At 47.5% G+C, this 109,778-nt stretch overlaps 3 protein-coding genes and 1 pseudogene across 6 annotated transcripts; 1 reads left to right on the top strand and 3 right to left on the bottom strand.

Annotated features, from left to right (window-relative positions):
- Window positions 1-11,723: 11,723 nt before the first annotated feature.
- CUNH1orf109 (chromosome unknown C1orf109 homolog) lies at window positions 11,724-20,784 on the bottom strand. Of its 4 annotated transcripts, none has more exons than XM_040231686.1 (5): window positions 20,510-20,784; window positions 20,042-20,319; window positions 17,959-18,138; window positions 15,672-15,790; window positions 11,724-15,502 (listed from the first exon to the last, which is right to left on the bottom strand). In XM_040231686.1, exons 2-5 carry the CDS (start codon window positions 20,314-20,316, stop codon window positions 15,465-15,467), a joined length of 612 nt encoding a protein of 203 aa, XP_040087620.1. In that variant the 5' UTR covers window positions 20,317-20,319; window positions 20,510-20,784; the 3' UTR covers window positions 11,724-15,464. The 4 variants fall into 4 exon arrangements, with proteins under 4 accessions (XP_040087620.1, XP_040087617.1, XP_040087618.1 ...); XM_040231683.1 differs by having other exon boundaries at window positions 15,409-15,790; window positions 20,510-20,538; window positions 20,570-20,755; XM_040231684.1 differs by having other exon boundaries at window positions 15,409-15,790; window positions 20,573-20,755.
- A 404-nt stretch (window positions 20,785-21,188) lies between these two features.
- On the top strand, window positions 21,189-36,211 carry CDCA8 (cell division cycle associated 8). Its single transcript, XM_040231676.1, has 10 exons — window positions 21,189-21,306; window positions 21,446-21,574; window positions 23,400-23,440; window positions 25,628-25,700; window positions 27,959-28,041; window positions 30,650-30,714; window positions 31,575-31,670; window positions 32,772-32,898; window positions 33,651-33,737; window positions 34,941-36,211. Exons 1-10 carry the CDS (start codon window positions 21,210-21,212, stop codon window positions 34,983-34,985), a joined length of 843 nt encoding a protein of 280 aa, XP_040087610.1. The 5' UTR covers window positions 21,189-21,209; the 3' UTR covers window positions 34,986-36,211.
- A 1,925-nt stretch (window positions 36,212-38,136) lies between these two features.
- EPHA10 (EPH receptor A10) lies at window positions 38,137-80,861 on the bottom strand. Its single transcript, XM_040231699.1, has 17 exons — window positions 80,732-80,861; window positions 78,555-78,619; window positions 77,218-77,896; window positions 70,764-70,919; window positions 69,930-70,280; window positions 55,637-55,770; window positions 52,824-52,995; window positions 48,734-48,842; window positions 45,094-45,155; window positions 44,411-44,536; window positions 43,199-43,384; window positions 42,688-42,749; window positions 42,249-42,452; window positions 41,873-42,022; window positions 41,437-41,630; window positions 40,709-40,864; window positions 38,137-40,561 (listed from the first exon to the last, which is right to left on the bottom strand). The coding sequence occupies exons 1-17, from the start codon at window positions 80,835-80,837 to the stop codon at window positions 40,447-40,449; spliced, it is 3,027 nt and encodes a 1,008-aa protein (XP_040087633.1). The 5' UTR covers window positions 80,838-80,861; the 3' UTR covers window positions 38,137-40,446.
- Window positions 80,862-96,715: 15,854 nt separating this feature from the next.
- Window positions 96,716-96,808, bottom strand: LOC120857113 (annotated as a pseudogene).
- Window positions 96,809-109,778: the final 12,970 nt, after the last annotated feature.

The following is a 109,778-nucleotide window of genomic DNA, read 5'->3' as shown; positions in this document are numbered from 1 at the left end:
ATTGTGATCCACACAGTCAAAGGCTTTGGCATAGTCAATAAAGCAGAAATAGATGTTTTTCTGGAACTCTCTTGCTTTTTCCACGATCCAGCGGATGTTGGCAATTTGATCTCTGGTTCCTCTGCCTTTTCTAAGACCAGCTTGAACATCAGGGAGTTCACGGTTCACATATTGCTGAAGCCTGGCTTGGAGAATTTTGAGTATTACTCTACTAGCATGTGAGATGAGTGCAGTTGTGCAGTAGTTTGAGCATTCTTTTGCATTGCCTTTCTTTGGAACTGGAATGAAAACTGACCTTTTCTAGCCCTGTGGCCACTGCTGAGTTTTCCAAATTTGCTGGCATATTGAGTGCAGCACTTTCACAGCATCAACTTTCAGGATTTGAAACAGCTCAACTGGAATTCCATCACCTCCACTAGCTTTGTTCCTAGTGATGCTTTCTAAGGCCCACTTGACTTCACATTCCAGGATGTCTGGCTCTAGATGAGTGATCACATCATCATGATTATCTGGGTCGTGAAGATCTTTTTTGTACAGTTCTTCCAAGTATTCTTGCCACCTCTTCTTAATATCTTCTGCTTCTGTTAGGTCCATACCATTTCTGTCCTTTATCGAGCCCATCTTTGCATGAAATATTCCCTTAGTATCTCTAATTTTCTTGAAGAGATCTCTAGTCTTTCCCATTCTGTTGTTTTCCTCTATTTCTTTGCATTGATCACTGAAGAAGGCTTTTTTTATCTCTTCTTGCTATTCTTTGGAACTCTGCATTCAGATGCTTATAGCTTTCCTTTTCTCCTTTGCTTTTCACTTCTCTTCTTTTCACAGCTATTTGTAAGGCCTCCCCAGACAGCCATTTTGCTTTTTTCCATTTCTTTTCCATGGGGATGGTCTTGATCCCTGTCTCCTGTACAATGTCACAAACCTCATTCATAGTTCATCAGGCACTCTATCAGATCTAGGCCCTTAAATCTATTTCTCACTTCCACTGTATAATCATAAGGGATTTGATTTAGGTCATACCTGAATGGTCTAGCGGTTTTCCCTACTTTCTTCAATTTGAGTATGAATTTGGTAATAAGGAGTTCATGATCTGAGCCACAGTCAGCTCCCGGTCTTGTTTTTGTTGACTGTATAGAGCTTCTCCATCTTTGGCTACAAAGAATATAATCAATCTGATTTCGGTGTTGACCATTTGGTGATGTCCATGTGTAGAGTCTTCTCTTGTGTTGTTGGAAGAGGGTGTTTGCTATGACCAGTGCATTTTCTTGGCAAAACTCTATAGCCAGAGGGACATCCCCAACCCTGTCCTCCACCACCCACCCTAAAATTCATCCAGTTCCTGTGGCCCCTGCCTTCATGAATGGCCATCGAGCCAGAGCCGTCCTTCTCTATGCTCTACATCTGATTTATCACCAGATCCTGTTGACTCTGGGCTTCCCAGTTGGTGCTAATGGTAAAGAATCCCCCAGCCAGTGCAGGAGATGCAGGCGATATGGGCTCCATCCCTGGATCGAGAAGATCCCCTGGAGGATGGCACGGCAACCCTCTCCAGTGCTCTTGCCTGGAGAATCCCATGGACAGAGGAGGCTGGTGGACCTCAGTCCACAGAGTCTCTAAGAGTCAGACACTACTGAACGACTAACACAACCCCGATTAACTCCACCTTCCCTCTCTGGATTAACTTCCCTCAATCTCCATAGCTGTTATCCTAGTTTGATCTTTTATCTCACACCTGGACAGCCTCCCAGTCCTCCTCTGCCTGAAGTATTCCTCCCTCCAGATCCCTGCATGCCTGGTCTCTATCTCTCCCTCTAGCCTCATCTCCCAACAACCCCTTTCTTTCTTCACCCTGGTTCCCTTGCCTTTCTGCTCTTCCTTGGACATGTCAAGCTGGTTTCCCCACCTCAGCACCCTCTGGAAGCTTTGTCCACTGGATCAGCACTTTTCAGACTTTTTGGTCTCATGGCTCCATCGTTGTTGTTGTTCAGTCACTAAAGTTATGTCCCACTCTTTTGCAACCCCATGGACTGCAGCACATCAGGCTTCTCTGTCCTTCACCATCTCCCGGAGTTTGCTCAAACTCATGCCCATCAAATTGGTGATGCCATCCAACCATCTCATTCTCTGTTGCCCCCTTCTCCTTCTGCCCTCAGTCTTTCTCAGCATCACGGTCTTTTCCAATGAGTCAGCTCTTCACATCATGTGGCCAAAGTACTGGAGCTTCAGCTTCATCATCAGTCCTTCCAATGAATATTCAGGACTGATTTCCTTTAAGATTGACTGGTTTGATCTCCTTGCTGTCCAAGGGACTCTCAAGAGTCTTCTCCAACTCCACAATTTGAAATCATCAATTCTTCTGCACTCAGCCTTCTTAATGGTCCAACTCTCACATCTGTACATGACTACTGGAAAAACCATAGCTCTGACTAGACAGATCTTTGTCAGCAAATTGATGTCTCTGCTTTTTAATATGCTGCCTAGGTTTGTCATAGCTTTCCTTCCAAGGAACGAGTGTCTTTTAATTTCATGGCTGCAGTCACCATCTGCAGTGATTTTGGAGCTCAAGAAAATAAAATCTGCCACTATTTCTACTTTTTCCTCATCTATTAGCCATGAAGTGATGGGACTGGATGCCATGATCTTAGTTTTTTGAGTGTTGAGTTTTAAGCAAGCCTTTTCACACTCCTTTTTCACTTTCATCAAGAGGCTTTTTAGTTCCTCTTCACTTTCTGCCATCTGTGGTATCATCTGCATATCTGAAGTTGTTGATATTTCTCATAGCAATCTAGATTACAGCTTGTGATTCATCCAGGCTGGCACTTCGCATGACATAGTCTGCACATAAGTTAAATAAGCAGGGTAACAGTTTGCTATGATCCACACAGTTAATGGCTTCGGAGTAGTCAATGAAGCAGATTTTTTTTTTTGGAATTCCTTTGCTTTTTCAATTATCCAATGGATGTTGGCATTTGATCACTGGTTCCTCTGTCTTTTCTAAATCCAGCTTGTATATCTGGAAGTTCTTGGTTCATGTACTGTCGAAGCCTAGCTTGAAGGGTTTTGAGCATTACCTTGCTAGCATGTGAGATGAGTGCAATAGTATGGTAGTTTGAGCATTCTTTGCCATTGCCTTTCTTTAGGATTGGAATGAAAACTGACCTTTTCCAGTCCTGAGGCCATTGCTGAATTTTCCAAATTTGCTGGCATAATGAGTGCGGCACTTAAACAGCATCATATTTTAGGATTTTAAATAGCTCATGACTCCATTATATTCTTAAAATTTGAGGACCCCAAAGAGCTTGTGTTTGTGTTCACATGCCTTGTAACTATCAACATTTGCCAAAAGAGACATTAAATATAAGAATGTTTTAAAACAGTGGAACACACAGCCTCAGTAGCTGTCAGAGTGAGAAGGTCATTACACACTCAGAGTATCTGAAATCTCCATTGCACACTAGGAAGAGTGTGAGAGTAGAAAAGGCAGACAGTATCTTAGTATAATCAACCCTCTGTACCCACAGTTCTGCATCTGCAAAATCAATCAACCAAGGATTGAAGATAGTTGGGGAAAAAAACTCCAGAAAGTTCCAAAAAGTAAAACTTGAATTTGTCTCCCTGGCAACCATTTATATACCATTTACGCTGTATCAGGTATTATAAGTAGTCTAGAGATGATTTAAAGTGTACATGAGGATGTGAGCAAGTTATATTCAAATAATATGCTGTTTTATATGAAGGACTTGAGTACCTGTGGATTTTGGTGCCCTCATGGGTCCTAGAATCAACCCCCCCATGGGTTCCAAGGAACCACAGTGTTATGTTTCCGCCTTGCAGATCCCTGACAGGGTCTCAGTGTCCCCAGACAACACTTTGAGAACTGAAGCCACAGACAATACCCATTTCTTTCATTGCGTTACTGATCCATGTCCCTTACAGCATTTATTACCACCTGCCATTATCCACTTGCTCGCTTATTTTGCCTCCCCACTAGAATATAGGACCCGTGAGGGTACAGACCCAGACTCTTGGTTCACTCAGAGCTTAGCACAATGCACAATAGAGGGTGACACTCAAAAACAAGATTCTTCAATGAATGAATTGGATCAAAGCAGCTGTTTTCTGCCTTCACTGCATACTAAACTCATGGGGAGAGGGTGCTTTTACAATGCCTACCTCCCAGCCAATTAAACAAGAATCTGGGCGTGGACACAGGCATCAGTGCTTTATAAAGCTCCCCAAGTGACCCACTGGTCTCAATCCCGAGGAAGAGACAGCTTCTTCCTCGCTTGGTTGGAGTTACACGGGATCTAAAGGATGGCCACTCCACCTCTTGCCTGTCTCCTTCCGGGTCAGCAGCTAGGCCAAGGGGAAAAAGGTGGAGGAAGCTGCATTAAGTCTTCTACATACAAACAAGTTCCATTCTGAGAGCATGTTTGTAAGTCCAATTTGTTCGTAAGTCCAACAAAGTCTACACATACAACCAACACAGTTGGCTATATAGAACTGTACTGTAACAGGTTTATAATACTTTTCACACAAATAAATAGATAAAAAACAGACACACAAAATAAACATTTTTAATCTTACAGTATAGCAGTCTTACAGACATGTGAACTAACGTGACTAGACACATGTTCACATATTTGAAAGTTTGCAACTTGAAGGGGGGAATTTATGTAGGGGACCTACTGTGCTAGACTGGGGTCTTTGGCTGTAAAGAAGTGCCCTCCCTCCTCAGACCCTGAGCCTTGGATTAGTGCACTGGGGTCTACAACTCACAAGGGAGGTGCTGGTTTTTCTCACAAACAGGTCTATGGGGCTTGTCACTGGGTACACTTTCTTCCAAGCAGTGGAGTGGAATTCTGGTGCTTGCGTGACTCATGGAGTGTGATGGAGATTTCAGTGACTAGAGAAAGAAGTGAGGCAGATCCCAGACCACCGTGGGCAGCTCAGTGGCTCACATCCACTGGCCTTGCCTCTCAAGAGTTGCCAAGTGTAGCCAGGAAATGACAAACCTCCCACCTGAGCCAGACTTCCCTCACTGAGCAGTCCCCGGAACCCCTGCCTGCAATGGGGAGTCACAAGCCTTGCTGGGAACCACTGCTGGGGTAGGGTGGGGGGCGCGGGGAGCAGTCAGCATCTCTCCCGCCCTGCTTTGTACCAGCTCCACTCCACTCCTGGGGGCTCACTTCCTCTCAGCGCCCGTCAGAGGAATAGAAGGGTCTTCATTGCACAGAGCAGGAAACAGGCACAGAGAGGTCTCACTGACCGCTCTAATGACACTGGCCAGGGCTGTCTCAGATGGCTACGTAGCAAATTGGAACGCAGGAGTTCCTCAAGGATTAAACCCCAGATCAGCTATGTGACCTTGGGGAGTCAAATCACCTGAACTGTCTAAATCAGTCTCCTTAACTGTAAAACCAGGAACATATATCTACCTCACAGATGGTTGTAACGGATCTGAAAGCACAAGACATAAGTCTGAAGCGGAGAAACTGCTCAATAAATAGTGATTATAGTAATAACCTTGGTGGGTTCCCAAATCCCTCTTCTTCCCATCACACCCTGCTGCTCCTCAGAGGAACATCACTCCTATCTGTATGTGGCTTGAGCTTCTTTCACATTCGCCCGTCTCATTCTTTTTTAAAATGAGTATCACTTTTGGCTGTGCTGGGTCTTTGTTGATGCCTGCTGGCTTTCTCTTGGCTGCGGCAAGCAGGGGCTGCACTTTGATGCGGTGCATGAGCTTCTCATTGCAGTGGCTTCCCTTGCTGTGGAGCACCGGCTCTAGGGCATATGGGCTTCGGCAGCTGCAGTGCTCAGTAGTTGCGGCGCTCTAGCTTAGTTGCTCCAAAGCACGTGGGATCTTCCCAGATTAGGGATCGGGCTGTGTCTCCTGCATGGCAGGCAGATTCTTTATCACTGAGCCACTAGGAAAGCCCAGCAGGTGGATTCTTAATCACTGGACCACCCAGGAAGTCCAGCCCATTTAATTCTTGCAGCAGCAGAATCCTTGTGAAGTTGAAACTTTTGTCTACCACCCTGCTGTGTTTTTGCTTTTTTGATGGAGACACTAGGGGCCTGAGACGTTGTGTCACCTGCTCAGGTCCCACTGGGGCAAGTGGCAGATGTCCCGACTCCTTGTCCAGAACCTTCTCCACTACACAGCACCAGTAGCAGCAGCCACAGGGGCCAGAGGCTGACCCTGGCCCCAGGGGGAGGCTCCACCCTGGCTTCTCTGGGAAGGAGAAGGGCGGGGAAGCCTGAGGTGGGAGGGGGTGCAGAAAAGAGGGTGGAGCTGTGTCCTTGATGTGGCGGCCAGGCCCAGTTAGGGCTGTCGCCACAGTCCTGGGGTTTGGCTGGAATAGCAACCACCATACGGCAACCACCGTTTCCGTTGGTGTGGTAATGCCGGGTGGGTCTGGGAACCCAAGCCAGGCAGGGTTGGGAAGGCAGGATGTTTTGCGTCGCCTGGCCTGTGGCTCCGTGTCATTGGGGTGGGGGTCCACTCCTGCGCTGTTTCATTTCCATCAGCAGTCCAGCCAGGGACCATACCCTCAGCCCAGCTGGCACGCAACAGGGGAAAAGGCCTTGGCCTCAAGTCCTTCAGAGGGTGGAGGGGGGCAGAATAAAACTGACAGTTACTAAGAACCGACTGTGTGCTGGGCCTAATTTCTCTGTGCTTTGAAGAAATAAGCTCAATAGATCCCCTGGAGGAAGGTATGGCAATCCACTCCAGTATTCTTCCCTGGAGAATCCCATGGACAGAAGAGCCTGGCGGGTTACGGTCCACAAGGTTGCAAAGAGTCAGACACGACTGAAGTAATTTAGCACGCATGTGCCTTTCCTAACAGTCCGGTGAGGTGTTATCCTTATTTCACAGAAAGAGAGGTGAAGCCAAGGCCCCACGGTCCTAGATGGTAGAGCCAGTATTCTGCCAAAGCTCGTGATCTTTCCAGGACACCGTGTCTTTACCGGAGGCCATGGCCACCAGGGGCCGGCCAAGGACCAGCACCCCCACTCCCCGCACCTCCACCCCCAGCCCCCAGGCGTGGCAGGTCCACCTTTTCCAGGTCAGGAAGATGCAAAGGTCTCCCCAGCATTTCTGCCACCCGGTTCAATCCCCAGAGGTGCTGATCCTCTCACCAGGCTGGTACAGACGTAAGGATGGACATAATGAAGTGCTAGACGTGAGGAACATGCTGGTTGAGGAAGGGCTGTTCTGAGTAGGAGAGTAACAGGACACCATGGAGCAGATGGTATCCCAGCTGGGCTTGGAGAAAGAAGGTGGCTTCCCTTTCTCGTGGCAGGGAACTGTATCTTGTCTTTGGGAAGGGGATGGGGGTGAGCAGCCATCTTTTCTATCAGAGGCCTCAGTCCCTCCACCAGAGCAGGCAGCTTCCTCCTAGCAGTGTGCATGAACCCAAAATCTTTTCTGGAAGATGATGAAGGGCCAGGCGTAGGTGACGACACTTAATGAGTTAGGCTTGGAAGAGGCCTCTTCCAGGATTTTAGAGATGCTGTCACAAGAGAGGGGAGTGGCTGAAACCAGAAGACTGGGTAATGAGAGCCTTGGGGAGTGGGGTATGGCCAGATTCCTCATGGACAGGCACAGAACCTGCTTGGACTGGGACTTGGGAGGAGAAAGGGGGGTCTGTCCATAGCTCTGGGGCAGCTCCTTGCAGTAGGACCAGAGAGAAGCGAAGCAGGGCTGGCAATGTCATTTGCAGGGCTCCAGGTGAAATCAAAGTCACGTCTATTATTCAAAAACTACTAGGAATTTAAAGAGGGTGATGGCAGAGCTTTAGGCTGAGTTGGAGGACCCTTGGAAGCATAGGTCACACACCCAGGTAGCCGCCTTCACAGGGGTCCTAGGGAAAGTAAGAGATGGGGCCACATGAAGGGCAACCCTGGGGGTCTTCTTTGGGCCTACTGGTCTCCTGACCAAAACCCTGTAAACAGAAAGGTGAGTAATTCTGAGGATGCAATCTGGGGCCATGAGGCATTTTCTAGACAGCCTGCTCTGTGGAGGCAGTTGTAAGCTTTCCCAAGGACCCAGTCCACCTCAGTCAACCAGCATCCTCAAAAAGGCCAGGTCTCGCCTTATTTGGAGGAGAGAGGGCATTCAAATATCCTTTCTTGGGGGAGCTCTACAACTGCTGGAAAAAGATGTCATGCTTGAAGACCATCTGGGGAAAAGGCCTCTGGAGCTGTTCCTTGCATTTACAGAACTAACAATGGAGGATTGGGGCCTTTGGCAAGCACAAACAGTAATGGCCCAAAAGAGAATCAAAGTATTAATGGGCTTGGCTGGCACTGTCCACCAGTCCCTGGCCCTGGCGTTTGTGTGGCTGGGAAGCCTGGTCTCTGTTTCAGCAGTGGGATCAAAACCAGCTTTCAGGACAACATAAGCCAGACATAATTTTTAGCACAGACGTAACTTTCTAGTTTCTTTTTCCTACTCCTCATTTTTCAGTTGCCTTTAAAGAGGCCACAGAGAGCTGAAAAACAAACCCAAGTTTAAAGAGACAAGTGCAAAAATGCAAACTGGGCAAGGGGACAGAGCCGCCAGCTGGACAAAATGTGCCTGGAAAACAGCATCCTCTGCTTGGCAGGTGCCGAGGGTTTATGGTTGAGTTTTGCAGCCGTTTCATCGCATTACGAGCCAGCTCAGGAGACCCTCATAAAACTCTGCTTATATGAAAGAACAAACGAGCTGATAAAAGTCAGCTGCTGCCTATAAACACACTGTGGGATTGCAATTGAGTGGTGGATTTATTAGTCTGGGCTCTCTGTGCAAACTAAGAAGTACTGCACACATCTGAACCGGGAAGATGTTGCTCCCTGCTTCATATGATGGCGAACGGGCCAGGTCAGCCCCCTCCCTCCCCCATCACTCACTCCGTTACAGACCACGGGGAAGCTGAATTGAAGTTGCTGGAGAACATCACCTATTCTTAGGCTCACTTTTCTTGCCTCCCACAAGAGCCCAGAGAAAGGGTCCATCTCTCTCCATTCACTGCATCGCCAGCGCACCTTTGTGATAGCACGGTATCACAGCGGCTTTAAGTATCTGCAGACCTACTGTGTACATCTCTCGTTTATCTTTGTGTCACGCCAGTTTGTTCTGTGCTGGGCATGCAGGGACACTTCTGAATTAAAGAATATGGATGTGGCAGATAAGGTGCTATGTACATATGTGACTGCCACCTTGTTCCGAACAGCACAGAGGAGTTGGGGAAACAGAGCCGAGGTGCCTGTTGGAATTGAGGACCAGGTATAAAAAGGGAAGAAGAGGCGCAATGAGGAAGTTATTAAGGCTTGTTTCTTTCCTAGAGCAGTGCAATCTTTGTGGCCACCCTACCCAGCTCTCTCTAGGCTGCTACTTTTTTCTTAGGCTTAAGGCTATTTCTTCAAAAATGACCCCGCAAAAAAATGAGGGGGTTCTTGATGAAGATACATACCTTGGCCCTGCCCACACATACTGGATCAGAATCTCTGGGGCACCCTCCTATGCTGTACCAGGTACCAGTCTCAGAAAAAGTGACTTTCCTTTGCACCCGGCAGAAACCAAGAAGGAGCCTTCCAGGAACGATGGGGAGGAGAAAGACTGCCTGGAAGGACTGGCTTCTCCTCCCAGCCCCTGGCATATGGGGCACAAGTGTAAGGCTCTGGCAGGCAGCCCCAGGACACACTCCAGCCCTCCTGGCTCTGGGATCAGAAGGGAGGGTAACTGGCAAGGTTGCAGCGCCCTGAGCCTTGGCCGCCTCGTGTGCCCTGCCAAGCCAGATGGGCGAAGTGCCGCACTCATGGCTGCGTCTGGAGGACTCGCGTCCCAGGCATGGCTGGGCATTTGGGAAACCAACTCTTGTCGCAGCTGAGGAAGTGTCAGCGGGTGCTTCTGCCTTCTGTGGCAGAGAAGAAACAGCCGTGTGTCAGGGAGAGACCCCTTTCAGCAGAACCAAGAAAACCCTGGTACGAGTATTGGCAATGGCACTGGTAAGCTGTGGCCACTTGGGGAATTCACCATCTCATCAAGCATACTCATCACGGCTTGTTACGCCTTGAGGAAGATGCTAAAAGGGCAAAGCCCAAAGCTATGCACTTTGTGTTGTTTGTTGTTCAGTCGCTAAGTCGTATCCACTCTTTGTCATCCCACGGGCTGCAGCACAGCAGGCTTCCCTCTCCTTCACTATGTCCCAGAGTTTGCTCAAACACATGTCTGTTGAGTCAGTGATGCTATCTAATCATCTCATTCTCTGTCGCTCCCTTCTCCTCCTGCCCTCCTCAATCTTCTCCAGCGTCAGGATCTTTTCCAATAACCCTATGCACTTAGTAGGTAACTAATCAGTTTCAAGTGAATTTCATCCCCTCCAATGTTCATAAATTTACCACAAGCCCTCACTTGTGGGCTTGAGCCTCACAACTCTGTAAGGACATACACCATTATTTTATTGCACAGATGAAGCTGAAACTCAGACGAAGGGAAACAACTTGCCCAAGATCACCTGGCTAGTCAGAGGCTGACCTGAGACTTGGTCCAGCCACTTGAATTCAGCAAGGTTTCCCCTGAGCCGGTTATCAGCGTCCTAGCTCCTTCCCCCACATCCCTGAATCTGCCCCTCCAAATGTGCGCTCTGCCTGCCTTCTCACAGGGAGAAGGAATTTCAAACACCCCAGTGCCTGAACAAGCTGGAGATGGTACCCAGCCCCCATCACCCTGATTAAAGTCAGGACGCTTTAATCTGCCTAAGAGAAGTCAGGATGCCCTACTCTGCCTGAGAAAGAATCTTGAAGTCCATGCTAAATGTGGATGGGCTAGGGGCACGAAAAAAACACAAATTCTTCATTCCGTCCCAATAGACTATCTAATCAACGGGGAAGAGGGTTCTGAACACTAAGAGCCTATTTCCCCACCTGAGGGAAACAGAGAAAAGAACTCACATTTGATATCTCAACCAACGAGCCAGTGGCATGGATGGAGGAGGAGAGCTAGGATTCCCCCTATGATGATTCTCCCTAAATTAGTTTATAAATTTAATACGATTCCAGTAAAAATATCAACAATTCTTTTTTTTTTTTACTGTGGGAGAGTGGATAGGGTGGTGTTAGCTAATTGAAAATTCCAGGGGAAAAAACCATGAGCAGTGGTAGGAATGAGAGAGAAGGCTGCCAAAATCTAACAGGTATTAAGGCTTTGGAAACAACCTAAATGGCCATCAGTATGGGGCCAAATGGGGCTTCCCTAGTGTCTCAGTGGCTAAAAAAAAAACCCACCCCCCCCCCCCGCCCCAACCACTTGCCAATGTATGAGACGCAGGTTCAATCCCTGGGTCAGGAAGATCCCCTGGAGAAGGAAATGACAACCCATTCCAGTATTCTTGCCTAGGAAATCCCGTAGACAGAGGAGTCTGGCAGGCTATAGTCCATGGGGTCACAAAAGAGTTGGACACAACTCAAGTTGACTAAATAACAACAAAGGGGCTAAATAAATTATGTCATATTCACACAACAGAAAACTATGGAACTCTTACAGAAAAAAATTGAGGAAGCCCTTTACATATTCATAAAGAATGATCTCTAAGATACAGTAAGTAGGTGGAGAAAACAAGGTATAAAACTTGGATACACAGCATGCTACTATTTGTAGAAGTTATGGAGAAAATACAACAATATTTGCTTGTATAAGTCATCTATCACTGTGGAACGAATTACCCCCAAACTTAAATGACTTAAACATTTATTATCTTGTTTCCATGGGTCAAGAATCTGGGCCCAGCTGAGCTGGGTTGCCTTTGGCTTAGGTCCTCACGAGGTTACAGTCAGTTGTTAGCTGGGGCTGTGGGCTCATCTAAAAGCTCAGCTTGGGGAGAAGGTCCACTTCCGAGCTCAGGCGGGGTTCTGGCAGGCGTCAAGCTCTCACATGAGGTCACCATGGGGCTGCCTCCCAGCCTCACAGTGGACTTCCCCCAAGAGAGTGAGGGGCAGCGCCCTCGATGGAAGCCACAGCCTCTCCTCACAACCTACTTCCAGAAATGACATCCCACCACTTCCACCGTTTTTTGTTCATTAGAAGCAAATCTGTAAGGGCAGCCCACACTGAAGGAGAAGGGACTATGCAAGGGCATGGGTCCTTGGGATCACTGGGGCTATCTTGGGGGATATTCACCCCTGTGTTCATAGAGATGAAGAATATTTTTGGAAGGACACACAAAACATTTAACATTAGTTGCCTCCAGTGAGGTGGCCTGAGTAATGGGAGGGGAACTTTTCACTGAATATGCACCTATGCCCTTTGAATTTTGTACAATGTGAATGTATCACTCACTTTAAAATTTAACCAAATTAATTATAAATTTAAAAAGAACAATTAGGATAGCAATTTAATACCATAAGAATGGCTAAGAAGGAACAATTATACTTAAATAATACACAGTTATTACTTACTACCATAAACAAACTTGTAGCTATTCAGTCATAATTACTTGTTTAAATGAGGGAGGTTTTAACAAGCTCTTTACTATACTCAGACACACACACACAGACAGACAAGCAACTCCCATTTGCAAAATACATACTCTTGAGCAAGGTATTCAGGGCTCTTCACAAATTCATTCCAGTCCACCCTTACAGACCCATTACCTGCCAGTCTTATATACCCCTGTGAACCCCAGGGACTTGCTATACTCAGCTGTTAATGTTTCCACTTCTATGGCGTAGAAGCCACAAGCACGATGCCCGCACACAGCCAACTCCCAGGAGGTGTCAGCTTGCAGTCTTTCTCAGACACTGCCTTTGCTTACACTGCCCCTGGGCGTGGAGCAGCCCGCACTCCTCTCCAAGCCTCCAGGCCCGACTGAGATGTCACGGTTACTGTGAAGTAGTCCCCCAAGCAGTTGGTTGTCGCCTCTACTCTCCCACAGAACTCTGTTTTGACTATTCACTTTCACTATTGTGTTACACTTTCACTTTTGTGTTACAATGTAAATCTCTTCAACTTAAAGTCTGGTCCCTGGATCATCAGCATCACTTGGGACCTTGTTAGAAATGCAGAGTCCAGGGCCCCACCCTGGACCTACAGAGTAGGAATCTAAATTTTAACGAGATACTGGTGATTTATATGCCATCCAACCATCTTATCCTCTGATGTCCCCTTCTCCTGCTGCCTTCAGTCTTTCCTAGCATCAGGGTCTGGAAGACGAAGATTATGGCATCCGGTCCCATCACTTTGGCAAATGGATGGGGAAACAATGGAAACAGTAACAGACTTCATTTTCTTGGGCTCCAAAATCAGTGCAGATGGCGATTGCAGCCATGAAAGATGCTTGCTCCTTGGAACAAAAGCTATGACCAACCTAGAGAGCATACTACAAAGCAGATATTACTTTGCTGACAAAGGTCCATCTAGTCAAAGATATGGTTTTTCCAGTGGTCATGTATGGATGTGAGAGTTGGACCATAAAGAAAGCTGAGCACCGAAGAACTGATGCTTTTGAATTGTGGTGTTGGAGAAGACTCTTGAGAGTCCCTTGGACTGCAAGGAGATCCAACCAGTCAATCCTAAAGGAAATCAGTCCTGGGTGTTCATTGGAAGGACTGATGCTGAAGCTGAAACTTCAATACTTTGGCCACCTGATGCCAAGAGCTGACTTACTGGAAAAGACCCTGATGCTGAGAAAGATTGAAGGCGGGAAGACAAGAGGACGACAGAGGATGAGATGGTTGGATGGCATCACCAACTCGACGGATGAGTTTGAGTAAGCTCTGGGAGTTGGTGATGGACAGGGAAGCCTGGTGTGCTGCAGTCCATGGGGTCACAAAGAGTTGGACACGACTGAGCAACTGAACCAAACTGAACACAAGCTTGAGAAATACTGGTTTAAATCTTTCCTTGGTTGAACTATAAATCTTTCCGGGTTCTCCTTTACCTCTGTCCCCAGAGTACATTGTAAGACCTAATACCTAAAGGTCTTAAGGTTATTTACAATTATTGTATATATCATGGGCTTCCTTCGTGGCTCAGTGTAAAGGATCCACCTGCAATGCAGGAGCCACAAGAGACATGGGTTCAATCCCTGGGTCAGGAAGATCCCCTGGAGGAGGGCGTGGCAACCTGCTCCAGTATTCTTGCTTAGAGAATCCAATGGACAGAGGAGCCTGGCAGGCTATGGTCCACAGGGTCACAAAGAGTCGGACATGACTTAGCATGCCCACACAGGTAGAAAAACATGAAGACTTAAAACATACATGTAAAACATAATACTATAATAATGCATAGAATGGTATATAATTGCATTGAGCTATATATAGAGAGAGATATGAAAAACTAGCCCAACTATTTAAAGGTGTTTCTTTAAAGACAATTTAAATAACAGTATGTATCAATGATACCCAAATTGTTTTGTTAAAAAAACTGTGACTATGGACACTGAAAAGATACATATAAAATCTCTCTGATGGAGTTCCGTTTTATGCTTTTCTACATTTTAAATGTTTTCCATAATTTTTCTATGATTTTTTAAAAACCATATCACTTTTATAACTTAAAAAGTCATTTTCATTTTGAAAAATATCTACATTCTTTCTTAAGTCCCTTTACATCCAATAACCAAGATTTTTAACCAGCCCAGGAAGCTGACAGGTCTGCAAGGATCACAACCATTTCACAGATTAAGGCACTGGGACTCAGAAACACAATCCTGATTGCCTGACTCTGGACTGGGGACCTCCCATCCATGCAGCTACTCCAAGATCAGGGGCCTGTAGCAAATTGGCTGCCGGCTTTGGTAAAAAGAAAACCATGTTATTTTAAGAGCCCCACTATCCCCAGTTACTTACTGTCAGTAAGAGCAACAAGGGAACAGATTCAAATGCAAAACTCTCAGAATTCATGCTACACCACCTCCCCCTGGTGGAATGCTCTAGAAAGTGTCCTGATGACAAGGAGCCATTGCAACTGGAAAACAATGAGTTTTCCATCAACATCACCTTCACTTCTTTAAATCATCAAAGCGACATTTTTTTCCATCAAGGAGTCAGGTACTGACAAAAAGAGAGGAAATCAGGACCTGGTGTCAATGAGGCTCAGAGCCTTGGATGATGCTGGGGCTGGTGCCAACTCTCTCCCTGGCCCTTCCCTCTCTTACCACTCCTGTGGCTGTTGCTTCTGTCCCTGGTGTTCTTCTGCACCACCTTTCCTGTATCCTCTCTGCCTCTGTCCACTTTCCTGAGGCTTAGGGAAGGGCAAGGGGTGACCATGTACCCTCACCCATGACCCAGCGTGAAGCAGCCCCAACATCAGGAATGTCCAGCAGAATCCGCTGAAGAGCCAGTCCTCAGGCGCTGGGCACTGACATTTCCAGTAAGTCAGGACGCAGCACTGACATTTTTTTAGACATACAAGAGGGCAGCAATGTCGGTCTTCACCTGTGTCCCCCAAGTCTCCCGATAAACACATGGCTTCTTCACTCTTCCAGGAAGAAGGAAACATTCAACATGACATCTAGAACAGGAAGAGAGAGAACATGTGGCATACCAGCTCTCCAGAAAACACAAAACACCAGATCTGTAAAAGCTAGAGGCACCAGGAGGGGGAACCTCTTCGTGATTCCAAAGAGGCTAGACACACAAAGGAGGGGAGCAGACACGAAGGACTGCATGAAAACCAGCACCTCGTACAAGGTCCGGGTGTTCATCTTCTGAGATTCGGTCCCAGGCTCTGGGCAAAGCTTGGATATTTCCCAAGTTTTCCCATTGGATTGACGATAGGAGGTACTTCCTCTTCAGGTACTTTCCTGGGAGTTGAGGAAGGTGCTCAAAAAGAAAATGAAATGTGCTGAAGGAAGAAAATACCCTGGAGAGCATTCCCAGGAGCTGGAAAAGCAAAAGCACAGCTATCATTACATTTACCAGGTGGGTAGGCTCACCTCCATCCCACTCCAGTGCTCTTCCCTGGAGAATCCCATGGGCAGAGGAGCCTGGTGGGCTGCCATCTATGGGGTCACACAGAGTCGGACACGACTGAAGCGACTTAGCAGCAGCAGCAGCAGCAGGCTCACCTCTGCTACATATCTTTACCAAGCCCCTCCATACACAAGGTTCTGGGCTACAGGGAAGGGATGAAACACTGCCCCTGCAAACTGGGATCTCACTATGGTGAGAAAAACACACAACAGAAACTGAAAAGACTCCAAATGGGAAGAGATAAAACTCAGTGGAAGTTCACAGGATAAATTCATCCCTCTTAGAGCAGGGCTCCCCAATCTCTGGTACCTGTCTGTGGCCTGTTAGGAACTGAGCCTCACAGCAGGAGGTGAGCGGTGGTCCAGAAAGTGAAGATTCATCTGCCACTCCCCACTGCTCGCATTACCACCTGAACCATCCCTCCCACCCCTGACTGTGGAAAAGCTGACTTTCACGAAACCAGTCTCCAGCATGAAGATTCCAGCTGGTAGGAAGAGCTTAAACCAAGACAGAGAAGAGGGGAAGCACGGAATGGATTCAGGACAGTACATCTTCCAACGAGGTGCAGGATGGAATCGTGTGTAGGGAGCATGCAAGGCAGCTGAGCAGGCAGGTGGAGGGAGAAGACACAGACCAGTGTGCGGGGTCTCACCCCCAGGACACAAGAAGCTACGGAGAAGCCCTACCCAGTAGGATCAGAACAGGGTCTCCTGAAGATAAATCTGTAGAGCATGGCCACGACCTGGAGGTAGCTTCTTCCTTCTAAGGAAAGAAGCCAGGGTCAGAGAAACCTGACTAGAGATGGCATGCGACAAAGGGTCCAAGTGAGACCGTGGCACAGGCAGTGGGGATACAGAAGGGATCTCCGAGAAACACCAAGGAAACAGAACGGAAGGACCGGACAGTGGAGCCAAACACCCTTCCAACAGCACCCGGCACACAGTAAGAGCTCCTGAGGGCTGCCCCAGCTGCTGCCGCCAGCGCAGCCAGCTCCGCTACCGATGCAATCAGCAAACAGTAGGCTCAGGGGCAACCCTCCAGCTTACAGACTAGGCGACGCTACAACTAAAGAAGAAGGGAGCTGATGGGGTGGGGGCTGATCTCCATCTACGTGAGCCTGCAGTACCATGAGATTCCAGCTGGGAGGCAGCTGCAGGAAACTGAAGATCAAAACTAGAGGCAAGAATAAATGAAGGCAGAAACTCCAGCCAGAGAGTAGACGTGACTATCAGGCAAGACTAGAGAGAAAAAGGGAGCAGACTTCAACGAAACGGTCTTTTGGCTTCCACCCAAGTCTTCCCTCAGAACACAGATGGGTGATAACATAGGTCTGATCAGATTACTCCTCTACTCAAAACTTTCTACAGCTTGTGTCTCTCTCAGAATAAAAGCCCAACTCCTTCCAAAGACCTCGTAGGCCCTACCAGCCCCAGCCCTGTCTCCTGACAGCATCACCTGTTAGACCAGGCCCCTTTCACTTGGCTCAAGCCCTACTGGCTGCCTTGCTATTTCCTGAACGGACCAAGTTCGCTGTCACCTCAGGCCCTTTGCACTTGCTGCTCCTTCTACCCGCTACACTCTTCCCCCAAATATCCACACAATTCTTCCCCTCACCCTCTTCACATCTTTTCTTAGAAACCACTTTCAGGGCAGTGAGGCCTGCCCTGACCACCCTATTTAAAACTACAAGCCCACCCTTAACCCTTGCTTTCCCCAATCCCTGCTTTATTTTTCTTCAAGACACTTAATATCATCTGACATTTTATATATTTTCCCTTTTTTAATGTCTAGCTCCCACCACCTAGAATAAAGCCTGGAAGGTAGCATCTGCTCAATAAATGATTTGAGGAATCACTGTACAAAGGAATGCAGGAGGAATGCAAGTCCAGGAACCAAAGAGAACTGACTTAAACTATGTATTTTTGTGTAATCTGGTGAAAACTGAATTTAACAAGACTTCCTGGAACAGCTCTGTGAAACCTGTGTAAAGGATATGAATTCCGATAATGTCTCTCAATGTCCTGCAACCACTCCAACATTTCAGCCACAGAGGGGCTCGCAGCTGAAGCCCGCAGGACAGCATCGAGGCCGATCATGTCTGCGTGCTGCTCATAGATCTGAAGCACGTGCTCCACGTGGCTGCTGACCACATCACGCACCTTGAGGAGGGTGGCTCTGGAGGGAAAAAGTCTGATATTAGGCAATATGATGAGAAAGGCCTATGGCCAGGTTCCTTAACCTCGGTACCAAGAACATCTTGGACCTGATGATTCTTTGTGGTGGAGGGCGGCACTGTAGGTTGTAGGTTGTTCAGCAGCAACCTGGGCCTCTACCTACTAGATGACAAAAGCAAACTATGTCCCCACCCATCTCAAGCTGTGGCAATCAATACTGTCTCCAGATACTGCCACACATCCCAATGGGAAAAACTGCCTCTGAAGGAGATCTACTGGTCCCAGGTGCCTTGGATGGAGGGGTGGCTTAACAATTAAGAATTGACTTAAAGAAGATGAGGCTGAAGTTACATCACTCTCAAAAGCTGTGTGATGGGCCCACCTGCCAAAGATAGTAAAGACCAAGCAGGCTTTCTGGGACTCCCATAAAGGAGGGGAAATGTTCACACATAGTCTAATGCCACATATGTGAAAGGAATTAGCAAGAGGGAACTACAGCAATAGAGCAGTATTGTGCTCATGCCATATCGTGCCCCACCCTAGTGAATTCTTGAATGGGTAAAATTTGAGCTCTTGATGCACACAGATTATTGTCAATCTCAGGAAAGTTACTTATTCTCAATCACAAACAAAAACAAGTCTCTTTTGTTCACTGTGCATCCTAAGTACCTAAAACACTGAGACTGGCAGACAAAGCAACAAACATTTGTCCAATGAATGAAAAGGACTGTTGTGAAGAGTAAATACAATAATGCATATTAAGCCATTAGGGAAGTACCTAGCTTATGGCAAATTTTATTATTTTTACATGATTATTTTAAAAATTATTATATAATTATTTTAAAAGTTATTATTCCATTAGTGACTCCAAGAGGTCTAGCCACCAAGACGAAGGCTACAACTTCCCAAAGGGCAAGGAACTCCCTAGCCAAGAACTGCAGCTTTCAAGTTTGACTGTGACTCACAATTAAAAACTAGGCTAAAAATAACAGCCTAATACCCACATAAAAACATGTAATCAACTGAAATAAAAGTTCGCTACCTTAGAATGTATAATGACCTAACTTAACTGACTCTTTTACTCAACTTAGGAACTAAGTCGGCCTTACTATTGTATTCCTAGCACCTGTGTTTTGCATCCCATGGGTTCTTAATGTTTTTAGTACAGATAAATACAAAGAAGGCCCCCATCTTTGAGTTTCCTATCAGTCTATGGCAAACCCTACACACTAGAACCTTCTTTCATCCTGGTTAAGGGAAGGCTATATGTGCCTTCTCTCTTCTCTATCCCCAATGACCTGTAATTCTAAGATCGAAGGCCTAACATTGGTGCTTCTCCTGGCTCAGACACCAATGTACAGCAGAACAAAGCAGTGGTTAGGAGCTTCTGGCCCCAGTGCCAGAGGCACTTGGATGAGCATCCCAGCTTTACTATTTACTAACTGCCTGAGCACAGGCAATTTGCTTGAGCCTCAGTTTCCTCACTTGAAAAATGGGATTAAGTGAGGTTAAGTCACAGTTGTTGAAAAGATTTTATGAGATAATGTATGGAAAATCCTTGCTGCTGGCACCTACTAAGTTTACAGTGTAACTCCTGCTGCTTTCTACCTAAGGAAAACTACAGTGGAGGGCCAATGAGCTTTCTCCATTGTTTTTCTGTTCTGCTTTGATAACTTTTACCAAGTCCACCACTGTCATGCCTAGCTGATAAGGGAAATGCCAGAAAATGTTTTTTGACAGACAGAGGTCCCATTGCAACAGATGGAAAGGGGGTAAGGTTGACACATCCCCAAATACCATTCTCTTAAGTAAGGAAAAAAAAACCCTTTCTCACTGATCCTAGATTATTAAATACCCAGTTTTAACATCTCTAGGCCAAGAAAGAGCGCCACTGTGCCTCTTACAGCCTCTCTCCTAGCTTGTCCAGGATAGTGTCACCAGCCGCCAGCTGCTTGCGCCTCAGCCGTTCCTTTAAGTCTGGGAAGGCCCGAAGTGAGGGCACATCCTCAAATCGCAGGTTCTGTGCGGCTTGCAGCTGCTCTGCGAGGTTGCTGAGGGAGGCCAGGAGGGGCGGGCAGTCTCTCAGAGCACTCTGCCACAGGCCCTGCTGCTCGTCCACCACGGGAAAGCACTTCCTCAGGGCCTCCTGCACGGCAAGCAAAGCCTGATCTTCAGTCATCTTCTATTGTAGGGGTGAAAACAAAAAACAAAAACCAGGAAAAAACAAATATCATTAAGGTCCCAAGTCGACAGGCAAAGGGCCGAGTCAAGGGTGGGAGTTATTTCCGTTCTCAGGGAGGTCCAGCTAAACAAAGTTTCCTCATGTAGGGCCGTCTATCCCGCCCGACAGGTGTTTCTAGCGCGAGTCTTACCTTCAGAGAGGCTCTCGGAAGGCAGAACCTTCGTTTCCCACCGCGAGAAAGGTTCCGGACTACCCCTTGGCTTCGGGCAGTTTCAGACTGAAGGTTCACTGGGCCGACCCGTGCTTCCGGAGCCAGAATCTTATCTCCTCTACTTGAGGTTTCCGGCCGCTCTTCTAAACCAGCGGGAAAACAAAACTAAAGCAATAAAAGTTTAAGGAAATTCCAAGAACCCTGCACGCCTCCGCTGTTTCTCTGCGCATGCCCAGACGTGGTTACAGAGTCGCGAAAAAGAAGTGGTCGGACCGCAATGCCTTCTGGGTGCTGTAGTTTACGTGTGGACTGGTTGCCCGATTGCGAAGCTTCTCTGTGATTGGCTGTTGTGAAACCCTCCTAAGACGGCGGCTTTTTATTGGCCAGCCTTTGGCAGTTTGAATTTGGTGGCGGCGGTCTCACGTCGCTTTCGTCCCGGAGCCGCTGCGTCTCAGCTGAAGCAGCCGGGTTTTTCCTCAGCCCGGGTTTCAGAACCTGCAGGTGGGTACCTCGCGAATCCTTTATTCCTCGGGCCCGGAAGGGCAGGGGTCCCCATTCAAACCCCCAGGGGGGCCCTCCACCCTCCCTCGCCCCCTTGCGGCCCCCTCTCCTTCACCATCTCCGCCGCTGACGCCTTGTGCCTCCGCCCCTCGCTCCCCGCAGCCTCCATCGAAGCGCCATGGCTCCGTCTAGGAAGGGCGGCAGTCGGGTGGCTAAGACCAATGCGCTGCGGAACCGAAAGCTCGCCTCCTTTCTTAAGGACTTCGACCGTGAAGGTGAGGGGCGGAGCCCGGGTGGTCGCGGTCACCTGGGGCAATCGCGGGGTGCTGGAGGACTGGGACGCGGGCAGCAGGGATTCCGGGAACCTTTTCCCCGCGGGGTGACCCGTGCCGTGTCCTCTCTGCCCTCTCGCAGTGCAAATGCGATCCAAGCAAATTCAGTCAGACAGGCAGAACCTCCTCAAAGAGTTGGATAACCTGTACAACATTGAGATCCTGCGACTCCCCAAGGCGCTGCGCGAAATGAACTGGCTCGAATACTTCGGTAAGAGCTCCTGGTCTTTCCCCAGGCCTCGGCCTGGAGCCCCTCTGTGGTTACCATGGCAGCTTTTATCTTCTCAATGAGGTCTTAGAAGGAAATTGCAGGCCTGCTCCTCCCCAATCCCTGTCTCACCTCCCGGCTTTTCTTCTTAGCACTTTCCCTCATCTTCCTCTGCAGGCAGGTAAATGTTTTCTCTAAAGGAGGAGATAATAACTATTTTAGGCTTTGTAGGCCAGAAGGTTCTCTGTCCAAACTACTCAACTTTGCTGTTATAGTTCAAAAACAGCTGTAATGAATGGGCATAGCTGTTTTCCAACAGAAATCTATTTATGGAAACACTGAAATGTGAATTTGACAGATTTCAGATTTCATGTGTCATGAAATACTCTTTTTTTGAGGGTGGTGGTATTTTATCTAACCATTTAAAAGTGAATGAATGAATAGATTGTTACCAGAGCACAGATGGAAGGATAACTCCAACCAGCTCTTTCTTTAGCTTATGGAAATCACCAATTTATACACGAGCAAGCAAATTGCAAAGTGCAAGGACTCGGAGAGTTTTCCTGGCCAGAGGAAAACCCCACCCTATTCCCTACCCTACCCCCTGGTTAAACGTCCAAAGAAATGCAAGAGGCTGTCCTTTTGCTGGGTTACCCTTTTACTATTTTCTTATGATTACCCACTAGGTAGCCTGCTACCTGGATAGAAATGCACGTTCTGCTCACATAGATGTCATTTAATGATCCTTTTGGACTTTTCTCTTTTATTTATTAATCTATTTGTGCATTTCTGTAAATATTCATTGAGCATGTGTTAGTCACAATATTGGGTGCTGAAGATGCATTGGGAAATAAAACGGACATTATCCTTGCCTCCAGGAATTTACAAGTTAGTAGAGAAGACTTGTTCTAAAACTTTGGACGTGATTATATATTTAAAATTATAAGTACTACAAAAGAGAGTAAAGTAGTGGTCAATAAGCACATTTATATAGTGCTTTCTATGCCAGACAGGCATTGTGTTTTCCAATGTTAACTGAAAAACCAAGTGTTTTCCATATATTAACTGATTTCATCCTCATAACAAACATATTAGTTGTTGATTTTATTCCTGCTTTGTAGATGACAAGATTAAAGCACAGAGATTGTTTGCTCAAAGTCTCGTAAGACATATTTGAATGTAGGCATTCTGGTTCCAAAGTCTGAGTTTTTAACTGTTATACAGTATACTACCAGCACTTCCAGCAGGAGGACTCTAACCTAAGTTTTTATTCTACATCTAAATCTTGCGAAGATCTCTTCATTCAATACACATTTACATCATATATACTGATGACATAGTTTTTACCAGAAGCTGTGGATATTATTTTTGTCCTCGAGTTCAGTTCAAGGCAGGGTTGGGCACTTCTACAGCTTTGAGTAGTTGCTGGATATGGTGATAGTGAGCAACTAACTCAACATATTGCAACAATCTGCTGTGAGAGAAAAATAAGCAGAGTTTTGGGTTTGAGCTGGGTTTTGAAAGATGAATTCCAAGTCTGTAGAGTGCAGGGTATTATTTCAGGCAGGAGAAATAACTATCAGAGCACTGAGTCATGAGACAGTGGCACATTTGGGAAATAACAGTCACTTCGGCGTAGTGGGACTTGTAGTAAGTCATGAAGGGAACAGTCAAGCTTAGAGAAAGATTAGACTAGGTTGTAGAGGCTCCTGAATGTTGGACTAAGGACTTAATCTGGTCCAGTGTAAGGTAAGTGGTCATATTAGGGAAGACAGTTTGTTAATTAAATGATTATAATCTAGTAACCAGCAAATTGTTCTTTTCAAAGCCCTTGGAGGAAACAAGCAGGCCCTGGAAGAAGCAGCAACAGTAAGTGACTTCTATTTTTGAACTCTTGGTTAGTTTTAAGTTTAGTCCGTCCACAAAATTCAGTGGTGGGTGCTGACTGTGGAACAAGTTCCAGAGGGGACATTACTGATGTCAGCTAAAAGATTATAGTTGTTGAATCCTGAGTACGTGAAAGCCAAGTAGTTCCAAGGTTTATAGAGAAATAGTCCTATTTGGGGCAGGTTCCTTGCAGCTCTTTGCCCTGACCTTTGCACCTTAACAAAATGTTCATAGTTAATATTTTAATATTAATTGTCCCCATTCTTCTAGCCGTAGCATTTCTCACACTAGTTGAACGAAAAGTCCTAGGCTAGGGGAGAAGTAGAAAGCCAAGTTCCTTTAAACCCCTGGCTTGCTAGGGGACAAAGAGACTATTCCCTTTTCACATCATACTCTAGAAGCTGTGCTTTTGGTTGAGACTCTTAGGATTCCCCGCTCCCTCTCACCTCCTTCCCCTCGGCATCATTACTAGGACTCAAGGCAGTATGAAGCAGAATAGACTTTAGATCAGTACTGTCTGTTACAATAGCCACCAGACACGTGTAACTTTAATTAAAATGAATAAAATATTCAGTTCCTCAGACACATTAGCCATGAGTCATATGTTCCTTAGCCACGATGACTACTGAATCATCCTCCATTTCAGACACCGCTCATCTCTCTAGCACGGCACAGCTGCTTGCTCAGCCCCGACAGCCTCAGAATTCTTGTTTGAGTACTCCATGTAGTCTCTACCAATTCAGAGATGAAACTGTGTCATTCCTTGTCTGTAATGGCTATTCTGATACTTAATGTGCCCTACAAGAAAAGGCTTGTGAAGCATGCCTGCTTTTGGCTATTCCCATACATATAGATAGTTACCACTGGGAATAAACTTAATTAGAATGGTGACTGGAAGCCTTTATGAAGGGTGCAGGAGCATAGCAGAAAAACATTTGGCTCTCTACACTTAAAAAAATTCTTTTAAGGTAACTGTGTGATAGGTGCATTAATTAACTTGATTGTGATAATCATTTCACGATGTGTATGTGTAACACTTTCTTTATATACATAGGAATTTTTTTTAATTTGTTTTTTAATTGAAGGATAATTGCTTTCAGAATTTTGTTTTCTGTCAAACCTTAACATGAATCAGCCATAGGTATACATATATCCCCTTCCTCTTGAACCTCCCTCCCATTCCCCCCGCCCCATCCCACACCTTTAGTTTGGTACAGAGTTTGAGTTCCCTGAAACATACAACTAATTCCCATTTGCTATCTGTTTTATATATGGTAATGTAAGTTCCCATGTTACTCTCTCCATACATCTCACCCTCGTAACACTTTAAATGTGTTAGAATCATATTTGTCAATTATACCTCAATAAAGCTGGGGGTGGAATGAGAAGACTGACATAGCATCAAGTGTTGTAGAGAATATGGGTCATTTGAAACTTGTACTGTTTGCTCCTGGCCTGTAAACAAGTACAATCACTTTGGAAAACAGTTTTGCATAATATTAAGCCTGAACACCTGTGTACCCTGCAACTCTGATGCCCTGTCCCTAAGTACACAGCCAAGAGTAAGCCTGGGCATGTGTGCATCAGACACAGCTATAAGACAGTTCAAAGCAGCAGTGTTTGTAATAGCAGAATACTGTTGACAGGAGACTGGACAAATCCATTGTGATAGGTATTACAAAGCAGTGAAAACAAATTAATTTCGATCACAAATAGTGGTCAAAAGCAGAACCAAGCAAAATATTGTTTAAGCACATAGACATTTGTGGAGAAATATACATACACTGGTGTGCTCGATTCATGGGGTCGCAAAGAGTCAGACACGACTGAGCGACTGAACTGATACATACACCCACGCTTTCTTTCAGGCAAATGGAATGATAGTGGTTATCTCTGAGGAATGACAGAATTAGGACACCAGTCACCTTCTGAGGAGAGGCAAAGAAATAGTACAGGGAAAAGTACATAGCTAGAAGCAAGTAATTGGCAATGTTTTGGGTCTTTGGTTGTATGGTGGATTTATGGGAGTTCAGTATTTTGTGTCATAAGTAACATGATCTTTTGTATGTATCAAAAAGTATGGTTTTTTTAAGTTGTTTTTAATCTTAAAATATTGTTCCTCCTGTTTGATGGAATATACCTCTTGTTTTCTGACTGTGTTTGGCACAGGCTGACTTGGATATCACAGAAATAAACAAATTAACAGCAGAAGCTACTCGGACACCCCTGAAACTTGCCAAAAGTGAGTACTTTTCAAAACCCCTTGTTAAAGTGAGAGAGCGAAGGCCCAGTGTAGTTGGCTGGCCACTCGGGGAGGCCTCCTAGGAGGAGTCTCTTCCCTCTAATGCCTGGTCCTCAGTCTTGAAAATCCAAAAATTTGATTTTTGTCCTCTGCATTCAGTTAATTATATGAAGGACTGATAACTAACCAAACTCTTCAGACCAATTTGTGAGCTAAAATGAAAGAAGAAAAACAAAAGTTGTGCTGGAAACCAAACATTGTTGCCTGGTTCCTTCCCTGAGAGAGAGGCGAGCAAGGTTTGGAGAGGTGTGACAAGACCTGGTAGTGCTAGCCAAGACTCCCTGACGTGAGCAGAAGGATCGAAAGAAAATTGTGAAAGGACCGACTTTCTCAGCGTGTCATTCCATGCTACTCAGTTCGCTGACCCATCCATGTAAAGTTCTCTCCCATACACGCCCCACACTCGGGGAAACAGTATCTCAGAGGGAAAGTTTGGGGATGCTGATTGTAATTAGTGAGCATAGATTCAGGCCAGGATGGGCTCTCCAATGGACATGCTGTCTTAAGCTCTGGACTTCAGGCTGCCCATCAGGCAGCACCTTCTCTACTGGGCCAGGCCTAAAATACCACCCAATGCTTATTCCAGCTTACCTCTTTTTTTTTGAAGATAAATATATTTGTATTCTTATTTGTGTCAGAAAAAAAAAGCTTAAAATTCATTGAATCTGAACTCTTTCCCCTCGGTTAAATTTCTCTATGGAATCCCTGCTTAGGATTTTCTAGCCTGTGGTTGTATGTATTTAGCAATGAGACACTCCCTTTCAATGATAGACAGCTGGAATGATTAGAATATTTTTTCTAATTTTGAACCGAAGTTTCCTTGTGGTATCTACATACTGATACTGCTTCTGTTCTTTGAGGTCCCACAGAGCTGTCTTCCATATGACAACCCCTTAAATATTAAAAACTGGTATTACTTCCTCTTGAATCATCCATCTTAAATATCCCTCATATTCCTTTCCCTTCTAAAATGACAATTGTAATAACTTATTATTTATAAATAGTATTTTATTACAATAAATAGTAATAACAGTCAAAAAACTAGGATCATGGCATCCAGTCCCATTACTTCATGGTAATTAGAAGGGGAAAAAGTAGAAACAGTGACAGATTTTATTTTCTTGGGCTCCAGAGACTGTGGATGCTGACTGCAGCCATGAAATTAAAAGACACTTGCTCCTTGGAAGGAAAGCTATGACTAATCTAGACAGTATGTTAAAAAGTAAAGATATCACTTTGCCAACAAAGGTCCATATAGTCAAAGCTATGGTTTTTCCAGTAGTCATGTACAGACGTGAGAGCTGGATCATAAAGAAAGCTGAACACGGAAGAATTGATGCTTTAGAATTGTGTTGTTAGAGAGGACTCTAGAATTCTGTGGACAGCAAAGGAAATCAAACCAGTCAATCCTAAAGGAAATCAACCCTGAATATCTACTGGAAGGCCTGAGCTGAAGCTGAAGTTCCAATATTTTGGCCACCTGATGCGAAGAGCTAACTCATTAGAAAAGACCCTGATGCTGGGAAAGATTGAAAAAGAGGGCTACAGAGGATGAGATGGTTAGATAGCAACACTGACTCAATGGACATGAATTTGAGCAATCTTGAAAGATAATGAAGGACCTGGTATACAGCAGTCCATGGGGTCGAAAAGAGTTGGACACAACTTAGCGACTGAACAACATTAATACTTATAATGTGTTCAGTATCATTCAAGGGACTTTACATTCATTCTTCCCACAAATATTTAATAAGCACTTATAGAAACAATTCTAGAGTTTGGGATGATTAACAAAGACGCCGTTTTTGTGGAGCACACGTTCCATGTCTCATCATATCCCCATGAAGTGTCTCCTCCATTTTATAGAAGAAGAAATTGAGGGTAGTGGTGGAAACCATATGGCATAGTTAGAGGCAGGATCAGGCCTCAGGCTCAAGGCTCTCTGGCTCTGGGGTCTGCATTCTTAATCAGAATGCTGGGCTGCCCATATAAAGCATGATAGAGGGTTTTTTTAACCACTCTGAGACCTTTTTTGTCTGTGTGTGTGGCTAAATCCTTTTTTTTTTTAAATCATCTTCTGTTGCATCTATTTCTTGATTTACAACCTAAAGATTGCTCAAGTTTTATTTCCTATAAGAAATGTGAATGCATAAAAGTTTATTCCTATGAGAAATATCACTCTGTTAAAACTCTTATAGCACGGAAGGTAATGCAAGTGGATGAGATGATAATGGAAGAAGAAGAGGAAGAAAATATCAATAAGAATCCTCAAACTGCAAGAGTAAGTAGGCACTCAGATTTGGGGCGGGAGCCTGTTAGCAGACAAGGAAATACTTAAAATATAGTATACCTCCTTTCTACCTTACCCCACTGCCCCTGGAAGTTTTACCATTCCTCTTAGGACACAGCCTTTAAAATGGGTGAAATTTCACTAGCTGGAGAAGAAAAGGAAGGGAATTCCAGGAAGAGGTATGAAAGTGCTGTTTGAGGAACAGGAAGTGGTTTGGTGTTGTGGCAAGGACATAAGCTGTGAGGGTAATCTGGGGAAAGCAATGGTCTTGTGAGCCAAGCTTAGAGGTTGTGATTTCATGAGGTAGGTCATGGTAAGTAACATGATGGATAGATATTTCAGAACAGCATTCAGGATAAACGAGAGAGAGAGAAAATTAGAGACAAGGGAGCCAGTTGGGAAGCTTTATTATTTTGTTTAATTGACGTGTAGTTGATTTACAATGTTGTGTAAATCTCTGCTGTATAGCTGAGTGACTCAGTTATATACTATAGGCATTCTTTTTTAAATATTGTTTTCCATTATGATTTGTCACAGGGTATTGAATATAGTTCCCTGTGCTATACAGTAGGACCTTGTTTATCCATCTTATATATAATAGTTTACATATGCGAATCCCAGTCTCCCAGTCCTTCTCTGCTCCACCCCCACCTGCCTTGGCAACCACAGTTCAGTTCTCTGCGTCTGTGAGTCTGCTTCTGTTTTGTAGATACGTTCATTTGTGCCATGTTTTGGATACCACATGTGATATATGGTATCCACGTGTGATATATATGTGGCCTTTCTCTGGCTTATTCACTTAGTATGATGATCTCTGGTTGCTTCCATGTTGCTACAAATGGCATTGTTTTGTTCTTTTTTGTGGCCAAGTAGTATTCCATTGTGTATATACCACCTCTGCTTCATCCATTCATTTGTCGATGGACACTTAGGTTGCTCCCACATGTTGGCGATTGTGAACAGTGCTGCTGTGAACACAGGGGTGCGTGCACCCTTTTGAATTATAGTTTTGTCCTGGCGTGTGCCCAGGAGCGGGATTGCTGGGTCAGAGTGTGATTGTGCTTTTAGTTTTCTGAGGAACCTCAACGCTGCTTTCCATAATGGCTGCACCAACTTACATTCCCACCAGCAGTGTAGAAGGGCTCCCTTTTCTCCACACTCTCCCCAGCATTTATCATTTGTAGTTTTTAACAGTGGTCTTTCTGACTAGTGTGGGGCGGTACCTCGTAGTTTTAATACGCATCTCTCTAATAATCAGTGATGAGCATCTTTTCGTGCGCCTACGGGCCATCTTTGGAGAAATGTCTGTTAAGGTCTTAAGGTCCTCTGCCCATTTTTCGATTGGGTTGTTTTTTTGTGGTTGAGTTGTATGAGCTGTTTGTATATTTTGGAGATTAAGCCCTTGTCTGTGACATCATTTGCAAATATTTTCTTCCATTCTGTAGGTTTTTTTTTTTTTTCAATGTTTCCTTTGCTGTGCGAAATTTGTAAGTCCCAAAATTCAGTCCCATTTGTTTATTTTATTTCTATTGTCTTGGGAGACTGACCTAAGAAAACATTGGTACAATTTCTGTCAGAGAATGTTTTGCCTATGCTCTCTTCTAAGAGTTTTATGGTGTCATGTCTTATGTTTGTCTTTAAGCCGTTTTGCATTTATTTTTTTGCACAGTGTGAGGGTGTGTTCTAGCTTTATTGATTTCTATGCAGGGGCTGCTGTAATTCTTGAACTGAGGCCCTGACCCTGTGAAAAGAGAAGGGATAAGGTTTACAAAGGAGAATGGGCAAGATTGGTGGAGAGAAGCAGCGACCTGAGACGACCAGGTGGTTTCTGGCTTAGGGAACTGCCCTCTGGTGGAACTGGGGCATGGGAGGAGGAGGGGTGCTGGGCCAGGGCAAAGGGAAGCAGTTAGTCTGTCAGCTGTTTGACCTGCTGAGTGTGTAATACTTCTCCAGCATGTCTCGCCCTGACAGAAATCTCAGCCTGAAGCTCAGGCAGAAGTAAGAGATTGAGAGACACCGACTCCCAGATCTTTAGGTGGTTGTCCCAACAGGGGGGTCAATGAGGTTGTATGGGGAGAATGTGGAGGGGAGCCTGAGGGTGGACCCTGGAGGGAAGGTAGAAAGTGGAGCTCAGCCTGCAGAGCAGAAGGCCAGCCAGGAAAGCAAGGGTGGTGGGTCGATCTTCGGAAGAAGGGAGGATCATCAGAAGGTACCTGATTCTTGTCAGGTACCTCCAAGGACTCGCAAGGGTGAGGGCTGCTGAGGGTTCCTTGTGTTGGGCACCTGGGTGCCCTTAGTGACTGTCACAGCAATGCTGTATGAGGGGGTGGGAGCAGGGTAGGGCAACGAAGCAAGCTGCACTCAGTTCAAAAGGCATTTACCTTTAATCTTGGTCAAAGTTCTCTAATTGGAAGACTCAGACAGTATAATTCTTAGTTGACCAATTCTGCTCTGGATTATTTAAGTCACTGTAGTTCTGTAAGGTATACCTTCTGATGTTCAGATATTCAGTTCTTTTTCAGAGCTGGTATCCTTCTCCCTAACCTTTCCCCTTTGTGGGGCTTTTTGTAACCTCAGTTTCATTTGTTTGTGACTTCAGGCTAAAAGGTGTCCTCCATCCAAGAAGAGAACCCAGTCCATACAAGGGAAAGGCAAAAATAAAAGGTAACAGGTTTTCCAAATTCAGATGTGCTTTTGGTTTTATGGGAGAGCCACATTCATCGTGGCAGGAATGGGCGATAAAGGGGCTTTTGTAACTTGTTTTCAAGTAGAGCTTCACATCATTGAACCCACCAGTATCTGAGCTTGGGGGGCCTCTAGAAACCGTCTGACCCAACACCTTCTCTGGTTCTTCTGCCCATGTTCTCTGTCTCCCCCTCTTTTTAAAATGCAAACAGGGAGATTAATAAGACACAGAAACATACAGTAAGCACTGCATATTTTGTTCAGTTACCAGACAGTCCGTGTGTAGAGCTACCCACATGGTTAGTCACAAAGTGGCTATCACCTACCTGTGGCTAGTTTCTTGAAAAATTCCTCCTGGTCCTGCTAAGCAATGAATCACCATGGACTTGAATTTCTTATGCTGGGAGGGTGGGGGAGGGGGCTGCCTCTTAATGAGCTCAGGAAAGGAGTCACTAGAGCGTGTCTGTGAAGAGTGAGCTCCTCTCTCTTCTCCCTGGGCAGTGGGAGCTGTCTGGCAAGAGGACAGGAGCTCCAGCGAGGGGGCCTGCAGGGTGCAGAGGGGCTGTCTCCTTCCTCTCGCTCCCTTAGCTTGACTGAGAAGTCAGATTCTGGAGGCAGACTGCCTGGGTTCAGGGTTCTGGCTCTGCCCTAATGTCCCCAAGTTTCTGCATCTGGAAATGAGGATAATGGTGCGTCTCACAGGGTGGTGAAGAGGCTACACGAGCTAATGTGTGGAAGGCGCCCAGGACAGGCTCTGACATGCTCAGTGTTACCTGCTTCTACGCTGTAGTCACTGGACCTGAGAGTAGGTGCACCTAATGGCTGTGTCTTTGCCGTAGGTCAAGCCATTATGCCACCGTTACCCCAGCTGTGGGCCGACTGGAGTTGTCTCTGGTGAAACCAACTCCGGGCCTGACACCCAGGTTTGACTCAAGGTGAGTACTGGCAGCAGCGCTTGGATTTTGGTGGGAGCCCAATTCTTGACATTTGTCAGAAAAGAAGGGTATTTAAGAAAACACTGGAAAGCCTCACTCAGGAGCGTTTCCTAATGTTTGCCGTTCCCCTGAGAGCAGGTTCACCTGTTTTCAGTGGCAAAATGATTGTTTATCTGATGAGAGGGAGGAGACCAGTCTGTCCCTGATGACGTGGAGGCCTCTAGTGACTATTTCGGTCCTTTCTGATTCTGATTAAGTTTATTTTAAGTTGGTAGGTACTCTTCCCCATACCCTTGGTAGGAGTGAAAATTAACGCCACCTTTTGGGAGACCAGTATAAATAAGGATGTTCTTACAGCATAAATTAATCCCTTCTCCAGTGCTGGTCAACTAGATAGCAGATGCTGTGTAGCCATTAAAAAATAAGTGGCTCTGCATGTGCTGATGGGAAGAGCTTCATGGTCGGGAGCCTCTCCACACAGGTGGCAGAGCACCATGCCCCAGATGATCCCATTTGATAGTTCCTGGAGGGATGCATAAGGAACTGAGCATGCTTGTCTCTGGAGGAAGACCTACCTTCTACTTCTAATTCTCACTCCTCCTTAACTTTTTTTTTTTGCATGAGTATATAGCAAAGGACATTTAGGGAAAAAGAGATGGAAGCACTTTAAAGATCTCAAGAAAGTCAGTTTGGGAATTAATATAATGATGTCATCACTGAACCCTCCTCCTTTGACCCTGGAAAATTTCTCCTGATGGAAGCACATAGCCACTCTTGGAAATATATTAGCCATCGTTTATTTCTGGCTTTGTGGATGGATGGATGGATGGGTGGGTGACTACTCTCCATATGGAGCTTTGGACCTAAAATTTACATGGATAAGAATTTACTTTTGCTAGATGTATGTTTGATAATTACAGCCTCCTTTCTCCAGCTGTGTTGAGTCATTACTGCTTTTTAACCCTAAATTTAGCACGCGTCTTCTTAGAAATGTGATTTGAAAACTGCAGCTTGAGGCCAGATGGAGTTTGGAAAGGCTCATAGCGCCTGGTGTCATTCAATCTGCCAAGCCATCTTTACAGAGATTTCCCCACTTTATAGGATCTTCAAGACTCCGGGCCTGCGTACCCCAGCAGCCAGAGAGCGGATTTACAATGTCTCTGTGAATGGCAGCCCTCTTGCCGACAGCAAAGAGATATTCCTCACTGTGCCAGTGGGAGGTGGAGAGGTAAGTGTTCCAGGGAGGGGTGGGTCAGGCCACCGTGTGCTGCTTACTCACCATTTCTTTCTCTTGTCCATCACCCACTTCTCTCCCGGAACCCAAAGTCCTTTGGTTGCCTGGCTCGTCATCTCCACACTTCTGTAGGACTCAGAACCATTTCCTCTCCCAGGGTTGAGCTCCAGACTGGAAAGATTCTTGCCCAGCTTTGGGTTCCATTTGCTCATCAGCTAACATAGGCCCACGTATCTTGTATTAATAGCAGATGTGGAAGACATTCCTGCCCTCGAGTAGCGGTCAGTAGTCAAGCTAGGCTCCCAATTAATAACATAGCATGTGATATGTGCAGTAAGGGAAATTTTAAAGGGTGTGCAAAGGAGGGCACTGTCAGGGTGCATGCTTAGTCTAGAAAGGGGAGCGTGAGGGTCTTCCACTTGGTGTAACTTTGAGGAGTCTGAAGCAGGCAGAGCAGAGCAAGTTGCTGACCTCCGCTCAGGGACGGAGGGGATGGTTTATCTTACATGAGGTCTGCAGGGCATTTCTAAGCTAAAGTGCACCCCTTGTCTTCAGCTGATCCAGCCACTGACCCAGTGTTAAACACCAACATCACTGTCTCCTTGGGACTCACACCCCTCCTGCCTGCCTTGCCACCACCCCCCACAAGTGCAGGACATCAAGGGGACCCCCAGGGCACGCTGGGCTGCTGGCAGAGGTTCCTGCTCTGAGGGACCAGCCACTTTAACTCTCTCCCCTCCCCACAGAGCATGCGGTTATTGGCCAGTGACTTGCAGAGGATTGATATTGCACAGCTGGATCCGGAGGCCCTGGGAAACATTAAGAAGCTCTCCGTAAGTCATTCATGCTCCTCTCCACACACAGGGTGGAGCCTTCTGGGTTTAGCCATTCTTAGGATTGCCTTTTGGGTCTGGGCTGCTGCTTTACACTTACAACTGTTTCCCCCAAGGAATTTTGATGCTAGGTTCTCCTGCTTACCTAGCAGCAATTCTGTCCCTAAACTGATGTTGAATTTTGATCCAACCCAGAGTGCCTACCACAGAAGTTCCACAAGAAAATCAAAATTCTGCTTCATTTAGGCAGTTGGTTTCTGTATGTTATCGCACAGCAGTTGACCTCTGGGAACTGAAACTTCCTCACAGCAGTTCAGGAAGAGGGTGAGGAACCTGTTACAAGGAATCCCACAGAATCAGAGAGAGTGCTGGCCAGCCAGGCCCTCTGGGTGGTGGGACCACGGTGCCAGGGGTTGGTGGGGCTCTTCTCTGCTGCGTCAGCTCCTTTAGCGCCTCTGTCTTTGGGCCCCAAGCACTCATTTCTCCTGCACCTGTCCTTCCTCCCTAAGCAGAACATCGCCTTCTCCATGAGGCTGTTGGCTCTCCTCCCCCCACCTCGGGTCTGGATGCGGTTCTGGGGAGTCGCACTCCCTACTCCATTGCCCAGTGTGAACTGTCCAGTGTTAGTCCTCAGTTAAATTCTCAAGAGGAAGAATCCGCAATTCCGTTCTCAGCTTTGGTCCGACGGGCCACCCTGGTCCTGTCAGCTGGCTTAGTGCGGGGGATGGGAACACGTAGCACAAACGTGGCTGCTGTTGGGGTAGGGTCTGTGAAGGGCATGTCCAGGAAGCGGATGAGGGCGGAGCTGCTTTCTCAAACGTGTCATTCAGAACACAGGCTGGTGCTGAGACTGGGCACATACCAGCCCCCCGAACCTGGGGACATCCTTCATCCAGCTGGACCTCCAGCACTGCTGTTCCCAAATGATACCTTCACTGTCTCATCTGAGATGGCATTTTGCAGCTTTGTTCAGATGAGAAACAGAGATGCAGAAAGTTTAGTTCAGTGTGCATTGGTGGTCTAGCGGTGAGCATAGCTGCCTTCCAGAAAGGTTAGTTCGTTCATGTATGAATAGAGGATGGAGAGCTGAGATTCAGTCAGACTGGCCCAGTCCCAGAGTCAGTGCTCCCTGAGTAGACTAAGGGACGGGTGGGCATGTCTGCCCAGCACCACCCACCGAACGACCTCTCCTTCTCCTTTCAGAGCCGTCTTGCTCAAATCTGTGGCACCATACGAACTCAAAAATGAAGCTGCTATTCCAAGTCGGGACAGGATGGGCCTTCAGTGGGCACTTGTGGGACCCTGAAGAAACTTCTTCCTTTTGGCTTACTGTTTGTTTGAGTGTGAAGTCCCAGAGCACAGCGTGGTATTCCTCTTGGAGAACTCAGGAAGCTTTGCTTTGGGCACCTCCCAAGCCAGGTGACAAAGACACTGCCTCTGCGTCCATACAGTCCAAACTTCCTCCCTTCTCTGAACCGAATGCTCCTTCCTGCTCCTGGAGTGGCCGCCTCTGCCTCCTGCAGCTCCGTGTCCTCTTTGCCCTGCCCCGACTCAGAGGAACCTTGTGTTCCAGGAGGACTGCCAATCTCTCTCACCAGAGAGCCCTATGCAGCTGGGCTCCCAGCCTCCCAGCCTAGAGGGAGGGAGCTCCATGAGGCGGCTCCGAAGCTGGAAGGGACTGTGCAGATGGGGCCAGGACCAGCCACACTTGTGATCCCAGCAGGACACATCTTCTCCCCCGTGCCCATCCCCCGCCTCCTGCGGTGGCTGCTGCCGGGGCTCTGCGGTCTTATGCCTGCCGTGCTCAGTAGTTCTGTGTCAGGCTGATTTGTGGACCAGTACTGTGTATTATCCCTGTTTACCAAAGACCAAAACTTGGTTTGAGGGCAGTTTCCGTGTCTCGCTCCTCTACCTCTCCAGTTAGTTGTTAGTGGGAATCTGGATAAGGGAACTGTAGGGTTTAGATTGGTGTGGGGTTTTTTACATGACTGGCTGCAGGTGAACTCAAAGCTCTCTAGTCTCTGCCAGTTCCGTAGACTTTGCCGAGAGTGCTTCTCTTTTCTTAGGTTAATGGGAGAGTGAGTGTAGCTGGTCTGGGGGCCTCATTCTGTGCGTTTCGCCTCTGCCCTGGTGTGGGCTGTCTGGTGGGCACGGAGACCCCTGCGCCCCATCCAGCCCTTCTGCCCCGAAGAATCATGGGATGTGGTCCGAGAGTCCCTGCCCCCAGCTTGGGGGCACAGTGTTGTGTGTGTGGTTCTTTGTTGTACTTTTTACTATTTTCTACACGACCATCCTGGTAATCCAGTCCTGTCCAAGATATGTTCTTTTCAAGTTGTTTTATTCTCCCTTTCCTGAGACTTTTGTACATATTGTTTTCCTGAGTCGTGGTATCTGTAAGCTGATTTATTCTGATCGGAGCTACCAAAAGGTATCGGTTTTCAATAAAGTGTGGATTTGGATTTGTTTTTAACTGATACTCCACCTGCCTATCATCTCCAAAATGTGCTACCTGGACTAAAGACAGTTTGGGGGCTGAAGCTACTAGAGCGGAGGGTCCACAAACAGCTACTTCCCGCAGACGTGAAAGCCTGATACCTAAAGAGGGGGCCCTCTCCCCAGGCAGGGCATGGTAATCTAGCCCAAGTTTTCTCCCAACGCCTTCTTTCCACAAGCTAGAAATTTACATCTTGGGGGCACAACAACTAGGGTATCTATAGTTTACCTGTGTAGCAAGTCTCGTCAGCCAGGGACAAAGCAGGACCCCAAGTGATTCACTGATGGGGCGTCTCACTTCCTAAGCCTCAGGCTCTGGCAGATCTGCCTTCCTGGCATTTTCACTGAAATGATCGAGGTGGGGCTCACAGTGGAAGAGAAGACAGACTCGGGTCACAGTTTAGGAGGTCCATGGTGTTGACAGTTTCCGGGGAAGGCCCTTCAGTCAGTGACGGCATTCAGAGTAGCGGTTACTCATTTCAAGAGAGCAAGTCACCAACGCTGAGGCTTGTACCTTTTCCTGCATCATCTGGCGCAGGGTTAAGTACAGCCTGACATCAAGGAAACAGGATCCAACAGCCTTCACTCACGGCCACCTCACCCTAGTTCACTCCATTTGCACCACTGCCTAGACCCAATTGCAGGGAATGTGTAGCATGTAACAGGTGCCGAGTAGATACCAGTCATAGACAAAGATGGACCAGTCCATCCCATGTGAGGGCCAGAGATGAGAACGAGCTTCCCTTCCCAGGATTTAAAGCAAGGGCTGAACTGTCACCAGGCTGGGATGCTGCAAAGAAAAGTCACTCTTACTGCCAGACCCCAGATCAAAGAGTTCCAGCAAACATTTTCACAGTTTAGATTTTTTTTTTCCAAATTGATTGCTAACAATTTAAATTGTGAGATTTCACAAAAATGTTCACTAGCCACCAAAAATAAGATTCAGCAACAGGGGCCACAGTCAACAGGAGCTGTATAGCAGCTTTCCTTGACCCTCAGAGTCTTCTTCCCATTCAGGGGAATTCTTATCTCATCCCTGTGGGCAGTTTACTTTGTAGCCTCTGCTGTGTGTATGAAAAAAGCTGAGCTGCTCTGGGCTGAGGGAGGAGGAGGAGGTGGCAGCCTGGCGGCCTCCCCATCACCAGGGGAGTTTCAAAGAATCCTAGGGTTCCAGTAAACAGTAAGTGTCATGCTTTACCATAGCAGACCCCCTGATCTTTCCAGAAGCTCTACTTGGGACTTCCTCTTGGAAGAAGTGCAAACGTATTGCCTTACGAAGGGTTGCGTGTATGCGTGCTAAGTCACTTCAGTTGTGTCCAGTTCTTTTTGCGACCCCATGGACTGTAGCCCACCAGGCTCCTGTATCCATGGGATTCTCCAGGCAAGAATACTGGAGTGGGTTGCCATTTCCTCCTCTAGGGGATCTTTCTGACCCAGGGATCGAACCCGTGTGTCTTACATCTCCTGCACTGGTTTGTGGATTCTTTCCCACTAGCGCCACCTGGGAAGGCCCTATGAAGGGTTAGATTAAGTCATTCATGTGAAGGGCTAGTTCTTGGGGAGGGTGTGGCAGGATATCACCCCGGCATCCTTTATTCACAGTATCGGATGTACGTTTTACCTTGTCCAAAACCGAGCTCCCTCCTCATCCCTTATCCACCTGGCTCCCCTCCCTTTAAGTGGTCCATCTCAGGGAATGGCACCTCAGAGTGCTGCCTTCTCAGGGAAGCCATCCCTCACCCCTACAGTAGCCGCAGTCACACTGCTATATCTCCTAAATGGGTCTCTCGCTGAGAGATCACAGACAGATGCTTTGTGGGGGCATAGTGGTCTAAAACCCTCCCATACAAGTTTAATGTTTAAGCAGTTGTCACTGACAGGCACCATACTGACAGGCACAGACAAGTTTTTAGGCACAGACAAGTTTTTATTACTTTGTCCTGCATGTAGATCCCAAGAAATATAAAAACATCTCCAGAATTAGTCAAAGGAACCACTCTCCCCACCCCCAACCAGCTCCTTCCCTCCCTGGATGGGCTCAGATATGGGTGCTGGGAGCAGGTTGCAGGCCACCTCTCTATATCCATTGAATAATTATGTTCCATATAAAAATAGATCTGTAGAGGGCTCCCAAGGAGCCATCAGCCCACATCACACCGGCAACCTGTGCGGGGCTGAGGCTTGGGACCCGTCAGGATGCTGGGACCTCACTCCTCAAGGGAAGGGAGGTCTACCCTGGACACCGAAGTCCTGCCAACACAGCCAGGGGACTCTGCAGAACAGCTGCTGGTGGGGGATACCCTGGCCCCCAGAGCATGACTGATGCAGCTGCAGATGGGGTGAGGCTCCCTCCACCAAGACGGGGTGCTGGCGTGTCCTTTCCAGGCTCTCCTGGGGGCAGTGGGGGCAGAGTCTAGAGGGCACTGGCAAGGGACCCTCCAGCTCTGTCCAAGGGAGAAGCAGTGTCTCAGCCTCTCCTGGCACCCCCAGGACACTGAGCTGAGACAGGTGCTCAGGAGATGGAGAGCGGGACTGGGGGACTCCTGCCATGCTGGCAGGATGAGGCTAAAGGCACTGTTGGGAGGCCCCACCCCCACCACGGAGCACTCCCAGGGATGCACTGCCTCCTCCTTCCTCCAGGATGCTCTGCAGGCCCCTCTGCTTGGACTCCTTTTGTCCTAGGCCCTCCATCAACCCTAAGAGCCCTCCCCCGGCTCCTCCAAGGTCTCATTCAGTGGATGCATCAGACTCAGCCAGGGAACTTTCCCAGACACCCCTCCATATACACACATCAAGAGTGCCCATCTGCCCCTCCGGCCCACCAGCCCTCAGGCCCCAAGGTCTGCCAGCAGGGGGCGTGCACTACTTCCTGGAGCCTGAGCTTATCTCCCTGCCTCGTCTGGCCCCTCCAAGGGCTGGCTGTGTCTCCTTCACCCCATCCTGTAGCCCTTGAACCATTCCCACCCCATCCCATCCCACCCACACATAGCCACACCCCAGAGCAGGTGTATGTCAGGGGTGACCCTATCCAGGGCCAGTTGCCTTCCTGCTGTCCTATGAAAGCCCTGGCCTCATGATCACTCCCACCTCCAGGAAGCCCTCCTGGATGAGGAGCTCTGGAGTCAGCTCAGCGCAACCACTCCTGCCAAAGCCCCGCAGAAGAGGACCCAGAGGGAAGAGGCATTTCATGAGGGCTGGGTGGTACAGGGGATGAAGCTTCCAAAAGAGAAGAGTCACCTCAGAGTACCCCTGGGCTGCCTCAGGGAAGAGTGTTGGTGACACACAGAGGACCAAGGACTCTCCAGAGCCACACTCTGGATCAGGAATTGGGCCCATGGGCTCAAGCCCAGCTCTGGTCCAGACTCCTCACTGAGCCTTGGTTTTCCCGCCTGTATGGTAAGGACTGAACTGGCCCATTAGAGAAGCTCCTTCTCTGAGAGTCACTATCCCCAGGGCTGGGAGCAAAGCTCTTGGAGTCCTGGACAGAAAACCTCTATCCTCATGTTCCTCCCAGATGTCCTGGCCAGTGAGTTTATAAAAGGAATGCAAAGTAGTAGGGGACACCTAGTGGGACCTCAGGAGAGCACTGGGACCCTCACCCAGAATGGTCTGCCCAAGGGTGGGGGAAGCAGAAATCAGCTCCTGAGTCTGGGGTCCTCAGGGTCCAGCCCCTGAGCTCAGCACCACCTCTGCCCGCCTGGGTCTCACGACCAGGGTCCAGACATGGCCCAGCTGGACCACAGGGAGCTGAAGAGCCATGGCCCACAGGACGGGTGGTCCTTGCTAGATCCCAGAGCAGCCCGTTCCTCAGGGACCCATGCTGCCCGCTGGTCTGAGGAGAAATGCGGCACCCTTTGGGGTGGGCCCCAGACTCCAGTGGGTGCGGAAGACAGAAGGGCATGACCCAGGCCATTTAAAGCTATGTCTTCCTCCCTGCCCCTGCCCACCTTGGTCTCTGTGACCCTGTATTTCCTCCCACTGTTACCTCAGGGGTCCTCCCCAGGATTTGAACCTTTTTTCTAGGTGGGGACTGAGTCAGCCAAGGTGCTCAGACCGGGGGCAGTGAGGGGAACAGGCAGGGAAGTGGGAAAGACTGCGGCTCCACACAAGCTCTGGGCTCTCCCCTCTGCACAGGTGGAACACAGCCAGCAGGGGTCCTGGGTGGGGCTGGGGGCTGGCAGCCCCCCTGGGGTCCGGGCTAGAAGAGTGGGGCTGCTCACACCTGCACCCCCCGGCCCTGCAGCTGGAGCACCCGGGCCCGAAGGGCGCCGATCCCGCTGAGGAGGTCCTCCCGGTGTTCCGCCGATGAGATGCCCAGGCTCACCAGGTCCCTGGAAAGAAGGCTGGTCAGATCTAGCTGGCTCATCCCCACCGTCTTCTCTCCCTTCCAGTCCACTCCCCAGGGAACAACCCAGAATGAGGACAAGCTGGGCCTCCCATGCAGGCAGGGGCAGGGCTCCCCGGCTCCTCAGACTCACTGGGCAGTCATGGCGGCCACGGCCTCCAGGCTCCCATAGCCCGCAGCAGCGAAGCTGTCTTTGTAGCGGCCCAGGTCCAGGGCCTCCAGCCATGCGCCCACGGAGCCAAAGGAGGGGAAGGTGGAGAAGGCACGGTCCGCCAGGGGCGTGGGAGGCCTGGGGCAGGGGGTGAAGGAGCTGTGGTCAGTCGACAGTAGGGATCTGGGGCTCAGACCCAGTCACTCTCCTGAGGAGCGACCATCTGAGAAAGGACAGGTGATGTCATCTGAGAAGATAACGGATGGGTCATCTGAGGACAGGCTATCTGAGAAGATGACCGAGTCCCAGGGCAGGCCTGGCTCACACAGGGTTCCAGGTGTTCTCAGAGCCAGGCGGGGGTTCACGACGCTAGGGCAGGTGGAGAGGCTGTACAGGAGCCAGCTAAAGGCACCGGGAGGGTCTGGAACAGTCTGGGGTAGGGTATACGCAGGCGAGCTGGGGAGGTGACTCATATTATCCGAACTACAGACTCGTTAGGACTATCACATTTACTTACGTGGTCACTGTACCCGGGATACCCGGGTCAAAACCCAGGACAAGCAGAAATGACTGAGATGAAAGGCTGTATGTGCCTAAGGCATCTACCTGGGGCACCTACATGGGGTGGGGGGGCACGCGTGGACAGGCGAGAGTTCGGCTGTGTCGGCACAGTTGGGAAGGCACCTGGGACAGGTGAGGTGATGCTGTACCTGGCACAGGTGGTGTCAGCACACTTCGGGGGCTCTGGGTCCTGCATCATCTTGCTCAGGAGGCCGTGGATCTGGGAGAACCTGGGCCGCTCACCCGGGTCCTTCTGCCAGCAGGCAAGCATCAGTCGGTGCAGTGGGGAGGGGCAGTTCCTGGGCGGCGGCAGCCGGAAGCCATCCTCCACGGCTTTGATCACCTAGGCCGTGGCGGCAGTGGGGGAGTGGTGGGCAGACAGGAGGTTTTAGGGCCCCCAGTACACACACTTACCCCATCCCCAGGAAGACTCAAATGGCCAGGCAGGGACTGGAAACAGACAGTAAAGAAGGGCCTGGGGCTAGGAGGACAAGGGTTCATGGGCAGAGGTCAGGGAGCTGGGGCCTGAGGTCAGAGGGCAGCAGGATCAGAAGGCCAGGCATTGGAGCCACCGCAGCCACTCACATCTTGGCCAGACATGTCCCAGTAGGGCCGCTCTCCGAAGGCCATCACCTCCCACATGACGACACCGAAGCTCCACACGTCACTGGCGGAGCTGAAGTGGCCAAACTGGAGCGTCTCGGGGGCGGCCCACAGTGCCGGGCTCCGGCCACTCTGCGGGCAGGCGGGCCAGCCGCTCAGGGGCAGGAGGGGCCGGAGTCACAGCCAGCGTTCCCCACCGGCAGAGCGCCTCGGGGTCCCACCCCACCTGCCTGCCCACAGCTGCTCATCTAAGGGAGAACCCACAAGGCGGCCGCAGGCGAGGCCCATGCTGGCATGGACAGCTGGAGGGAGGGGTGGGAGTGGGGGAGAAGGGGAACGCAGGGAAGGGCTCCCTCACCATGGTGGTGTAGACCGCCTCTGCTCGGTCCCGGGGGCCCCGGCCGAAGCCGGAGATCTTGCAGACGAGCTCGCTGCTGACTAGCACCCGGCGTGCCGCCAGGCCCCGGTGGACGTAGCCCATTTCCGACAGGTACTTCATGGCCGACGCCAGGCCGGGCAGCAGCCCCATCAGCTGCGTGGCCACCAGCTGGCCCTCATGCCGCTGGGAGGGAGGAGGGGATGGAGGCCGGCTGCACCCTCGCTTCCCTGGTGCTGTGTGACCCCAGGGAAGTCACTGGCCTTCTCTGGGCTTCAGCTGTCTGCGTCACCTGCCAGGTCAGCCTGGCCAGAGGGCATCTCTACAGAGGATGAGGCCAACCCCAAGTCCCACCAAAGGGAAAAGTGAGGGACCAAGAGAACCTCAGTCATCGGTACCCCTTGGGGCCCAGGCCACTCACCCTGAGGAAGCCATCCAGGGCCCCATGGCTCATGTATTCGGTGACAATCATCAAGGTGCTTCCTGTGCTCAGGGAGGGGGACAGATATGCTCAGGTGCCTGCTGCCCTCCGTGAGTACACGTGCTCCCCACTCCTCGCCCCGCGCCAAGGTGGCCTGGACCGAGGCCCAGCTCCCTGAGTCTCGCCCCTCTCCTGCCTGCCCTCTTCTCCTGAACAGCAGGAGAGGTGGCGTCTGAGGGGGACAAAGGCCAGGGTGAGGATGTGCAGCAAGTTAGCTGCAGAAATCACCAGGGATGCCCTCCCAGAGTGTCCCCGCACATCCAGAGATCACGCAGGGTCAGAGGCCACTTGAGTCAGTGATAGAGAGCTCAGCTCCTCTCCCCAGGCTGGGCCGTGCCGGGTTCCCTCCCAAGACTGAGCAGAGAGGGCCTGGGGGCGTGGTGCACCCCACTTCCCACACCGCGGACTCCTCCCACTCCCTCCACCCATGCTGGCGGGGCACCGGCCTTACCTCGGGTGACCACACCCTCCAGTCGCACCACGTGGCTGTGGTCGAACTGGCCCAGGGTGAGGGCCTCGGCCAGGAAGCTGAGCCTCTGCGAGTCGGAGCAGCCCTCCCTCAGCGTGTGCACGGCCACGGGGAGTTCCTGGCGGCCCGGGAGCTGCAGGCAGCCACAGCACAGCTCCCCAAACCGCCCTGGGGGAGAACAGCACCTCAGACACCCACCGGAGGCCGCGGCCTTGGCCAGCCCGGGCAGGGTGAGCAGCTTCTGGCTCACGGGCCCTTTCTGGCCTGGGACTCGGGGCTCCTGAGTTCAAATCCTGGTGAACTGAGTACTGACCGTCTGCTCTGCCCCTCCTCTGGCCTCAGTTTTCTCCTCTGTGAAATGGAGAGTCCTCCCTGCCTCCCATGGTGGGAAATTCCAAAGCCTCAAAGGAAGGACTATGTGCGTGCCAGCACATCAAAGGTGTGCTGGGAGACCATGACATCTATTCCACCACGCTGCCCCTTTCCGGCCTCTGCCCAGTGAGTCTGCCGACAGTGCTGGGATAGAGTGTTGGGCTCCTGGTGAAAGTGCTGCCTTCTCAGCACAGGGGCAGAGAGCTTGCAGACACGAAGCAAGGAAGCCAGGGCACTGATCGTGCGAGAGCACTCACCCGCTAGGAGCCAGGGCCTGGGCTAAGCACTGGGACGCTCCCACAGCATCTCTGAGGCAGATATCATGCCCATTTAACATATAAGAAGCTGAGGCTCAGAGCAGAAGACGGACGAGCCCCTGGTCAGTGGCAGAGCCAGGGCTAGAACTCAGGTATGCCTGGACCCCAAGCTTGCAAACACCCCTCCCCATTGGGCCTTGAAAGCCTGGGACCAAACTTATGCCAGTGGCAGTCTGCAGAGCCAGCTCTGAAAGAGCCTGAAGGGAGAGAGTTCTGACCTTAGGGGCAGGCAAAGGGTAGGAAAGCAGGCTCACAGATTCCTCTGCCACTTCCCTCCCTGGACCCTGGTGGGCAGAGGCCCAGCTTGATGTGGAGGCGGGGGCTTCCTGGACAGTATGGGGACTGGATGAAGGCCAGGCCTGCAGAGATAGTGGCGGGACTTGGAGTGGAGGCAGGCTAACAGGATAGATTGGGGTGGGATGTAGGAGGGGCTTTCAGGGAGGGCTAGCAGGGGGTAGAGGAAGGGCTTCTCCACAGACAAGGATTCCCCGGGTGCCCAGTTTGCCTGTTCCAAGGCTCTTCTCCAGTGTGACGCTTTTCGCATCCAGCTCCTTGGCAAACAGATGCACGGCCTGCAGCGGGTCCCCACAGCTCTGGGGATCTACGAACGTGCGGCGAGTTGGGACTTTGACTGGCAATGAGGAGAAAGAGATGGGAGTGAGGAAAAGGGCCTCCGTGCTTGGAGCAGTGGGGTGGGGGAGGGGAGGTATCCAAGGGCTGAGCACCATAGAATTGATGCTTTTAAACTGTGGTGTTGGAGAAGACTCTTGAGAGTCCCTTGGACTGCAAGGAGATCCAACCAGTCCATCCTAAAGGAGATCAGTCCTGAATATTCATTGGAAGGACTGATGCTGAAGCTGAAACTCCAATAAATACTTTGGCCACCTGATACAAAAAACTGACTCATTAAAAGACCCTGATGCTGGGAAAGACTGAAGGCGGGAGAAGGGGACGACAGAGGATGAGATGGTTGGATGGTATCACCGACTCAATGGATATGAGTTTGAGTAAACTCCAGGAGTTGGTGATAGACAGGAAAGCCTGGTGTGCTGCAGTCCATGGGGCTGCAAAGAGTCAGACATAACTGAGCAACTGAACTGAACTGAAACACGGGGAGTCAGGAAGAGGACTGAGGAAGTAAGGTGAGGTGGTGCCCGCCCCACCCTGGGCCAGGCCCAGACAACTCACAGTGGAAATACAGCTCCTCCTCATCATGAGCGTCCCGACCTCCTTTGCCATAGCTGCAGGGCCTGGGGTAGGGGGTGGGAGTGGGGGTGTCCACAGTCATCCTTTGAGCCAGGCTGTCCTAACCCTTCCCATCTTACCAGCACCCAGGGTGGCACCTCTTTGTCCCTCCAAAAGGACAAGGTCTGTGCCCCAGGGGAGGGACCTTCTTGTCCTGTGGGTCTGGAAGCTTCTCCCCCCAGCACACATGTAACCCCAGCCCCCGACCTAACCACTCACCCCCTCCGCATTCCTAGTTATTTTCACTTTGAGATGCCATGAATTCTTGCAATTCCAGAGACACCCAAATCCATGCCCTGACTTCAAGTCCAAGCTGCCTCCCTGCCTACAGCTGAACACAACAGGCAGGCCTTGCGCCCAGGGGCAACTTCCAGTCTAGTCAAGAAAACAGACCTTGAGAAGGAACCACAAGCCCACTCACAGGTCCGAGCAAAGGAGAAGGGCGGTATGCTGTGGGAACATGGAGCTGAGACAGGGTTGAGACCATCAGGGATGGCTTCCCGAGAGAGGCCACCGTGGGCCAAAGGACTGCATCATGATCAACAAAGTCATGGGCTGGCAACTGGGGGGCCCCTGAGGCAGGGTCTTGCAGGCCCACATAAAGACTTTGGTTTTATTCTGGGGGTGGGGAAGAGGAGAGCCCCAGGGGGAGGCAGCTTTGAGCAGGGGAGTGCCACGGTTCAATTTGCACTTTAGAAAGATCATCCCAGCTGCTGCTGTTGTCCCTGCAGGAGATGGCAGGAGATGGCTCAGGCTACGGGGTGACCAGGGATGGAGAAAAGTAAGAATGACATTGAGGTGACAGGGCCACGGGGCTTGGGGAAGGCTGGAGGTCAGAAAGGGAGAGGGCAAAGGTAAGAACCAATGTAGTGTTCCAGCTTGCCCAGTGAAGCGAGGCAGGCACCGTTTACCAAGGTGGAGCGATGACAAGTTCCCGTGTAGAAATCCGAGTTTGCAGCACCTCTGGGATAAGCAGGGCTGATCAGTGAGCAGGGAGTTAGCTACGTGCGGCGGGGGTGGGGGGTGCAGTTTAGAAGAAGGGTCTGCTCTGGAGATACAAGTTCTAGAGCTGGGGGCCTTGTCCAGGGAGAGGAGGGAGCCTGAGAAGTGGGACGGGGAACAAGTCTGAGGACCCTCCCCCCACCGCCCATCTAGAGATAGGGGAGAGGAGAGGAGGGCTTCCCTGGTGGCTCAGATGGGGAAGAATCTGTCTGCAATGCAGGAGACCCAAGTTCAATCCCTGGGTTGGGAAGATCCCCTGGAGAAGGGAATGGTTACCCACTGCAGTATTCTTGCCTGGAGAATACCAGGGACAGAGGAGCCTGGTGGGCTACCGTCCATGAGGTCGCACAGAGTCGGACTGAGTGACTAACAACACAACAGAGAAGGAAGCCACCGAGGATACTGTGAAAGAGCCACCAGAGAAACTGGCGGGAAGTAGAAGGGAAATCGGGGGCAGAAGGTGGTGGGGGTGGTGATGTCACAGGAAGCAAGGAAGGAAACAGGATCAGAAGAGCAAGGTCACGTGAAGACTCAAGGGGGAGAGCTGAGGGAGACTCGAGAGAGATGGCCACATGTCGATGCCAGTGGAAGCGATCACGCAAGATGGAGTGGTCATGACCGCGGTCCCCTGCGTGGGCTCTGGAATCTGATGCCACGGACCAACTCCCTAGGTCCTTCCTTCACTGTCTGTGGATCAGATGGCTGGTTTTCTCTTTAATATGATTAGGATCAAGACAGCCCTGCCTGATCACACTGGCGCCAAGAGCTTACAAAGCACTCAACAAATGTTAGCCAGCATATAGAGAAGAAGTAGATGGGATCAATAGTAAGGGCTCCTGAGCAAGTAGGAAGGGGTGGGTTTCACTAACAGGTAGAAGGACTGATCCCGGCTGGAAGGATGGCACTTCCTCTCGAGAAACGGAGGGAGAGGATGGATGCAGAGACAGGCAGGTGTGCCTGACTCAGTGGTGCAGGCAAAGAGCAGGTGCAGCAGACACAGCTGGGAGAGTGAGCTGCAAGGACCGGCAGTCTGCAGGGCACAAGCAGAACTGGGCTGATGGCCTGGTCCTCATCAAGAGACGAGAGCGCGCAGCGGAGGCGGAACAGGAGCGAGGGTCTGTGGAAATGAAGTCAAAGACCCCAGAGGCCAAGGGCTGGGGCAGGTTGTCCAATGGCTAGTGAGGTCATCCAGTGTGGGAACAGGATGTCCATGAACATCCGGGAGAGCTAAGGAGGGGTGCAGGGGGTGAGGCCGAGTGGCTGGAGGAGCGACAGAGAAAGCGAGACACTTCCACCTGAGGATGACACCCCCTAGTGAGAACTGGGGTGAGCCAGGATCGGCTGGGAGAGCAAGTGGAGGTGAGGGCCCCACTGTACAGAGCGGGGGCTGCAGAGACGGGGAGCAGAGGAGGTGGGCGAGGGAAGCGGGGGCATGCGTGCTGGGGACGCGTGTCCCTGCCGGTCAGTGCTGGACCTGGCAGGTTCCCATGTTGGTGCCATTTGATTTTGAGTAGGTTTTGAAATCCACACCTGGCCTGCCCCGCCTGCTCTAGTGCAGCGGTCTCTGAGGTGCTCCTGGACAGCCACTCCTGTCTTGCAGCCTCTGCCCAAAGATGCCCTTCTTGCTCACCTCTCCCCCATCCTCTCCTGCCTCCTGGAGCCCCTGAGGTCACGGCCAGCACAAGCTGCTCCCAGCTCCTGTCCATTCCCGCTTTTCCAATGCGTCTCATCTGTGGACCTTTAAGCTCCATGATCAAGGAGATTTTACTCTTGTCCTGCTTTCCTGACTCACCTGGCAGGGGCAGAGCTGGCTCCCAGATCCTCTCCTCCTCAGTCACTTTCAGCGCCTCACTTAAGGCCAAGCAAATAACCCCATCTGAGCCAGATGAAAGCTCCTCTGCCCGCAGGCAGTTCCAGGATGCTGACGTGTGCCCCCTGGACCAGCTCATTCCTTTCCTCTGCTCCCCCTACTCCAGCCTATCACATGCAGCCTTCCCAACCCCTCCAGTCTGCTGACCTCAGCCCCAGCCTGGAACCCACCTGGGGTGCCTCTGCCAAAGGGACTCTATCTTTGCTGAGCCAGACCCAAGCTCCGTTTCTGTCCCCCTCCGCCCATCCCCTTTCTCTGCCCACTCTCCTCTGGGGCTTGGGGATTTCTGGCACATGAGCTCCCCTCCCTGCTCTCCCTGCTGCCCCCCCCCAACACATGCACATGCAGTTTCTGCCTTTCTTCTCTCTGCCTGTGTTCAAGCGCCTCCAAATCCTGGGGGGCAGGGGCTAGGGGCCTAGCGCCTCGGGAGGCTCCCAATTACACCGGAGCAGCCAGAGCTTAATCCCCTCCATAGCGATGCCTTCTGACATTTAATGAGTGAAGGAGCTAAATCCCCTTCATCCCACAGCAGCTGAGCAGGAGCAGGGCGTTGGGGGAGGGGCCAGGACAGCACCAGTCAGGCCTGTCTCTACACAGCAGTATGCTCGCCTGTGCAAATCCGCACATGTGCAAATGCGGATACAGATACAGGTACCTGAAGGCAGGGACACAGCCTGCCAGGGGACAGCCAGGCTGGAACCAGTCACCTACCTCCTCCAAATGGCCAGCACGCTCATCACAGAACCCAGGACGAGGAGGGCTGAGATGGTTACCACGGTGACGACGACCGCGGGGCTCTGGTCCTTGGACCCAGAGGTGGCTGGGAGGAAAACCACGAAGTTGAGAGAGGCAGAGGACCAGGCTCCTGGGTAAGCCCCAGGACAGACTCCTGTCCTCACTCCACAGCAGGATGTCCATAGCACCTCCACCCTCGGCCTGGCCTCCCAGCAACCGGGGACCAAGGCTGCCCCTACCAACCGCAGTGGCACCTGGAACTTCGTCCTTTCCCAGGGCAGGTCACTCCTACTGCAGCCCAGCTCTAGATGCACAAAGAAGGTGGCTCTGCAGGAGCATGGCCTTTTCTCTGAGCTCCCCAACCCCAAACCAGAACTGTCACTGACAATTTTTGCTGATGTTCAGTTGCTAAGTCATGTCCGACTCTTTACAGCAATGGCTGTAGCATGCCCAGGCTCCCCTGTCCTCCACTATCTCCTGGGGTTTGCATGTCCATTGAGTCAGTGATGCTATCTAACCATCTCATCCTCTCTAACAATAAGAATGATGAGTTAACATTTAATGCACACTTATGTGCCATAACTAAACAATCCTGTTTCTTCATCACAAGAAGCCAGGAAAGTGAACTGTCTCCATTCTGCAGCTGAGGAAACTGACATCGAGAAAAGTTATGTAATTTGCCCAAGGTCACAAAGCCAATAAACGGTGACCTTAAGATTCAAACCTGATTCCCAAAGCCTCTGCTTTGAACTATTTCCCCAGCAGAGGGGCCAAGAGGACCCCAGGCCCTCAGCCCCATCCACCCATCCATCCATCAAACACATGCACCAGGCTGGCAGTGGTCCTGGGGAGTCGGCAATGAATGAGCCAGAATCCTTGCCCTAGAGGGATGTACTGACCAGCAGGGGAGACAAAAATGAAAAATCAATGAAAAAAAAGAAACAGAGACAGGGGCAGAGCTGAGCAGAGGCACAATCATTTCTTCCTAAAGCCAATGGGGAAGGTTTTGCAGAAGAGGCATCATCTGCACTGGACCTGGAAGATGGACAGTGTTGTTGATGATGCTTAGATGCACTTGCTGGGTCTGGAAAATGACGAGCCATCCCATTTGGCTGGAAAGCAGGCTGCGTGGAGGCAGAGACACAAGATATGAAGAGATAAAGCTGGAAGGCAGGAGGATGAAGGGAACTGGGGGAGGTGACAGACCCAGAAGGGCCTTGAATGCTAGGCCAGGAGGATGAGCTTTATCTTGAGGGTAACAGGGAGCACAGAGCAGTGGACAGAGTTCCTTCCCACAAGGAGAGGAATGAGGGAATGTGAGGTCAGGAGTGGGGAGAGAGGGGGGGTGCTTGGAAGAGATGAAGGTTGGGGATAACTGTCGGGAATGGGGAAGATGCTATGCAGCCCTGATGAATAAAGTGGGATTAGAAAAAGACACTTTAGTAGGCAGCCTTGGCGAGGAATGATGGAGGAGAGCCAGTCCTGGGGACAGTGGGGTGGATGCAAAATAATGTCTAGGGAATGGGGGCCAGCAGGGCTGGAGAGTGCTTCAACAAGGAGAGTTTGCAGAGGCTGGGGAGAGATGATCATGGGGCCAGGAGGGGCTGGGAGCCTGACAGATGTGGTCAGATCTCAAGAGCTGCTATTAGGATGTCACACAGCAAGTGAGGAAGAGTGACATCAGAAAAAGGGAGAATCAGAGGCCAACAAGGTCAGGGTCAAAAGAATAGATTTCAGAGCCCCCATTTCCAGAGAAGGGGAATAGGGTCCTGGGCCTGGCTGGTGGCAGAAGATGGAACTGTCACCAAGGACTGTTTGAAATGAGCTGTCCTGGTGGACACGGAAATGGAGGATGCAGAGAAAATCGGTGTGGCCGGCGGCCTCTGAGATAGCCCTGCAGGATTCTCTGCTTCCTGGTGTTCCTTCCCCCATGAGCATGGGCTGAACACACTCATTCGCTTCTAACGAACAGAATATAGCACAAGTGATGGGATATCACCACCATGATTAAGTTACAAGAGATCGGCTTCTGTCTTGGGCGCCCTCTTGCTCCCTCACTCTCTCTCACAGTCTCTAGAAGAATCTCATTGCTGGGTTATGAGCAGCCCTTGGAGAAGCCTAGGAATCTTGTGCCTGCCTCCAGCAAGCAGCCAGCAAGAGTCCAACTAGGGAAGCACACACTCCTGCCCTCCCCTCCTCTCTACTCCGCCCCAGTTGAGCCTGGAGATGATCGCAGCCCCAGAGGACACCTGGGCTGCAGTGAGGGGCTAAGCCACACGCACATTCCTGACCCACAGAAACCACGAGGTAATGAATGAATATTGGTTTTGGCTGTTGAGTTGAGGGTAATCGGCTACACAGCAGTGGTTAGCTAGTACAGTGGTGCAGCACGGTCCTCCTCGTGATCTTGACTCGGGGTCACAGCTCACTGGAAAAAGTGCTCTGCGACTGGGGAACCGCTCTCTGTAGCCAGGGCCACAGCAGAGGAGGCCAGGGGCTGAGCGGCACGTCTACCGACTGTGCGCTCAGTAGCTCGTTTCTATCGGACCCTTTGCGGCCCCGTGGACTGTAGCCCACCAACCTCCTCTGTCCAAGGGATTTCCCAGGCAAGAATACTGGAGTGGGTTGCCGTTTCCTTCTCCAGGGGATCTTCCAGACCCAGGGATCCACCATGAGAAGCACCGTATTAACAGAAGTCATCAGTCCTCTTCAGCTACCGGCCCCCAGCACCCAGCCTCCACCACATCCACTCCAGCCCAACCCACGAGCCTTTGTTCTGCTGCCTCTCACTCTCCAAGATGCCTTCCCTGCCCACCTCCCCACAGAGAACTCCAACGTTCCCCAGCCTTCAAGACTCAGCTCTAATCTCCTCTCACCAGCACCTGGCTGGGGTCTGGCAGAGACAGGCATTCGAGCAAGAAATGCTGTCTCCTTCCCAGAAGGCAAACTCCCTCAACACTTTATCTCCACCTCCCTCTGGGCTCAGAACTCTTTCTATCTTGGATTTGACTCATGTAGCAGGTTGGAAAGAATTATTATCTTGACAGCTGGTGCCAGGATGCCTCTTAGGGCAAACTGCCTTTTGTCCAGGAAAAATACTTCCATGAGCTGCTCAGGGTAGATGGGGGTGAGGCCCTGAGGGCTGGGTTAGTGGCAGGAGACCAAAAGAAAGCAGGAAATGCTCTGTGCACATCCGGAAGGGGCCTGGGGGCCTGGGGGAGCGGGGAGGAGGAGCCAGGGCAGGAGGGGCAGTATCACACCACGGCCGAGAGCTGGAACTGTTTTAGGATCAGGAATATCTGATGTTCAGTTCTTGTTTTGCTTTGTTCTGATAACAACTTTATTGAGAAATTATTCTCACACCATACAATTCACCCATTGAAAGTGTGCAGTTCTCTTGGTGTTGTGTTGGTTTGTTTGCCTTTGGGCACACCACGCAGCTTGTGGAGTCTTAGTTCTCTGACCAGGGATTGAACCTAGCAGTGAAAGCTCGGAGTCTTAACCACGTCTGGCGTTTTTGCTTGGTTTATTGCTGCAGGTGACACTCCCTTGGTGTGCCCCAACCCTCAGCGAAGGCTGGATGCTGGGATGATGGACATCAGGACCTGGAAGTCCAGAGGGTAAGCTGGGCCAACCTCTCGACTTCACACGCTAAGGCGTAATGGGAAGAGGGATGGTGCCCATGTTTGAGTCTGTGTCATGACAGAGAGAAAGCAGCAGGATGGGAACAAGAATTTAGTGGTCAAGAACAAGTGACCAGGAGAAGAAAAGTCCTCCCAAGAAAAGACAGGAATCTTGGAGAGGGCAGAGGATATTTCCCTGAGACATGGGAGGGAGACACCAGCTGAGATCTGGGTTCTAGCCGTTCATGGATCCCTTCCCTGTGAGTTCTTCCAGGACAGGTACCCAATCTGAGCCACTAGTTACTGGATTCCAGTCTCATTCATTCATTAGGTTGTAACCAAACTGTTCTGCAGGTTCCCTTAATTGCACAGATAACCCCTCAATTTGCCTCCATGCTCCAGCCCCAGGTTGGGTTTTCTCTCCTCTTGCACGTGTCACTTACCCTCTCCTGGGGTCAGCACTTCAATGCTGGGGTTGAAGCTCTGGGTCTCCCAGGAGGGCCCTGGGGAAGCTGCCCGGATCTGAAAGACGTAGCGGGTAGCCGGCTTCAGGTTGGTGACAGTGACCGCAGGCGCCCCTGTCTTCACCGTTGAGTAAGTCTGCTCACTCTGACCCTGGGGAGGGACAGAGACACATGAGGCCCAGACCCAGGGCTGGCCCCTTGCTCCTGGGAGAATGTGGAGAGAAGGGATAGGGAGGTGGCAGAGGTACCCTGGGGGGAAGAGCCTGGGCTGCCGGAGTAACTCCACTCATCTTGGAGGAATCTCACAGCTTTCTTCCAGAATATCCCCAGCCCCTTTCTCCACCACAAGTTTCCACCTATACTCGGTGGTACCTTAACTGAGAACAGCCCCACCTCTGAGTAACAGAAACTTTAGAGAAGATGCTGGCCTTATTGGGGATGCTAGGATGAAAGGCAGTCTAGAGGAGGAACTACACCTGACCCCTCCAAGGAAAGAAGAAGGAAATGAGCCCTGACACCTGCCCGGCCCTTGTTGGCTTTTCTTTCCCCTTGTCCTTGGACTTTCACAATGTCCTGCAAGGTGTGGATTCACAGATAAGGAATTTGGATCAGAGGGGCTGAGAGGCTCACCCACAGCCCCCCACCAAGGGCCCATTCACTGCCCACTGCTGGGCTAGACCCTATAGAAGCCGACTTCCTGCAGTCCTCACACCAGCCTTCCTATCTCCTCATATAGGTGATGCTCCCAGCAGGGAAGGGGCTGGGTGACACCTTCCCAATTCCTTCTGTGCACTACGTCATCCTGCCCCCAACACATCTGATCATGGTGCGTGCTGCACATGCTGCCATCATTTCATCTCTGCGCACACCCCCTGATTAGAGCCCCTGCCACACTCACAGCCCCCAAAGGTGCTGCTGCTGCTGCTGCTAAGTCGCGTCAGTCATGTCCAACTCTGTGCAACGCCATAGACGGCAGCCCACCAGGCTCCCCCGTCCCTGGGATTCTCCAGGCAAGAACACTGGAGTGGGTTGCCATTTCCTTCTCCAATGCATGAAAGTGAAAAGTGAAAGGGAAGTCGCTCAATCGTGTCCGACTCTTCATGGCCTCATGGACTGCAGCCTTCCAGGCTCCTCCGTCCATGGAACTTTCCAGGCAAGAGTACTTCTTCCCTATGTCTGTGGCCCCACTTCTACAGGCCCAGTATTCAGGAATCAGGGCAGACTCTGACCCAAGCTGGGCCAATCAGAATCCCACTTCTGGGCATTTGAACATACCATGGAAAGACAGTGAGGCCCTGGCTGCAGAATTTATAAACAGGCTTGGGGAGGGGAGGGGGAAAAGGGGCTGCCAGCCTGGGTGGCTGCAAGGTACTAGAAACAACCCTTCCTGCAGAGGAGGTGGGGTTGGTATGGAGAGAACTCAGAGATGAGGGGCTGGTGACTCCTGCCACGCTTCTGGTCACCAGGCTCCATGAGACTCTCCTGAAGGCTTTCAAACACAGCCCCTTTTGTACTGGCTCCTCTTTTCAAGGGTCTTTGTTCCCAGCAAATTCACACTCCCTATGGGCCAGGGAGCATCCACCCAGCTCAGCACTGGGACTGTATCTGTGCTCGGATCCCCGAGTGTCAGTTCAGTGAGCCCTTTCTAAGCAACTGCTGCCTGCCTGGCTCCTTCCCAGTGACCTTCACTGTGGTCTCCTTGACATCCGGGACCCCCCAGAACCCTGTCCCAGCCGCTCTTCTCACTCATGCCCCCCTCCCTTGGCCATCCCCTCAGATCCTTTGGCTTCAGCTACCATCTCTGGGTTGAAAGCCCCCAACTTCCTTTCTCTCTCTCTCAGCTCACAGCTCTCCAGATTTCTCTCTTCAAAATCTGTTATCTGATTCAGCAAAGAACTCCCTGGAGTCACTGAGGAGGGAGTGAAATCCTAACACATGTAGTGCCGAGTTGAAAGCAAAGTTTTGCTTTAACGAATACAATTGTCACCAAAGTGAGAACAGTTTACCTGTAGATTACCTATCAAATTCAAAGACAATAGACTTATGCAGAAAGAGATAGTAGATCTGGACCTAACTCCACTTGTTAAACCACCCTTGAGCTGCAACCAAAGACTGACCACAGATACAAGAAGTCAGCCAAAATCAAGAAAAGGTACCCTAGGAGAATCAACTGGCCCTACAGAGTTTACAATAAGGAACATTGTATACTTTCTATTATTATTTGTAAACGATTGGTTACAGAGTCTCCACATCAGTAAAATTAAAATGCCAGTGCATACATTCATTGCTGTGAGAGCTGACTGTTAAACATTTATCAGTACATTATTTATCAGCATATTATTTATGCTGAGCCCTGGCACACCACCAGACCTGGCAACATGTTCCCACAGTGGTACTTTTCCATAAAATTTGAAACAGTATGTTTCTGCGTTCTTTTTCTTAAAAGGGTTGCAAACTATGCACAGAATCCAGCCCCAGAAAGTCTAGATCAGCCCCCAGAGGAAGCTTTTTGTCCACTGTAAACATCAGGCAGCAGTGGTGAAAATGGACACGATGACGGCTTACCCAAAGAAGCCCCGAGGAAAGAGCGAGAGCTGTGTGTCCACGGTGAGGAGGGGCCAGGAACAACCTCCGGCTGGGGAGGCTGCTTAGGGGGCCAGTGGAGATGTTTAGAGACAAAGCAAGAAGGACTTATGCTGGGAGGGGCTTGTAAAGAAAAGGAAGCCGGCAGGAGAGGGGGACAGATCGCAGCTGGTAATGCAACCCCACGTTCCTCCCAGACCCAGACTCACCTTCTCGAAGTATCGGATCTCATATTCTGTGCCGTTGGCCCCTGGGGCTCCCGCGGGGATGGGCTCCCGCCACGATAGAGACACGCTCTGGGGCTCCACTCGGTCCCTGCGGATCTCATCCTCCTCCCAGGGCGCTGCAAGTTGAGTAACTCGAGGTTCTCTGGGGCAGGGGCAGGGGGCTGGAAAGGCGGGGCGCGCGGGGAGCCAAATGGGGCGGGGCCCAAGGGGCTGTGGGTGGGGCAAGAGGCTCCTGAGGGGCGGGGCCTGAGGGATAGCGTCTTCATGAGGCTAGAGAAAAGCTCTGACTCCACCGCTCTTGGCTTCCTTGGTTCTGAGCAGGAAAGCAGCAGGCCACGTGCTGCTTGCCCACCCCCTACACTCCAGCTTCCCTTCAGGTGGCTGGTTCTAATTCCCCCAGGCTATCTCTACATGCTCTGTGGCTTGGAGATATTTTTCAGGAAGACAAGCTACTTAACTATTCTAATAGTCTGGTCAAGAGGTAATATACTCAACTAAACTAGGAATAGAAGGAAATTAGTTCAGTTCAGTTCAGCCACTCAGTCGTGTCCGACTCTTTGAGACCCCATGAATCACAGCACGCCAGGCCTCCCTGTCCATCACCAATTCCCAGAGTTCAACCAAACCCATGTCCATCAAGTCGGTGATGCCATCCAGCCATCTCATCCTCTGTTGTCCCCTTCTTCTCCTGCCCCCAATCCCTCCCAGCATCAGAGTCTTTTCCAATGAGTCAACTCTTCTCCTGAGGTGGCCAAAGTATTGGAGTTTCAGCTTCAGCATCATTCCTTCCAATGAACACCCAGGACTGATCTCCTTTAGAATGGACTGGTTGGATCTCCTTGCTGTCCAAGGGACTCTCAAGAGTCTTCTCCAACACCACAGTTCAAAAGCATCAATTTTTCGGCGCTCATCTTTATTGACAGTCCAACTCTCACATCCATACGTGACTACTGGAAAAACAATAGCCTTGACTAGATGGACTTTCATTGGCAAAGTAATGTCTCTGCTTTTTAATATGCTGTCTAGGCTGGTCATAACTTTCCTTCCAAGGAGTAAGCGTCTTTTAATTTCATGGCTGCAGTCACCATCTGCAGCGATTTTGGAGCCCCCCAAAATAAAGTCTGACACTGTTTCCACTGTTTCTCCATCTATTACCTCAACAAAATAAAGGCCATATATGAAAAGCTCCAGCTAACATCATACTCAATGGTGAAAAGCTGAGAGCTTTCCTTTGAAGATTAGGAATCTTGCCACTTCTATTCAACACAGTCCTGGAAGTCCTAGACAGTGAAATTAGGCAAGAAAAAGAAATAAAAGGCTTCCAGATTGGAATGGAGGAAGTAAAATGATCTCTGTCCACAGATGACATAATCTTATATGTAGAAAACACTAAAGGTTCCACAGAAAATACTGTTGACAAAATTGCAGGATACAAAATCAAATCACAGAAAATCATTCACATTTCCACCCACTATGAACAATATGAAGTGAAAATCAAGAAAGAAATCCCACTTACTTAAGTTTATTACAAAATAAAAAAGTCTCTTTAACAACTGTGGTAGGAAAATTGAATGTCCATGTGAAAAAGAATTAAGTTGTGCCCTTAGTTTACACTACATACAAAGATGAACTCAAAATGAATTACAGACATAAATGTAAGACCTGAAACTTCTAGAAGAAAATATAGAGGAAAAGCTTCATGATACTGAATTTGGCAGATTTCTTGAATATGACACAAAAAGCAAAAAGCATAGACAGCAAATGTAAAAACAACAAATGGCACCACAAACTTAAAAACATCTGGACAACAAAGGAAACAATCAACAGAGTGAAAAGGCAACCCGCAGAATGGGGGAAAATATTTACTAGCCCCATATCTGATAAGGGGTTACTGTCCAGAATATAAAACGAACTCCTTCAATTCAACAATAACAACACCAGACGCCACAAATAACCCAATTTAAAAATGGGCAGGGACTTCCCTGGTTGTCTAGAGTTGAGAATCCACCTGCCAGTGCAACAGACACGGGTTCGATCCCTGCTCCCGGAAGACTTCACATGCCATGAAGCCCGCACACCACAACTGTGAGCCTATGCTCTCGAGCCTGTGCTCCCAACAAGGGAGGCCACCACAGCGAGAAGCCTGCACGCCGCAACAGAGAGTAGTCCCTGCTCTCTTCAACTAGAGAAAGCCCGTGACAGCAACAAAGATCCGACAGAGCCAAAATAAGAAATAAATCATAATTGTTTTAATGGGCAGAGGACGTGAATAGACATTTCTCCAAAGATGTGCAAACGGCCAATGAGCACATAAAAAGATGTTCAATATCACTAATCATGAGGGAAATGGAAGTCAAAACTATGAGATATCACCTCGTACCTGTTAGGATCAAAAATAAACAAAAAGCCAGAAATAACAAGTGTTAGTGAGACTGTGGAGAGACCGGAACCCTGGGCACTGTTGGCGGGAATGTAAATTAGTGCAGACACTATGGAAAACATATGGAGGTTTTTATAAAAATATAAAAATAGGATCCAACTAGAGATAACCATATTAAGTAAGTCATAAAGAGAAAGACAAATACCATATGATAGCACTTACATGTGGAATCTAAAATATGACACAAATAAACCTATCTATGAAACAGAACCTCAGATATGGAAGCCAGACTGGTGGTTGCCAAAGTGGGAGAGAGTCTGGAGAGGGGCAGAGTGGGAGGTTAGGGGTAGCAGATGTAAGCTTTTATATAGAGAATGGATGAACAACTAAGTCCTACTGTAGAGCACAGGGAACTATAGTCAGTATCCTATGATAAACCATAATGGAAATGAGTATTTTTTAAATGCATATAACTGAATCACTTTGCTATATAGCAGAAACTAACATAACACTGTGAATCAACTATACTTCAACTAAAATATTGATAAAAAACAAAATAAAGATAGAACTACCGTGTGATCTAGCAATCCCTCTCCTGAGTATATAGCCCAAGGAAATGAAATCACAATTTTGTACAGACTACTGCACTCTCGTGTTCATTGCAGTGTTATTGACAATAGCCAAGATACAGAAACAATCTAAGTGTCTGCTGACAGACGAATGGATAAAGACAAAATCATATACATATATATTTAACGATATGTTATTCAGCCATTAAAAAAAAAAAGAAATCCTGCCATTAGCAAAACCACAAATGAACCCTGAGGGCATTATGTTAGGCAAAATAAAACAGAGTGCCTGATGTCACTTATACGTAGAATCTAGAAAAGCCAAACTCAGAGAACAGAGAATAGATTGGATTTTTGCCAAGAGAGAGGACATGAGGGAAACAGGGAGATGTTGGTCAAAGATCCAGACTTTCAATTATAAGAAAAAGAAAACCTGGGGATCTAGTGTATGTCATGGTGTACTTGAAAGCTGCTAAGACAGATCATCAGTGTTTGCACCATGCACAAAATGTAATTATGTGAGAGGATGGATGTGTTAACTAACCTTCCCATGGCAATCATTTCACAATATATACATGCACCAAATCATCACACCTTAGAATTACACAGAGTCATATGTCAGTGATGTCTCAAAAAGGTAGAAAGAAAAAAAAAAGTGACATAGACATACAACGGAATACTACTCAGCTTAAAGAAAGGAAACCCTATTGTGAGGACATTATGCTGAGTGAAATAAGCCAGTCACAAAGAGACAAATACTGCATGGTTTCACTTCTATGTAAGCTATCTAAAGTAGCTGAACTCAGAAGGTAGAATGTGGTTGCCAGGGTCTGGGAGGAGGGGGGAAGAGGAGTTGTTGCTCAATAAGTATAGAGTTTGCATTTTTTTTAATAGTTTGCATTTTGCAGGATGAAAAAGTCTATAGGGGTCTGTTGTATGATGACATGCACATAATTAATACTACTGTACTGTACACTAAAAACAGTTAATTTGGTATATTTCCTGTTATATGTTTTTTACCATAATAAAAAAAAAATAGTGATGCTCACAACCCAAAGCAATTAAATCCGTTTCTGTGGGGTGGGATTCAGGCATTACTATCTTTTTAAAAAGCTTCTCCGTGATTCCAATGTGTGTCAAACAGAGGGTTTCCGAAGTGAAAATGCTAGGAAAGTGGATGGGAAGTGGTTCCCAGGGCTTCCCTGACAGCTCAGCTGGGAAAGAGCCCGCCTGCAATACAGGGGACACGTGAGACGCGGGTTCAGTTCCTGGCTCGGGAAGAGCCCCTGACGGAGGGCATGGCAACCCACTCCAGCATTCTTGCCTGGAGACTCCCATGGACAGAGGAGCCTGGCAGGCTACAGTCCATGGGGTCCCAAAGAGTCAGACACGAGCGACTAGCCCCACAAGTGGTTCCAAGGCTCACAAAAGGTATCCCGGAGGGAGATGGAGATCTGAGAGCCATTCAAAGGTGATTTGATGAAACTGCCCAGGGCAATGCAGGAAGGGAGAGAAGGCAAAGCTACTGGGAAACAAGCCCAAGAAATGACCACACTTAAGAGGGAGGCAAAGAAAGAGGAGCTTGAGAAGGAGGAGCCAAAGAGAGGAGAGGAAAAACCAGGAAAAAATGAGGCTACAGAAGCCCAGGAAAAAGAACTTTTAGGAAGGTTCCCGCTTGACTCTTCCTGTTATTAGCTACTGGTCCACAAGCAAGAGCCTCAATTCCCTTACACGTAGATGGGAAACAATAATGACCTCTTCATACTTGCTTTGAGAATTTTGTGAATTAATAACTTATAAAGAACTTAGCACAATACTTGACATAGAACAAGCATTCAATACCACATTTACCAGCAAAAGGAGATGCTGGTTGGCAGTGTCATGCAGAGCAAAGAGGGGTAACAAAACAATTCACAGTGCCACTGGCTTTAACAATGTGGAGGTTTCTAGTGTCTTCAGGGCATTCAGAGGAAGTAGACAGCAGGGAGTAGCCACAGGACTGGAATAGGTCAGTTTTCATTCCAGTCCCAAAAAGGGTAATGCCAAAGAATGTTCAAACATTTTTTGAATGTACAATTGCACTCATTTCATATGCTAGCAAGGTTATGCTCAAAATCCTTTAGGCTAGGCTTCAGCAGTATGTGAACCGAGAACTTTCAGATGTACAGGCTGGGTTTAGAAAAGGCAGAGGAACCAAAGATCAGATTGCCAACATTTGCTGGATCATGTAGAAAGCAAGGGAATTCCAGAAAAAAACATCTACTTCTGCTTCATTGACTATGCTAAAGCCTTTGACTGTGAGAATCACAAGAAACTGGAAAACTCTTAAAGAGATGGGAATACCAGACCATCTTACCTGTCTCCCGAGAAACCTGTATTTGGGTCAAGAAGCAACAGTTAGAACCAGACATGGAACAGAATGGTTCAAAATTGGGAAAGGAGTACATCAAGGCTGTATATTGTCATCCTGCTTATTTAACTTCTATGCAGAGTACATTGTTCAAAATGCTGGGCTGGATGAATCACAAGCTAGGATCAAAATTGACAGAAGAGATATCAACAACCTCAGATATGCAGATGTTACCACTCTAATGGCAGAAAGTGAAGAGGAGCTAAAGAGCCTCTTGATGAGAGTGAAAGAGGAGAGTGAAAAAGCTGGCTTAAAACTCAACATTCAAAAAACGAAGATCATTGCATCCAGTCCCACAACTTCATGGCAAATAGAAGGAGAAAAAGTGGAAGCAGTGACAGATTTTATTTTCTTGGGCTCCAGAATCACTGTGGACAGTGATCGCAGCTATGAAATTAAAAGACACTTGCTTCTTGGAAAGAAAGCTATGACAAACAAAGACAGTGTATTAAAAAGCAGAGAGATCACTTTGCTGACAAAGGTCCATATAGTGACAGCTATAGTTTTCCCAATAGTCATGTACAGATGTGAGAGTTGGACCGTAAAGAAGGCTGAGTGCCAAAGAACTGATGCTTTCAAATTGTGGTGCTGGAGAAGACCTGTGAGAGTCCCTTGGACTGCAAGGAGATCAAACCAGTCAATCTTAAAGGAAATCAACCCTGAATATTCACTGTAAGGACTGATACTGAAGCAGAATCTCCAGTACTTTGACCACCTGATGCAAAGAGCAAACTCATTGCATCCTGATGCTGGGAAAGACTGAAGGCAAATGGAGAAGGGGTGGTAGAGGATGAGATGGTTAGATAGCACCACCTTGTCCAACTCAACGGGCATGAATTTGAGCAAACTTTGGGAGATAGCGAAGGTCACAAAGAGTTGGACACAACTTAGTGACTGAACAACAACAAAACAGCATTTAGCAAGGAGTCAAGGAAACGGAGACAAGGGCGTAAGGAGCTGTATTTGAAAAGCATAGAAACAGGGCTTCCAGTTCTAAATGGTCACCATCTAATAGCCCCCATTAATCGTTCTCTCCTCCAAATACTAATTAAAACCCAAATATACGGAAAACACAGAAAATGTCACCATAAACGAGTCTTGACAGCTAATTGCCAGAATCGGGGGATGGGGGGTAGAGTGGCATATTTCCACCTATGATAACGCCAGTGGGACTGGACTGAAAATACAATTGTAGTGAACCCCCAGGCTATGCTGCCCACAGAGTGACATTGCCTCCCATCCTAAAAATAACTTGAAAGATCCTTTATCCTTCCTCCCACTGTCTGACCCTTTTTAAAAAAATAAAAAAAAAAAAAGCAAGGTCTTTGTCGACTGGACAATGAGTGCACAGCCATCACTTCACCGCAGAGTTGCTTCCCCTATCCCCTGAGAGGGCCTCTCAGCCTAGATACACTTGGAGATGGCAGCTCCCAGAAAAGGTGCAGGCACAAAGGGCAGAGGAGTGATGGGACATCCTAGGAAGGGGGGCAACCTCTCGTAGACACAGATGGAGGGCAGAGATAGGAAAGAGCCAGGAATGCCATTTTTTAAAACTACATCTTCTGAATGTTATCAGATGGCCAGGATATAGAGATAGGAGAAGGTTCCATTTCAGCCCCACAGAGTGATGTTAGATGAAAGCCTGATAAACCCTGAGAACAAAGCTAAAAACAGAGCCCAAGCACCTGCTCTCCCACTGTACATTTGTTATGCGGTTCAGCCAGCACCCGAGTGGGGCCAAGAGTCCAGTAGAAACTGGCTGTTCAACAGTCATGCCCCACCTTCCTGCTGACCAAGCCCAGTTTTGGATTCAGGGTCTACTGTCTCCCCTCAGATGACTCAGGTTGATTCTGATTGTCCCAAAATATTCATGTGCACTCATTCCCTTTGCCAAAATTGGATCAGGGTTGGATTCATAATCCAATTCTGGCCAAGAAAAGGAGAAATCACCTAAGAGGAAGAGGGATTCTGGGAAAGGTTACTTAAAAAAAAAAAGTGTTTATGGAATTTGTTACAATTTTGCTTCTGCTTTTTTGTTTTGGTTTTTTGGTTGAGAGGCGCGTTGGATCTTAACTCCCCAACCCAGGATGGAACCTGTACCCCCTGCACTGGAAGGCAAAGTCTCAACCACTGCACCACCAAGGAAGTGCCTGGGAAAGGCTTCCTGCTCTTAAAAAGACACCAACAAGGAAGAAACAGTTATTTTCCTGCCCTAGATGGCAGGTGTGATGTCTGGAGTGGCTGTATCCATCTTGCCACCATAAGGGAGCCAGCCGAGATTATAAGGACAGGAGACTGCAGAGAAAGAAAGAACCTGGGTCCTTGAGAGCACTGTTCAGTTGCTGAATTAACCAAGCTCTAATTTTACTCTTCTTAGGAAAGCTACAAAGTCATTTCAGTCAAAGGTCACTTGCACTGAATTGCATCGTTACTTGCGGCTGAAAGCTTCACAAACCAATCCAAAGGACAATTCGTGTGTCACGGTCTTGGTTTGGTTTGGGGGTTTTTTGGGCAAATATCAGCTATTTCCTTGTTCAAGAATAAGTAAAGAGAAGAAAACTAAGAAAATAGGCATATGAAAAAGTATTTCTGAATTAGCAAAAAAAAAAAGGTATTATTCTGAAAACTCAGGAGGAACAGATCTTGAAGAGTGATTAATATGACAGTTAGAAGAACAAGTAAGGAGACTGTTTGGCATCTTCAAGAAGATGAAAGAAAACACAGCCTCTTGAAATAGAAGCAGAAGGCAATGAAGGGAAAACAGATGGAGAAGAAAAAGCAACAGGATGACATGAGATAAAAGTGGAGAAGGTGAGAAACGCTTGTAGGGAAACTAAAAATGCGTTAGCAAAATCGAAATATTTAAAAGTCATTAAAAGTACACGGAATTTAACAAAATCACAAGCAGAATGGGAAGCTTAAACTTCTTAGTCTTTGGAACATCAAGCAGACAGTAAGAAGGAAATAGAAAAATTGAATAATATAGTACTTAGTATGTATGAGGAAAGAGAGAGAGAGAGAACACTGCAATACAAAAAAAAAAAAAACCCGAAGTACGCATCGCTTCAAAGTAGCCATGGAATCCTTAAAATGGTCACCATATCTTAACCCACAGAGAAAACTCCACCAGCTCCTTAAAAAGGAAACACTGTAGGGAATTCCCTGGCAGTCCAGTGGTTAGGACTTGGTGCTTTCACTGCCACGGCCTGGGTTCAAACCCTAGTTGCAGAATTAAGATCCCACAAACCATGCAGCAAACAAATAAAATAAAAATGTAAACAGTGTACAAACCTCCTTCTCTAAACATGAAGCAGTAAAATCAGAAACAAAAAGATAACAAAATAAGTCATCCAGAAATTAAAACATTCTCCAAAACACTTTTTAGTCAAAGCGACAATACCAGAAGAAAACACAGGTACAAATCTTTACGACCTTGATTTAGGCAACGGTGTCTTAGATATGAAACCAAAAGCACAAGCAACTTAAAAAAACAAACTGGACTTCATCAAAATTTAAAATGTTGAGATTCAAAGGATAGTACTAAGAAAGTGAAGGACAGGGAATCCCCTGATGGTCCAATGGTTAGAACTCCGTGCTTTCACTGCCAAGGGCTCAGACAAAAAAAGAAAGTGGAACACAGCTAGTTGCCAGAGGCAGGGGGTAAGGGGTGGACAAAATGGGTGAAGGTGGTCAAAATAGACACGTTTCCTGTTATAAAATAAATAAGTCCTGGAAATGTAATGTACAGGGTGGTAACTAGTGTGGTGATTACAATTAAAAATACTATATTGTATATTTGAAAATTGCTGAGAGTAGGTCTTAAAAGATCTCATCATAAGAAAAGCAATTTATAACTGTGTGTGGTTATAGATGGTTATGGATGTTCTAGACTTACTGTGGTGATCACTCTACAGTATATACAAATGTCAAGTCATTATGTTGTATACCTAAAATTAATGTTATATGTCAATTATGCCTCAATTGCCAAAAAGAAGGTGAGTGACAATCCACAGAGCAAATATTTGCAAATCATATGTATGATGGTTGTTACGTATGGAATTGTGTTCTCTCAAAAAGATATGCTGAGGTCCTAATGCCCAGTACCTCTAGAATGTGGCTTTATTGGGAAATACGGTCTTCACAGAGGTAATCAAGTCAACGCGAAGTCATTTAGCTGGGACTTATCCAGTGTGACTGATGACCTTCTGAAAGGGGGGAAGTTCAGACACAGAGACAGACACTGATGGAGGGGAGATGACGTGAAGACATGTGGAAACGAGGGCCATGTGACTGGAGTGATGCCTCTGTGAACCAAGAAAGGCCAAGGACTGCCAGCTAATTCCAAGGGCTAGAAGGAAGGCACCCTCCTCCCCTACAACAGTCATACAGAGTGTGGTCCTGCTGACACCTTGATCTCAAACTTCGCTTCCAGAAGCATGAGACAATAAGTTTGTTTTACGGGGTCGCAAAGAGTCGGACACGACTGAGTGACTGAACTGAACTGACTGAACTGAAGCCATCCAACTTTTAGAAATTTGTTACAGCAATCCAAGGAAGTAATACAAAGGTATCCAGAATATATATATAGACAAAAAAAAAAACCACCTTATAACTCAATGACAAAAAGAAAACCCAGCACATTGAAAAAAGGTTCAACATCAGTAGTCATTACGGGAATATAAACTGAAACCACAGTGAAGTATCACTTCACATTGACTAGGGTGGCTGTAATCAGCGAGACAAGCAAGTGTTGGTGAGGATGTGGAGAAACTGGAACCTTTGTACATTGCTGGTGGGAATGTAAAATGGTACAGTTGCTTTGGAAGATAGTTTGGCAATGCCTCGAAAAGTTAAGCAGCTCCTCAAAAAGATTTTTTTTTTTAAGTTTCCATATATATTGGTCCATGTAGACTGCCATAACAAGACACTACAGACCGGGTAGCTTAAACAACAAAAATTTATTTTCTTACAGTTCTAGAACTAAAATTCCAGATAATGCTTACAGATTCACATTCGTATTCTGGTAAGGGCTCTCTTCCTAACTTGCTCCCAGCTGCCTTCTTGCTGTATACTCACCTGTTCTTTCCCCTGTGTATGGACAAAGGGCATAAGTGAGTTCTGGTATGCACTCCTCTTCATGTAAGGACACCTTGTAAGTCCCTGGGATTTGGGCCTCTCCCTTATGATCTCACTGTTGTTCAGTTGCTAAGCCATGTCCAGCTCTTTGCGACCCCATGAACTAACTGCAGCACACCAGGCTTCCCTGTCCTTCACCACCTCCCTGAGTCTGCTCAAAGTCATGTCCATTGAGTCAGTGATTCCATCCAACCATCTCATCCTCTGTTCCCCACTTCTCCTCTTGCCTTCGGTCTTTTCCAGCATCAGGGTTTTTTTCCACAGAGTCAGCTCTTCCCATCAGGAGGCCAAAGGAGGACTCATTACCATTAATTATTTCCTTAAAGGCCCTATCTCCAAATACAGTTACACTGGGGGTTAAGGCTTCAATATAGGAATTTGGGGGAGATAATTCAATCTATGACACCATATGACCTAGCAATTCCAGTCCTAAGTATATACCCAAGAGAACTGAAAACTTGTTTCCACAAAACTTGTACATGAATGTTCATAGCAGCATTACTCTAACAGCCAAAAAGCAGAAACAGTCCAAATCCCATAAACTGATGAATGAATAAACAAACTTGTGGTATATCCACACAATGGAATATTAGCCATAAAAAGGAATGCAATTCTGATACATGCTACAACATGGACAAGCCTTGAAAACATTATGCTAAGTGAAAAAAAGCCAGACACAAAAGTCTACACATTGTATAATTCCATGGTTATAAAATGATCAGAACAGGAAAATCCATAGAAACAGAAAGTGGATTAGGGGCTAGGGTGGGTGAGAGGAATCGGGAGTGACTGTTAATGGGGTTTCTTTTGGGGGTGATGAAAATGTTTTGGAATTACAGAGTCTGTGATAGTTGCATAGGAAAACATGACTGAATTGCACACTTTAAAAGGTATGTGAAATTTTATGGTATGTGAATTATATCTACAAAGAAAATGACAACATAAACAATGTGCAACGTATAAAAACATCCTAGATGTGACCAAAGCCACGCTCAGAGGAAATTTCTTAGGCTTAAAATATTAAAACTATAACAACTAAGCACTGAAGTCACCTAGAAAAAGACCTCAGGAAAGCAGGAGGATGGTATCAAGAAAGAGAAAATCATAAAATAATCGACAAAAGTAAAGAGCAGTGGAACTGATGATTCAAGAGCTGGTTATCTGTCATAACCAATAAAATAAATTCCTTCCAAGAATAATTTTTAAAAAAGAAATCACAGGGCACACTATGAAGAAAGAGAAAGTAAACTCTAGATACTACAGAAAGCTTTTAAATAAACATTTCTTGGCTAATAAGTTAGAAAAAGATCATCAAAAGATGTTCTGTGGAAGTACAGATTAACAAAACTGATTCAAAAGGAAGTTACAGAAAAGACTGGGCCATCAGCAAACTTTCCCACTAAAAAAGTCCAGTTTCCCAGGCAGTTCTGCCTGTCTTCAAAGAATGATAACTATGCCATTTAAACTATTCCTGAGCAGAGAAAAAGAAAAGATTATCCCTGATGCCTTTTTCAAAGCCAGCATTACCAAAATGCTAAAACTTGACAAAGAACACAAAAACTAATCTCTCTTATAAATGTAGATGGGAAATATTAAAATATAAGCAAATTAATTCAGCAAATATTAAAAGAATAATACACTCATCTGCAGTAGGGTATCATCTAGGAATGCAGAAAATCACATTGTAAAATCCATTAGTAGAATTCATCATATCAAAAGTTCAAAGGAGAAAAAACATGTGGTCATCTGGAAAGATGCTTAAGAAGCATTTTGTAAAATTAACATCCATTGCTGACTTTTTTTTAAGCAAAAGCATTATATGGCCAAGTAGCTAAAAGCAGGGCTTTGGTAATAGATAAGTTCTGGCTGACTTTGGATAATTCACTTGGCCTCTCAGACTTCAGTTTTATCATCTGAAAGATGATTATAATTCTATTTAAATGAATTAATGTAGAAAATCATATTGCATGGTACCCAACACAGAGCAGCCCTCCATCAGTGGAAGCTTAGTGTTTTTATTAATAAAATGGAAGCAGAAGATTATTTCCTTAACATGACTTTTAAATCCATCTATATCAAAATATGACTGTTATCAGAAATACTAGATAAAAATTTGTGTGGCATATATTATGCAAAGGGGGATTTATAGTAGATAATTCTAGGTATGGATATAAATATAGAAAAAAATGGGGAAGGAAATACTCCAAGATAGTAGTGTTTATCTCTGGATAACAGGATTCTGGGTGCTTCCTTTCATTTTCTATACTAAATTTTTAAAATGTAAATGCAGGACTTTCCTGATGGCCCAGTGCTAATACAGGGTACACAGGTATGATTCCTGGTCTGGGAAGATCTCACTTACCATGGGCCAACCAAGCTCTTGCGCCACAACTGCTGAAGCTCGAGGGCCCTAAAGCCCTGCACGCCACAGCAAGAGAAGCCACCACAGGGAAGAGTAGCCCCTGCTCTCCACAACTAGGGAAAGCCCACACACAGCAATGAAGACTCAGGGCAGCCAAGAAAAAGAAGACGGAAAAAAAAATTGTTAAATGTAAATGCAATAGCAAATGTTAGATAGGGATACTTTTTTTAAAAAACAAAACAACTGTTCTTCCAGAAAACTAGACAAGTTGGGAACCCTCCCCCAAAAGGAAGAGGAAATGGACTGAGAGCTGAAAATGACAAAGGAAGTGAGAAGATTTCAGAATCAGAAAAATGGATGTACAACTCAAGGTTTAGAAAGATTCTTGAGAGAGAGACTGGAGTTATCAGAGGTTCTAGCCAAAGCAATAACCGAAAAAAACTTTCAGAAATAAAAAGAGGTACGCAGACTGAAAGTTTTACGATGTTATAGCCAAACTCAATGAAAAGAGGTCAATATTTGTTAGATTTTATTTTCACCAGTAGGCTGAAGAATTATACAAACATCCATGTGTGTACACCTTTGTACCCAAGTTACCTACAAAACAACGAAAATTACTCTGGCCTCAGACTTCTCTGCAACACAGCTGCCATTAGACAAGGAGGCAGAGTCACAAAAGGATCCTATCTTCTCAGACATGGAAAGACTCAGAAACCATACACTCATTTCTTGCAAAGGATACTTGAATGATTACTGGAAGCTGTACCCCAGCTGAGTGAGACAAATCAAAAGTATTAATAAAAGTCAAGAATGAGGAAGGTGTGATATTAAAGGAATGCAGGTCTTCACTTATTCATCTAAATTCCAGACTCCCAAAAGGGACTGTTATGTGTTGGCCAGTGAATTCTATTGCCCCTACCCTCCGACCCTCCGTGCTTCCTTGCTCTTTTCCAGGACCAGGAAAGAGGATGAGGCAGTAGAATCCTTGTAGAGGCCAAGGGACACACACAGGGTCCCTCTTTCTGAGACAGGAAATAAGGAGGTATGATTCGGCTTCCCACTGAAATTTTCTGGACGGATGGGGTAAAAGACTGCAGAATCTTCCACCTCTTTTTCCCGGGAACTGCAGAGCTGGGTGTGGGGAAAACGCTCGCTTCCAGGTCGGGAAAGAGGAGCACGCACTGGCTCCCGCAGACTCGCTGAACACTCATAACCTCTGTGGCCCGGAGGCACAGTCATCAGCATTTTCAGCCCCTCCTGCCTGGCCTTAGGGAGCGGGGCTGACCTCGGTGGGGGTCGCCGGGGTCGGGGATTTTTGTGTAAGACCAGCGATCGCAGTTTATCTGGGGTGGTTGCGGGCTGTGGGGATGCTCGCGGTGGGCGGGACAGGGGAGCGCGCCGGGTGCGGAAGACCTTACCCCCCGGTCCGGTGGAGACCGTGACCTGTGCGTAGGTGGCTCCCGCGGCTGCCGCCGGGCCAGACACTCCGTTGAGCGCGGCCACGCGCACGGTGTAGCGCGCGCCGGGCCGCAGGTGCATCAGCGTAGCGGCGCGCTCCCGCAGCCCCACCTGGCGGGGCACGAAAGCCACGCGCGGCCCGCATGGCTCGCACGCGCCCGCCGGGCCCTCGCGGCCGCAGCGCAGGCACAGCAGCGAGTAAGTGACGTCCGAGCGGCCGCCCGAGTCGGCCGGCGGCAGCCAGCGCAGCCGCAGCGCCAGCGGCGAGCGGCTCAGGCTGTACTGCAGGTCCCGCGGCGCTGACGGCGGCCCTGGGGGAGACCGGTGGGCGCAGTCAGGGGTTGGGGTGGGCGGCTCAGGAGCGGGGGAGGGCGGGGGGGGGGGGGGGGGGGCGGGGGCCGGGGAGGGGCGGGATGTGGGAGTGGGGCGCGGTCAGTGATGGGGTGGGTGGACGTTAGTGAGGGGATGAGGGTACGGATCTGGGGACCCAAGAGCATAAGGGGCGGGAGTCCCCCTGCTGACTGGAGAGTTAAGACAGGTGAGGGCGGAGCGGTGGGCGGCGGGCCACAGGGTGATCCCCCAACAAGCCTAACCTCATCCCTTCGTCTAGACTCTGTTGTCCTGGTTCTTCCATCCCCAAGCCCCAGATTGCTGTCCCCACCCCTCCTTCCACTCTGCTGTTTTGGGGGCAGGCCCCCCACGTGGAGCCCCTGCCATCACCACGCCTCGATTCCGCCTTTACAGACAGCCCCCCACCCTCTGCCAGTGGTAAGGCATTCAGGAGCTGGACTTACGGGTGCAGGACGCCGAAGGCGGGTCGGTGGGCGAGCGTGCATAGCTGTCCTGGCATACGCAGAACGTGGACGCGTTTTCCAGGGCCCGGCTGTGCTCTGGGCACGGTGAGCAGAGGGGCCGCCTCGGGGACACCTTGTAAAACCCTGGGGGACAGGCTGCGGGGAGGAACTACATGAGGAAGGGGCTACACCACGGCCTCTCCTCCACTTTCCTGATTGGGGTGGGGCTGCGTTGCTGCTTTTAGTAATTCACTGAATGCTCATAACAACCTGTGAGATTTGCACTTTATCCTCATTTTAAAAATGAGGGAACTAAGGCTCAGAGAGGTTAAGTAACTTGCCAGATGTCCCACAGCTAGTAAATGGAGGGATTCCAACCGCAGCCGACTGGTTCAGAGCCCACACCACAATGCCCTAATGCCCACTAGAAGAAAAGGAGTCAAGCTTTCCGGTTTTGATGCGAGGACAGAAGGGAGAGGCCTCTGAGGGTTGTTTCCCAGTTACTAAAGGACAGACACCCACACACTCCCTGTTAGAAACACTGTCACACACAAACACATACACACTTGTCAGAGCTCATCCTCCCACCTCCACTGTTTGAGGGTGAATGCATCATAAATCCTCTACTGATGCACTTGGCCCCCATTTAGGAGTGGAGCCTGCCACTCTTAAGTGGAGGGAGAAGAGGGACCATGAAAGTTCCTTGGTTCTGACACCTCCTCAGTTACTTTGCTTCTCTCACTTCCCTCACCTCCCCTACAAGTCAGTGGTTAAAAGCACAGGCTTTTATATCTAAACTACCTGGGTTTGCAGCTGAGTTGCACATCTTATTTGCTGTGTGGCCTTGGGCACATTGGTCTACTTCTCTGAGCCTTGCATAGAATACCTACCTCAAAAAGGTGGTTGGAGAATTGAGATAAAAGATGCAAACTGCTGAGCCCAGTACAGACAACGTTTGCACACACTAATGATAGTAATTACTCTTCCTCCAGCACAGGCCTAAAGTGGAAACAGCTAAACACCCACTTTAAAAAGTTTCTCACCAGCTGGGCCAGGGAGGGAGGCAATGGGTGCTGGCCCTCCTCTCAGAGCTTGGGTGGTCCTCACCTGGTTCCCTGTCCCTGCCAGGATTTCTTTATCCCTCTCCTCTGGCTTAGCTTTTTGTGGAAGACTGGTGGCTCTCCAACCCCAAAAAGACATAGTACAACAGAAAGGATTCAGACTAGCCCTTGGGAAGAACTTCCAGCTCTCTGGGAGAAGAGGGTAGAGGCTGAGGGTTCTCATCTGGAGGCTTAGGTTTGGCGATGGGTCCCTATTGCCTAGAGCCCTGGGCTTGGGGCAGCTTTGGGCAGGGCCTCCAAAGCTCAGGAGCCTTTGGAAGTCCCTGCCTTCGGAACAAAGCACAGGGCTCGCTAACATCTGGTCTGGGCAACAGCAGTCAGGCTGGGACTCCAGAGGCCTGGGTTCCAGTGTTAGCCTTGCTACTTCCTATGCCTCTCTGGCCTCAAGAAAGCAGACAAATGCAAATGCTAAGCATGGCCTGCCCCCCTCCATCGGGAAGTAAGAGAGGGATGTGTTTGCAGGATCACACAGCAGGAGGGAAAGAACGTGGGAGGCTCCTTTCACCATGTGTATGTGTGTCTGGGGTCCCAGAGGTGGGTGGTCCAATCAGAGACAGCATTGCTTATATCTACTTTGAGAGGCTCTGTTTAGAAGAGGTTGTATGGAGGGGCAGACTCAGGAAGGGATTCCTGAGTACTGGACCCCTCCCTCTCTTCCTCACAGTCCGAGTCAGAATTTCAGGGGTCCTCTAGTCGGACGCCCTCTGGCCCATCTTCCAGCAGCTTTCCCAGCAGGAGCCACAGTCTCTGCTCAGATACTTGGTAATGGGACCCCATCTCCTTCTGAGGCGGCCTCTGTTGAACAATGCTGGCAGTTTGAAAGTGCTTCCATTTAAATTTCACAGCAGCCCCCTAGGGTACTTTCCCCCAGCTCTGAGAAAAAGGGGGAGTCCAGAGAGATTGAGGAACTTCTCACAGCCTCTCAGTACCAGGCAGAGCTGGGATCTGAGTGCAGGCCCCTGCCCCCTGTAGGGGGCTCTGGGGGGGAGTGGGAACAGCAAGTCACAGCTGTTAAGTTGCCACCTGGCTCACATTAGCATTCAGTAAGCAGGTGGTGGGGCTTCCCAGGTGGTTCAGTAGTAAAGAATCCACCTGCAATGCAGAAGACACAGGTTCTATCCCTGGGTCAGGAAGATCCCCTGGAGAAGGAAATGGCATCCTGCTCCAGTATTCTTGCCTAGAAAATTCCATGTAGCTTGGCGGGCTACAGTCCTTGGCGTCGCAAAGAATTGGACATAACTTGGCGACTTGGTGACTGAGCACGCATGCCTTCATGCTGAGCCCAAATCAGCCTCTCTGCACGTAACCCGCCTCATGCCTCTCTGTCGCGGGGACTTGATGTACCCTGTGGAGCCTCAGCATGTCTGCTTGGGTCGCTCTGCTCCAGGGCAGTCCTACAGAGATTTGAAGACACGAGTCATACACTCCGACTTTTTCCACCAAGGGAACCCCACGTCTTTCAATAATTCCTCTGGTGGCTGGGAGAGGAGCAACAAGAGTCAGGGTCGTTAAAGAGAGATGCCTCTGTGTCTGCCTGTCTTCAGAGAGGGCTCTGCAATAGCCACAGAAAACACCTGCAAGGCCTTCCCTTCTTAAATACAAACCTGACCATTTCATTTCCCTTTTTGAAACCCTCCAACAGCTCCCCAATGCTGACCCCACCCATGCCACACCGAACTTTTCCTTTTCCACCTCTGCGTCTTGTCCCATAGTATCTTATGCAACTTCTCTCCTGGCAAATGCCTATGTTTCTCCAAGTCCTAGCTCAAAATAATATCTCCCTTGTGAAGCTTACCTGGCACCCTCGCCACGTCCTTACTCCCCAAGGCAGAGCTGATGCTATTACAAATGGCCTTTGTCTGTACTCAAAGTCAGAAGTGGGATTGGGTTCCTGAGTCTGTGTGTGTGTGTGTGATTGCCTAGAATGTATATCTAAATCCCCTCCTCCAGTCCTTGATCCATTCATTCAACAATTTTTCAGCATCGGCTATGAGCCAGGTGCTATTCTAAGCTCTGGAGCTGCAGTAAAGCAGAGGTGAGTAAAGCAGAGCAAGATTCCTCTGTCCACTGGTACAGGTGCCCCCCCTAACCCACAGAGAGAAGAGAGGCCATCGGTTGGTAATTCTCTTCTCTATCAGCCCTTTCCAGTAACAGTACAGGGAGTAGAGCCATAAAAGCAGTCCATTTAAGGTATGGGCAGCAGGGCACTGTATTTAAAAACAATAAAACTGACTAAAACGCGGCCTGCTTTTTGTTAGCAGTGTGCATCAGCAATTCTGATCCACACCAGTAATAAAATACTTCTTCCCCGGAGGCCAACTGCCTCCCCCAACTTGGTACCCCTTTGGCTCCCCACCTCCTGTGTAAACAAGGCTCCCTTTCATCTACAGTAAAAAAAATCCTCTCTCCACCCAATGTCCTTCTCAAGACATCATGCCCTCTTCTCCCCTTTCAAACCCAGCCTCCCGAGAGAGTTTACATTCCCTGCCTTTAGCTCAATTTCCTTCATCCTCTTACCTGCTGCAGCTGGTAAGACCTCCATCACTCAGCTGAAACTGCTCTCACCAGGGCCACTAGGCAGACATCGACGAATCCTTGCATTACCTCATGGCTCACCAACACTGCAGGCCATCCCCTCCTGGAACGTCCATCACTTTTGTTGCTGTTTAGCTGTTAAGTCATGTCCGACTCTTTTTTTGACCCCATGGACTGTAACCCACCAGGCTCCTCTGTCCATGGGATTTTCCAGGCAAGAATACTGGAGTGGATTGCCATTTCCTCCTCCAGGGGGTTGGCCTGACCGAGGGAACAAACCCAGGTTTCCTGCTTGGCAGACAGATTCTTTACCACTGAGCCACCCAGGAGGCTCTCCATCATCCTTGGCTGCCATGAAGTCACACTCTCCTCCAGCCTCTGATCACTGCCTCGCAGTCGTCTTTATAGCTCCCCTTTGTATATTGCTGTTCTGTGAGACTTCATTGGCCACCTTGCTTCTTACCCTACACATTCTCCCTGGTCTGTCCCAACCAAACCTATAGCTTCAAGTAGCATCTATCTCTCTGTTGCTGAGCTCCAGACCTGCTTTCTAGCTACCTCTATTTGAGTGCACCATCAGTTCAGTTCAGTTCAGTTCAGTCACTCAGTCGTATGCGACCCCATGAATTGCAGCATGCCAGGCCTCCCTGTCCATCACCAACCCCCAGAGTTCACTCAAACTCATGTCCATCGAGTTGGTGATGCCATCCAGCCATCTCATCCTCTGTCATCCCCTTTTCCTCCTGGCCCCAATCCCTCCCAGCATGGACACCATCAATTCTTTATGTGCATTCATGCCCTGTGTTCTCTACTCCAGTGAATTACCGTCTGTCCATTCCATCCTCTGGATGCAGATCAGTCAAAAAGGACTCCTTCCTCCTTTGAAATGAATGGTTACCAAGTGCTGTGGAGGTTATCTGATTATTACATCCATCCTTGTCACTCAGTGAGCTCTGCTACTGCCTTGGTCAGAACCCGTGCTCCTTCTCCTGGACTATTACATCATCTTCCTTCCTCAACTTTTGGCCTCTAATCTTTCCTTCTCCAGCTTTTTCTTTGTAATTGCAGCTCAAGTGATATTTTGAAAATACAAGTCTGAATTTGTCAGATCTCTGCTTCAAACTCTCCCTAATGGTCTAAAGCATAAAGTCTAAGCTCTTTATCCCTTCTTTATCCCCACTCAAGCCCTTCATGAATTGCTGCTCCTCTTCTCCAGCCCCTTCACCCACACATCCCCAAATGCCCTCTTCTGTATCCATGCTGACTTGCTGAGCCCCAAGCATGCCATGTTCTCCCCTGCCTCCATGCTTCTACATACACAGTTTCTTACCTCAGAATTCTCTTGGCTACCTGGAAGAAACATCTCTCTCTCCACTTAGAATTGGGTTCTCCTGTCTCCAGGCTTCCTCAGATTTCTATTGATATGTATCACTCTTTATGCTAATTGCTCACTCACCCAGTACGTTTCCATTGAGCACCAACCATATGTCCCATTATGGGCACTGGAGCTGCTAAGATAATACAGCCCATTGTCTGAGCTCAAGAAGTTCTTAATCGAGTGAGAGAAACACTAGAGGTCACTGCAGTCCATGGGGTAAGTAGACCATGTAGAAATACAGGTTTGGAGAGCCCAGAAGTGGATCCCAACCTTTCCTGAAGAGCCCAGAAAAGTTTTATCTCCAAGTCTGTTACTGAACCACAAGAGCCCCAGGGAAAAGATGGTGACATTCATTTATAAACATATCACACACCCTCAATAAATGCAGGTGAGGTGTTCTCAACTCATGGTGAATGATGACTGAACAGAAGAAGGAGAGCAAGTTTAGTCACTTCTCCCACTGTCTTCCCACTGCTGTATCAATCTCTCTGTTAGCTCGTACAGCATCCTGTTGTGACTTTTAAATGTTTACATCTTTCCACTGAGACTATGAATTTTCAAGAGTTGAGATTATGCATGATTCATTTTTGTTGCCCTGGCACCAAGAGAAGGACCCGGCTTAGAAAAAGCAACACTTGGCCTTTCTTCATTAAGTGCACATGGTCCACACCCCATTCTTACCCTCAGTCCTCAGAGCTACAGATAGAGAAGGCGAGACCTGTTCCTGGGGCCCCCACAGACCAGAGAGTCTAACAGAACCCCCAACATGAAGGATCTCCCCCGGGGCACAGTGACTCTAGTTCAGGGAGTTGGGTGGGATCTTAGTAGTGACCTAGTGCAACTTCCCAATCTCTCTCTCCAGCTCAAGAATCCTCCTGCTAGCCTCTGACTTGTATATTGTTGGTGACAGGGAGCTCACTCCCTCTAATGTAACCAATCCCAGCAGCCTCTAACAGAGTTGGGCTATTGTAGAGTTCTTTCCTATGCACAGGGGAGGCAGCACAGTGTAGTAGAAAGAACCTGAGAGTTGGGCAAATCTGGATTTAAAACTCAGTTCCCTGTTTCTTAATTGCTAAGTGAGGTGTTAATCTCTCCGAGCCTTTGTTTCCTTATCTGCAAAACAGGGATAAAGATGCTTTTATTGCTGTGAATAAATAAGGTCTATGTGAGGTGTTTATCATGGCGCCTGAAATACAGGTCCCTGATGCCGGCTTGTATGGAGTCAAATCCATCTCTCATTAACTTCACTCACTGGTCCTGGCTGCACCCACTGGAAGCCCCACAAAAAGTCAGGACTCCCAGCTCCATACCCCATGACTTCCTCACTCCCTCTCCTGCCTCTTTCATCCAGGACACACTCTCTCCCACCTGCCACCTGCGGGCTACACTCCCACACCACACCCCCCAGGGCGCTGGATACCTTCACAGACATCACCGCGTTCTTGGAATCCCGCACTGCAGCTGCACCGGCCCACGGGCACCAGCCACTCGCCATCGGCGCCACAGTGCATGCGCGGGGGGCTGCCGGGCTCCCCTTCTGAGTGCGCCACGCACGTTCCGGTCACCTCCACCAGCGTGGAGAAGGCGCTCTCGGCTGCGGTGGCTGGAAACGCCGCCAGGCCCCGCACCGTGGCGCGACACTGCTTGTAGTAGACTCGCACAGAGACTAGAGCCACGCATGCGCCCACGTCCTGGAAGACCAGGTGGAAACCCCGCCGGCTGAGCGGGCCGATCTCGCGCACCTCTGTGTTCAGCTTCATCTTGCGCTCACCCAGGTCGCCCTGAGTGAAGCTCTCGTCTGCCGCGATTGTGTCGATCTTGCGGGGCCGGCTGCCACCTGGGCGGGGACGCCCGCGGCCCAGATCGGCCTCCGTTTCCAGGTAGTAGACATTGAAAGTCTCCTTGCAGGTGCCCGCGGCTCCGGGGATGCTGCTGCAGTCGCGCAGTGTGAACTGCAGCTCCACGAAGATGCGCTGCCCGCGGCCGCGGCTGACCCAGCCCGTCCGCAGCCAGTTGTCCTGGTTGGGCTCCAGGGCGTTGCACACCTGGTACGTGCGGATGGGACGGCCGCGCTCATCCACGCCGCTGATCTCCTCCCACTGGGGGAGCAAAGGCGCGCAGCTCAGAGCGAGGCGCCCCCAAGAGGCCGGGCCCTGGCGCGGACTGGGGCTGAAGTCCCCCTTCCCCATCATTCTGCATTCCCTTCTCCCCTCCTTCCCCAAACACACCCCTGAAATGATAAGGCGCAGAGCTGGGAGAAACCGTGGAGCCAACTGAGGTCCAGTTGACAGGGAAACAGGCTCCAGAGAGGGGTGACTTGAGTGGATAGACATGGCCTCTTATAGCAGAAGTAGGGAGCCTCCTTGCTCTCCACCCTGTGCTCTTTCCACAACACCACATCTCCCCCCATTACCCCAAGTTTCCAAGCCTCTTTTAGGATTCCAAGTCTTGCTTATCCTGTCAATTCATCAATCAACAACATTGCTTAGTGGACCTACTGGGTGCAAGGCACCATCTAGCATTGGCTCCTTCCAGATGCTGTCTGTTCCTAGACACACCCAGTTCTCTTATCACTTTTTTTTTTTTGACTGAAGAGTCGACATTTTCTAATAGGCCACTCTGGCTTGAAGCCAGGGCTGCTGGAGACTACATACTCTCGGGAGCATTTTGATCTGATGTAGCCACGGGGAGATAAAGGGGCTGAGTCCTGGACCACCAGGAGCTCCTTGGGACAGAGAGGGAAAGGTTTACACTTACCCCATTACTTGGCAGTGCAGTCCAGCCCAGCTCAGCTTGGGAAGCTTTGGAATCCAAAAGGATGACTAGAGAGAGGGAAGAACAGAAATATCAGAAAGTTCGGGGTGGGAGGGGGTAAGAACCTTTGGTGAGTTCACTTGAAATTTGCTGACTGAGAAAACAGAGAATGTGGTGAAGGATACAGACAAGTTTTTCCCACTTCATATATCCCCATGAGAAGGCATGAGTAGGTCTAGTCTAAAGAAAGGTAGCCACAATGATTAGGGAGGGAGCCTGTATTAGTTTTCTGTGACTGCTGTAACAAATTACCACAAATTTAGTGGCTTAAAACAACAAAACTTTATTATATTACAGTTCTGGAGGTCAGAGGTTGAAAATCGGTTTCACTGGTCTAAAATCAGGGTGTTGGAAAGACTGGTCCCTTCTGGAGGCTCAAAGGGGGAGAATCCATTTCCTTGCCTCCTTTAGCTTCTAGTGGCCACCTGGATTCCTTGGCTTGTGGCCCCCTCCTCCATCTTCAAAACACATCATTCCAGCCTCTGTTTCCTTCTCTAACTCTGACTTCGGTGGCTCTCTTATAAGGACCATTGTGACTGTAATTGGGTCACTCATATAATCCAGTGTAACCTCTCCATCTCAAGATCCTTAGCCACACCTGCAAAGTCTATTGCCACTTATGATAATATTCACAGGTTCTGGGGATTCGGGTATGGAAATATTTGGAGAGTCACTATTCAGCCTGGCATGGAATCCATGACATGTGCTCTAAGATTAGCTCTAAAATGGGGGGATCAGTGACCCCCACCTTCCCAGATCTCTCAAATTATAACAGTGTCAAGAAGTGGGAGAAAGTGACCATATTTGAGAATTCTTGTACACATTCCTGAATTCACTCATACTCATGGGTTCTTTTGAGGTCTGGGGTCACCAGGGATCGGGGAGACTTGAACTTTTTAGTTTGGCTCCCAGGGCCTCTGGGGAAAACGAAGTAGAGAGACCCTGCCAGCAGCGAAAGAAGTAAAAATCTTTACCTCCTCAGCCAGCCCCTTTCCCAGAGGCTGTCATCTCCCCTGCTTTTGAAAGATTATCAGGATTCCTTTAATATATAAAGCCATGACCCCTTCTAAACCAGAGATGCATATGGTCACTTTCTTCCCCCATGAGGCGTCTGACCTGCAGTCTGAATTCTGCTGTCAGTGTGGGTCCCAGAGAAACACTGGTTAGAACAGCACAGCAGCAGCTCAGAGCCAGAAGCCCAGGCCATCCCCAAATCTTTGAAGATTACTCATCTGGAGCTTAAGCAAGGGGGTGTGGCTCCAAAATCCCCGCCAGGTGTCAGCGACAACGGACAGGACCACTGTCAGCTTCCCGATTTCGGTGTAACCGACAGCACATCGGAATTGCATATTGGAAAGCATCAGAGATCTAGCGCCCAGAACAACCCCGAGGCCAACGCCTTAGATTCCAGCTCCTCCAGCTCCTGAAAATTACGCCTCTGGATTTAACTGAGTGTACAGCCCCCTCAAATTCAGGGTCAGAAGCAAGACGCAGTCTCTGGTACAGCGAGCACCCCCGAACCCGGCAACGCAGATTGCGCTGGTTAGTCTACACTCCAAATTCAGCACTGCGGACAGCTCCCGGGTCAGCACGTCAGACAGCTCCCAGACTCTTTCCCCCAATTCCCCACCCCACGCCCTCTCAGCCACACTCGCCACCAGACCGCCCGCCCTCGTCGCCCCACCAGCTCTCTACCTTCTGTTCGCCACTCAGAGGTCCCCTAGACTCCCCCACTGTTCCGGCTCCATCCCGTCTCCTCCGAGAAGATTTCACCTCCGCATCTCCCTGCCCCCACACCTTCCACCTCCAATTGCTCAGCCTGTCCGTCTCACCGGCCCCTGAACCGTCGCCCCTGAACCCATGAGTATGAGTGAATTCATTCCTGGTCTCTTTCTTCCCCAGCCTCCCAGGTCTCCAGCCCTCGAGCTCCTCAGTGCTCCTCTCTTCTTCGTTAGCCACCTTTTCCTCTCTCTCCAGTTCTTTGCTTTTCGCTGTCCGCTTGCTTCAAACCCCAATACAGACTCCAGTCTCTTGGTACGACTCCTTCCCCAAGCACCCCGGTTCTTCAGCTTCCTATCTTTTGGCATCCAAGCCTCCAAAACAGCCACCGGTCTCCTCACCTTCCTCGGCGGTCCCTGGCCTCCCCGGCCCCAAAAGCAAGGCGAGACACAGCGGCATCAGGCAGATGAACAGGCGCAGCGGATGTGGGCCGGCGCCGGTCTCCATGGTCCGCAGACCGAGCTGTCAGTGCGGCGGCGGCTCAAGCCGCGCCAGCCCCAGCACCGCTGAGCAGTGCCCCCAGACCCTAGCGCTGGCTGGGGGGCGGGATCTCGCCGGTGACCATCATCCATGGGCACCAATCCCTATGTACCACCGCGGAAAGTCCACCAATCCCCGCCAGGAGAAGGTGGAGAGGTGGAGTTTCATAGGCCAGGGGCGGAACAGCAAATTGGAGGGGGAGAAGGAAGGGGTCCCGCCAGTCTCCAAACCATGGCGGGTGGGGCAGCGCTGAGACCCGGTTCGGTTCATGGGGAGAGGGATGACCTGCCGTAGGTGGCCCAGAGCGCTGAACCTTAGCCTCTCATTCCTGAGAAACAGGCAATGTGGGCGTGGCTTAAGGAGGAGCAAACCGCGGCGAGGCAGCGACACTTACAGCCTCTGTGCTAACCTGGAAGACCCCTAGTACCTAGGACTTGCAGGAGGTTTTGAAGACTGGTGTCCCGACCCGAAGCTCTGGGAAGCTCCTCTATCTTCTAGCCCTTGTCTTCCTGTATCTGCAGCTTTTGGTATCTCGTGGCTCCACTCCGCCCCCTTTCTCCCGCCTTCATCTCTCTCTCTCTCTCTCTCTCTCTGTCTCTCTCTCTCTCTCTCTCTCTCTCACACACACACACACACACACACACACCGGGGAGGAAGAGGCCAAGTACGACCCCAAGAGCTACACGAGAAAGGAGAGTAAAGTGGAAGACACAGTGCCACCCTACCAGCAGCTCTTCCGAGGCTGGGGAACCATGTGGACGCCAGGATGGGCGGTTGATAGATTTTGCATGAACGATTGGTTCCCCAGGTTCTTGCTTCTGCAGCCAGGACACAGGCAGCCCTCTCTGCGACCACCCCTTTCCAGTCTGCTCAGAGCCTGGAGTTCCTCCCTTTATAAACACTCTCCGCCCACCCCAGGGACTCAGGAGGAAAGCAGCGGCCAGACTCCCAGGCATCAGCGAGAGAGGAGGAGTAATCCTCACAGAGATCACCCAGCCCTGAAGGAGTCGAAAGGAAACGTGGAGCACGACCTCTGTCTTGTGAAGGTCATTTATGTGCTGGCTGAGGGTTTAAGGCGTTGTTGGTGGGAAGGGCTGGAGCCCTCCAGGATGAGGGAGGCGGCTACTGAGCGCCACCGTCTGGACTGAACGTGAGCAGAGAAAGCTCCACCCACCCTGTGGCTTTTCAGAGCTCTTTTCTTGGGGGGCCTAACCCCTCTCCTTTGGAGGCTATATTAGCCAGAGAAGCCTTGAGAATGAATGTGAGTCCTGCATGGCCTGGATGTCTGTGCGTTTTGTATATATGTATTCCACACCCTCAGCCAACACTCACTGGGTGCCATGTTCTGTGCTGAGAATACCTGAGTGAATCACCCTGTCTCTGCACAGTCCATACCTCCATGAGCACCAAACGGGATGAAAATTTCTGACACCATAGAGCACTGATCATTTACAAGCCGCTTTCATGTGTTACTTCGTGTGTGTATGTGTGTGGTGTGTGTACAAGCTTACTCACAGACATATTTGCTGGACAGCAACAGCAGGAAGAGAGGCTGGGAGGAACTGAGTTCTTTAGCCCGTACAAAGAAAGGTCATCAGGAGAGGCTGAGGCTCGGGACCGAAGAAGGCCGAAGCTCGCTGAGGAAGCATACGGAGGTGTGGCATCCTGCCGGCCGTTGGATGCAGGCGGAGGCTCTGAAATCAGATCTACCTGAAGAAGGGCTCTTACACCCCCACCTCCTTCCCATCTTTATTCTCTACACGCTCGATTTTCCCCTCCCCCTTTCCCCAGCGCTGGGAGATGGTATTTTTAGAAGCTGCTTAGAGACCCAGGACTCCTTTCATTTCAAAATGAGTCCTCACTCAACCACTCCTCATCCCTCTCTTCAAAACGGGGTCCCATCCTTTTTGCAGTCTCTAAGGCTCCAGCCATGGCTTCTTTCCTGAATTCCAGGGACTTCAGCCCAGAGGTTCTGACCCCATGTGCTAAAACAAAATGCAGCCTCCCTGTGATCCTCACAAGGATCATTCAGAAGTCAAGAAGATGGAGGAAATTATCCCAGGAAAACCACATAGAATGACCCAACAAATCCCTGGTTATCTGAAGTCTGTTTCCCACCTCTCCTATCACACACCCCTGCAGCCTTCTCGGGGAAATCACCAGATCAAGACTCTAGGAATAAGGGAAAGAAGAGGAAAAGAAGAAGTGAAATAAACCTTGTCTTTCTTCATCTGAACAATTCATCTATAATAAAAGCAGAACGGAGAAGCCCCCTGTGTATGCAGATATATGCAAATCAGCTGGATCTTAATAAGAGACGCTCTAAGGCGACTCCACTCTCACCAGGAGGCTGTGGAATAGACACCTCAGTAAAGAAATTCAGGAGGGCTTCAGATGGAAACTGAACCGTGGTTTATTGTGAGCTTTAAGTGCGAGAGGCAGTCAACCAGGAACCAGGTTAGATCCCTCCATAGAACAGCCAGCCTGCGAGCTGTGGGGGATGCTTCAGGGGGTTTTGTCCATGGTACTTAATTATGAGACCAAGGATTAATGGCAGTCTTGTTTCTTTCCATGGTGCTGAACCTACCAGGGTCAGGACCCTCTATTTTCAACTGGACCTGGGACTTTTCTGCTGCTGCACTGATTCTCAGCCCAAGTCTCTCTGCCTGCCCCTTCAGCCTATAACCAAGATCCAAATATTCAAGTCTCCAGAAGACAATCAGCCTTATTCCCTGGAATAAGAGTGGAGGGTCCTGGAACCCTTCCAGAAACTCCAGTTTTCTCTGCTACTCCTCTCAAATCACATCTGAGGTAATGATAGCAAGGATGCTTCTCTCTACTTCTACCTCACTGTCTCCAGGATGCTGAGAGAATACATGGTGGAGCTGAGAAGTTTAAGGGAACAGATCCAACTTCCTTGCAACCTCCACCTCTAAGTGGTTGAAAGTTACACATCTAGGGGCTGAAATTTTTATCTCTTCCGTTTACACAGATGCAGAAAGTACATTTGTCCTGGATAAATAGAGAAGATCATCTCCTTCACGAAGAAGACCAAGATTGCTCCAGAGAAATCAGGGTTGAGCCCTGCTCTCAAGAAAAAGGACAGGGAAGGTGCAAAAAGCAGTGGGGGCCCCTACTGCTCAAGGAAACATTTCCAGTTTGTCTCTTTCCTCTTCTGTTCCATCTCCAACTCTCCAGCCTAAGAAAGAAATCAGTTCAGTTCAGTTCAGTTCAGTCACTCAGTCGTGTCCGACTCTTTGTGACCCCATGAACTGCAGCATGCCAGGCCTTCCTGTCCATCGCCAACTCCAGGAGCCTACCCAAACTCATGCCCATTGAGTTGGTGATGCCATCCAACCATCTCATCCTCTGTCATCCCCTTCTCCTGCCCTCAACCTTTCCCAGCATCAGGGTCTTTTCAAATAAGTCAGCTCTTCTCATCAGGTGGCCAAAGTATTGGAGCTTCAGCTTCAGCATCAATCCTTCCAATGAACACCCAGGACTGATCTCCTTTAGAAAGAACCGGTTGGATCTCCTTGCTGTCCAAGGGACTCTCAAGAGTCTTCTCCAACACCACAGTTCAAAAGCATCAATTCTTCGGTGCTCAGCTTTCTTTATAGTCCAACTCTCACATCCATACATGACTACTGCAAAAACCATAGCCTTGACTAGATGGACCTTTGTTGACAAAGTAATGTCTCTGCTTTTTAATATGCTTTCTAGGTTGGTCATAAGTTTCCTTCCAAGGAGTAAGCGTCTTTTAATTTCATGGCTGCAATCACCATCTGCAGTGATTTTGGAGCCCCCCAAAATCAAGTCAGCCACTGTTTCCACTGTTTCCCCATCTATTTGCCATGAAGTGATGGGACCAGAAATAAACATACCTAAAGGTGAATTCTTAGGACACCCAGGCAAACATAATGTTTAAATTTTATTGTCTAAGACAAAGAGAATATAACACACTAGATTTATTGACTTTGAAAATTAAGCAGTAAAACTTTAGATTATCAAACACAAGTGCTTAGCTTTTATGTGCCTCTATTTTCCCATTTGTGAAATAGGGATAAAAACACTTTTCAGAGTTATTGTGAAGTCAAAATACATTTTACATGCATGGCCCAGCTCAGTGCTTGGCACATTTTCCTGGTATATTTTATGATTCAATTCCATGGTTAATTAAAGTAAAAAAAACAGAAAGAAAAAAAGAAAAGGTAAAGGAAGGTTAGGTGTGAGGTAGGAAGAGAGAGATAGTCATAGAGGAAAAGACAGAATGAAAGATAAAGAAACAGAGAGTTGGCTGGGATGAATGTGGCTAGAAAGCACAGGAGTCTGAAGGAAATGTGCTTGAAGAGACAGGAGTGTCATCAGGGCAGACTGGCTAGCCAGCTGCCAAGTGGCCTCAGAGGTGACATTTACCTTGCTGAATTCATCAAGGTACAAGCTAATAAACTTGACTTTAACAGCACTAAGAGAGAGCCCATATATTAGGTGGGGGTGGGGGTGGGGAGATTGATAATACTAGCTCAGCTCTTAGCCCATTATTTGAGAAAAAAAAAGAATTTATTAATATACAATGAAAAATGGAACTGCCAAGGGGGCCAGAATGCTCACATTGCCATGTCCAGCAAATTCTTCTCCTGTAGAAAATGTGCATAGCAAGCCAATTTATGCTGCTATGAGAGTGTGTGAGAAGGGAGTTGGATAGTTTAAATATTTGATGGCATCAGGCTCTGAGAACCTTGTGCTTCCAAATCCCCGATAAGAATAATCCTGCTGCTGGCACCTAGTGACTCTACAGGGGCCAGAGCTGGGGCTGGGACGCATTAACATATGCCTCTCTCTCTCTCTCTCTTTTTTTGTTTCTTTTTTGTTTAAATCCTTGTTCCGTTTCTTAGAGCCCATTTTAAGATCAAAGCAATCCTTTTACATGTATTTATTTGTTTATTATTTAATTTTCTCTTTTGCTGCGTGACTTGTGGGATCTTAGTTCCCAGACCAGGGATTGAACCTGGGCCTCAAGCAAACACTTAGAAAACACTTAGTCCTAATCACTGGACCACCAGGGAATTCCAGTCCTTTTAAATTTAAATAATCAAGATAACATAAACTAATGAAAATGCTGTAAGTAAAAAGTGAAAATATCCATTCATTCCATCCCATAGAGTCCCATTTCAAAATTTAAACCATGCTAACAGATTAATATGTACTCTACCTGGTTTTTTTTTTTAATTATTTTATTTTGGCTGCAATGGGTCTTTGTTTGCAGTGCGAGGGCTCTTTATTGCAAAGGGAGGATTCAGTTGCCCTACAATATGTGGGATCTTAGTTCCCCAACAAGGGATTGAACCTGAGTCCCTCACATTAGAAGGTGGACTCTTAACCACTGGACCTCCATTGAAGACCCGCTGGTATTTTCTGTACACACACACTAACATATCTGTTAGGCAGGTAAACAGCATTGATTATCTACCCAAGACCTTTCTCCTCTCATGTTTTCAATCGTTGAGAGAGCCCCAAGTTTGTTTGGATGTTCATCTTCTATAGTTCTTTGCTCAGAGAAGATGACCAACCCTCTCACCAAATTCAGGTGTTACTGGCTAATCATTTTCATCCCATTCCATGTGTCATAGTTAGCTTAGACATGGATATGTGACACAACCCAGATATTCTGATTGGGGGTTCTTGAAAAGGTTTCCCCTCTTAATAAAAAGAGATGTATGACCAGCAACATCCCACTTCTTCTCTAAATCATATTTGCATCTGACACCTGCTGCTGCGCAACCATCTTGACATCATCAAGAGAAATATCTCAACACTTCAAGAGTTTTCAGTTGTATGTAACTGGAAAACTGAGTGAAACTGGCTTAAACAAAAGTGAGGATTTTGTTTGGGTTCATGTAACTGAGTGGGATAGATCTGTGTAGAACAGCAAGCATTTCCACTGGGATTGTGGTAGGGTGTTAGGTGATCTCCAAAGAAGTACAATTGAAATCCTAAGACTCAAACATACAACAATGAATTTAATACAATAAATGGACCTAACATCAGATTAGACATGGCTCATTCTAGGACTAAAGAGCTAGAAGATAAATTAGTAAATAACATCCTTACTGAAGTATACAGAAACAGAAATAAATTTTAAAAATATATAAAAGAGAGAGTAATAGACATGTGGGACATGGTGAAAAAGCCTAAATATAATAAATTAGAGTCCTGGAAAGATATGAGAGAGAGAGTGAGAAAGAAGCAATATTTGAAGAGAGAGTAACTGAAAATTTTCTGATTGATGAAAAATATACTCAGTCCCACACAGAATAAATGCCAAGGAAACTGTAAGCACTTCATAGTAAAACTGTTGAAAACCAAAAACGAAGTATTAAAAGCAATGGCATGTTGTGGGGGAGATATATTACCTCCAAAATAACAACATTAAGACTAACAACTGACTTTATAATATAAATGATAAAATTCAGAAGATGATGGAATTTTTGTTTGTTTGTTTTTTGGCCACACCAAGCAGCATGCAGGACCTTTGTTCCCTAACCAGGAATTAAACCTGTGCTGCCTACATTGGGAAATTGGAGTCTTAACCACTGGACCTCCAGGGAAGTCTCGGAAATGATATCTTTGAAGTGTGGAAAGAAAATAACAGTTAATCTAAACTTTCATACCCAGTGAAGATATCATTCAAAAATGAAAGAAAAATGTGTGTTTTCAGACAATCAAAATCTGAAAAAAAAATTTGCTCATCAACAGACCCACACTAAAACAAATGCTAAAGAGAATTTTTCAAGCAGAATGAAAATAAACCCCAAAGGAAGTATGACTATGAAGGAAGAAATATAGAACAAGACAAAAGGTAAACCTATGGGTAAAAAAATAAATGAACAACGACTGTATAAAGCAAAAAATATCTGGTAGAGCTTTAAACATATGGAAAATTAAAACCCAGCACAAAAATGGCACACAGTGTGGGAACTGATAAATGGAATTAAAGTATTTTAGGGTTCTTGCATTGTTCAAGAAGTAGTAAAAGAATTAATTTATGTTAAACTTTAACAAATTAAGGATGCCTACTGTAATCACCATGGCAATCATGGAAAAATAGTTTAAAAAACTATACCTGTAAATAAACAAGTGAATGTAGGAAAGTATGGAATAATAAAAACAATCTTAAAAAGATTTAAAAGAAGAGAGGGGGAAAAAAAGAACACTGAACATGTGGGAGAAGTAGAAAACAAGTACTATGAAATTTTGAAACTCAGATGTATAAATACATATTTTAACATTTAGTATTTTGGGTCTGTTCTTCTCCTTGTATAGTTACAGTCTCTTTTTAGAATTAATTTTCCAAACCACTGTGCTCAATGTTAACATGATGCTATTTTGTTAATATTTTGACAAGTAAGGTATTGTATAAATGATATTCTTTGGGAGGTGGACTGTATTGAATTTTATATTTCTGAATAAAGCGTTGACAAATCAGATGATCAGCTTTATCCAAGAAAGACTAGCTAATTCTCTGCCTCCTACAGCAGTGAGGTGAATGTACAAACCATTAGGGGCCCTGAATCTGAATGACCAGTCACTGTCATCTGCCAGGATTCACAGTTCTGGCTTGGCTAGGAGAGGTCTGGGTTTGGAGTTGGTAGGGAAGGGACGGACGGCAGTTGCATAGAATATGTCTGCATTTATCAGTCTCAAGCAATGCAATGAATTTTTAATTTCACAGATCTCAAGTTCACAGATGTTAACATGGATAAGTGATCATGGTGTGCAAGTGGTCAATGGAATAGTCCAGTGGAACCTGTTAAATTCATAACCTAATTCCTGGAGCTGCCATGTTTTCTTTTCACTGGGAATGTTTATGTTGTGTTCCTCTTTTTGGCGCATGGAAATGTGGTTGTTGAAATAACTTAAAACGTCTTCGCTGCCTTCTATTTGGTTTATTTAATTTGATTTGAGCTATAAAAGCATCGTTTTACAGGTCTATTCCTTTAGCAGGTATAGTTAAAATGACCTCCACTGAACTGGGTTTGACCTCCTTGACCTCTGTTGTACTGATGTGTTGTGACTAAGTAAAAAAGAACAAACTCTTCTCCTGTAAAAAAAAAAATAATAATAAGTGGAATAAACTTAAAGAACAAAAGTGTTAGATTAGTGTTTTAATTATTTTTAAAATTTATTTGGCTGTGCTGGGTCTTAGTTGCAGCATATGGGATCTTTAGTTGCAGCATGCAGGATCTAGTTTTCTGACCAAGGATTGAACCCGGTCTCCCTGCATTGGGAGTGCAGAGTTTTAGCCATGGGACCACTAGGGAAGTCCCCAAAGCAACTTTTTATTGCTTTAAAAAAATCTGAAATATAAGGATACAGGTATGTTAAAGGTTGTAAAAGACGTACTATACTAGGAGTAGCTCAAAGAAAATCAGTGAAGCTAAACTAATATACAACACATTAGACTTCAGGGCAAAAAGCATCAGTAGATACTCTGCATGACTAAAATGCCAATAAACTAGGAAGAAAACAACTCTAAATTTGTATGCGACTAATGCAATATCCTCAAAGAATATAAAAGAACACCGTACGTATCACATCTCCAGGTCTGCAACATGACGAGCAGCAAACTAAGAGTCCTGGGAATCTGGAAAGAAAGAATCTGTGCGGAGGAATGAGTGCGGAAGACAGAGCGCATCCAGGGATGCGTCTTAGCCTAAGAGTATGCATGCAATTTATCTGCCAGCTGCTGCAACAAACCTCCACATTTCAGTGACTTAGTAAATTTATTTCTAGCTTTCAGTATGTGTCTGGTAAGGTAGGGACTCTTTATTCACAGTCTTCAGGGAAAGAGGCTGACAGAAGCTTTGACATCTTGACCCGGCACCACTGGGAACACGTGACAGGGAAAGAGTGGTGGATGAGACGCACAAACTCTTAACTAGTGAATGCTCAGGAGTAGCAAAAGTCATGTCTGCTCACGGATCATTGGCTAGATCCAGCCACATAGACCCATCCTAACCACAAGTGCTGCTGAGTCTAAGCTCTTGCTGCCTATTGCAGGACAGGCCAAAATATTGTTGGGGTGAAGAATAGCAGCTTTATTTGGAAAGCCAACAGATAGAGAAAATGGTGGACCAGTGTCCCAAAGAATCATCTCCCTTGAGTTAGAATTCAGGCTTCTAAAAGGGAGAGAATTTAGTCCTGGTTCCAGCCAGATTCCAGAGTGAGTGTGTTCTTTCCGTCCTTCCTGCAGCCATTCACAGGTGGTCCTGGTCAGGATGTTTCCTGTGAGCTAAATAAAGGTAATTTAGCTTAACACTCATTACCAGAGAGGCAGGGTTCCCAGAGATGGGCTATTAAGTATAATTTAAGCTTATAGGCAACATCCCTTTAGTGATTAACTTGTAATAGAACATGAAGGTTCTTACCTATTACATAAGGAGAATGGAAAATGTAGGGAAGCCCACGGAATATTTAGCGAGTGCTCTGTATATCACAGATTCCTTAAATCCTTAGAGGAAAATATATTCTCTCTTGGTATATGACATTATTTGAAAATTATGTTTAAAAAAATCATGTTTTCTACTTTCCCAGTTACTTTGCAGTGTCTTTAAAATATCCATTTTTCAACCTCTCTCTCCCTCTCTCTCCTTCACTCCCTTCTTCTTTCCCTTTTCTCCCACATGGCATCTTCCCTTAGCTTATTCAAGACTCCTAGGAGATGGGGGAGGATAAATTAGAAATTTGGAATTACAGATATACACTACTATATATAAAACAGATAACAAGGACCTACTGTATAGCATAGGGAAATATATTCATTATCGAATGATAACCTATAAAGGAAAATATTCTGAAAATATCATATATATATATTAGATATATAATCACTTGGCTGCACCCCTGGAACTAACAGGACACTGCAAACAACGACGCATGTGTGCGTGCATTCTGTCATGTTCGATTCCGTGTGAACCTATTGACTATAGCCCGCCAGGCTCCTCTGCCCATGGGATTTCTCAGGCAAGAATACTGGAGTGGGTTGCCATTTCCTTCTCCAGGAGATCTTCCTGACCCAGGGATCGAACCTGCATCTCCTGCGTTGGCAGGTGGATTCTTTACTGCTGAGCACCCAGGGAAGCCTGACTATAAGCCTGGATTTCTTTACCATGTGAGAATCTCAACACAGCTGCTCACTGCCTCATGTCCACAGGAGAGTCTCTCCTCTCAGGGGGCATCTAGTCCCTCTTTTAAGGAATTTTTCATAATTAATAAAGAATAATCTCCCTTTCAGTTAACACAGAATCAAGTGATTTGGGACCTTAATTACATCTCCAGAATGTCTTGGCTATTGGCTAGTAAGCCACAGATTCCACCCGCACTCAGGGGGAGGGGATTTCAAACGGACATGAACACCAGGAAACAGGAATCATGGGGACTGCTCTAGGATCCATCTGCCAGAGACAGAAATATATTTTTAGCTATTTTTAAAACTAATTGTTTGGCTGCATCGGGTCTCAGTTGTGGCTTATGGAGTCTTCGCTGCAGCCTGCAGCCTCTGATCGTGGTGTCAGGGCTCCAGGGCTCACAGGCTTCAGTACTTGTGGTGTATGGGCTTTGTTGCTCTGATACAGGGGGGATCTTGGTTCCCTGACCAGAGATCGAACCTGAATCCCCTGTGTTGCAAGGCAGATTCTTAGCCACTGGACTACCCAGGAAATCCCCAAACAGAAATATTTAAACCTACTCAAGCGAATCAGCTGGAATCAAGATTGCCAGGAGAAATATCAATAACCTCAGATATGCAGATGACACTACCCTTATGGCAGAAAGTGAAGAACTAAAGAGCTTCTTGAAAACGAAAGAGGAGAGTGAAAAAGTTGGCTTAAAACTCAACATTCAGAAAACAAAGAGCATGGCATCTGGTCCCATCACTTCATGGTAAGTAGATGGGGAAACAGTGAAAACAGTGAGACTTTATTGGGGGAGGGGCTTCAAAATCACTGTAGATGGTGACTACAGCCATGAAATTAAAACACACTTGCTCTTTGGAAGAAGAGCTATGAACAAACTAGATAGCATATTAAAAAGCAGAGACATTACTTTGCTGACAAATGTCCGTGTAGTCAAAGGTATGGTTTTTCCAGTAGCCATGTATGGATGTGAGAGTTGGACTATAAAGAAAGCTGAGCACCGAAGAACTGATGCTTTTGAACTGTGGTGTTGGAGAAGACTCTTGAGAGTCCCTTGGACTGCAAGGAGATCCAACCAGTGATTCCTAAAGGAGATAAGTCCTGTGTGTTCATTGGAAGGACTGATGCTGAGGCTGAAACTCCAATAGTTTCACCACCTGATGCGAAGAACTGACTCATTGGAAAAGACCCTGATGCTGGGAAAAAATTGAGGGCAGGAGAGGAGGACGACAGAGGATGAGATGATTGGATGGCATCACAAACTCTATGGACATGAGTTTGAGCAAGCTCCAGGAGTTGGTGATGGACAGGGAGGCCTGGTGTGCTGCAGTCTGTGGGGTCGCAAAGAGTTGGACACAACTGAGCGACTGAACTGAACTGAACTGAGAGCGGTGGGATGAGGGTGCAGTGAGGGGTGGGAGAGAGGTCCAAGAGGGAGGGGAGCTATGTGAACATATAGCTGAGTCACTCCATTGTACAGCAGAAACCAGTACAACACTGCAAAGCAACTATACTCCAATAAAAAAATAACATAAAACAAAGGAGACGGTGGAGAAAAAAAAACAAAACAAAACTTGCCGCTGGTTCTATGTCAAATATATGCCAAATGCCTTGTTTTCATTTAACCTTCACTACAAATGTGTTTGCTTAGTCTCCGAGTTGTGTCTGGCTCTTTTGCAACCCCATGGACTGTAGCCCGCCAGGCTCCTCTGATTTCCCAGGCATGAATACTGGAGTGGGTTGCCATCTCGTTTTCCAGGGAAGCCCCGGTATAATTGTATGTAATGGCTACTGCGCTACATTTCCTTCTTCCCTTCCCATCCATGATTCTAAAAGGGTTATTTACATTCACTTATCCATTTAATTCCTTTAAGTTCACTCTTGTTTTTAATCAAAGTTATATGTAACGTTAAAAGTCAACTTATTATTAAAATAGAAAGCCCCAGCCTTTCTCCTCCCGACTCCCTGAGTCTCCTCCTCCAGAGTCAACCACTTTCAACATTTCTGGTTGTATCTCTTGGTTTTACCTCACATTTGCTGCAGAAGGTACTGAGTCTGACACAAAGTGGACCCTTTGCAAGTGGGGTTCTTTCTTCTGCCTACTCTGCTCTACAAACTTTGGGTCATGGTCAACTGGGGCTGATGAGTCCATTAACATATATGAAGCAGTTCCTGAACAATTCAGCCAACAGTTACTAGTTCAGAAGACAGTATTGCACAATGATTAAGAGCACAGGCAGACATAGGCTCAAATCCTATCCCACTCTCTACCTCTGTAAGTCTTGACTTCTTCACCTGTAAAGCGGGAGGACAATACTCCTGACACAAGACTGATGCAGAGAGAAGGATGTGGGTGTGGGCAACCAAGCATCCTAACACTTCGCTTCTGCTCCATTCCATCAGACAGAGAAACAGGCCTGGAAGAGGTCTGGAAAGATGGGTGAATTTGAACAGGAAGGAAACAGAAAGGTGATTCCAGAAAAGAGAAGAATTGAAGAGCAGAGTTAAAGGCAGAGATGAAGATAGTGTGTTGGAGGACCAGTGAGAGTCGACTGATGTGACTGAGCGTTGGGCTCTTTCAGGAGCAGGAGGTCATGTCAGACAGGCAGCTGAGGAAAGCTCTGCCAGGGTAGACCACAGATTATTCCTTAGGGTGGATGGGCAGGAATGAGGCAGAGGGCAAAGAGCACTTGCTGAGCAGCAGCCAAATGGACTGAACTCAGGCAACGGGCAGACTCAGTTGTGGTGTAACCAAGCTTTGCCTGGCTCTCCAGAGACCTGGTAAGAGAGTTCTCAGAGAGGCAGTTTCGTTTGCGCCTCATAGGATAGAATTATCCTAGATAGTCTCTAAGAACCCTCTCAGTCCTAATGCTCTACAATTCTCTTATAGAATTTATGTAGTGACAGTGGGAAATACAGAAAAAGAAGAAATCTAACTGTGCAAACAGGGTCAATGTGACTTGTCACTGTTTGAACACTGAGAATTAAAAAGTGCACTAAGAGAGACTAAAGTTTAAATACAGTGTCTTTGAGATTGGCGAGCCCTTCAGTGGGGAAGTGGGTAATGGAAGTGACTGTAAAACATGCAAGGGAAAATTCTAGTAGATGCACGAAGAATAGTTCAGGCACGTTCCTGTCTTTAGGACTTTGAACTTACTATTAGCTCTGCTTGAAACTCCCGTCCTTCAAATGTCTGCATTGTGTCCTTGATGTCTCCCTTCAGGTCACCCTCACAGTGAGGTCTTCCCTGACTAACCTACTAAAAATTACAAACCTTCCCCAATCTAACACTCCCTCTTCCCCTATCTTGCTTTGCTTTTCTCTGTAGCACTGAGCCACTTCATTTAATTCATTGATTGATAGACATCCTAATATGGGAACTATGTATAAACAGTACTCAAAGGTATCTTGGTTTGGAGAGTTTGGGGAAAACAATGATGAATAAAGATATAGAAAACAAATCACCTAGATGTCCATCAGCAGATGAATGGATAAGAAAGCTGTGGTACATATACACAATGGAGTATTACTCAGCCATTAAAAAGAATACATTTGAATCAGTTCTAATGAGGTGGATGAAACTGGAGCCTATTATACAGAGTGAAGTAAGCCAGAAAGAAAAACACCAACACAGTATACTAACACATATATATGGAATTTAGAAAGATGGTAATGATAACCCTGTATGTGAGACAGCGAAAGAGACACAGATGTATAGAACGGACTTTTGGACTCTGAGGGAGAGGGAGAGGGTGGGATGATTTGGAAGAATGGTGTTGAAACATGTATACTATCATGTAAGAAACGAATCGCCAGTCTATGTTTGATACAGGATACAGGATGCTTGGGGCTGGTGCACAGGGATGATCCAGAGAGATAATATGGGGTGGGAGGTGGGAGGGGGGGTTCAGGATTGGGAACTCATGTACACCCGTGGCTGATTCATGTCAATGTAAAACCAATACAGTATTGTAAAACAAAATAAAGTAAAAATAAAACTTAAAAAAAAAATTAAAAAAGTTAAAAAAAAGAAAACAAATCAAATAGTGAAAAAAGGAGGAATTGTTAACACCAGAAGAAATGAAAATTATACAAGAAAGGAAGTATGATCATGGTTCACACTTGGCACAATAGTGAAGAATACTATATGAAATATTAAGTTTACTGGAGACTCAACCTAAAATAATAATACCACCACATGGGGCAATCAAAGAGGAGAACTGTGAAAGGAGTCATTTCAGTCATTCCTGGAGATGCCCATCCTGGGCGTCTTCCTGCTCCTCTGGGGGCAGACTGCTCTTTGGACTTCCACAGCCGTCATCCTCATCGTTCAGTTGCTCAGTCATATCCAGCTCTTTGTGACCCCATAGACTGCAGCACACCAGGCCTCCGTGTCCTTCACTATCTCCCAGAGTTTGCTCAAACTCACGTCCATTGAGTTGGTGATGCCATCCAACCATCTCATCCGTTTTTATCCTCTTCTCTTCCTGCCCTCAATCTTTCCCAGCATCAGGGTCTTTGCCAACGAGTCATCTCTTCACATCATGTGGCCAAAGTATTGGAATTTCAATTTCAGCACCAGTCCTTTCAATGAAAAGGCTCTTCAGTTCCTCTTTACTTTCTGCCATTGAAGTGGTATCATATGCATATCTGAGGTTGTTGATATTTCTCCCACCAGTGTTGATTCCAGCTTGTGATTTACCCAGCCTGGCATTTCACATGATGTACTCTGCATAGGAGCTAAATAAGTAGGGTGACTCTATACAGCCTTGGTGCATTCCTTTCCCAATTTTGAACCAGTTAGTTGTTCCATGTCCAGTTCTAACTGTTGCTACTTGACCTGCAGACAGGTTTCTCAGGAGGCAGGTCAGGTGGCCTGTTATCCTGGGGCCCACTAGAGCTTTTCTTCTGTTGGATTTCCTTTTTACCAGATTCCAAGTTCCCCCTCAACGTTTTAAGTTATCCTCTTAGTATATCCTTTGGTGGCTTCTTGAGAAGGAAGGGATAGGAGAAAGAAAAAATGGAGACCTTATATATCTAAACGTGTCTTCATTCGCCCCTCACACTTTAAAAACTGGTTATAGAATTCTTGATTCAATAGTATTTTTCCTCAGAATTTTGGAGGCAACTCTTCCATCTTGTTGGTTTCTGGTGCCATTCTAATTCCAAGTCCTTTTTTTTTTTTAATCCCCAAAGCACTTGGATCTTTTACTTGCTTCCAGTATCCCCAAATCTCATAATGATTTATCCTACATGGATCTCTTTTCATTCATCTCTCAGTAGGAAGGCTACTGAAATCCAGAAAGTCATTGTCTAGGAAACTTTCTTGCATTAGTTGATAATTTCTCCTTTCAATATTCTCTATATTTTCCTTGTGGAATCTGTATTAGACATAGAACTCCAGGACTGGTCCTCTAATTTTCCCATTTTTCCTTCCAAACTCCACCCACAAGTTTGTTTTGTTTTCTCTTTCTACTTCTTGGGAGATTTTTTTGACTTTATCTTCCAAATTTTTTATTCACACTTTAAATTTCAGTTCAATTTTTTTTCCTTCAGTTAGTGTGTGATTTTTATTTTGATTATTTTAAAGTGTATTATTTTTAACTGGAGAATTGCTTTATAATGTTGTGTTGGTGTCTGCCATACATCAAAAAAACTATGGAACACTTCTTGAATTTGCAAGTCATCCTTGCGTATGGGCCATGCTAATCTCGTTTTGGTATATGCTGCTGAAGCGAGCACAGCTCTCCTGTTTTTAATTTTCTGAAATTCTTTCTTGCTCTATAACCCACCCCTACCCCCACTTTATAAACCATCCTGTTCTTGTTTTATGAATTAGACATCTCTGAGGTATTAGATGGTGGCATTTTGCCTGTTTATTTGGCCAGCTGAATTATTTCTGATTCCTCCAGTCTAGTTGTTCTTGCCCCCTCCCTCTTTCATTCTCTTCCCCTTTTCTTACTTTTTTTTTTTTTGTGCATTTGCTTACTTTTTTTATCTCTGCCTTTCATACAAGAGGCTTTCACTCAATGTCTGGGAATCTTGGCTGCTTATTCTTGTTTAGGGTGAGGCACTAAGAAGCTGATTAAAGACCTGAAATGAGGGACAGGTTTGCTGACTCATGCATTTCAGTCTGGGTTGATCAGGTATGTAGGTGTAGAATTTTTCTCAAGGTTCTTTCTTTTTCTCCAGAGAAGAGTCACTTGGACTTCTTCTTAGAAGAAGTGTTCTAGGGGCTGGTCTTCCTATATTTATTTACATATTTTTACTCATTCCCCTGGATTTCAACGTGGCAACTCATCCCTACCTTTGCTGCTGCTTGGTGCCTCTGAATTTAGAGGCTTTCTTGCTCCTCTTCCATGGAGTAAATCTGCCATCTCTTACTGTAGTGGGGAAGCAGGGCTTCCCTGGTGGTTCAGATGGTAAAGAATCTGCCTGCAGTGCAGGAGACTCGGGTTCAATCCCTGGGTCAGGATGATCCCCTGGAGAGGGAAATGACAACCCACTCCAGTGTTCTTGCCTGGAGAATCCCATGGACAATGGAGCCTGGCAGACTACAGTCCCATCAGGTCGCCAAGGGTCAGTTTCATGGTTCACTCAACACAGTCTAAGTCCTGTGAGGAAGAAGGGGAGAATAGACTCTGGGCACTTGTGGGAGATATTCTTGGCTGTTTAGCCAGCCCTATTTCCTCCCTTCTTTCTGATTTTGTTCACACTTCTATAATGGCCTTGGCAAGGGATTGGCTTAGGCGTAAGCCTATGGCACAGTTCTAGCCAATAGGAACTGATGGGACACTGACTGGGAGCTTCTTAAAGAGTTTCTTTTACTCCTAAAAGGGTTACAGGAACTTCCCTGGCATCTGGTGATTAACAATCCACCTGCCACTGCAGAGGACATGGGTTCAAGCCCTGGTCCAGGAAAATTCCATGCCATGGGGCAACTAAGCCCGTGTACCCCAGTGACAAGCCCACACACCTAGAGCCTGTGCTCTGCAACAAAAGAGGCCACTGCAATGAGAAGCCCACACATCACAAGGAAGAGGAGCCCTTGCTTCCTGTAACTAGAGAACGCCCATGCACAGCCAAACATATATAAAAATAAATAAAATTTAAAACTTAAAGAAAAAAAAAAAGAGGATTCCAAGACAGCCATTTTCTTCTCTGCATCTGAAGACTGTCACATGGGCATGTGATGCTTAGAACTGTTTCCCTCTCTTTTCAACCATGAGAAGAAGGCCAAAGAAACCTCAGACATGATCTGATGCCCTAAGGTCTTTGCACCACTGGCTTAACCATCCCTAAAGCTAGCCTAACCTAAAGACTCCTCAAAAAGTGGAGTAAAAAAGCCCACAATATTTTAAGTCCCCAAATGGGGTCTGAGACCATCAGAATCAGCATTATCTGAGATCTTACTAGAAATGCAGAATCTTGAGCCTCGCCCTTGACTTATTAAATCAGAATTGAAAGTGAAGTCACTTAGTCATGTCCAGCGCTTTGCAACCTCATGGACTGTAGCTTTCCAGGCTGCTCCATCCATGGGATTTTCCAGGCAAAAACACTGGAGTGGGTTGCCATTTCCTTCTCCAGGGCATCTTCCCGACCCAGGGATCAAACCTGGGTCTCCTACACTGCAGGAAGACCTTTAACCATATGAGCCACTGCTGCTGCTGCTGCTAAGTCACTTCAGTCATATCCGACTCTGTGTGACCCCATAGACGGCAGCCCACCAGGCTCCCCCATCCCTGGGATTCTCCAGGCAAGAACACTGGAGTGGGTTGCCATTTCCTTCTCCAATGGATGAAAGTGAAAAGTGAAAGTGAAGTTGCTCAGTCATGTCTGACTCTTCGTGACCCCTTGGACTGCAGCCTACCAGGCTCCTCCACCCATGGGATTTTCCAGGCAAGAGTACTGGAGTGGGGTGCCATCTCCTTCTCCTTATGAGCCACTAGGGAAGTCCTTTATTGAATCAGAATCTACATTTTAAAAGAATCCTCAAGGGACTGATATACTGATTAAAGTTTGTGAAGCACTACTTTAAGCTGTATTTAGCCATTTCTCTTCTTAATTGCAGACTTCCAGGTGACAGTAGTGGTAAAGACCCTGCCTGCCAACGCAGGAGATGTAAGAGACACAGGTTCAGTTCCTGGATCTGGAAGATCCCCTGGAGAGGGGAATGGCTACCCACTCTGGTATTCTTGCCTGGGGAATTCCATGGACAGAGGAGCCTGGCAGGTTGCAAAGAGTTGGACACAACTGAGCGACTAAATGGCAACCCACTCCAGTATCCTTGCCTAGAGAATTCTGTGGACAGAGGAGCCTGGTGGGCTGCTGTCCATGGGGTAGCATAGAGTAGGACATGACTGAAGTGGCTTAACATGCATGCATGCATTGGAGAAGGAAATGGCAACCCACTCCAGTATCCATCCTTGCCTGGAGAATCCCAGGGAGGGAGGAGCCTGGTGGGCTCCCTTTTATGGGGTCACACAGAGTTGGACATGACTGAAGTGACTTAGCAGCAGCAGCAGAGCGACTAAACACAGCCCACAGCAACCATAAAATGGGAAATCATCCTGGAGTATCCAGTTGGGCCTAATGTATCAAATGAACTCTTAAAAGTATAAAAAGGGGGAGGTAGGTGAGATGAAGCAGAAGAGGAGGTCTGAGAGATTCTAAGGGTGAGACAAGCTGGACCTCATGTTGCTGGCTTGAAGACGGAGGAAGGGGTCACTAGCCAAGATATGCAGGGAGCTTCTAGGTGAGAAAGATCCTCCACTGACAGTTAAAGAGAAAACAGGAGGGACTTCAGTTCTACAATTCCATGAAACTTGAATTCTGCCAACAATCTGGGGTATGGATTCATTCTCAATGCTTCCACAAGGGAACCTGGTCCTGTCAACACTTTGGTTTGGGTCTTGTGTGACTGTAGGCAGGGAACCAGCTGAGCCACACTGTGCTCAGAATTTTTACTTCCAAGACCTGTAAGATAATACATTTTTGAGGAGATCAACCCTGGGATTTCTTTGAAAGGAATGATGCTAAAGCTGAAGCTCCAGTACTTTGGCCACCTCATGTGAAGAGTTGACTCTTTGGAAGACTCTGATGCTGGGAGGGATTGGGGGCAGGAGGAGAAGGGGACGATCGAGGATGAGATGGCTGGATGGCATCACTGACTCGATGGACGTGAGTCTGAGTGAACTCCGGGAGATGGTGATGGACAGGGAGGCCTGGCGTGCTGTGATTCATGGAGTCGCAAAGAGTCAGACACGACTGAGCCACTGAACTGAACTGAACTGAAGCTGCTACTGCTGCTGCTGCTGCTGCTAAGTTGCTTCAGTCTTGTCCGACTCTGTTCGACCCCATAGACGGCAGCCCACCAGGCTCCCCCGTCCCTGGGATTCTCTAGGCAAGAACACTGGAGTGGGTTGCCATTTCCTTCTCCAATGCTGCTGCTGCTGCTAAGTCACTTCAATCGTGTCCGACTCTGTGTGACCCCACAGACGGCAGCCCACCAGGCTCCCCCGTCCCTGGGATTCTCCAGGTACATGAAAGTGAAAAGTGAAAGTGACGTTGCTCAGTCATGTCCGATTCTTCGAGATCCCATGGACTGCAGCCCACCAGGCTCCTCCATCCATGGGACTTTCCAGGCAAGAGTACTGGAGTGGGGTGCTATTGCCTTCTCTGGTTAAGCTGCTAAGTTTGTGGCAATTTGTTATAACAGCACAGTCAGGGTAGATAGTTCTCTGCAGCTTAAATTTACCTCTCATTGGCAACACCCCACTTCAAAGATACAATAAATCTTTCTGTCCTAAGGCCAGCCTTAGGACCTCCTCTGATATCACGGAGTCTACTTGTCGCAAAGTGAAGTCGCTCAGTCGTGTTCGACTCTTTGTGACCCTGTGGACTGTAGTCCTGCAAGCTCCTTAATCCATGGAATTTTCTAGGCAAGAATATTGGAGTGGGTTGCCATTTCCTTCTCCAGGGATCTTCCCGACCCAGGGATCGAACCCAGGTCTCCAGCATTTCAGGCAGAAGCTTTACCGTCTGAGCCACCAGGGAAGCCCTACTTGTCGCAAAGGAGACCAGAAATGTGAGGAAGTGCTCGACCAGCAGATGGAGGGGGGCTGTAGATTACTGGTTTAGTCTTGATCTTCTTAATTCTGGGTGGTATTTGTACACTTCTCAGTGGTCCTGTTAGAACCAAGACCTCGTTATCTACAGCGGTGATGCCGAAACCCTGCCTCTGAATACCGGCACCAAATTGAATCTCAGAGACAGAGTTTTGGGTAAAGTAGAAAAGAATAGCTTTACAGCTTTGTCAGGCAAAAGTGGCCTCGGTGGGATAATGCCCTCAAAGCTGTGCATCCCAACCTGGACAGGGTAGCTGCTGCTGCTGCTGCTAAGTTGCTTCAGTCGTGTCCGACTCTGTGCGACCCCATAGACGGCAGCCTACGAGGCACCCCCGTCCCTAAGACTCTCCAGGCAAGAACACCGGAGTGGTTTGCCATTTCCTTCTCCAATGCGTGAAAGTGAAAAGGGAAAGTGAGGATGCTCAGTCGTGTCCGACTCTTAGCAACCCCATGGACTGCAGCCCACCAGGCTCCTCCGCCCATGGGATTTTCCAGGCAAGAGTACTGGAGTGGGTTGCCATTGCCTTCAGAAAAGTTTTATCATAATGGTTAAAGAGGGAGGGCATGATCAGCTTGTGGACATTCTTCTGATTGGTTGGTTAGTGGTGAGGTAACTGGGAGTTAGCATTTTCACCATTCTGGTTCCAACTGGTTTAGGGTCTGCGTGCTTGTGGGCTGCATACAGTTAACTTCTTTCACCGGGTGGGAGATTCAGTATCTGCAAAACGGCTCAAAGATATTATTATGTGTATCTCTTGAGGGGGCACCAGGATCCTGTCCCATGGCTGCATAATCTTTTTTTATTGCATTAAATGTGCAGATCAATTTTTTTTTAGTTGGAGTATAATTGCACTATTGTTTCTTGATTCTTCCTCCCTTTCCTCTGCATCCCCTCCCTTCCCTGATTAGCAACCATGTGAACCTGTCCTCTGGAACTCAGGGAAGGTCGTAGAGGCTGAATGAAGCCTATTTCCTCCAAACAAGAAACAGAGAACACAGAGGCTTTTGTGCCCAGGAGCCTCACAGGGTCCTGCTTGGTGTCAGCAGCAACTTCCATAATACCTCATTAGACCGGCTTTTCTTTCTTTCCTGTCTCATTCTCCTCAGTTCCTCACACTTGCTTCTGAGAATCTCCTCCCAAAGACCTCCCTGCTCCCAAATCCCCTTTTCAGTCTCTGCTTGAGATTGACAGGTGTAAAAGTTAGTAAAAGGAAACCTAAGTAAAGTGGAGTCAGAAGCTGCAAAGGTGGAGCTCTCCTGCCTGTGCCATTCTCCATCAGCACAGACCCCCGCAGGAAGAGAAGGCGCCGAGCTTCTCCAACACGAGGTGACGCTGCTTCATTATACTGCCAGCAGGAGTGAAACCGTGCGACCGCGACAGTGGGCCAGGACTCAAACCCGACTAGAACCCACTGTTTTTATTGATTTAATTTAAAAAATTTGGGGGGCTGTGCTGGGTCTTTGTTGCTGCATGGGCGTTTCTCTAGCTGTGGTAAGCGGGGGCTACTCTTTGTTGTGGTCCAGGGGTTTCTCATTGTGGTGGCTTCTCTTGTGAGCACAGGCGCCGGGCTTGCAGGCTTCAGTCTCTGCAGCAGGCAGGTGCAGTAGCTGTGGCTCTTGGGCTCAGCAGTTGCGGCACACGGGCTTAGTTGTTCCTCAGCACATAGCATCTTCCTGAACCAGGGATCGAATCCATGTCTCCCGCATTGGCAGATGGATTCTTTACCACTGAGCCACCAGGGAAGCCCCCCACTGTCTTTTAATTGAGATCACAAACCTGGTCTCAGGAGTTAATAAAGCTCAAGTTCTTGATGTCTCATTACAGAAAGAATTCATCAAGAGACAAAAGTGATAGGTGAATAGTGGATCTATTTAGAGAGAAACACACTCTACAGAGTATAGGCCATTTTGAAAGGTGAGAGGCCCCCAAATATGGGGTGGTTAGCTTTTATGGGCTGGGTAATTTCATAGCTAATGAGTGGGAGGATTATTCCAACTGTTTCTGGGAAGGGGTAGGGATTTCTAGTAATAGGGCCATTGCCCACTTTTGGGGCTTTTATAGTTAGCTCTGAACTGTCACATTGCTGGTGGGTGTATCATTTATCATACTAATACATTATATTTTCATGCTAATGTATTAGAATGAGGCTCAAGTTCCATTTGGAAGTCAAATCTTCTGCCATATTAGACCTAGTTGGTTCAAACCAGTTTATATAATGTCTGACAGCTATTTCCTAATGGCAGAAAGCAAAGAGGAACTAAAGAGCCTGTTGATGAAAGTGAAAGAGAAGAGTGAAAAAGCTGGCTTAAAACTCAACTTTCAAAACACTAAGATCATGGCATCCAGTCCCATCACTTCATGAAATAGATGGGGAAACAATGGAAACAGTGACAGACTTTATTTTGGGGGGCTCCAAAATCACTGCAGATGGTGACTGCAGCCATGAAATTAAAAGATACTTGCTCCTTGGAAGAAAAGCTATGACCAACCTAGACAGCATATTAAAAAGTAAAGACATTACTTTGCCAACAAAGGTCCGTCTAGTTAAGGCTATGGTTTTTCCAGTGGTCGTGTATGGATGTGAGATTTGGACTATAAAGAAAGCTGAGTGCCAAAGAATTGATGCTTTTGAACTGTGGTGTTGGAGAAGACTCTTGAGAGTCCTTTGGACTGCAAGGAGATCCAACCAGTCCATCCTAAAGGAAATTAGTCTTGAATATTCATTGGAAGAACTGATGCTGAAGCTGAAGCCCCAGTACTTTGGCCACCTGATGCGAAGATCTGACTTATTTAAAAAGACCATGATGCTGGGAAAGATTGAAGGCAGGAGAAGAAGGGGACGACAGAGGATGAGATGGTTGGATGGCATCATCGACTCGATAGATATGAGTCTGAGCAAGCTCTGGGAGTTGGTGATGGACAGGGAAGCCTGGCGCACTGCAGTCCATGGAGTTGCAAAGAGTTGGACACAACTGAGCGACTGAATTGACTGACAGCTATGTCATTCTTTTAAAGATTTGCCCTGTCCCCTTCCCTCCTATTTCAGCAGAAATACAGATTTTATCTTTGCCTGGCAACAACTCAGCCAATAAGAGACTGGCACAACTAAGCCACTGAAAAGCCGCTGTAGTTCAAACTCCCAGTTTCCTCCAGTGGATTTTTTGTTTATAGTGGAAGTGAAAGTCACTTAGTCATGTCCGAGTCTTTCATGGCCTATACAGTCCATGGAATTCTCCAGGCCAGAATACTGGAGTGGGTAGCCTTTCCTTTCTCCAGGGGATGTTCCCAACCCAGGGATCAACCCAGGTCTCCCACATTGCAGGCAGATTCTTTACCAGCTGAGCCACAAGGTTTTGTTTATAGGGGCCCCTCCCAACTCTCCCTTCCCTATGGTTTCCTTTCCTTTGTTTTACCAAGACTTGCATGTGGTTCTCCAAACACTTGCTTGTCCCAAATTGCAATTCATTGCTGCTCCTGAAGAAACCTATTTTTCAGATGAAACAACTGGCTGTTTCACTGTTTTAGGTTAATATGGGCAACCAGTAAAGTCTGCTCCGTGAGCTCATCTTGCTTAGAATCAAAAGATAACTTATTAGACTATTTCAGTGTCTCACACTGAAACCAGGCCTCAAGGAAAACAAATCAGGAGCGCCATACCACTAAGTTCTTCTCTGTTCCTTGTTTCTTCTCTTTTAATAGCATTACCTTTGAGAGACTGAATCTATCCTCAGCACCAGAGAGAAAAATTCCAAAGAAGGATTGTAATCGAGGACCCTTGGGTGAGTGTTTTTGATTGGTCAAATGAGAAACAAGGTGTATGTCCGTTCATCTTGGGTCAGAGTTCCAGTCTTGGATCAAGCCATTATGGATGGGTGGTAGTGTCAAGGATTCCAGGCACGGCCATTGGGGACCACTATTGCATTGCAGGGCAGTCCCAGAAATAGTGAAATGATTGACAGCTGGGGAACCTTCCCACTGGTTATCTAAAACCACTACCCATTCCCAATTCTCTTCCTCTTTAATGATTCTTGCTCAGCTTACTTCACATGTTCTTCCTGTGCCCAACCCTTATATGCTGGTATTCCTGAGAATCTCATCCTTATTCTTTTCCTCTTACTCATTTCCAAAGTCAGTTAATTCCATTAGTTATCTAATTCCATCTAATGTCCAGAAGACATTATGGTCTTCTCCCCAACATTTAATTAACTCCAAAAATTTTATCTAATCCAGTCATGGTTATTCCATTCCCCCATGGCAAAAATCTGTTTGGGTTGAACAGGCCCAAATCATATTAGATCAATGTAATTCAAGGACATGCTTGCTTAGGACTTCTGGAAGGCAGCTTTGCTCACCACTATACCACCAATGCTGCTTTGGACTGCTGGGAAAGAGAAATCAGTTTTACTGTTTTTTGTTGAATGGCAAAAGGAAGCATGCAGCCTCAGCTGTCTGTGACCATCATTCTGTGTTTTGAGTGGAGCTAGTTTTGGTATGAAGTCAATGATGGGGACAGCAGAGCAGTGAGATAAAAGCCTCTCAGGTCCCTGATGACACTGTTGAACCAGAGCATCTACCCACTCTGCTCTCCTATTGGATTTCCTGCATTGTGAGATGCTATATTTCCACACTGGGTAAGTCAGTTTGATTCAGATGTTTGCTATTGGAGCTGAATTAAAATTCTACTTGATTCACACCATTTTCTCTCTCTTTTTTAATTTATTTTTTATTGACATTTAGTTGAATGATAATGTGTTAATTACTGCTGTACAGCAAAATGACTCATAGGCACATATTCTGTACAGCAAAGTATACATAGATACACATTCTATTTCATATCCTTTTCCATTATGGTTTACTACTGGATATTGAATACAGCCCCCCATGCTGCACAATAGGACCTTGTTGCTTATCCATCCTCTATATACCAGTTTGCATCCACTAATCTCAAAGTCCCAGCCCAGCCCTCTCCCACCCTCCTCTCCCTTGGCAACCACCAGTTTATGTCCCTCATTCCGTTTCTGCTTCATAGGTAGGTTCCTTTGTGTCATATTTTAGATTCTGCATGTAAGTTATATCACATGATATTTCTCTTTCTCTTCCTGACTTACTTCACTTAGTACGATAATCTCTAGTTGTATCTATTTGTAAGGCCTCCCCAGATAGCCAATTTGCTTTTTTGCATTTCTTTTTCATGGGGATGGTCTTGATTCCTGTCTCCTGTACAATGTCAGGAACCTCCATACATAGTTCATCAGGCACTCTGTCTATCAGATCTAGCACCTTAAACCTATTTCTCACTTCCACTGTACGGTCATAAGGGATTTGATTTAGGTCATACCTGAGTGGTTTCTTCCACTTTCTTCAATTTCAGTCTGAATTTGGCAATAGGAGTTGATGATCCAAGCCACAGTCAGCTCCCAGTCTTGTTTTTGCTGACTGTATAGAGCACTCAGCAGTGGCCACAGGACTGAAAAAGGTCAGTTTTCATTCCAGTCTCAAAGAAAGGCAATGCCAAAGAATGCTCAAACTACTGCACAATCACACCCATCTCACATGCTAGTAAAGTAATGCTTACAATTCTCCAAGTCAGGCTTCAGCAATACGTGAACCATGAACTTCATGTTCAAGCTGGTTTAGGCAGAGGAACCAGAGATCAAATTGCCAACATCCGCTGGATCATGGAAAAAGCAAGAGAGTTCCAGAAAAACGTCTATTTCTGCTTTATTGACTATGCCAAAGCCTTTGACTGTGTGCATCACAATAAACTGTGGAAAATTCTGAAAGAGATGGGAATACCAGACCACCTGGCCTGCCTCTTGAGAAACCTGTATGCAGGTCAGGAAGCAACAGTTAGCACTGGACATGGAACAACAGACTGGTTCCAAATAGGAAAAGGAGGATGTCAAGGCTGTATATTGTCACCCTGCTTATTTAACTTCTATGCAGAGTACATCATGAGAAACGCTGGACTGGAAGAAGCACAAGCTGGAATCAAGATCGCCGGGAGAAATATCAATAACCTCAGATATGCAGATGACACCACCCTTATGGCACAAAGTGAAGAGGAACTAAAAAGCCTCTTGATGAAAGTGAAAGAGGAGAGTGAAAAAGTTGGCTAAAAGCTCAACATTCAGAAAACGAAGATCATGGCATCTGGTCCCATCAATTCATGGCAGATAGATGGGGAAACAGTGGAAACAGTGGATAACTTGATTTTTTGGGCTCCAAAATCACTGCAGATGGCGATTGCAGCAATGAAATTAAAAGACACTCACTCCTTGGAAGGAAAGTTATGACTAACCTAGACAGCATATTAAAAAGCAGAGACATTACTTTGTCAACAAAGGTCCGTCTAGTCCAGGCTATGGTTTTTGCAGTAGTCATGTATGGATGTGAGAGTTGGACTATAAAGAAAGCTGAGCGCTGAAGAATTGATGCTTTTGAACTGTGGTGTTGGAGAAGACTCTTGAGAGTCCCTTGGACTGCAAGGATATCCAACCAGTCCCTCCTAAAGGAGATCAGTCCTGAGTGATCATTGGAAGGACTTATGTTGAAGCTGAAGCCCCAGTACTTTGGCCACCTGATGCAAAGTGCTGACTCATTTGAAAAGACCCTAATGCTGGGAAAGATTGAGGGCAGGAGGAGAAGGGGATGACAGAGGATGAGATGATTGGATGGCATCATTGACTCGATGGACATGGGTTTGGGTGGACTCCGGGAGTTGGTGATGGACAGGGAGGCCTGGCGTGCTGCGATTCATGGGGTCGCAAAGAGTCAGACACGACTGAGCGACTGAACTGAACTGAGTTGTATCTATGTTGCTGTAAATGGCATTATTTCATCATTTTTTATGGCTTGGTAGTAGTCCATGGTCTGTATACACCACATCTTCTTTATCCATTCATCTGCTGATGGACATTTAGTTTGCTTGACTATTATAGGTTTTGACTATTAGAAATAGTGCTGCTGTGAACGCTGGGGTGCATGTATCTTTTTGAGTCAGTTTTCTTCAGATATACGCCTAGAAGTGGGATTGCAGGATCATATGGTAACTCTTTTAAGTTTTTTTAAAGAACCTCCACACTGTTTTCCATAGTGTCACCAACAGTGTGGGAGGGTTCCCTTTTCTCCACACCTTCTCCAGCATCTGGATAGCATTCCTTCTTGCTAAGGAATCACACGGGGCTTTGATCTGGATTATGTAAACTGTCAGCAACACATCATCTAGTGTACAGGCCTAACTCTGCCTTGATTTCTAATGGGTGAAACAGTTCTCAGAGATTTCTGAGAGGCTCTTCCCAGCTTCTAGTCCTCAAATTCTGCTCAAATAAAATTTTCCATTTCTGTCTTAGACCACCTGGTTAACTTTTCAGCAACACTACCATGAATTCTCTCAAATGCAGTTTCTCGGGCTCCAAAACCACCCACATTTCCCAATCTTGCTCCTCTTCTTCCTGGGTTTCCTAAAATTCACTTACTCGTGAAACAAGAATCCAGTGTCTACTACTATGCCAAGCTCTGTTTTAGATACTTTAGTATAGTTGCTCATGAAACAAATTTGCTGTCTTCATGGACCAGAGAAGGAGGCAGACATAAACAAAACTTTTTCTGAATAAGTGAAATAATGAATAATGCAGAGTCTGGACTTAATGTTGAGTGAAAAACTTATCATTGTCTACAGAATATTACACCAAAGTATTCACTCCACAAGCAACCCTGAACTGAGTGGCAGACCCTGTTCTTCAAGCCCTTGGATTCTTAAAAGGTGAACGTGACCCAGGGCCTGCCCTCTGGAGCTCAGAGTCCAGAAGGAACTTCTAGCAAGTGTTGAGTGATAATTTTGCTCAGCCATGCAGAAGTGCTTTATGGTAGCCATCTCATTTAGGTCTCACTACAATCAGTGCAAAGAAATAGAGGAAAACAACAGATGGGAAAGACTAGAGAGCTCTTCAAGAAAATTAGAGATACCAAGGGAACATTTCATGCAAAGATGGGCTCGATAAAGGACAGAAATGGTATGGACCGAACAGAAGAAAAGATGTTAAGAAGAGGTGGCAAGAATACACACAAGAACTGTACAAAAAAGATCTTCATGACCAAGATAATCGCAATGGTGTGATCACTCACCTAGAGCCAGACATCCTGGAATGTGAAGTCAAGTGGGCCTTAGAAAGCATCACTATGAACAAAGCTAGTGGAGGTGATGGAATTCCAGTTGAGCTATTTCAAATCCTGGAAGATGATGCTATGAAAGTGCTGCACTCAATATGCCAGCAAATTTGGAAAACTCAGCCGTGGCCACAGGACTGGAAAAGGTCAGTTTTGGGGACTTCCCTGGTCGTCCAGTGGCTAAGACTCTGAGCTCCCAGTGCAGTGGGCCCAGGTTCCATCCCTGGTCAGGGAGCTAGATCCCACATGCTACAACTAAGACCCAGAGCAGCCAAATAAATAAATAAAATTTTAAAAAAAAGAAAAGGTCAGTTTTCATTCCAATCCCAAAGAAAGGCAATGCCAAAGAATGCTCAAACTACCGCACAATTACACCCATCTCACATGCTAGTAAAGTAATGCTTACAATTCTCCAAGT

The sequence above is a fragment of the Oryx dammah genome, unplaced genomic scaffold (assembly GCF_014754425.2).
Source record: "Oryx dammah isolate SB20612 unplaced genomic scaffold, SCBI_Odam_1.1 HiC_scaffold_28, whole genome shotgun sequence".
NCBI lineage: Eukaryota > Metazoa > Chordata > Mammalia > Artiodactyla > Bovidae > Oryx > Oryx dammah.
This window is presented reverse-complemented; position numbering and strand designations above follow the sequence as displayed.

Coding starts and splice junctions, on each gene's coding strand:
- EPHA10 (XM_040231699.1), bottom strand. CDS start 80,837: ATGGAGACCGGCGCCGGCCCACATCCGCTGCGCCTGTTCATCTGCCTG. Junction 78,620..80,731: donor GCCAGGGACCGCCGAGGAAG/GTGAGGAGACCG, acceptor CCCTCTCTCTAG/TCATCCTTTTGGATTCCAAA. Junction 52,996..55,636: donor AGATCCGATACTTCGAGAAG/GTGAGTCTGGGT, acceptor GTCCCTCCCCAG/GGTCAGAGTGAGCAGACTTA.
- CDCA8 (XM_040231676.1), top strand. CDS start 21,210: ATGGCTCCGTCTAGGAAGGGCGGCAGTCGGGTGGCTAAGACCAATGCG. Junction 23,441..25,627: donor CCCTGGAAGAAGCAGCAACA/GTAAGTGACTTC, acceptor TGTTTGGCACAG/GCTGACTTGGATATCACAGA. Junction 25,701..27,958: donor ACCCCTGAAACTTGCCAAAA/GTGAGTACTTTT, acceptor AAACTCTTATAG/CACGGAAGGTAATGCAAGTG.
- CUNH1orf109 (XM_040231683.1), bottom strand. CDS start 20,316: ATGACTGAAGATCAGGCTTTGCTTGCCGTGCAGGAGGCCCTGAGGAAG. Junction 18,139..20,041: donor GACAAGCTAGGAGAGAGGCT/GTAAGAGGCACA, acceptor TTTTCCCTCCAG/AGCCACCCTCCTCAAGGTGC. Junction 15,791..17,958: donor GAGAGACATTATCGGAATTC/ATATCCTTTACA, acceptor ACTCCCAGGAAA/GTACCTGAAGAGGAAGTACC.